Source organism: Saccopteryx bilineata, chromosome 1 (assembly GCF_036850765.1).
Source record: "Saccopteryx bilineata isolate mSacBil1 chromosome 1, mSacBil1_pri_phased_curated, whole genome shotgun sequence".
NCBI classification, from domain to species: Eukaryota; Metazoa; Chordata; class Mammalia; order Chiroptera; family Emballonuridae; genus Saccopteryx; species Saccopteryx bilineata.
Window position 1 is genome coordinate 73162322 of NC_089490.1, and position 144179 is coordinate 73306500.

The following is a 144179-nucleotide window of genomic DNA, read 5'->3' on the forward strand; positions in this document are numbered from 1 at the left end:
ATAATATAAAATTATATTTATTTTGGTAATATTCCATCATTCTTGTTTAGGAGTGTTACGCCACTTGGACATATCTAAACAGACCTATTTAATTCATTCTCTGGATGTTATAGACTAAAAATAAGTATGATTCTCTTTGCCCATGACAGCTTGAGACCTGTTTCCTAACTGTACCCCCAGCAGTAAAACAGGAGTTTGGCAGAATAAAAGGTCCTGAAACTGAGCTCCTGTGAGCACCTCCCCTAGTGCGAAGTTTTGTTTCTTCCACAGCTTTCCCCTGGCATCCGGGACCTGAGAATCTTGCCCATTAGAGCACCAGAAACAATGATTAAGATGGACATCCTCTGAAACAAATCAGAAACTTTTTTTAAAGGGGGAAAAAGGCTGAACTTCCACAGTATAAATATTACTAGATGGCCTCAGGCTCAGATGCCATTCACAAACTCCTCAAGCTGCGCTCTCGCAATTTATGACATTTAACAGAGCCCCTGGAGAGAGCTTCAGTCCTGCCAAGCTCCAGAGCCAAATATTAGCCTCCTTGTGTTAATGAGGCCGAGTCAGGGAAGAGGAAGACAGGAGATCATTTCAGTGATTTCGCTTGTTAACTTTCAGCCTTCTCTCTCCAGCTCCTCTCCTCCCTCCCATGCTTGAGAGAGAAAGCTGGAAGCTTACTGGACAAGACTTCAGTGTGCCCCCCTCACCAGACACCAGTACTGGCACCATAAGGTGGCTCATCACCCCAAGTGTCATGGGCTGCTCACCTCCAAGACCCCAGCGCATAGCTGGGAAGAGAGAACAGGAGGATACGTGGGGAGGAGGCTGGCGTGGTGGAGGCCAGCCGGGACACTGGTCTCATCCAGGCCTGCCTCCACTAACCTCTCTCACTCCAACCCTTAAATCAGGGGTCCCCAAACTACGGCCCGCGGGCCACATGCGGCCCCCTGAGGTCATGTATCCGGCCCCCGCCACACTTCTGGAAGGAGCACCTCTTTCATTGGTGGTCAGCATCCATATCCTGTGCTCCTGGAGTATTGTATGTAGCAGTGTCGCTCACATACAGTACTACTTCCAGTGACGCAGGATGCACGCCTCACGGCTCCGGAAGCGCGTCATATCACTTGTTACGGCTAGCAGTGACAAATATGGAACTGGACATTGACCATCTCATTAGCCAAAAGCAGGCCCATAGTTTCCATTGAAATACTGGTCAGTTTGTTGATTTAAATTTACTTGTTCTTTATTTTAAATATTGTATTTGTCCCCGTTTTGTTTTTTTTACTTTAAAATAAGATATATGCAGTGTGCATAGGGATTTGTTCATAGTTTTTTTTTTTATAGTCTGGCCCTCCAACAGTCTTGAGGGAAAGTGAACTGGCCCCCTGTGTAAAAAGTTTGGGGACCCCTGCCTTAAATGAATGTGGCTCCACTGAAAACAATGTTTAGGCCTCCAGTAAGGGAGGGGCTCTCCTGTTATACCATCTAGTCCTGCCAGGTCGGGGAGACTGCTCACCTGAATCAGCCACATGCTCCCTCCCTAGGCCTCATCAGCCCTGACCTTCTCTTGGCCGGAGCAGTTAGGCTCTATATGTAGGCTGTGTGGCCAGATTCAGGAAAAATAATTTTTAATATAAGTATCCCCATACCATGTTTGAGACATACTTATATTAAAAAACTTTTTGTTGTTGTTAATTTGAAATTTGAATTCGATTGTGTATCCTGTACTTTATCCGGTAATCTTATCAAGGCCTCGATCTCCACATCTATAGTGGAATATTAAACTAGATCAGTGACTTTTCAAAGGTTTTCTATAAAAATATATATATATTACTTAGGCCTGCCCAGGTGGTGGTGCAGTGGATAGAGTGTCAATCTGGGACACTGAAGATCCAGGTTCAAAACCCCGAGGTCGCCGGCTTGAGCACAGCTCATCTGGATTGACAGCAGGGTCTCCGGCGTGAGCATGAGATCACACACATGACCCCATGGTCACTGGCTTGAGCACAAGGTCACTGGCTTGAGCAAAGGGTCACTGGCTTGGCTGGAGCTCCCCAGTCAAGGCACACATGAGAAAGCAATCAATGAACAACTAAGGAGACTAAGGAGCTGCAACGAAGAATTGATGTTTCTCACCTCTCTCCCTTCCTGTCTGTCTGCCCCTATCTGTCCCTCTCTCTGCCTCTCTCTGTCTCTGTCACAAAATAAAAAAAAAGAAAGAAAGAAAAGAAATATTACCCAGAGGCACAAATATATGAAATGGATAAGAGCAGAGCTGCCCTGGTTGAGGCAGAGGTGGTGGCCAGAGATCTCCTCCCACCTTCTACTAAGCCCAGGTCTTCCCTGAGTTGTTTGAAGGCCAAGGGAGCATGATCTCTGCGATCTCTTCTAACCCTCTGTCTCCACCAGCCCAGGCCTCCAGTGGCCTTCACAACTGAATGGTAGGTTTAGGTTCAGGGCTCCTTTAAATCCAAACCCCTTTTAAATTCAAACTCCCCTCACCCAACTTCCCACTAGGTCTCAAAACAGAGCATTCTCATTGATAGATCAGCCCATCTCTGGGACCGTGCCAACCTGTGGGAGGGGAGGGGACTGGCTTGCTTGAAGCCCCAGACCGGGACCTTTGAACCAGCCCAGGTCCTCTTTTTACAACTGATGCTGATAATAGACAGTTGAGCCAGAATGTAAACAATTTGGAGAAGCTATGGCATCACTCCAATCCACATATGAAGAAATAATACCTTGTACCTATAGAGGCAGTGACATCAGCCGCTTTTTCTAAGACCCCTGACCAACCTACATAAACCCTGCTCCATCCCACCCCAGGGCCAACATGGCTTCGTCTTTCTCGGCCAGCCTACACTCTGGCGTTTTAAATAAATTTTCCTTTTGGAACAAACCAGCCTTGTGTTTTCGGTTCGGCTCTCCCCAGCGCCCACCCATAGGCCCAGGAAGGGCTTAGCCTGTCAGCTATCTCATACGGGATAAGGCAGCCCAGCTGGAGTTCTCTCCAGGTTTGATCTAGGCAGGGGTTTATACCCACCTGCCAGTGGCCAAAGAGACTGAAAATAGACTTTTCCCACTCCCCAGTAGACCACACCCCCAGTTTCAACCTTTCGCTGAAGAGCCTACAAAACTTCAGACCACTCACATCTGTTTGCTCTGCCACAGGTACAGTCATGGGAGATAAGGGCTCATCTGCAGATACAGTCAGGCTATGACTCCAACCTCCAAACCCGTAAGACATGGCTAGATACCTTTTCTTAGACTCATGCCTAGAGATGAGGCACCTCAGAGACCGTCGTACTGTGGATGGCTGTGTGTGGCGATGGGAAACCGTGGGCTCAGAGACCACTGCTGTCACTACTTAGCTGTGTGACCTTGGGGCTTAGTTTCTTTGCATAACAGTTTATTGATAATAGGGTTATTGTTATAACAATTAGATAGAATAAATGTATGTAAAAGAGCTTCATGAGTGAAAGAAGCCAGACCTCTCCCCTCAAAAAAACAATGCTATATGGTTCCATTTAATTCTAAAAATTCAAGCTAATCAATAGTAACAAAGTACATCAGTGGTTGCCTGGGGACAGAGTGGCAGAGAGGGACTAACTGGGGCACAAGGAGATGTTTGGGGGCGCTGGCTACATTTGCTCTCATAATTGTGGTGATGGTGTCAGGAATGTATATATATATATATTCAATATATATATATCAAGACATATCAATTTATAGTTTTTAAATAGATGTAGTTTGCTGAATGTCATTTATATCTTTATAAAGCTATTTTGAAATTAATATGCTTTAAATATTTAAAAAGTAATACACAAACTTTATTATTACCATTGTTGTGCTTATTTTTATCCCAGCTTTGAGGATTCTTCCTGTGTTTGAGGATTGTCTTTTTCTTCCTAGAGTTAAGTGCATTTCTTCACAAAAGAAATTTCAAATTTGTGTGACCCTGTGATGCCCAAATGGAATGTTACCACCACAGAGATGCAAAGGAACCTAACGTCATCCAGGCAAGCCTCCTATCAAATGCACGCTTTACTCCTCTCCTGCCCTGCATCAAAGTCCTGTTGGTTGTCTCTCTTGCCCAACCCACATCGCTCCTCATTCCTCTACCTTTGCTATGCTCAGCTGGCCCCTGTTTTGCCTGGACCACTGCAAATGCCTCTTGATGAACACAACACCCTCTCATCTTACTTATCTCCAATCCATTATCTATACTTCAGCTAGCATGAGCTATTTAAATGCACATACAATCATATCACTACACTGCTTAAAACCTGAAGGTAGTTCCCCATTGTCCTTAGAAAAAGACCCAAAATCTCTACCATGGCCTACTAGACCCATGTGACCTGTCCAGTACAGCCTGTACCACTCTTGTTTTCTCTGCCCAAGGCACAAAATATCACATGTGGGCATTAACCCAATAAGGAATGTACCTACCTATATAGTTTAAGTTAAAAAAATTTGGCTCTCAAAAGAAATTTCAGTCGTTGTACTGTTGATATTTGGCTCTGTTGACTAATGAGTTAGCCGACCACTGCCCCAGACAATTTGGAGTTAGTTAGTTAGTTAGTTAGTTAGTCAGTTAGTTTTTAGAGAGAGAGAGAGACAGGGACAGACAGAAAAGGAGAGAGATGAGATGCATAAATTTTTCATTGCGGCACCTTAGTTGTTCATTGACCGCTTTCTCATATGTGCCTTGACCAGGGGCTACAGCAGAGTGACTAATCCCTTGCTCAAGCCAGCAACCTTGGGCTCAAGCCAGAAACCTTGGGCTTCAAGCCAGTCACCTTTGGACTCAATCCAGTGACCATGAGGTCATATATATGATCTCACACTCAAACCAGTGACCGCTCGCTCAAGCTGGTGAGCCCATGCTCAAGCTGGATAAGCCCATCAAGCCAGCAACCTTAGGGTTTCGAACCTGGGTTCTCCACCTCCCAGTCCAACACTCTATCTACCACATCAATGCCTGGTCAGGCTAGTCAAATGTATTTCATCTGTTGGATTAGCAAAGACTAAGAACACAGACCCTGTTTCGTGTGGATAAAGGTATGAAGAAGCAAGTTCTCTCAATCACTGTCAGAGAGAACATAAGTTCACACAACCTTTTGGTGAGTTATCATACATGTACATTTTAAATGCACATACCATTTGTTATGGACTAAATGTTTGTTTTCCCTCAAGGTCGTATGTTGAAATCCTAACCTCAAATGTTATAGTATTAGGAGGTAGGACCTTTGGGCGATGCATAAGTCATGAAGGTGAAGCGTTTGTGAATGGAATTTGTGTTCTTATAAAAGAAGCTTCGAAGAGCTCCAACCCTCTTCCATCACATGAGGGTACAATAAGAAATCTGCAGCCTGGAAGAGGGCCCTAACCTGATCGTGCTGGCACCCTGACCTCAGACTTGCAGTCTCCAGAACTGTGAGCAATACATTTCTGCAATTGATAAGCCACCAATTCTATGGACTTTTATTCTAGCAGTCCAATAGTAGATAAAGTTTTATGACATAACTATTGGTAAAGCATGGGGGGGGGGGCTATAAAACATAAACTAAATTGGAGGTTAGGTGATTTTCCTCTTTTACAGTATAAATGTGTAGATAATTCATTGAAATAATACTTGGGAAGGTCCTTCTGAAGAATGGATGCTAAATAAACTTTACTACATTCTAACCATAAATAAATTAATTAATTAATTAATTAATTGTGTATTGTTTTAATTTTTACACCATGTTACTTTGAGAATCAGGTAAGTTACTGAGGCTCTTTAAAAGAAACAGATTATCTCATTCAATTCTTTAATTATATTATTGAAGAAACTGGAGCCTAGAGAATAACACAATGAATAATTTTTGTCTTCCACATTTACTGTTTTGTCTGTTCTCCAACTTTCTCTTTGGGTAACTACCTTCTCTCTCTGGCAACTTTCAGACACAGAGATGGGCGCTTGCTTCTGGCTGCCAATCAGAATGCACATCCCCAGGTCAGGGCTCAGTCCAGGACTGACTCTATAACACAAACAATTAGAATTGTTTCAAAACTTGATCTGTATACAGAGTAAAAGGACTTCATATGTTTTACTGTAGATTGTTATTTATGAGGAATAATTAAGTTTAAAACCATCTAAGCATATCTTTTGCTATAAAGTGAAAAATTCCACCTGAAAATGAACCCAAAAAGACTGAAGGTTTGAGAAAGGAAACAATGTTCTAATGACAGCATAGGGCCACTAGATCCCATTGTCCGAGTGGCCTGGTCCAACCTCTGGAATTCTTGTTTTGCTAAACAATTTGAATTTTTGGCTGAAAACAGCAATCACAAATGATCACCAACATCATAGAGCTAAAAGAGGCAGAGCTAGGGTTAACTCCCCATTGTATCAGCTCTGCTCCCATTCATCTGGCTGTTCCACCATGCTAACCGCCATCACAAGCCCTGAAGGTTCCTGGGGTTCAAATGCCACCTCTTTGGTGCAAATGCACACTTGTATAAACTTCCAGAAAGCAACTTTACAATATGTATCATGAGCCTTCAAAACATCTGGACTTTTCTATGACAAGGTACTAGGTGGCCTTTTTCTTTTCTTTTAATTTTTTTAAGTGAGAAGTGGGGAGGCAGAGTGACAGACTATCGCATGCACCCCAACTGGGATCCACCTGGCAAGCCCCCTACCAAGAGATGCTCTGCCCATCTGGGGCGGTTGCTCCATTGCTTGGCAACCAAGCTATTTTAGCATCTGAGGAAAGGCCATGGAGACATCCTCAGTGCCCAGGCCCAATTTTTTCCAACTGAGCCATGGCTGCAGAAGGAGAAGAGAGAGATAGAGGAAAAGAAGGGAGAAGGGGAGGGGTGGAGAAGTAGATGATTGCTTCTCCTGTGTGCCCTGACCAGGAATCAAACCCAGGATGTCCATATACCCAGCTGACGCTCTACCACTGAGCCAAATGGCCAGTGCCAAGTGGTCTTTTTGATAATTATCTTTTTCATTGTAAATTAATAGATTCTCTTTCTGATTTTAACGTTATACTCTATTAATCACTATCTTCATTTAGAAAATACATCCTAAATTATGAACCAAGGTTTATGGAGAAAAATGGTCATATAAAATAGAAAAAGTGAGGCAGCCAAAGTACAATGATGGTGAAGCAAGTAAAAAGTAGCCATAGATTGAAATGTTAAACAATAACTTTGAAAAGCTGTTGCATGTTTATGGTTTTTAATGATAGGAAAAATACTTACAATTAAGTGAAGAGGTAGGATTTATTTTACCTATTCCATTTTATTACATCTAATATATCTTTAAAATGTTCCACTAAGACCAACTCTAATTTGGGAAGGAAACTGACACAAGATAGCCAAGAGTTAGGTTTATGAGAAAGAACTACAGTGGCAGATCATTATTATTTAGTTGAAATAATATCAGTACATACAATATACATCACTGAGCACATTTCCAGTCATATCAAATATCCCTCACATCCTAGCTACTAGAGTCCCCGTGAATTGCTTATACAAAATCTTCGAACAAGTAGCCGCAGAATGATGCCCTTGAGGCAAACAGCTGAACAAGATGACAAGAATGTATGTTGGAATTACATGAAGCTGCCCTACAGGCAATTTTGGTTCTTCCAGACTGGTTGCCAAAGTAAGGCACACTAGAGCCTTCATGCACCTAACTGAGGATATTTGCTCTTTAAAATGAATATTCAGTGTGCCTCCTGGGACTCACTCATAAGGAAAGGGGAATATTTTTGTCCTGCCTCCTGTCTTCTGCATGGGTGACTAACAAACAACTCATCACCTTGCCATGTTTCTCTGCCAGGAATGACATGTTTCACTAGGTATTCTTACCTTTCATTCTGTTCTTGATAAGTGGATTAAAGATTATATTAATAGGGTGAAGATTTAGGAAGCATTGTTTACTTGGCTTATTGTAGAAAATACCTCAGAACTATACTTAGAAACAGCTTGGTGTTGTGGGAAAAGCTGTGAGTAGTGGAAGCCAGGATACAAGTCCTAACTGAGCCTCTTTTGAGATAGACAGCCTGCCCAAACCCAATTTCCTCATGAAATAATGCTCAAATACCACTTTGCTAGGCAGTGATGAAATTAAGCCTTGTGCAGTGCCCAGTACACTGTAGAAGGGTAACAAATTGTTAATGAACGGCTTCGAGATGCTTAGCAGAGAGCCTACCCGTGTCCATCAGTGCTTCCTCCATTTTAAAGCACATATAGCAGCATCTTGGGATTTTGATAAAATGTAGATTCTAATTCAGTAAGTCTGGGACCGGGGCTTGAGAGTTTCAATCAACTCCTGGGTGATACCAAGACTGCTGGTACACAGTCTTCGAGTAGCAAGGCTGTACATCACTGGTTCTGAAACCTGAGTAAACCTCGCCAAGGAACTTTAAAAAATACTGACGACTGGATCTTACCCCCTGACATTCTCATTTTATTAGCCAGGGGGTATGGCCTGAGCAGTGGGATTTTTAAAAGCTCCCTAGGTGATTCTGAGGTGCACCCATTTGAAAACCACTATTTTATATAGTATGTGCTTAATAAATAGGACCCATTAGAATTATAAATTTGATGAGGACCCAGATGATTGTGACCATGCTCGAGTAACACATTACATACTATAATACTGTTCCACAATAAAGAATATATATGCTGTAATAAGGAGCAGAGAGAACCATGTCGTTTAGCAGTTAGGTCTTAACAATTTGGCAAAAAAGCAGAAGGAAATGAATTAGCCGGAGTCTATGCAGATTTAGAGTTGCTAAACTTTAAATTTAATACTTCAAATGAATGATATGCAATGCTTTTAAAAGAGGTCGTTTTTCTTTCAGGGTGTCCCTTCAGATGTACCCAGTGCATGGCACACATCTCAAGGTTCCCATCCTATCTTGTTAACTAAAATATTTGGGTTTCTTTTAACTGTGTGTTCTCATTTCCAACAGAGAGTGGGAGTACAAGACACACACTACAATAGGGAAAATGTTGAGGCAGCGTTTTCAAACATAATCATCTAAATGTGAAGGGACATGCAGTTCAGAGGAAACAGAGTAAGAGGATCCAGCAAGGAGAGAAGAGAGCAGAAGATGCAATGTGATGTGACGCGGACAGGCCAGATCAAAGGCTCCAGCGGGAGAGAAACATTTCATTTGGGAATCAAGTGAATTGTTATAAAGTTGAGAGGAGGAGGACTGTGGAGATAATAGAACTGGCTTTCAGCCATCACATCTAAGGACTTTACCCAGAGGAACTATTCAAGTGCTCGTTCAGAACACACTGTCTGCAAGCTTAAATGAAAGTGTCCAGGATTCCGGTGGCATCTGCTTATCTTTAAATGTCACCACCTGAACTTCGGGACCTCTGACTTTCTAGAGGGTTGGCACCCATATTCCAACAATCTTCCTCAAAAAGAACCAATCCCCTCTCCCTGAGATGTTTATGTATTCTACCAGGTCACTGAGGTGAGGACTTAATTTGCATTTAGCACTCCTTTTGGACTAAATTATTATAAATGCCACTAATTTTTGAGTTTAAAAAATTTCCTTTACCATATTTTCAGATTATTAAATGTCTTTTCATACTCCTTAAAGCCAAATAATTTGATTATATCTTAATTGCTTAACTTTTTTCTACCATTTTACTGTTTGCAGAACAAATCTACCACTTCAAAGAAAATCATTTTAAACAATTATTTGCAAAGCAGAACAATAATCACCTATTGAGTAGTCTGAAGAAAGAGTATTAACAGGCTTTCTCTCCAGTCTTGTCACTCTCTGAGTTTGCCAAGGTTGGCAAGACATTTATTCTTTGCCACTTTGTTTTTTTCCATTTATGTTTTGAAAATATAAGATATTTTGACAAAATGGTACAAAATTTCTCATAAGAACGCGACATTAAAATTTATCAAGACAAAAGTTGGAATAGAATTAATATGAACTAACTGTACAACTTAGAAGGAATTTGAATATATCTGGAACAATAGAATCATGTTTACACTGACCAGATTCTGAGTCTTCATAAACAAAGTCCAAGCAATATCATGAAGTTAATAATAACTTAATTTAGTTACTTTTGTTATTTTTAGCGAGAGAGAGAGACAGAGACAGAGAGAGGGACAGATAGGGTCAGACAGACAGGAAGGGAGAGAGATAAGAAGTATTAAGTTTTCATTGTGGCACCTTACTTGTTTATTGATTGCTTCCTTGTATGTGCCTTGATGGGTGGGAGTGAGAGGCTACAGCTTAGCCAGTGACCCCTTGTTCAAGCCAGCGACCTCTGGTCTCAAGCCAGCAACGATGAGGTCATGTCTATGATTCCACACTCAAGCCAGATGAGCCCGCACTCAAGCCGGCAACCTCGAGGTTTCGAACCTGGGTCCTCTGGGTCCTCTGTGTCCTAGGATGACCTTCTATCCACTGTGCCACCTCCTGGTCAGGCCATTAATAACTGAATTTAAAATGTTTAACTAAGTATCTTCATACCGGCTATCAGGATTATAAAAGAAAAAAATGAAAAAGACTGAACTGGGCCCTGGCCGGTTGGCTCAGTGGTAGAGCGTCGGCCTAGCGTGCGGAGGACCCGGGTTCGATTCCCGGCCAGGGCACACAGGAGAAGCGCCCATTTGCTTCTCCACTCCTCCGCCACGCTTTCCCTCTCTGTCTCTCTCTTCCCCTCCCGCAGCCAAGGCTCCATTGGAGCAAAGATGGCCCGGGCACTGGGGATGGCTCTGTGGCCGCTGCTTCAGGCGCTAGAGTAGCTCTGGTCGCAACATGGCGACGCCCCGGAGGGGCAGAGCATCGCCCCCTGGTGGGCAGAGCGTCGCCTCATGGTGGGCGTGCCGGTGGATCCCGGTCGGGCGCATGCGGGAGTCTGTCTGACTGTCTCTCCCTGTTTCCAGCTTCAGAAAAATGGAAAAAAAAAAAAAAAAAGAAAAAGACTGAACTGAAGATTCTGTCATATCTGGGCAAAAGAGACATCTCAATAAAGTACTAGACAGAGCAGTTAGAAAGGTCTACCATCAGGGAAGAATGCACTGGATTCACTCAGGAAGGTGAATGATAGACCTCGTTGCAGGTGCTAGAAGGAAACAAAACCTGCCAGGTGCAACATGGTCTTTAAAGAGTAGTCACAGGGCCCTGGCTGATTGGCTCAGTGGTAGAGCGTCGGCCTGGCGTGCAGGAGTCCCGGGTTCGATTCTCGGCCAGGGCACACAGGAGAAGCACCCATCTGCTTCTCCACCCCTCCCCCTCTCCTTCCTCTCTGTCTCTCTCTTCCCCTCCCGCAGCCGGGGCTCCATTGGAGCAAAGTTGGCCCGGGTGCTGAGGATGGCTCTGTGGCCTCTGCCTCAGGCACTAGAGTGGCTCTGGATGCAACAGAGCGATGCCCCAGAGGGGTAGAGCATCGCCCCCTGGTGGGCATGCTGGGTGGATCCCGGTCAGGCGCATGCGGGAGTCTGTCTGACTGCCTCCCTGTTTCCAGCTTCGGAAAAATGCAAAAAAAAAAAAAAAGAGTAGTCACAGAAGATAAAGCCTGATACATAGTAGGTACTCAGTAAATCCTGGATGGATGGGTGGGTGGGTGGATGGATGGATAGATGGATGGATGGATGAATGGATGGATGAGTGGATGGACGGATGGGCAGATGGACAGATGGATGGATGGATGAGTGGATGGGTAGGTGGGTGGATGGTTGCATAAATGGCCATTCAGAGTCAGATTCCAAAAGCAATAGCTTGTTACCCATAAAGGCATCAAATCAGGGGACATGAGGAAAAGATGAGAAATTCAGCAGCCCTGAGAGGAAGATAGAATCAGAAATTATCTATCAGCAGGTGGAAGGTATTCAGGGACAGAGAACAGGAGGAATATAATTAGAGAAAAAAACCCATCCTTGAGAAACCACAATAAATAGAAGACTGTTGTAACAAGAATTTATAACAGAAAAAATAACATAAAAACTAAAATCTCCAATGAGAAAACAGTGAGTACTAGACAGAAGCTCAATTATCAGACTTCAGGCACAGAGTCAGATGGCTCAGGACTGGCACATAAGTTCAGTTATCAGAACTGGGGCATGAGGTCAAGGAAGTGCTAGCACCAAAGGCCACTTGATGCTAAACTCTGAAATTCCTTAAATCTCCTACTTAGAAATGGAACTAGTCCTTGTGCCCAGGGCAGAGCTGAGACTCCAGTGTGTTCAGGAAGAACCAGCCCTGGGGAGAGGAGACAACCAAAGCTGGAAATCAGAAAACCTGGTGAGCAAACCGAACCCTAATGACTCTAATAAAAAGAAGGGAGATGTGGGTTCCAGAAAAGCACAAACATCAAACCCCATGGGCCCTCCCAACAGTATTCTGAAAACACCTTCACCCCACAGAAAAACAGTCCCATGGTAAAGGGAGCTTTAATCCTCATGCAGCCCCACTTCAATGTGTCCCAATGACGCTTAGTAACCTCGTGTTACCAATAACCTAGTGACACAGATGCCACCAACCATCAACGTTTCTTGGCATCCTTTCCATGCAAAAAGCCCTGTCCCAGGCTTCCATCACGAAAGGGAATGCCTGTGATTTAGAATAAACGGCTGACAAGAATGTTAAGATTAAGCAAGGATTATGTGAAAATATGCAAGTATTTTCTTTTCCGAAATCAAAACATAGGCCATTCACTGGAGTAGTAGGGATTTCTACCATCCATTGAAAGGGACGGGAAGTGGTTCATCAGACTCACAGGAATAGTGCTTGCTGAAAGAAATCAAAGAGCCAGAGTGTGCACAAGACACTTCCCTTTCCAGCTCAGGTCTAGGCCTCTTATGTCTTCATCCAAGTTGGCCTCAGCAGCTGGGCCTCTCTCCGACCAGAAAAACAAAGCAAAAGAGCCAAAGTCACTGACTCGGCGCCCAGGGTGTGAGCTGCTGGCTCGTAAGGGAAGAAGCCCCCCTCTCACCCCATCAGCCTGCCAGTTCTAAACAGCCTCCCCCACATCAGCATTCTGAAGAGGCCCTCTGATGCGCTTGCACTGAGGCTGAGCAGTTGTTTTGGTTTTAGTCCACTCGGTATTTTTAGCCCCCGGCATTGCCTCCAGCCACTTGCACTTGCTTAAGAGGATCATTTGCTACTGATGTTTGCTAGAAGCATCAGCAAGATGTGATGGTGCTGCCTTTGCTTAGCAAATAACCCCAGTTTCAAAGAACAGAGACAGCTGCCTTATACACCCAAAGCCTCTATGGAGAATCCCAGAAGGAAGACTAGGCTTTCCAGAACCAGGGTCTGGGGTGCCACATCCCACAACTTTGTGAAGCCCCATGCAGCAGCATCCTTTCCCCAGCACTCCCCCCAAGGCCTGACTCCCTGCGCTGAAAAAACAAGGCAAAACAAAAATCTGAATTCTGAACATTAATAACAGAGCGGCCTCTTCCCTTTCTTTAAAGAATAGGAGAGCTCTTCCTACAGTAATGAAAGGTTCCCGAATCTTCACACCACAGCACCTGGTGCAGGCAACAATGTCAAGGACAGCTTGTCCCAACAAGCCTCTCCTCCTCCCCTGCCGCTTGCATTATTTCAAAGAAGAATTTATCTGGACCACTCACATCTCTTTTTTTTTTTTTTTTTTTTTTTTTTATTTTATAATTTTATTTTTTTAATGGGGTGACATCAATAAATCAGGATACATATATTCAAAGATAACAAGTCCAGGTTATCTTGTCGTTCAATTATGTTGCATACCCACCACCCAAAGTCAGATTGTCCTCTGTCACCTTCTATCTTGTTTCCTTTGTGCCCCTCCCACCCCCTATCCCTCTCCCATTCCCCCCTCCCCCCCGTAACCACCACACTCTTATCAATGTCTCTTAGTTTCACTATTATGTCCCACCTACGTATGGAATAATACAGTTCCTGTTTTTTTCTGATTTACTTATTTCGCTTCGTATCATGTTATCAAGATCCCACCATTTTGCTGTAAATGTTCCGATGTCATCATTTCTTATGGCTGAGTAGTATTCCATAGTGTATATGTGCCACATCTTCTTTATCCAGTCATCTATTGATGGGCTTTTTGGTTGTTTCCATGTCCTGGCCACTGTGAACAATGCGGCAATAAACATGGGGCTGCATGTGTCTTTACGTATCAATGTTTCTGAGTTTTGGGGATATATACCCAGTAGAGGGATTGCTGGGTCATAAGGTAGTTCTATTTGCAGTTTTTTGAGGAACCACCATACTTTCTTCCATAATGGTTGTACTACTTTACATTCCCACCAACAGTGGATGAGGGTTCCTTTTTCTCCACAGCCTCTCCAACATTTGCTATTACCTGACTTGCTAATAACAGCTAATCGAACAGGTGTGAGGTGGTATCTCATTGCCGTTTTGATTTGCATTTCTCTAATAGCTAAAGAAGATGAGCATCTTTTCATATATCTGTTGGCCATTTGTATTTCTTCCTGGGAGAAGTGTCTATTCATATCCTCTTCCCATTTTTTTATTGGATTGTTTGTTTGTTTGTTGTTGAGTTTTATGAGTTCTTTGTATATTTTGGATATTAGGCCCTTATCTGAGCTGTTGTTTGAAAATATTTCCCATTTAGTTGGCTTTCTGTTTATTTTGTTATCAGTTTCCCTTGCTGAGCAAAAACTTCTTAGTCTGATGTAGTCCCATTCATTAATTTTTGCCTTCACTTCTCTTGCCATTGGAGTCAAATTCATAAAATGCTCTTTAAAACCCAGGTCCATGAGTTGAGTACCTATGTCTTCTTCTATGTACTTAATTGTTTCAGGTCTTATGTTTAGATCTTTGATCCATTTTGAGTTAATTTTTGTACAGGGGGAGAGACTGTAGTCCAGTTTCATTCTTTTGCATGTGGCTTTCCAGTTTTCCCAGCACCATTTATTGAAGAGGCTTTCTTTTCTCCATTGTGTGTTGTTGGCCCCTTTATCAAAAATTATTTGACTATATATATGTGGTTTTATTTCTGGACTTTCTATTCTGTTCCATTGGTCTGAGTGTCTATTTTTCTGCCAATACCATGCTGTTTTGATTGTCGTGGCCCTATAATAGAGTTTGAAGTCAGGTATTGTTATGCCCCCAGCTTCATTCTTTTTCTTTAGGATTGCTTTGGCTATTCGGGGTTTTTTATAGTTCCATATAAATCTGATGATTTTTTGCTCTATTTCTTTAAAAAATGTCATTGGAATTTTGATGGGAATTGCATTAAATTTGTATATTGCTTTGGGTAATATAGCCATCTTGATTATATTTATTCTTCCTAGCCAAGAACAAGGTATATTCTTCCATCTCATTATATCTTTTTCAATTTCCCTTAACAATGGTTTATAGTTTTCATTATATAAGTCCTTTACATTCTTTGTTATGTTTATTCCTAAGTATTTTATTTTTTTTTGTTGCAATCGTGAAGGGGATTATTCTTTTGAGTTCCTTCTCAGTTGTTTCATTGTTGGCATATAGAAAGGCTATTGACTTCTGTATGTTAATTTTGTATCCTGCGACCTTACTGTATTGGCTTATTGTTTCTAGTAGTCTTTTTGTGGATTCTTTGGGGTTTTCGATGTATAGGATCATATCATCTGCAAAAAGTGATACCTTTACTTCTTCTTTTCCGATATGGATGCCTTTTATTTCTTTGTCTTGTCTGATTGCTCTGGCTAGAACCTCTAGTACCACATTAAATAAGAGTGGAGAGAGTGGACAACCCTGTCTTGTTCCTGATTTAAGGGGGAAAGCCTTCAGTTTAGTGCCATTTAATATGATGTTAGCTGATGGTTTATCATATATGGCCTTTATCATGTTGAGATATTTTCCTTCTATACCCATTTTGTTGAGAGTCTTAAACATAAAATTGTGTTGTATTTTATCGAAAGCCTTTTCTGCGTCTATTGATAAGATCATGTGGTTCTTGTTCTTTGTTTTGTTGATATGGTGTATTACATTAACCGTTTTACGTATGTTGAACCATCCTTGAGATTCTGGGATGAATCCTACTTGATCATGATGTATTATTTTTTTAATATGTTGTTGTATTCGATTTGCTAGTATTTTGTTTAGTATTTTAGCATCTGTATTCATTAGAGATATTGGTCTGTAGTTTTCTTTTTTTGTGCCATCCTTGCCTGGTTTTGGTATGAGGGTTATGTTGGCCTCATAAAATGTGTTTGGAAGTATTGCTTCTTCTTCAATTTTTTGGAAGACTTTGAGTAGAATAGGAACCAAGTCTTCTTTGAATGTTTGATAAAATTCGCTGGTATAGCCGTCAGGGCCTGGACTTTTATTTTTGGGGAGGTTTTTAATGGTTTTTTCTATTTCTTCTCTACTGATAGGTCTGTTTAGGCTTTCTGCTTCTTCTTGACTCAGTCTAGGAAGGTTGTATTTTTCTAGGAATTTATCCATTTCTTCTAGGTTGTTGAATTTAGTGGCATAAAGTTTTTCATAGTATTCTACAATAATTCTTTGTATATCTACGGTGTCCGTGGTGATTTCTCCTCTTTCATTTTGGATTTTGTTTATATGAGTTCTTTCTCTTTTTTCCTTGGTAAGTCTTGCCAAGGGTTTGTCAATTTTGTTGATCTTTTCAAAGAACCAGCTCCTTGTTCTATTAATTTTTTCTATAGTTTTTCTGTTCTCTAATTCATTTATTTCTGCTCTGATTTTTATTATCTCCTTTCTTCGGCTGGTTTTGGGTTGTCTTTGTTCTTCTTTTTCTAGTTCCTTAAGGTGGGAAGTTAAGTGGTTCACTTGGGCTCTCTCTTGTTTGTTCATATATGCCTGAAGCGATATGAACTTCCCTCTTATCACTGCTTTTGCTGCATCCCATAGATTCTGATATGTCGTATTGTCATTTTCATTAGTGTGTATATATCTTTTGATCTCTGCACTTATTTCTTCTTTGACCCATTCATTTTTTAAAAGTATGTTGTTTAGTTTCCACATTTTTGTGGGATTTTTTTCCTCTTTTTTGCAGTTGAATTCTAGTTTCAAGGCTTTATGATCAGAAAATATGCTTGGTACAACTTCAATTTTTCTGAATTTGCTGATATTGTTTTTGTGGCCCAACATATGGTCAATTCTTGAGAATGATCCATGTACACTGGAGAAAAATGTATACTCAGTCACTTTGGGATGAAATGTCCTGTAGATGTCTATCATATCCAGGTGCTCTAGTGTTTTGTTTAAGGCCACTATGTCTTTGTTGATTCTCTGTTTGGATGACCGATCTAGAGCCGTCAGCGGTGTATTGAGGTCTCCAAGTATGATTGTATTTTTGTCAGTTTTTGTTTTAAGATCAATAAGTAGCTGTCTTATATATTTTGGTGCTCCTTGGTTTGGTGCATATATATTAAGAATTGTTATGTCTTCTTGATTCAGTGTCCCCTTAGCCATTATGAAATGGCCATTTTTGTCTCCAAGTACTTTTCCTGTCTTGTAGTCAGCATTATCCGATATGAGTATTGCTACACCTGCTTTTTTTTGGATGTTATTTGCTTGGAGTATTGTTTTCCAGCCTTTCACTTTGAATTTGTTTTTATCCTTGTTACTTAGATGAGTTTCCTGTAGGCAGCATACAGTTGGATTTTCTTTTTTAATCCATTCTGCTACTCTGTGCCTTTTTATTGGTGAGTTTAATCCATTTACATTTAGTGTAATTATTGATACTTGTGAGTTCCCTATTGCCATTTTATATCTTGCTTTCTGTTAGTTTTGTGTCTTGTTTGATCCTTCTCTTTCGTTTTTCTATCTTTTGTTTTTATTTGGTTGTATTCCATACATCTTTCCTCTGTTGCTATCTTTTTTATCTCATGTGCTTCTGTGGTGGTTTTTTCAATGGTGGTTACCTTTGAGTAATGAAAAGGGTCCCTACCCTGTTCATTGTAGCGAACTATTTTGTGAGTACTTTTGCACTCCATCATCCTTTGCTACTGTTAATCTCCGTCTTCTCCCCCTCTTTCTTTTTGTTGTTGTCACAGTTTAAATTTGGTTTTATTGTGTTCTTCTTGGAGCTTTTACTTGTGGCTCTGTTTTTTTTTGTTCTTTGTATCTGATTGGAGAACCCCCTTTAGTAATTCCTGGAGTGGGGGTTTTCTGATGATAAATTCCCTCATCTTTTCTGTATCTGTGAATGTTTTTATTTCTCCTTCGTATTTGAAGGATAGCTTTGATGGGTATAGTATTCGTGGCTGAAAGTTCCTCTCTTTCAGGACTTTAAATCTTGGGGTCCACTCTCTTCTAGCTTGTAGAGTTTCTGCTGAGAAATCTGATGATAATCTAATGGGCCTTCCTTTATATGTTGTATTCTTCTTTTCCCTGGCTGCCTTGAGAATTTTTTCTTTGCTGTTGGTTTGTGTCAATTTCATTATGATATGCCTTGGAGTAGGTTTGTTGGGGTTAAGAAAACTTGGAGTTCTGTTTGCTTCTTGAACTTGAGGCTTTAGTTCTTTCCACAGGCTTGGGAAGTTCTCATCAATTATTTGTTTAAGTATGTTCTCCATTCCATTTTCTCTCTCTTCTCCCTCTGATATACCTATTATTCTTATGTTATTCTTTTTGATGGAGTCAGATAATTCTTGTAGGGCTATCTCATTTTTTTTAATTTTTGAGTCTCTTTCTTCTTCTCTCTGTTGTGCCTCAAGTTGCTTGTCTTCTATTTCACTAATCCTCTCTTCTATCTGACCTGTTCTATTAGCTAAGCTTGTTACTTCATTTTTCAGCTCGTGAATTGAGTTTTTCATCTCTGTTTGATTTGTTTTTATAGTTTCAATTTCCTTGGACATATATTCTTTGTGTTCATGGAGTTGTTTTCTGAGCTCCCTATATTGCCTTTCTGTGTTTTCTTGTATATCTCGGAGGATTTTTAGGATTTCTATCTTGAATTCTCTGTCATTTAGCTCCAAGGTTTCCAATATATTAAATTTTTTCTCCATAGATTTTTCCTCATCTAGCTGTGTTACCTCTCTTTCTTTTGTATCCATGATATTCGATTTTCTCTTCCTTAATGGCATCTGAGGGTGGTTTTGTTGATAGTATTAATGAGATTTAATAAAGAATAAAAAGTTAAAAAAAATAAAAAAATAACAAATCGAAAAGAGTTTTTTTTTTAAAAAATTAATAATGAAATAAAGAAAAATAAAATAAAATAAAAATTTTTTAAAAAAGGAAATTATTCCCCCCCTCTTTTTTTCCTCTCCTCTCCTCTCCCCTCTTTCTTGAGAAAATCTTGTGGTGGACTGCACTCACATCTCTTTCCATGAAAAGAACATATGCCAGGGCCCAAAGGATCAAGACAGAGCAACTTTATTCCATTCACCTCCGCCTTCTGAGTCTGTGCAGTCCTTTTCCCAACTTGAACCACGAATATCATCCTCTTTTTCTGCTCTTCCTCCTTCCTCCCCTAATACCCTTCCTGAACTCCCAAAAGGGAAAAGCAGATTTGAGGAAGTGGGGAGCAGGACAAAGAAGCTAAAAGGATGGGTGAGGTTGGAGGAGAAGAAAGTCCAATTAACTTTTTTGCCATTATTAAAGCTAGCTATGTGGACAGGCCCTTCTATTGTCATCCTGGCAAGGTTGAAGATCTCTCTTCTGTACGGTGTTGATTTCTCTACTGGGAATTGGAAACAATGACACCTATCTTGCAGGGCTGCTGAATGATATGTTAAATGATATGCTGCCTGCACAGAGCCCAGCATGCAGTAGGCATGCAATAAATGGTAGCAGTTATCATTGTTGACTCCCCTGACAGGTCGTGCACAACAGCATCCTGTCCACTGCTGTTACCGTCTCTATAACTGGCTACTACACAGTGTCACACACAGCTCAACTTCACCAATCAGGGCAGACGTAGCATTACCCCAATGGAGCTGCCTGTATCTGTGACCCTGGAGAACCGGCCAACTATTTGAATCAAGGCTAGGCGAGCCCCAGAAGACGTGCTAAGCTTTACAGTCAGACAAGATTGGCCTTTAAGCTGCCATAGAAATGAAACAGAAGTTCTTTCTAGAGTTCAAAACAACCAAGTACCTCTCCTTTCCATCTCATAATACTGCCCAGTATTTGTAATTATAGGCTGGCTTCACAGCAAGGCTGTAATTTTAAGGACAGCATCAGGATTTCTGATCCACCTAAAACCATGTAAATACCCAAGAAAATCCTTGACCCTTTGGAATTCACAGGCCAGTTTTCTAAACCAAAATTATTTGCATAGGCTTTGGATAAGAATCTGGAATCATGTTTCTTTATCTACACTGGACCACTTTAAAAGAAGAAGAAAATACAATATTAGCTTTCCAGGGACTGGTTTTCAGCAATACAAGACCAAGGAAAATAATTATCTGGAAAATGAGTATTACAAATCAACAGTTCCTACACATACACACACAAGACATGACACTGCATTTCATAGAGCTTGGGAGTGTACACTTGAAATAACTATTATGGTACCAAAATCATCCATTGAACTTGAGTAGTATTTATTTGGGTCCTGACTGTGATCTCCCAGGTTAGGACAGAAGGGATGTGATAAGTGGAGATATACTGTCTACCTGAATGGTGGCTGGGGTTGGTTGAGGGTCATAAATATACAGAGGTTTTAACCTTCCATCATAGTCTATAAACAGTTCTAACCATGGAAGTAATGGTGGTCTTGGCCCACCTAGCTCACATGGAATGGAGACATGGGCCTCTACATAGCTACAGTGCAGGTCGTTGGTCTCTTGGGTATAATCTCCTCCTTAGTCAGCCAGGCCTGAGTGCCCCTAGGATTAACAAAATTTTATTGGGAGTCTAAAAGCATATTCTTAGAAGTAGAAGTAACCTCACACTATTCAGAATGGTTACTGCTTTGAACTGAGAAAATGGAAGTCTTACCATGTAGGAAAAATAAAAATAATAGCCTTAAATGGCAAATAGTCTTTAGGTTGATTTTTTTCAAGTATTTTTCATCATCATTGATCATCTGAAGTCTTCAAACATCATTTTGATCTTCAAGTGAATTTTGGGCTATCATAGCATCTGTTCAAAGTCTCAAGGAGGTTCAAAATTAACAAATTTTCTATGTATTTCCTCAAAGAATGAATCTCTGAGACGATTTTATAGATGATGATTAAAAAAAAGAAAAAAAAGGAATTCCAATTCACTGGTAGAAAGGGAAAGTTGAGTGTGGAATATTTTAGAAAATATCCAAATTCAACTTGCCAAACTGTACCAAATAAAACCTGAGACATTTTCCTCCCACACACCTGCCTGTGGAAGCGCGTTGGCTCACGGTCTTCCATCATCCTGCCAGAGATGTTGGCAAGGGCCACTGAGGGAAAAGTGACACCTTTAACAGTACCCATTACACTAACTAAAGGCTTCACTGCTTTACTCCATCTTAAAATTTTTTCTCATTTTTCTCCTTTTCACTAAATCCTTTTTAGATATGCCGCATCAGCAATATCCGAGATCCTGTTACAGATGCCGCTTCCCAGACTAAATAAGAACCACTCTAAACTACCAAATGAGAATCTGCATCTCAGGACTTCTATGTGATTTCCTCACCTGTAAAAGTTTGAGAGGCCTGCGCTGTGTTACCTTCTCCCTATTCTTTGATAAATATACTGCTCACAAAAATTAGGGGCTATTTCAAAATGAATATGAAGCAATAAGAAAAAGAAGCATTTAATTTTTTTTTTATTAAACAAGAACATAAGAAAAGCAAACAAGTCAAAGAAAGTCATTCGATTATGCAAATGAGATGCAAAACCAACTTTTATTTCCTTGGTAGACATGCACTATAGGACAGGCTGAAAGTACTGGAGTACCTGCACGTTCCCTGATCCCCTAATTTTTTTTTTTTTTCTTTTCATTTTTTCATTTTTCTGAAGCTGGAAACGGGGAGAGACAGTCAGACAGACTCCCGCATGCGCCCGACCGGGATCCACCCGGCACGCCCACCAGGGGCGACGCTCTGCCCACCAGGGGGCGATGCTCTGCCCATCCTGGGCGTCGCCATATTGCAACCAGAGCCACTCTAGCGCCTGAGGCAGAGGCCACAGAGCCATCCCCAGCGCCCGGGCCATCTCTGCTCCAATGGAGCCTTGGCTGCGGGAGGGGAAGAGAGAGACAGAGAGGAAAGCGCGGCGGAGGGGTGGAGAAGCAAATGGGCGCTTCTCCTGTGTGCCCTGGCCGGGAATCGAACCCGGGTCCTCCGCACGCTAGGCCGACGCTCTACTGCTGAGCCAACCGGCCAGGGCGATCCCCTAATTTTTGTGAGCAGTGTATTTACTATATAACCATTGGTCATTAGGTCCGAGAGAGCAACCAGGATGGTGTGGAGGAAGGCCTGATCTGAGGCCAACCGACCACAGATGCTGGATGATAAAACAGCCACGGGTCGCCAGGCAGCGAGCACCCTTCCATCCACATAGCTCAACATATAGCAGCTAGAGAAGAAGTGCTAGGAGAGGCCCGCACGGTCCCAGCATCTATCCCACATAAGACACATGGAGAATCAGTGGGGATCATTTAACTAAATTATTGGCTGTAGCATAGTCAGCACATAATGTATGGGCAATGCCTGGGAAAAGACACATATAAAAACCTGTAACAACTAAAATTAGGGGAGTAACTGAAGTATTCAGAGCATATTGATATGAAACTTAATGTCATTAAAATATGTTTAGGAAGAATATTGAGGTCATGGTAACAGCTCATAATGCCTCCTAACCGAGCGATCTCTGGCACACGGCAAGCTTACTTAAGCTTTCTTTGGCTCTGTTTCTTCATCTATATGTGGTAATAATACCACCATAAAATATGTATTTTAAGATGCATAGTTTCTCACATTTTAACATCTCTGGGGAAAAATCAAATCATAATTTGCAGGGACTTACAATTACTTGGTAGTTTTGTGTTTTTTTTTCTTTATTTTTTAGTGTACATAAAATGATGATGCATCTTAGAACCCCTAGCATCTCAGACTTGACAATGAGAACATAGAACCTACTGCATTAGATGGTTGTGAGGATTGAAAGAGTTCAGATAGGTAAAATTTTAAACTGCCTCACAAGAGGCAAGCACTCAAAAAACATGTTATTATAACTGTTATCAAATGGGAGCATCATCTGCACAAGGTGCTGAACTTGACAGGAGTGGTCCACCACCTGCTGGAGAGAAGTGAGCAAGGGCAACAGACAATCGCAACGAAAGCAAAGGTACTCCTCTCTTCACATTGTTGCCTGGGTTTCATGGCACCTTCCCTTCTCCTCCTCAAGAGCAGGGCTCCTCAACTCTAGCTGCACAGAGAAACCCCCTGCAGGGCTTTATAAAATGTCAATGCCTGGGACACCGCCCTACCCGCAAACACACATACACACACACACACACACACACACACACACACACACACACAGCTCTAGCTAGTCTAGGATAAGGCCCTGGCATTGGGATTTTTAAAAGCTCTTTAGGCGATTCTGATGTGCACCCCAGGTGGCAAACCACTGCATTAAATTACAAACTCTTTGAGACTAAAGGCCCTTTTGGAATAAAACCAATAGAGCAACACAGTTACAGTCCTGGAGTCAGCCAAGCCTGGGTGTAATTTCCTGTTTCCCCCCCTCACTAACTAAGTGATAATATGCTCAACTTCTCACAGCCTCAACTTCTTTGTCAGCAAATTAGGAATAACACTTATTTCAGAGGGTTGTTTACAGGATTCATAAAATGTCATGGAATGAGCTGGGCATGCACATTTAATAAATCATTATTAGTGCCATTTGATGGCCCTTTGAGCATCTACCCAGTGGCTCCACAGTGGAGGTGCTTAACAGATATTTGTTGATTGGACCTGGAGGCTATAGAAAGCCCCTCCCATGAGAGAGAAGGGCACAGGATGGCGATCAAAGTATGCCATGTTAGGGCCAATCTCACAGTTGAGCCTGGCCGGTCTGTGCCTCACACAGTGAGAACACAGGAATAAGCACCCTCCGTTCATCAACAGGGCAGCAATCCTCGAGGTGACCAACGAAGGGAAGACGTCTGCCTTAGAGACATCCCAGCTGTGTTCAGTCGCCTCTGTAGGGAAACTGGCAACGGAACAGCATCTGATACTTAGTTAGAGGCACAACCTGAAGAATCTTTCAGAGCAAGGGAAGTTGAAACAAAAATATGCATATATAAATGCTCCACTAAATACAGGGCTGTGACGTTCCTCTTCTCAAAGATAAACCTTGACCTCGAAAGGAGAGAAGGCCCATCCCCCATGCCTGGGCCAGGGAGCCGCCAGCCAGGACTTGCCACGCTCCAGCAATAAGCTGTGCTAACAAGGATACTTGGGAAATGCGCACAGAAAGCTGCACAGGGAAATGCAACCCATGCCCCATTCTTCCCATCAGCATCAAATTTTTATTTCTTGACTAAGTAGAAGCTCTGTGGAGGAGAAACAAAGCTAGAATGGAAATCATTTGCTGCCCTCTTGTGGGTGACTTGGTATCCTTCCCAGCCAGTTTCCAAGACAAGACACATGCAAAAGGGGGCGGAGGGAGCATTCACGGTGTCCAAATGCCCAGCTCACACCAGCAAAACACCTGGAAAATTTACACCTCTGCTCGCTCCCAACCATCCCATGTGTGTCCAGAAATCCATCTAGCTCTGGCAGGGGCTTGGTGTACTCAAGGGAAGCCTGGGTATGTCCTCACCTTTCGAAGAAAAAATGAAGGAGGAGAAACAACAAACAAAAAGTCTATCTCGTCACAGTGCTTATAATTTTCCAATGGCAAAAATCTGGATGTGGACTATTGGCCTATCCCCGGGCCAGCTAAGGGTGGTGGAGGGTGGGAAGAGCTAAGAAGATGAGATATTTAGGATCCTTAGAGTTAAGTCTTCTCTAGAGTGGCTGAGGTCAAGAGCTTCGCCTATCCATGAAATGCCAACCAAATCAAACCGTGTAAACAAGCGAGGCTTAGAGGCCGGGAGGGGAGGTGAATCCACACTGAGTGGCCTGGGCAGGAAGCAGATGCTATGTCCCCCACCAACCAACAGTCTAAGTCTCATTCCCAACCCGGCCAAATAAGACCTTAGCCCTCCAAGAGCTAAAAGGGTTGTGTTTGTTTTTAGAAATGTTAAAAGATATCCTCCCTAGTTTGGAATATATCCAAAATGAGTGTTGAAGTCACAGTTACTCCAGAGACTACCCTCTGTTAATGAAAAAGCTAAGCTTTCCCTATTAGCTGCCACATTTGCAACTTAACTAGTGTCAGATAAATGAATCAGGATGGATTTTTTTAAGTTTTACATTTTTAATATGTACACCAATTTTCAGAAATCTTACAGAATTGCAACATAATAACCTAAGAGGGGAGCCTTAATAAAACAATATCTTGTTATTTTATTGTTGTTAAATCACAATACAAAAGCTGCTAATACTATTTCTAAAGTAGAGGTTGTAAAGCGGCATTCACTCTGTTCCTATGAGTATGCACACTAGAACAGCCTGTACTATGAGCATCCTCCACACCCAAGATCTAAAACTGGTCAGTGCATTCATCAATCAGTGAATCTATTTGTTTCTTACTTGATCTATTGTCCTAGCATTGCACAGATACAGCTTCATATTAATGATTCCCCCATTTGAGGGACATTAAACATGTATCTAATTGCATCACTTACCTACCCAGAAGCTCTTCTGGCCCCACATATTCTAAAGCAGCACTGACCAATATGGTAGTCATTAGCCATGTGTGTGCCTATTTAAATTTACATTTTAATTCATTAAAATGAAAGTCCCTCTATGAGACTAGCCATGTTTCCAGTTCTCTGAAGCCACATATCTTATTCACTATGCTTTTTCTAGCTCCTATAATAATGACTCATACATAGTAAACACAAAATAAGTATTTGATGACTATTTTAATGAGCAAATGAGGTCAGCAAAATTATGGCCAAATCATTCCTACAGTATAACTACATTTTGCAGTGTCCTTAAACCTCTCACTCGTCCTGTTGATTGCCCTATTGCCCTCCAGCACGATGTGGCTGTTTGAGACAACCTTGTATTGCCCTGACCTTGCTCTCTCTATATACTAATGAGGCTACATTCTCACATGCTCTCTGCCATTGACCTTCTCCTTCCATTTTGCTATGCCCATAGTTAAGGCATCATTGAGGATGACCAGCTTATATATATTTCTCCTTCATTAGGAAGACGATGGCACAGGAGTTAGATCCTTGTGACTCTGTGTTTATGTAACCAAACTTTACACCACTGCCTATGTGATCCAGAGCCAAGTGAGACAACCATGAGTGGGGAGATAGCTCCAGGGACCTCGGTGGCACCCAAGTGGGATTCATCAGATTTTTTTCACCAAAAATTTTAAAAGCTGAGTGGTCTTCTCTTCACTCAGATTTTAATATCAGGGCTTATTTCAGAGGAGAGAAACATCACAGCCCTGCATTTTATAGAATATATATATATATAATTATATATATAATTTTCTTTCAACTTCCTTTGTTCTGAAAGATCCTTCACATTGTGCGTCTGACCCAAAGACTGGGAGTCAGTGATCTCTAGAAAATATGACACTTACCATGGAATTGTCCATTCTGAGGTTTGGTTGTCACATTCTTTTTTAGCTTTGTGAGACACAGGAGTTCTTCTAATTGACTTCTATTGCTTGCAATCAGATGAACCTTAACTGATATAAGCTGAGGTATGTATACTTCATTCCACTCTGTAGCACATGACCCTTCCCTTAACATTCTTTCTTAAAGATACCACCGTAACAATATGGATACTGACTCAGAGCCAAAATAAATTTACCCACTGATCAACATTGGCTGCTGACCAGTAGGAAGCTGTCAATACACTCTAAAGCCCAGGAATGGGGGGGAATGCTACTAACCTGGAAAGAACTCAGATTGCTGGACAGAAGATGGTCCAAAACCAAAATGATCAAATACTATAGGAATAGTGATTAAGATCTAAATTAATGTTATAATCGGCTACATAATCAGCTAAGAGGAGCTAGAAAGATCTAGATTCTTGGCAGTTTCATTAGAAGAGGCCTGAGGGTTGCCACTGCTTCTCATCTCAGGATAAGCTAACCTTTTATGAGTACAATGGGAAGTGCACTAAGAAATTAGTCAAATTTTCAGATCATGATAAGTAATAAAAAACACTGCAATCTGTGTGCATTCAATATTATTTGAAATATTGCCTAAATCCATTGTCATCTTGACACTGACTGGAGATCATGGGGGAGGGGTCTAAAGTGATGAGAGAAGTGTAAACCATGTGACATGGGGAGCCATTCACAGAACTGGGGTTGCCTGGTGTAGCGAAGGAAAGGCAAACAGTCCAGCTGCTTTCTCACATATTTAAAGAGCAAGCACGTGGAAGAGAGCCTTCCTTGTAGCTCTAATACACAGAGGTGGGAACAGTGGAAGAAAATTACTGTATAGGGAGGCAAGATTCAATCTAAAGATTAGCTTTCTGTCAGAATTCTCCCATAGTATAATATAGCACCTCACCAAGAAGTGGGCTACCCTCCCTGAAAATATTCTCAAACAGGCTGAATATTTCTGGATATTTCCAAAAGTGCTTCTGCATTGGGTGGATGAAGCGTAGATGACATCTCGGTTCCTTTCAACACTAAGACGTGGTGTGACGTGTGTGGATCCTATCATGCACTGTCTGAGTGACTCGAGCAGGTAAGTTCATTTCTCTTGGGCTTTTCAGTCTCACCTATAAGAAGAGGAGACTAAATCAAATGGTCTCAAGGTCTCTCGCACTGCAAAAGTCTGTGACTTACAACAGAGAGGGAGTATGACTCACAGCGTGTAGAAAAGAGCATGCGGGGGAGAAGGGACTCTCCCCCGTGCGGGAATGGGTTATTAATACTGTTTAGAGAAAGAGGAGGGGCTGATGACAGACCAGAGGAAACAGAAGTTTTCACGGGGGAAAAAAAAACACATAAACAAAGTCCTGTAACAGGAGAAAAAGAGGGAACCAAAAGGAAAGAGAAAAGTAAAAAGAGAATGGAGGCATTGTGCCTTTCCCCAGCTCTTCCTTAGTCTGTTTAAATGCTCCATCTCTGCCTTCTTTATGGATTAGCTAGTTTGAGAAATTTCAGCTGGTGTTAATGGAAAGCATTTAGTTAATAACATAGTTTTAACTCTCAAATCAATTTTATTACTAAAAGTGTCCTTCCTCTTTTTTCCCCCAAACAAGGATTTCTCTGAGACCCATTGCATTTTTCCTTTATATCCATCACATATTAAAGGCTTCCAGGAGCCCCTAAATTTCCTATTTATGCTGATCCTTTCATTTGGTATGCTAAAGGAGCTTCATAGCCATTCGTTATAAATGAGCTACAACAGTATTGCAACAGCGCTCAGCAAACAGCTCCTGACTTTCAGGTGTCATTACATGCAAGTTAAACTAAATGGATGAATTTTTAGCAGGAATAATGTAGTTCATGTTGACATTATTCACAGCTTTCCCAAGAAGACAGGTTTTAATCAGACAACACTCGTGTAGGTCTCAGTATATAAATATTTGGGCGTCTGGCAACACAGTGCCCTAACCTTTAAAAGGCATATAGACCTTATACTTTAAATAGGATCATTAGTATAAAAAGGGCAATTTAGGACAAATAAAAGGAACAGTTTGTTTGCACAAGAGTATGGATGTATAGTATATGGAACCCATTATTTCAAGAGTTTGAACAGCATGCAAATAAAAATGAGTCCCCAAGAGGGATTTAGATAAGTAATAGCAAAGTCTGTGAATTCTTCCTTCAAAGACTTTTCTTTGTAGAAGAAAGGTTCTGTGACTTCCTCCTCATGCATATGTCTCTTCCCCTGTTTCCACTGTCCCTACCTTTAACATCATACATTTATCAAAGCCCTAGAAGAAATTTTTAAAATATAGGAACTCAGGTGTTTTTTCTAAAAGTCTGTAGAAAATGAGAGAAGAGATGAATATGAAAGCATGTTACATTGCATGCTAGGTGCTTTAAGACCAGATGGACAATGATAGCTTCAGAAATTAAGAAATAAGGGGCCATTTCTCAGAGCAGAGTTACTTCCTGAAGAAGAGATAATTTGCTGTGGCCATTATGCACAGGATGGCACAGATTAGCCAACAGGGTGGAAATCCCATGATCTAAGACATGAATGTGGCCAAGAGGATGACACAGTTTTGAGTAAACCAGCTGCTTGGTTAGAGAACACAGTTCATGTGAGAAAGCTTCACATAAGACAGCAGGAAAATGAGGCATTTAGGAACCAAGTAATAAAAGTCCTTGACAAGTAGATTAAAGTTGAGACTATTCTGTAGAATGTGAGGAGCCATCAAAGGTATCTGAGCAATAAGTTTTGACATGAAGCGATAAGGACCCGACTCGAAATCAACAACGTGAACAAAAAGGAAGCAAATCAGAACAGCAGCGTCATGCTGAACACAATTCAGAACTCTTATTATTACGCTTGACTGCATGCATTAATAACAGAACTGAAGCTGCCTTGAGGGACGAAGGAGAGACCCGACTTCTCACTGACAAAGAGTGAGCAGATCAACAAGGAGGCTTGCCTAAAAGTTCATCCAAAACAAGGAGAAAGCTACTCTACAGAGTAACTCTTTAGGAGCTGTTATAAAAAGAACTGCTTCCTATAGGATGCAAAGTCTGATAGCTAAAAGAAATAAACTTCCAAGACTCCAAAATAAAGCTATTCACAACGCTATAATGTATGGGTCTTCACTAAGTTAACTATCCTGTGCTACATAGAAACGATATAAGACAAAGAATACCAATGAACATACAATTAAGTGGAACAATGAATGAATGCTTCTCTCTCTTTCTCTCTCTCTCTCTCTCTCTCTCTCTCTCTTTCCCTTCCTCTATCTCTCTGAAATCAATCAATAAAAATAAATAAATGTACCTAACATTAGAAACTTTAGCAAAAGAATTTACTGGGCAATATAACAGCACAAGGGTGGAAAAAAAACCACAGTGCCAACCATGAGCAGGATTTGGGAGTCAGATCCATAGTACATGTGTTTCAAAGAAACAGGAGCTATTTGAATGATGGGACTATAATTCCAGTGAGGGATCCTGAGGACTGCATAAACCGCTTGAACCTACAGAAATTACTACCCCATATATCACTCACCTATGGTTTGTTCTATGAGTAATTTACTGCCTCTGCATAGTCTGTCTTGTCAAACATCAAACTTTGCATATTTCTTTTCACTTTGATTTGTCTTATACCCAAGTATCTGCCCATTTCCTGTAACCAATCTTTATTGAGCATTTACTACACATATATACCATGATGTGGGGATAAGTGGACTGTGAGGTCCCTCTTGGCTTCCAGCTGCTGCAGGCTTTAAATTCTTAAAGTTATTCAACACCAGACATCCTATATGTGCCAGCTAGTGTAAATACTGATCAAAAACAACAAAAACTAAAACAAATAGCTAGTGGGGATACAACCCTGGGCTTTGTGGGGTGAAAGATCTCAGAGTAATCCATCCTTGGGGTTCCATCTATGCGTTTCCCAGGGCCCTGCTCATAGGGACAAACTACTGCAATGGCTTTGGGAAGCTGCTTTTAAGGAGAAAGAGGTTGGCTTAGGTGATGCTAAGACATGAGATGTGTACCCAATCAACCTGCACCACCACCTCCAAGTAGCTGGTCTCGTGCTTTCCAGCAAAATCTTGTCCCTCCCTACCACAGATGTCTACTTCAATTTTTTTGACACTTCTTTGCACTCCTTGTCCCTTGAAAGGTGTACAGCTAGTGGTATACAGTAGTGCAGAATCTAGACTCATAAACTCAGATTCTCTGCACTTCAACCACAGCTCCTCTGCTCACTTGGCAGAGATCTTGGGCAAGTTATTTAACCTTTTTTTGCCACAGTCTTCTCATTTGTAAACTCAGGATGGTGATGATGGTAATGATGGCAGCAATAAAGATGATGATGATAGTACTTACCTCACAAGGTTGTTTTGAGGATTAAATTAGTTAATATATGTAAGTTGCTAAGAATAGTACTAATATGTAGATGCTAGCTATTACTAGTTGATTTGGTCAATAAACTCCTCTTGGCCCTGGCCAGTTAGCTCAGTCAGGGTGTCATCCCAAAACACCAAGGTAGCAAGTTTGATCCCTGGTCAGGGCACATATAGGAAGCAACCAATGAGCACACAATTAAGTGGAACAACAAATAAATGCTCCTCTCTCTCTCTTTCCCTTCCTCTCTCTATCTCTCTGAAATCAATAAATAAAAATAAATAAACAAATAAACAAACTCCTCTTTTCAGCATGAGAACCAACAAAGCAGGAGGTGGAATCCATATTTATAGACAAGTGGTATACAGCCTTGGGCTAGGAGATGGGGAGAAAGGACACTTGAGCTGGAAGGTATCTTAAAGATCAACAGGCCAGAACTGTCTGTTTGTATATGAGGATACAAGGCACATGGCCCAGGGTCACTGACTCTAACAGAACCTTAAAGACGAACATACAAACGCAAGGTACTCTGGCTTTTTTTATCTCTCCCCCTTCCTTCCTTCAGCAATCCCTTCAGGGGCTGTGTATTCCCTCTCACCCCCTTCACCAGTTCCAGTCCTGCATCTACATCTGGATCCCTAAAGTCAGTGTGGCTAAAAGCAGACAATACTTTCCCCCCAAAGCAGTGCCTCTCCTCCTCATTTCTTCCACCTGGTAGCCATATCAGCCGGTCTCCAATCTCCCAGGGTTACCTTCATCAATTCCTCCCCGCCACCTTGTGCTCCCCACATCTAAGAGTCTCTGTTCCCAGGTGCTCAGTGGCTGCTCTCCCCCCACCCCACCCCATGGCACCCGCATCCCCATCTCACACCTCCAGCTTCCCTCAGACGCTGAGCTCAGGGCCGGCTGCTCTGCTGCAGCCTCCCCTCTGACTAGTCCTGCATCCAGACTGCTCAGATAAATCTTATTGACTCCTTTTTCCTCACATTAGTCCCCTGCTCCAAACGCTCTTTAACCCCAAAGGGATGACTTCGCAACAGTCTGTCCCAGGGTCCACCTCCCCACTGACTCCCCTGCCCATGCTTGTGCCTCCAGCAAACCTGGACTGTTTGACATCTCTGAGCCATCCTTAAAATTTCTGCTCTTTCCTTTTGAATGCACGAGCTAAAGTGGAGGGAGGTTTGTGAGGGGGGAGAAAGAAGTAGCAGGGCTTCCACCCAATGAATGCATGCACACAAGAGAGTCAGGGAGGGGGCTGGGGCTGCTCCTTCCGTTCACAGCCCCTACCCTCCCTCCTTCCCCTCACAAGGCTGCCTGTCACATTGTTTTAACCAGGGTTTACCTTGTTACAGGGAGAGCATCACTTACCTAGTGTGCTTGCCCAGGCCAAACACACTCCCAGGTCGGCAAACCTCCAAACCTGACACCCCTCAACTGGAGATAACCCCCTAAATTTTCACACAAGAACACCACTAAAATAAACCAGGTACCTTTTAGGCACGCAGGGCAACAACAAAATTAATTACTTCTTTGTTTTCCAGAGTTCTGTTTTATCAAAAGGATAAGCTACTTTAACCTTGGAAGGGTTTAAAGGAAAAGTCTGTTGCTAATGGGAACCAGCCAAGCTGGTAAGTGTTTAATGGGTGCTGACAGTGGCATCATCTACGAACAAAATGGGCAGCCACTGAGAGAGCAAAGATACCAACTGTTCTGCCCCTCCTCCAAAGGAAAGAGGGACGAAAACATGAAAAATCAGATCATGGACTGTTCAGATCATGGAATATTCAGTACAACTGGTAGTAAAGCATTTCTCTTAACACTTCTGAAAGCACAGTGTGTTGGAAAAGCAAATACTCCCCTTCCCTCTGCTGGCCTCTGAAAGCAGACAAAGCTTCCCTAAGGGGACGGACGCCAAGCTGGAGTCCAGGACCCCAACAAAAGTTCTAGAAGGGTCTAGAGTCAACCTAAGTTGAAGTAGATATAGATTTGTCCCAAAGCATTTACAAGTAGGGTCTATGTTAATAAACAGAACTGAATAGTTGGGATTTACTTGATCAAGAGAGAAAAGGGGTATAAAGGAATAAAAAACAAACTTGTGCCTCTAGAATGTATGATTAAGGGGTTCTCTCATTTTCTCCTTAATAGATGTTCCCACGGTTTGGGCAGTTGGTGATTTGGGATATTACCTTGTTGTAATTTGCTCTAAATGGTAAGATGCTAATAGTTGAAAATAGTTTGTCAATTTGTAGATAGGATTCTAAACATCCAGAATGTTGTAACCCTGACATGCTCTTATGCCCAGCTACCCCTCACAGTTCATGCACGTATATGTGAAACACAGTAATAAGGCTTATATTTCCAAAATCTCTCTGTAAATCTCTGACCCCAAGATATTAATTGCATATATCTTAGCTACATTACCTTAATTTACCTCCACAAGCCTCTCTCCTCCTCTGTAAAATGGCAATCATAATTACTTGATCAGAGGTGCAAAAACTAATTGAGATAATATTTATAGAAAGGGAAATTAGTCTGTATCAGGCCTAGCTACCACAGAGAACATTGTAATAATGTGTCCTGCTCCCTCCTCCTCCTTTTCTTCTCTCCACCAGTAGATGTCAGTGCTCAGAGTGGTCCGAGTGGCAGCACACTGGGCAAGAAATAAGGCAGGAGAGGGGATGATGGCATAGTCAAAGGCCTGCTTTTCCACTTCAGAATTATTCATTTGAAATTCTATCAGAAAGTTACATGCTTAAGAAATTCATTACCACTGCTCTAATTATACAAGATCCTTATAACTAAAATATTCTCCCAATCATCTCAGAGACCATCACTTAAGAGTATATTAGATGCAAAAATTTCATATTTTCCCCATGGGTGTAAAGTTTAAAGATTCAAATTTGCAAAAGAGAAGTGAATTGGAATAAAGACATTCACAGGAAGCTATTTCATATCCATTAGTTATCATTTACACATCAAATACATACAGCATTAAGACCAAATATACAGAATCTCCATATTTATATACAGTAATCAACATAGTGCACAATTCAAATCTATCTTACAATCAAGTGTACAAGTTTAAATATGGCTTTAAAAACTACTAACAACAACTGTGCTAAAGTAACTCATGGGTCCAGAAATAAACACTGGAATGCCAGTTCCACATGGAGGCCCTCATTCAGCAAGATGCTAATCATGTGTTTGCAACACAGATAGTGCAGGTCAATGTTTCCAGGCAGCATCCCCCCATCAGCCCCCAAGCAGCTGAAATGTGGGTTCCAATTATACCAGCAGTGGTCCTTCCCATCTCAGGTATCTGAAAATAAATCTGTACATCCCCCACACATTTGGACACACAAGGCTATAAACAAATAGAAGACAGACATATCAGTGAGATGATGATCACCAGGAATGATCAAAACATGTTTTTCTGATTGGCCCTCCATTCTCAGCAATACACCCTGAATTTGCATTATTTGGCTTTTTTCTGCCTCCTTTCTTTTCTGGTTTTGCTTAAATCAGTGTACTGTGAAATCTTTCAGAAATTTTCAAGACATTCCAGAACATGTGGTCCCAAAAACAGAATTCAAATGAGATCTTCTAAAGGTGACATCTAATTATTTCACTCTTCTCTTCCCATAACCAAAAATGCCTGTGTTAAGTATGAATAATAAAGAATTATCTTGACCTAAAATCATGCATCCGTGCTTATTTGCACCCACTTTGCCACAAATATTAGATACGCATTCTTTCAGCAGCTTAAGCCTTCTGGGCACTACCCTTTGTGCTTACCCCAGCCTCTTTCTCTACACTTTATGGAGTACAGGAGCATATTCTTCGTAAACTTCTGTCTGCCATTGTTTTCAATGTACATAACGTCTCAGTTACAGCAGTGTGAACAGCGTGTGTGTTTATAAATAAATACGCTAAGGGGCGTGCTCAGGAAATTTTACTGATGTGGTGAGTGAGCACAAAGGTGTGGAGACCACTGCCTACATAGGGATGATCTGGGGTGTCTCAAACATTTTAAAGGATTTCTATACAAAAATATGTACATTACTTTGTACATTTTCTATTTATAAAGTGGAAACTAAATGTCACAACATTTTTGAGAGGACAGAAGGAAGTTCCAGAACCATATGAGTAAACACACGGGGTCAGCCACTCTCGGCAGCTCCCTGGTTCCCAGGAGTCCCTTCAGGTGAGATGGTCTGGAAGCATGAGAATATAAACTAAGCTAGAGATCACTTTACTGCAATGTTTCCTGTACCAGTCACTCATCATAGACCATCCTTCCTGTAGATTGAATTTGATTTGGGGGGGGGGGGGTTGCATTCATTTTTTATTTAAAACCTGTACGTTAGTACAGTGCCACTACCTAGAAAACTTCCGGTGTGCCCGACACACCTCTAACCCAACCATACCACCTGGTTGCTTGAAGCCCTGTCACTTTCCTTATATCCTCCTACTCAGTGAAATTTGAGTACCACCAAATGACAGACTCGGACCTTCATCTCCCCAACCATCACCATCAAGACACCATCATCCTCATCATCAACATTTGAGGTGTCAGACACTCTTGAGATGCAGATCCCTGGGAAAAAACATATGTTTACAATAAGCATAATCCCATAAGACTGATTACTTGAGGTAAAATCATTTTGACAGGAGTCACAAACATGTCGTACCTAATAAAACAGAAATCCCTTGAAAATTTGAGCATCTTTAGCCTTACTGCTGAAAAAGAATTCAGATATAACTTGTTAAAGACAAAACTACAATCGTTTGTATATGGTGAATGTTTTAATAAGCCAGATATGATCTCTTGTTGGGGAACAGTAGCAAATATGAGAGAACAGTTCCAATTCTGAACAACTGTTAGAGGGGAAAGTCTATAGATTGTTTTTTAAGAGGAGGGAAACAGTAAATATCCAAAGCATTTCTCTTCTCCAGCCCTCCAGTGGACAATTATATTATTTTCCCTCTGCTATCTCTTTAGCAGATGCTAATTAGCATGACAATTCAGGAGCTGAATCCTACTGTTTTTAAAGCTATGAGGTAATTTTTTTAGAATACCAAAAAAAGGAATTAGGGACAAAAGCAATTCAGAAATATTCAAAAAGCATTCATTGTTTAAATTATTTCATTGGGTACAGAACGCCAAAATACTGTTTCAATCTTTTGTTCTAGATAACTCATTTTCCCAAATAATGGAGTGTTTGCTGCTGGCCAGACCACATATAAGTTACTTGTTTTATTGTGACAATGGTCCCCTTTATTTGTCTACACATTTACAATTTGGGGCAGCAGTCCTTTTGAAATTTGGACATCCTAATTTGTCATGGCCTAGCCAGCAACAGTTTGGGAGAGCTTTGGTTTGGGAGCAGGTTTTGGTTTTGGGGGCAAGCTTTGGCAAGAGCCAGAATTACTGAAGTGGTCATGGTCAGCCCCAAAACAGTGGGTTGCTTTCGTCCAAGCTGTTTTTCAGTATTCTCTGTAACTATCTCAAGGGGCAAGGTCAATATGTGGCTGGCTCCAGTTATCCTGAAGATTAAGAAACCTCAAATATCTTTAAAAGTCTTTGAAGTCAGGGACTTTTTAAAAACCTAAATTTTTGGTGATGAATTAAAATGACAGAAATCCTGGTACTAGCAAGAGTTCTGCATGTGAGAAGCACCTCCTGCCCCACTTACCAAGAGGATCCTTTTGAAATCTGAAAGCCTTATTCAGACCATCAGAGCGATGGAATAAAGGTCAAACACTCCACAATCACATGCAATTGATCCCTAGATCTGTTAAGGTGGGTGGCCAGAGTTCAGCATTTAGACTTGTGAGTATTTGTCATTGAATGTACTTCCATCAGTTCTCACTCAATTTAAACAGCACTTCATGTAAAGGAGAACAACCTAGGTCATAGTCAGGAGCAACAACAATAACTTCATCGTGGAAGGAGGAGGAAAAGAGAGGGGGAGGGGAGGGGAGCGGGAGGGAGGAGGAGGAGAAATAACCTAAGTTGTGCCGTATCAACAAGCGACTATCCCTTTATTGAAAATACACTCAACAATATGAATGAATGAATAATGAATACAGGAAAACCTATGTGCACAGAGCTTTTTCCAGTAAGGAAAAACCCAGCCTCTTCCTTCCCACCTCAGCCCCATGCCAGTCAGCCTGCCCATGCAGAGGTGGTGGTTTTCAGGGCTCAAATGAAGCTCACTTGGCCTCAACTGATTTGGATAGATCAACCTTTTGGATGGTTAAAAAATAAATGACAGTGATAACGGCAAAATCCTATCACTTTCAAAATGCCAAATTTGTCAAATCAAATTCTCTTCAATGAATGTAAGCCAGCTCTTCCCCGTGCCCTGTCACTCAGAGCATATCAATGGGGATAATAAGAGCGATTACTTTTGTTGCACACCCCATTCCAATTTTTCCCCTCTCTGGATATCTTAAAGGCAAGAAAGAATAAACACTAACAACAATTTTTAAAGATTCTTTAGAAGAAAGTTTCTTGAACTGGGGTCTATAAACCCCTTAAGAAATCCACAGATAATTTTTAAAAGTTTCTGAATCTCCTATACTTATATGTAAATTCTATATACTTACATATATATCTTTCTAAGGATAGGGTATAGGACTTTTATTAGATTATAAATGGAGTCCCTGACACAAAAATATAGAAGCACCACTTTCTAGCCTGTGGCCCACTGTCTGAGCAGACCTTTCCCACGCAGCCTTCAGGGGAGGAAATGATGAATGTCGGGTTTCTAGAAGGGCAGATGACAGTGAGCTGAGAGGCATTCTTGCAGAACCAATGAAGCTGGGCCTTGGGAAGTGGGTAGGAGTTGGGCCAGTGGAGAGGAAGGGCAGGCATTTCATGAAAGGGACCGGCATGAACAGAGGCACAGAGCGGGAGCACACGGGCATGTTAAGGAGGCCACAGCAAAGCAACCAACCTGCATGCACCTGGACAGCTCACATGAAGGAGCTCCAGAAGACAAGATAAATAAAGAAGGGAGGATACCATGCCCTGAAGGAGCGACCCTCATTCTGAGGCAATATCGCACCCCAAGAGGGCCAGAGCTTTTCGCATAGATGGGCCTACCGGCAACAGATGGAAGTAGACAGCATGTAAAAATGCTATTACAGGAAGTGTAGCCGGAAGAGGATGCCCTGAAATCAGGGTGCCAGGTCTGTTCTGTTCGCTCACTCTAAATCCAGTGCGGATCCCAGGGTCAGGCACAGGGTAGGTGTTCAGTAGACAGTGAGCATATGGGTATAGATGCTTTAAAAGGTGAATAACAGAGAATGAGGAGTACTGGGGACTTGGATACCCATCTTCGTATCGCTCACAGAGCCTAGTAGGACCTTGCACAGAGTAGATACTGAAGAAAGGTGTCTTAAATTGGCCTGAACCAGGCTGAACAGACATGGAGGATAAGGGTTGAGGATTCCCAGTACTCTCTGAGGGGCTGGGGATGTGCTAGTTTTAAGAACATTATGAGTGATCTCTCAGGGAGTGTGTATTTTAAAAGAAAATCAAGTCATAGTGGTTTAATAGCAAGAACCAACTAAGGCAAGGTGAAAGACTTCAGTTCCCAGTTCTGCTCTGCAAATAAATATTTATGTGATACTGAGCCAATAATGACCTCAGGGCTCTCTTGTAAGGGGCTTTCTAGGGCTAATCCCCAGCCTGGTGATACCTTTCTATGACTTGACATTCTCTCTCAAGTAATCCAAGTAAGACTCATGAGGCTTATCCTTAATACTTCCTTGCTTGAACCTTAGCTGTTCTATAAAAGCATATCCTAATACTCCAATATACACAGGCAGGGCTCACCTGAGGACTATACAGCTGTTGTGACAGATGTCCAAGTTGTTCCAAGTCTGTGATCAGCCCATTCTTGGTAGTATCACCGTTCACAATCCATTACGATACAACAACAAAATGGCAGTCTCTAGTAATATAGTTTTCTACATACATTTACGTTGTGCATGTATCTACTCTGGTATATGCAAAGCATACTACTGCTTCTTATTAAACCTGATTAGCAGAGGTGGGGAAGGCAAAGAGAAGTGAATAGAGAGGCAGAATTTATTTTCACCATGAGAGGTGAGACAGAACAGGTGGCCTATGGGTTTTCTGTCCAACCGAAACACCAAAGAGCACACGTCCTGAAGTTACTTTCAGTAAAAAGAAACACAGAAGTTGAACAAGTAAGCAGATAACCAAAATGACCCCTAATTTATTGATGTTAATTTTTCTTAAAAGTAGCACCTGTTCATCAAATTAGAGATCGCTTAAGAATGAACCATGTAAAACTAAAGCCCTCCTAATAAAAACTGCATATGTCATTCCTCACCACAGTGATTATGACTTGGTCATTTTGTTTCCATAACATAATTGAGAAAGTAAAACCTGAATGTATTCTAGGATTCCACATCAAGTTACACCTACAGAATGGTGATTACCCAGTCACGAGTTGTCAGGCCAGTAGCCAAGGCTCCTGGTGGCAATGTCCGTTCAAGCTCCTGTGGGAGTTACCTGGATAGAACCAGCTGTTTCACAACTTCACTTTGCATGTTGGCTCTCCACATACTTGCCCTCCCAGTAAAACACAATTAAAAAGTACATGTGAATCTTCAGACTCATAACTTACTTATTCTTGGAGTGAAGATACATCAAACATGCTACACAGGAAGAAAAAATGGTAGACAAAATTTCAAACACAACTGGACAAAGGGCGACTTAAGTCTTTGTGGAGACGGGTCTGCAGTTCACCTGCGCATTACATTCACATTTTCAGACCAGAAGCCTCCCCTGTCACACAGGACTACCTTCAGCTGGGCCTTGGGACACACGAGAGAGAAAAGGGGCAAACAGTCCTCCCAAATGATACTGGAGACAAAAAATAGGCTTATTCCTTTATAGCTTCACCACCACATTCTCATTAGGCATCAGTCCTCCCAAAAATGAATCATCTCAGAAAGACAGAAACAATGAAGTTATCTGTAGAATAAGAATTTCTAACTTAGGTTATCTCAGCATTTCTTCCTGTTCCATACTCTCTACACAGTTGCTTAAATGAAAAACAGCCTCAGAAACTATCCCCCTTTATCTCTCTCTTAATCTACAGCATTTTAGGATTGTTTTTGCAAAAGCTATGTTCAAAGCGTCTTTCTGAAGTACATGAACTTCTCAGAAGAATTTGCCGTCTTCTAAGAATTGCCTCTTCAACCACATAACGAATGGCCCTTACCCACTCGGTCATTTGTGAACAGAAACAAAGCAGTGTTGTTTGCACCTGTGAATCTTAACACTGACTCTATCAGCCCAAATCCACGGCCAGGATCTGCACCCCAGATTTCACTGGACAATGTTTTAAGTCAACAAAACTGTATCTTCACAGTTAGGATGCCTTAGTAAATACAGTAAGTACAGAGTTCATGGCTCTCGGGGAGGGTGGGAGTAGGGGGCGGGAATGGGAGAGTCTTAAGAAACATTAAAATTTGTACTCGGCATTGCCTTCCTCTCACTGGGCAATAGCTGAGAACACCAGAAAAGTTGGCATTAATAAAACTGCATAGAGTCCACACTACACAAAGTGCTTGGATACTAGCAACACGGTCCTCTTTCTCCATCCCCTTTGCAACACCTCTTGCAAGGTTTGTTCTCAAAAAGACATTACAAGTTGGCAAGCTTCTGCTTACAAAAATCAATCAAATACTTTCCCCTTCACCTCCGTTAAGCCCATCATATTCCTCAGCTTTATTCCCACCAAACAAATCAAACACAGGCAACTTAACACTCAGGAATCAGCGAAGGACAACATTCTCCTGTGCACTCAGGCAATGAAGAAAGACGTTTCTGCTGATATGCATAATGAAAGATCATTTGTAGCTGTTGATGACTTGTAAAAATATTTCCAAGGTTCTTTCAAGAAAAGATTTCAATTCAAGCAAGATCACAAAGGAATAATGACAGAGTCCTGACTGTACCTTTGTGTGCTTCATCTGCTCAGCCTGTTCATGGGACTGTGGCTGCTGTTGCCGGGATGCAGAACACCTTTGCCCTCAAATCTTCAAATGTATGAAGCACAATAAAGAATAAAATGCTGTGTTTATGTCACACCTCTTCCAAGAGGTTTAAAGTGTGAAATGGGACCCCATGCATCCTCACAACACCCTTGTGAGGTAGGTAGGTGGAGAGTGTTACCGTCCCCACTTTGCAGGTGGGGGAAATGAGGCACACAAGAATTAAGAGACTTGCCCGAAATCGCACAGCTATTCACCAGCAGGGCTTAGAATAAAACTTATACTGATTAGGACCAAGCACAGTGCTTTGCACATAGTAGGTGTTTGCTGAATATCTATGGATTTTATTTGACTTATATCTCAACACATATACACACACATAAAATACAAGCAGTCATCAAACATTCATCTTCTACATTCCTTCTGATGACACCTCTCGTTACTCCAAACCCTGGTGGATGAAGAATGCTCATGATTCATCTCACAGCTAAGCCCTCAGGTTGAGGAGGAGCAACATAAACAGTCTGAGGAAAACCTGCATTTGCACCTGGTCTACCTCCTGATATTAGTTTTCTAATGAAAACAAAAATGGATTTCAGGAACCATGCTGACTTTTTTTTTTTCCTGTTTGTTTGAAATGGAGCCATCTGAATGGTTCTGTGTTTCATTGGTACAAAAAAGAAATAAGGCTGCTATTGTCCAGTTAGCTTGTGAGAACTGTGCCACGCATGAAGGCCTCCTTCCAGCACAGGTGGATTGCACCTGGGACACTGGACCGACCCCAGGGCGCGGCCGCGCCAGCAGGAAAGGGCCAGTGAGGCTCAGCGTCACTTGCACTGTTCGTGGTCTGTGGAGTCGTCCATGTCCACGTCAGAATCAAAGAGCGAGCGTCCGGTGAAATCCGTGTCTGGCGTTCTGGAAAAACTGTTCTCCGCTCCCTCATCTTCAAAGGTCTCTGTCCTTGAGTAAAAGCTGAAATCCAGCAGGGGCGTGTGGGTTTTGCTGCCCTCACTGCTCTCCTCGGACTCGTAGATGGTGTTGTCATCATCATGGTGCCACTCCGGCCAGAACTTCCTTCTGATCCTCTCACAGTACATGGCAAGGTTGATCAGCTCACCTGCAATGTGGCAAGGACAACTGGAGTTAGTTCTCAAAGGCAACCACCTGCCCACCACTTGGCTTTCTGAGAGATCTGGGAGAATGGGGCGGGGTAGATATTAAAAGTGTTTTCCACAGAGGAACTGTCAAAATATTTAGATTTTCTACATGTAGCTAGAAAGGTGAGTGGGAAAAGCTAAATTCAGTGAAGGGCTAGATGAAATGTAGGAGTGAGTTCCTATGGTGATGAGAAATTGGGGGTGGGTAGTTTATCCAAAACGGCAGCTAAAACTACCATCATTTTGCTTTGTGAAACATTTTATTATTTTATGTTTGCATATCAAGAGAACTAGTGCTTCAGCTGGCTCATCTTTAAATTAATTTATAGTCCATGAAAATACACCAACTGTCAATTGGCTTAAACCAGCCAGAAGTAATCACACATTCCACAAATATTTGTAGTGTGATTATGGGCTGTGTACTACGCCAAGTAGTTGACAAATGTTATCTTAGGATGGAAACTTTGCTCTAAATAATCCTTAAAATGGATAACTCAGAATTGTCTTCATAGATGACTGTACCCACGGAAAAGTAGTTTTGGGGGTTTTTTAATTAAATTCCACAACTGCATTCCCACTTGGTGACTGGGCTCCTTTATCTGCACATGAATCAAAGGAAGTAGCTGAATAGCTAAAATCATCCAGGCATTTGAAACATGACATGGTATTTGGTTTTCCTTTCTAATTTCAAATGAGGAAGGAGGAGGGTGAGTTTCTGCCTTTAGTCCACCAGATGGCAACATTGCTTATAAAAATATAATTTGTCACAGTCTAATAGGACTTTATGGCCCTTAAAATATTTTGGCTGTTTACTTTTTAAAATTATATAAAACATTCACTTATTATGTAGTTAGGTGATCCATATTTTATTTCAGAATAATAGATAATATAGATAAGCCAAAAATAAACAAATTACCAATAATCCCATTCTCCATATTTTCACTTATATTCTTCCAGAATTTTATATTTATATAGATTTTTATATATTTACATTTGCTGTATAACATTTACTATATATTCTGTTTCCTAGCCTACATTTTTCCACTTAACAACATATAATGAAAATCTTTCAATTTCACCTTATCACCAGTAATTCACTATACAGATGTACCATAGTTTCATTTTGTTATTACTAATCCCTTCTCACAGGGCATTTAGATTGTTTCTTTAAGAGCTCTAATTATAGTTTATAACTACTCATATTTTCTATCTAAAAAATAATATAATCTCATTTTGGAAAATTAGGAGCCTATATAGAGAAACTATAAATCATAAAAATAAAAAATAAAAAAACCCGCCTGACCAGGTGGTGGCGCAGTGGATAGAGCGTCGAACTGGATGCAGAAGACCCAGGTTCGAGACCCCGAAGTTACCAGCTTGAACACGGGCTTATCTGGTTTGAGCAAAAGCTCACCAGCTTGAGCCCAAGGTCGATGGCTCGAGTAAGGGGTTACTCGGTCTGCTGAAGGCCCGCGGTCAAGGCACGTATGAGAAAGCAATCAATGAACAATTAAGGTGTTACAATGCACAATGAAAAACTAATGATTGATGCTTTTCATCTCTCCGTTCCTGTCTGTCTGTCCCTGTCTATCCCTCTCTCTGACTCTCTCTCTGTCTCTGTAAAAATAAATAAATAAAATAAAAATTAAAAAACCCCACAAAAGATCTCTAATCTCATCAATCCAAGATAACCACAATTAACCTTTTGGTGTCATTCTTTCAGTATTTTTTCCTATTTGCCTATTATCATTATTATTATTACCTATTACTTCCTGTAACATTAACGCAAATGTTTTTCCACGTTATTAAAATTTTTCAAAACTTGATTGCTGTTCTGCTGAAACAAATACATCCCCCTACAAAGTACAACAAAGCACATCCCCTGCTTCAAGGATCCTGTAAACCAGTGTTCCTGCCCTGGTGCCAGGTCCCCATTTTCATTCCTATCAGATCAGAATCGCACAATTCACACTCTGAAAGCATCCATCCCGACTGCTCCCTACTCAAAGGTTTTCCTGTGCACTCTTAAGGAGCCAGGAGCAGAAGAGCCAACATCACTGGTCCCTTTTGGAAAGATGCAGGCAAAACCTTCACTTCTCTTCTCCCTCAAGGACGCAGTCGTGAAATACCTCACCAGCTACTGCTGCCAGTCACAGGTAACCAGGAACTGAATAAAGATGTGGAGGCAACAGCAAGGAGGTGGCGGAGACATCAAAAACAAATCATGGTCACCTCACAGCAGGTCCAGGGGACAGCCCTGTTTGCCTCAATCAAGTCCATTCCCGAAGAGCTGCTAGAAAGCCAGAATCTATTCACAAGATCCACAGCACCCATAGCTCTGTCCACTGCTTTTGTGGCTGTTCCTTGTACAGCCTGTTTCTTTACCATTCTTCCAGGAGACCTGCTCCTTCATGACTGTGTGACATTAATACCTCTTTAGCATATAATAAAAAAAATTAATCAGACTAGCAAACACCTATATAGTCCTTATTGTGTACCAGACACTTGGAAGTGCTTTTTTTCATTTGTTGAATTCATATTAACTTCCTTAGTCCTTGCAAAAATCTTCTATGAGGCAGAAAACATTATTATCCCTGTCTGTAATGGGAAACCTGCAACAGAGAGGTTAGTTAACTTGGCTAAGATCAAGTTCTAGATAGTGGCAGAGCCAGGATTCAAACACAAGCGGTCTCCGGGCTCCCTGCCCTTCGCTATGACTCCACTCTGCTTCCCTCCTGATGAGCTGACACTGTGGCCTGGGAATTAGTAGCTCTGCACCATCTGTCACAGGATATTTTTCTGTCATTCTTTCTGGGGTCTCAGGATTGTAAGAAGCTGCCCCTCAAAGATAATGAGTCATCATGAAGGAAGTAATTATTCTATCAAGCAGTTAAGAAAGAGTTTGCTTTGATAAGCAAGAACTAGTTCACACACCCACCCTCATGTCTTGCCCCTAATGAAAAGAGTGAAAATCTGTAATTAAGTTCTACCTTCATCTTTGCCAATTATTCCTGTGCTTAGATTTTCTATCAGTGTACGCATTCAACATGCCTACCAGCCAAAAGAATCTAAAAAAGTTGCCTGACCAGGCAGTGGCACAGTGCATAGAGCATTGGCGTGGGATGCTGAGGACCCAGAAATCCCAAGGTCACCAGCTTGACCTCCAGCTTGAGCATGAGATCATATACATGACCCCATGGTCGCTGGCTTGAGCAAGGGGTCACTGGCTCGACTGGAGCCTCCTGGTCAAGGAACATATGAGCAAGCAATCAATGAACAACTAAGATGCTGCAACTATGAACTGATGCTTCTCATCTCTCTCCCTTCCTGTCTGTCTCTATCTGTCTCTCTTTCTTTTCTTCTCTCTCTCGCTTAAAAAAAAAAAGAAACAAGTTGGCAGTAGAAACCAGTTGTGTGTGTAGTGTGTGTGTGAGAGAGAGACAGAGACAGAGAGAGATGCCTATTGACATAAATACCTATACTGAAAATGTAACCTAGGAAACTGCACTTTTCCAAGTGTACTCAATAATCAGATAACAATTTCATCCATCTGGTTAAAAAATTAAAGTCTGATAGCATCCAATGTGGAGGTCAGTCACAGTACTACATGGCAGGTCATAGCCGGAACTGCTACAATCTTTTTGGAAAAGTAATACATTATCTATTAAAATTTTAAATGTACATATCAGACCACTTTTTTTTTTCTTTTTTCTTTTTTTCTTTTTTTGAGAAACAGAGAGAGAAAGAGAGGCAAGGAGAAAGACAGAGACACTGAGCTGCTCCTGTATGGGCCCTGGCTGGGGAATCGAATGGGCAACCTTCACACTCCAGAACGATGCTCCAACCAACCGAGCTATACGGCCAAGGCCAGACCACTTTTACTACTCTATTCTACTAATATAAAAGTATCACTATGTAAAGATACATGTATAAGAATGTCAAATGCAGGGCTGTATCACTAAAAAAAAAACAAGGAAAGGGCCCTGGCCGGTTGGCTCAGCGGTAGAGCGTCGGCCTAGCGTGCGGAGGACCCGGGTTCGATTCCTGGCCAGGGCACACAGGAGAAGCGCCCATTTGCTTCTCCACCCCTCCGCCGCGCTTTCCTCTCTGTCTCTCTCTTCCCCTCCCGCAGCCAAGGCTCCATTGGAGCAAAGATGGCCCGGGCGCTGGGGATGGCTCTGTGGCCTCCGCCTCAGGCGCTAGAGTGGCTCTGGTCGCAGCATGGCGACGCCCAGGATGGGCAGAGCATCGCCCCCTGGTGGGCGTGCCGGGTGGATCCCAGTCGGGCGCATGCGGGAGTCTGACTGTCTCTCCCTGTTTCCAGCTTCAGAAAAATGAAAAAAAAAATTAAAAAAAAAAAAAAAGGAAAGATGGAAAACATTGATTAAATAAATTATGGTATATCAATTCCAAAGAATAATGTGCAGCTGTCAAAAAAAGCAAATTATAAAATAATGTGTATAACATAATTTCATTGTTTAGTTTAAGAATAATAAAATAAACCAAAACAGCTGCATATGATTACATAAATTTGTAGATAAAAAAAGAAAGGCACCAACGATTTACTCCAAATCCCTAATATTTATTATTCCATGGGAGGTGGTATTAAATACGGATGGTGGGAGGTCAGAAATCTTTAAAATACACCTGTATTATTCCGCTTACTGCAACAATCATATATTACCTTTTTAGTTTAAAAATCCAATAAGATACATTAGTAAAATACTAATGAGTGATTAGTGATATTCTCAAACACCTGGAGAGGGTATTTAACAGAAAGCCAGTGGCCCTCTGAACAGACCACACTCCCAGACAGAATAAAGAGCTTTTCTCTTGGAATTTCTCAAGTGGAAACATCCCCCCACCACTCTGAAAAAAGTGACTCATTGTACTTTCTTATGTCACTTCCATTTTTATAATATTCAAAAGCATTCTGCACCGCTGGACACTGAAAACGTCAACCAGATCCGAGAGCCCGGACTCAGTTTCTCGTGGCTGCCAATCATGCGCGGGAGGAAGGCGAGGGAGGGAGAAGCCTGCCAGGGTCTCCCAGCACCAGCTGCCCAGCCCTTGGTCATCAGCCAGCAAATACAGGGACAACATGGAGCCAGTGCCCACACACACTCATCGGGGCTGCAGGAATGTACTTGGCACCTCCCTGTTTCCCACCTGGGCGAGATGCTGGCTCTCCGCTCTTGCTTCCTTCCACCCGCACTCTGTCACACAGGCAAGAAGGGCACTGGGCGAAGTCCATAGTAAACCTAAATGCCCTAATGAGGACATCTTCTGCCCTCATCTCCTTGAAGCTAAAGGACACTTTAAATTCAAAGATTTCAAAATATAAAGACAAAAGTCACCTGAGCCCTGAATGTCCCCATAACAACCTCTTCCTGAACACCTCCAGGCAGAGAGCAGTAACAGTGTGGCCCGCCATCTTTCTCAAGGATGTCCAGAATTTTTTCCACTTTTTAATCTATTAAATAATAGGCCAAAAAAAAAAAAATAGTCCAAGCGCAATAAATAACTGTTGGTAAAAGAGCTGCTGATCAAGATTTTTCGTAGAACAGTTTCGTTTCTGACAAATTCAGGAAAAAGCAGCGTCCGTTCAGCGGTTTGAGCAGGGCTGGGTAGGTTTGCGCAGGGCTGGGGAGGTTTGCGCAGAGCTGGGGAGGTTTGCGCAGGGCTGGGGAGGTTTGCGCAGGGCTGGGGAGGTTTGCGCAGGGCTGGGTAGGTTTGCGCAGAGCTGGGTAGGTTTGCGCAGAGCTGGGTAGGTTTGCGCAGGGCTGGGTAGGTTTGCGCAGGGCTGGGAGGTTTGCGCAGAGCTGGGGAGGTTTGAGCAGGGCTGGGGAGGTTTGCGCAGGGCTGGGTAGGTTTGCGCAGGGCTGGGGAGGTTTGCGCAGAGCTGGGGAGGTTTGCGCAGGGCTGGGGAGGTTTGAGCAGGGCTGGGTAGGTTTGCGCAGAGCTGGGGAGGTTTGCGCAGGGCTGGGAGGTTTGCGCAGGGCTGGGTAGGTTTGCGCAGGGCTGGGAGGTTTGCGCAGAGCTGGGAAGGTTTGCGCAGAGCTGGGGAGGTTTGAGCAGGGCTGGGTAGGTTTGCGCAGGGCTGGGTAGGTTTGCGCAGGGCTGGGAGGTTTGCGCAGGGCTGGGAGGTTTGCGCAGAGCTGGGGAGGTTTGCGCTGAGCTGGGGAGGTTTGAGCAGGGCTGGGTAGGTTTGCGCAGGGCTGGGAGGTTTGCGCAGGGCTGGGAAGGTTTTGCGCAGGGCTGGGTAGGTTTGCACAAAGCTGGGGAGGTTTGCGCAGAGCTGGGGAGGTTTGAGCAGAGCTGGGGAGGTTTGCGCAGGGCTGGGGAGGCAAGCAGATGTGTGCAGAGCCCTTCCTTTCATTGCTTCAGTTTCACTGTTCTCAGCTCCCCAGGTCTCCACATCTGTTTTCAAAGAGTGCCAAGTTTACATGCAATTCTCTGATAAGGCTACTCTGATCAAAACCTCAAATGTGACGACTCCTCAAGAGTGTTAATTAAACTGAGATCCTTTTTTGACTCTAAAAATGGCAAAAATTTTAAAATAAATTATATTCAAGCCTAATTAAGGAACAAAATTTTAAGTGCTTTCAAACAAAAGCTTGTGAGAATATAAACTGCTGTGGTCTTTCCAGAAGGCAATTTTAGCCATACAGACCAAGAGTTTATACTCTTGTGAGACAGTAATTTCTCAACTTGAAATTTAAGAAACTAAGCTGTGATAAGCAGGAACATATATTTATATAATATTCACTATAGAATATTTGTAAAAATCATTTGAAATAACCCATAGGATAAAGGTATTGGACAACTAGTAAATATATTTTTGAAGAATATTTAATGACAAAGGAAATGGCAATAAGACACAGCTAATTTGAAAACGGCAAGTTATAACTGTATCAACATCATGATCCCACTTTTTAAAAATATAGACATACATGTACTTGATAGAAGATGAGGATACATACCACAATCTTAACAGCAGTTCTCTGTGAATGACAGGGTCACAAGTTGTTTTTATTTATTTTTTTTAGGATTTTGTTTATTTTAGAGAGGAGAGAGAGAAAGAAGGGAGACAGAAGGGGGGAGGAGCAGGAAGCATCAACTCCCATATGTACCTTGACCAGGCAAGCCCAGGGTTTCGAACTGGTGACCTCAGCATTCCATGCCAAACATTCTAGGGGTCTTTATCCACTGTGCCATCACAGGTCAGGCTGTTTTTATTTTTTTAACTTTTCTATCATTTCTAAATTTTCTCCAGTAAGGAAATAATATTTCATATATCTATATCTATAGAGATACAGGTATATATCTATAGACATATAGGTATATAAACAAACAAATATTTTAAGAATTGCTGACTATTCATAGTCTGTCCTTTACTCACCTAAATTAAAGAACATTTCTCACTGATATAGATGGTTCCAGAAGTAGTTTGTGTGGCGATATTGTAAGTAATATCTAGAACCAAAAAGCTAGTATTTATACACACACACACACACACTCACACATGGAACATATGGGTGTTCCATGGCAGAGAAGTGCCTGATGCGAGCCACTCATGTTCCTGGGTTTGAGCCAGTTCTAAATTAGCCAGGCTTTTGGTTGTTTCTACATCTCCTTCTCTTGTTACTTCTTGGGAAAGTATGCATCACAGGAAAAACAAAGGCAGAGAAGAAGAGACCAAATTAGTAGTGTGCCTGCATATTAGCAGCTGGGCTCAGAAGTTTGGAAGGGGCCTGAACTTAATGACTAAAATGAAATTTGGAGACTCACTGCACTTTAATAATTCATGCTACATCTGTCCTCAGGGAGAGCTGGAAGCTACTAACTTGTTTTGAATCAAAGTACATGCAGCTACGTGCCAGAAGTTCCCTGAAGATGAGTGTCAGATTCCCCCAAATGTGTGTATCTCAGGGTGGAACTCAAATTCAATCCTCCAAACAGGCTGATTATTTGTCTAAAAAGAACACTAAATGCCTCAGGTCCTTCCAGGAAGACAGAGAGGAAAGGGCCAAGTCATAAATAAACAAAAGTTGCTTCATTTCTGCAAGAAGGGATGTTATAAAATCAGAGTTCCACCGATGATAAACTCCTAAATGCTTCTGATAAACAAAAGATTACCTCAACAGACATGTGTACATATATGATACGGTGTGTACGTGTATTTGCATGTGCAAATGTGCTTGTCTAGAAGTGTACGTGTACGTGTACAAATGAGGGTGTATGGGGTACGTGTATAGAAGTATGTGAGCAGATGTGGTGTGCCAGCCGGTATGTGGTAGAGAAACAGGGGAGAGGAGGAAGTAACAGGAAGAGAGAGTAAACACAAAACACACTCCTACAGGAACTGAAAGTAATCAATATATTTTAGTCCACCATGGAAAATCTGATTTAAAAAGGAAAATATTTGAAAAGCTATAAATATCCCCAGTATGCACATTATCCCTAACCCTTAGGGAAGTCCCAGACCTTCACTCAACACCTAAACCATTCTGAACAAGCCTGGTCATGCATCTGGAGCCCCAGCCTCACCCGCAGGAGGACCTGGAGAGTGACTCCTCTTACCCATAGCCTGGTCTGAACTTCCGGAAATGCACACGGGCCATGGGTACATACACAGCTACAGCCTCCACCAGCCAATCGCCACCCCCACCCACCCATGATCACCACACGTCACTGCTCACCTGCCTCAGTTTCACGTGCAATTCTGCCTTACTGTGTACTAATGGTCTCATCTACACCCCCAGCCTGCTCAGTTGGGGCATAAATACCTTGATGAACTCTTTGAGCCCCCTTCCCCAAACCTAAATAATGAACTTTGACCCCCACATCCCCAGGCCCTAGACATGTTAGGTACTGTTTCAAACTGGAGAAGATCCCAGTCCCCACCCACCCATGCAAGGGAAGCCTCTCCCAGAGGCCTCAGCTGCCTTGTTGACCCCACCACCCCGCTCCACCACACACGTGCATACACATGCCAGGATCTGTTTCCCTGACATCAGCTCCAGTTGAGCTTTCCCTGCCCCCTTGCCAACACAAAGCTGATTGCTGGCTACCACCCTCACCCCCACCCCAACACGCCTGCTCAGCCTCTCGCTCGGCCCTTCGCCCTCACTTCCTCCCCTCCAGTCTAGAATTGTGATTCTGACCAGTCTTATAGCCAATATCTCACAACAAAAATACAAGGTTGGGTTTCTTTGGTCAAAATGTGCATATAGTAATATTAATAATAAAATTTTGCATGGCACCAGACTTACAAGCATGTATTGACACTTTGCTCATTGCCTGTATGATCTACAGACACTTCACTGAAACAGGAGAAAGAAGTGCTTTCTCCTCAAACTCAAATGACACAGAGTCATGAACTTTCACCTGCATGTGAAATATCTAAGATCAGCTAAGAAAAAAAGAGCATCTGAGATGGGCAGTGAGTCCATCAGCCCCCCGCCCCGTGCCCGCTGCGGCACTGGGCACACCAGTACCACTGTCCCGCAGAGATCAGGGAAAACCAACCAAACAAGGGGTTAGGTAGGAACTCAAGCCCCGTTTCAGCAACAAGTGTTGAGCAAACTATGTAAGGAGCTGGAAGAAAAGCCCTGATGTAGAACGAGACTAGATTTGTGTCAGCTTTGTCAGAACACAATGTGAACAAGGAGGCAGGTGAGAAGACCGGTGTCTGCTTCACCCGTGCATAGCCTGAGCACAGAAAACTGACCCCAGCCCTGGTGTGTCCATAAAGCACTGCCAAGCTCGCAGACACCACCCCCGCCCTCGCCCTCCCAGCAACTCTCAGAACCCAAAGGGGTTCTTGGTGCTTGCCTTTGATCAGCCGCTCAGGTCTCGTCCCCGGTAAGGTCCACATTGCCTGGGCGAGGTGTCCAAACACGGTGGCGTCGAGAGTGGACAGCTTGGAGCCCATGATGTACTTCTTATCGCCTGCAGCAGACAGAACAGAGAGGTCACTGCGGGCCTGCGCTGTCCCCCATGGTCACAACGGTGTCCAGCACACTTGCATTACATGCTCATTTTACTGTGAATCAAAAGGCTTTGCAGAATCAAAATGCATGCACCCCCTTTTTAAAACAATATTAGAAACAAAAATAAAGCAAATTAAACAATTCTGTGATATGTCAACCCATACAATAGAAAAGCAGGGACAGAACTGGGAATATATCAAGAAAAACAGGGAAGGGAGAAAAAGGGACAACCAATCACCACAGAACTCTGGAGGGACCTGCTCACCTCCAACTCTAGCGGCTGAAATTTGAGAACACCTGGAAGTTTGCTTAAACTATCTCAAAAATAACCCAAGCCACACATACCCAACCTCAGCACTCACTTTATTAAGTTAGTACATTTCCTTGGGAAAAACAAGGGGCCTAAATTACTTCAAAAGTTTGGAGGCAAGATTTTTCATGATGCCCCTTTGGTCTTGGCAAGGTTCTCACCACTAGTCACCAGCTTCCACGGAAAACACTACATAAAGAAAAGCTATAAAATTACAAGCCCTGCCTGGCCTGTGACGGTGCAGTGGATAAAGCATCAACCTGAAATGCTGAGGTCGCCGGTTCAAAACCCCTGAGCTTGCCTGGTCAAGGCACATATGAGCGTTGATGCTTCCTGCTCCTCCCACCTACTCTTTCTCCCTCTCTCTCCCCTTCTAAAATGAATAAAATAAAAATAAATAAATAAAATTACAAGCCCAGCCCGGGAATCAGGCTCCTATACAAGTATCTTTCACACCGCTGCTCCCATCTGCCCTTTCCCACCACTATTTGTCACTTTGATTATCCCACCTGACCTGTGAAAATTGCCCCAAGTTTGTCTCCTGGGCCATCATCAGGTGCTGTAGCATGTAGACGCAGCACAGATGGAAGCAATCACATCCTAGCATTCACTGTGGGAGCCTGGTCATTACTTAACTTCTCAAAGCCTCAGTTTTCCCATCTAGAAAATGAGGGTGATATTAACGGTGCCCACTTCTTAGGGCTATTATGAGGATTAAGTGGCCTAAAGCATGTAGAGCACATAGCACCATATCTGGGTGACTCAATAAACCTTAGCTCTCATAATGATAGTCCCTCTGGGTCTCCAGTGCAACCCAGACCTCTGAACTTACACCTCTAAGACACTCTTTTATCATATCACTGCCTTTCACAAACATCTTGGATGGTTTACAAAATGGGTTATGAAATAAAGTCCAAACTCAACTTGGAATTCAAGACTCATTATCCTCTGCCTCCAACCCATGTCCCAGCTTTATCCCTCACCCCACCTTTTCACTAGCAGATCTAGGGAACACCTCCATTCTTCGGGACATTTGGTGCTTCCTGCTGCTCCATGCTGAGACTACCCCCTTCCCTGCCCCCAGAGCCTATGTGCTCCCACTTCTCCCCACATGATGAATCCTATTCATCCTTCGAGGTCCAGCTCAAGCCTCCTTTCAAAGCTTTCTGTGTTCACTCTCTCTGGTGGCAACAGTAGCTTTCAGTTCAGACAGCCCTAAGTTCACATCTCACCTTTACACATACAGCCTTACAGAATTTTAAGTCCTTTAAAGCCAATTAACCTCTATTTCTCGAACCATTTAATGCAAGGAGTTGGGGGGAAATCACTAATCATTTAGAAAAATAAATGAGACACCTTGAGGAGAGCACACAGCAGACGGGCCCTGCCTCTTCTTGTCCAGGCCTCTCGAGTGGCATTTTTTTCCATACTGCTCTATATATCGGTTGTTTGCCATTTGTTCATTTTATCTGTCCAACTAAATAGCAAGCCCTTTGAAAGTAAGGGTAATTTCTTTATTTTTATTCAACAAACTCTAATACAGTGTATACTCTTTGTCCGGCGCAGTTCTAGATACTATACTCTACAAATATCTTCTTCACTGTTCTTGAACAGGAAGATAAGAAAATTAAATATCTGATAACAATGCATAGGCAAGCCAGGAGGGAAATGCAAGGTAACCGATAGATGCCAATGAAGCTGCAGGCTGATGGAGGTATTGGTGAACCCTCTGGTGGTAATCATATTGCAATATATACATGTATCAAATCAGCAAGTCATGCAGCCTAGACTTACACAACATTATACTCCAATTATATCTCTACTTCAAAAAATAAAACAACAACAAAAAGGCTGCTGTATGAAGCTGGAGGTGATTTTTTAAAAAGTCACTTTCACTCTATTTTTTACAGGGACCAAGGAATAACTTACACTAATGCAATATATTGAACCTAACCTAATTGTTTATTTCCAGTGAGGAGAAGCAGGTTGGCCATGGGAGAGCCCTTAGGTGTTTTCCGTTGTCAATCAACTTCTCCATCATTTGAGTCTTCACCTGGGACTAAAACCACTACCCAAATACTGGGAATACAAGAGAAACCTACTACCCCGGCAAAAAGAACAAAGAAAAACTAAATATACCATTTGTTCTCAAGAATGTCAGGTTACTTCTTAGTGGTGCATCCTGCTGGGTCCATGCCTTGGCCACTCCCCTGCTGGCATCAGTGATAGGCAGAGGGACCCTGGCCCAGAGCTCTTGTGCCATTATCCTCAAGGGCAGGAGGGGTGTGTCCGCCATTGCTCCCTAGGGAACTGTGCCAGGTCTCAGCCCATCAAGGTCTGAATGTGGGGACGCCATGAGAGGATTTTAGGGACTGTGCAAGAAAGGTTACACACCATTTCAGAGAGAAGCAAAAATAAAGGAGAGCTTCCTTCTATCAAAATAAGAAAAAGGAAAATGTTGATCTTAAATGGCTAAAATGTCTCAGGGAAACACCAGAGTAAAAAGTCTGTAAACTGTGAAGTCCACTATACAAGCCAAAGACAAGAGGAAAAATGTATACGGATAAAAAAAAAAGCCCACTTTGGATAAAAAGAAAAAAATAATAGAAAATATAATTGGAAACCACACATGAACTAGTGCATATAGTATTTAGCCTAAAGTTGCCATTGGCCTCAGAACACTAAACTGGAAGGACACTGATTAGCAACCAGTGTTAGAACCAGTCTAAGAATGCTGGTGCCCCAGTCTCCTGACTGCCAGCCCAGTGCTCTTTGCTCTGCCTAATAAGCCATGTGCGTCATCATCTCAGAGATAAAGACCCCACGGAGCAGCAGGAGGGTTGAGCTGTGCCTGTTTACAAAACATATGCTGTAGCCAGGAAGGAATACAGAACATAAAGGGGGAAAAAAGGAAAATCAGAAGTTTCAACATCTTTAAAAGTGCTAGCAGGCCCTGGCCGGTGGCTCAGTGGATAGAGCGTTGGCCCAGTATATGGATATCCCAGGTTCGATTCCCAGTCAAGGCACACAGGAGAAACGACTATCTGCTCTCTCCCTCACTCTCCCCCTTCTCTCCCTTTTCCCCTCCTGCAGCCAGTGGTTTGATTGGTTCAAGTGTGGCCCCAGGCGCTGAGGATAGCTCTGTTGTTCAGAGCGTTGGCCTGTGGTACTAAAAAGAGCTCGGTACTCAAGCACTGGCTCCAGATGGGGTTGCTGGGTGGATCCCGGTCAGGGGCACATGTGGGAGTCTGCCTCACTATCTCCCCTCCTCTCCCCTAATTAAAAAAAAAAAAGGTGCTAGCAAACAAAATTGATGGAATTATTTGTGGAAATGGTGAGTGGTAGATACAAAATACACAAACAATAGTTATAAATTTAAAGAAATTAAAAATATCCTCTGTTATTAAAAAGTCTTTGGAGTGCCCAGTGGAAGCTTTTTAAAAATATTATATTTTAAAATAAGTTTAGACTCACGGAAAAGTCATAAAAATAGCAGAGTTGCCGTATATCCTTCAACTAGTTTCTGCTTATATCATTATTAACACCTTATATAACCACAGTACATTTATCAAAACTGAGAAATTAACATTAATACAGTACTATTAACTGCACTATAGCCTTCACTCAACTTGTATTAGCTTCCCAGCTAATGATCTTTTCTGTTCCAGGATCCAGTCCAGGATCTCACACCGCATTTAATTGTCAGGTCTCCTTAGTCTCCTCAACCCGTGAAACTGCACAGTCTTTCCTCTCTTTCAGGACCATGACGTTTTCAAAGAACACTGCTCAGTTATTTTGTAAAATGTTCATCAATCTGGGTTTGTCTAAGGATTTTATGAGTAGATTAGGTCGTGCAATTTTGGCAAGAATACCACAGAAGTAATACTGTACCCTTGCCGTGGTGGTTAATTTCACGTCTCAACTTGACTAGGCTATGGAGTGCTAAATTATTTGGTCAGACATGATCCTGGGTGCTTTTTTTGTGAGGGTGTTCTTGGGTGAGATGAACATTTAAGTGGTAAACTGAGTAGAGCAGATTTCCCTCTCTGATGTGGGTGGGCCTCGTCTGATCTCTTGAAGACCTGAATAGAAGAGAAAGTCTGACTCTCTCCCAAGTGAGAACAAATCCCTCCTGCTGGACTGTGTTCAGACTGGGACGTGGGCTTCATCCTGCCTTCAGATCCACACTGAAACATGGGCTCCTCCTGGGCTCCAGCCTGTTAGTCTCAGACTCCAACCATCAGCTCTCCTGGGTCCCAGCTTGCCACTGACCCAGCCGATCTTTACACTTATTAGCCTCCATAATTGCATGAGCCAATCCTTTATATTAAAGATTAAGTTTAATAATCTTTATGCTGCCTGACCAGGGGGTTGCACAGTGGATAGAGCGTTGGACTGGGATGTGGAGAGCCCAGGTTCGATAACCCGAGGTCGCCAGCTTAAGTGCGGGCTCATCTGGCTTGAGCAAAAAGTTCACCAGCTTGGACCCAAGGTCACCAGCTCAAGCAAGGGGTTACTCGGTCTGCTGAAGGCCCACGGTCAAGGCACATATGAGAAAGCAATCAATGAAAACTAAGGTGTTGCAACAAAAAACTTGTAATTGATGTTTCTCATTTCTCTCTGTTCCTTTCCGTCTGTTCCTATCTATTCCTCTCTCTGTTTCTGTAAAAAAAAAAATAATAATAATAATATAATAATAATCTTTATGCTAAAAATGGTCTTTCATATATTCTTATTGGTCTTTTTCTCTGGAGAATCCTGAATAATATACCTTCTCAGGGCAGCAAATCAGAGTCCATAATATCCATATCTTGTCCCTGGAGATGTTAGCATTGGCTGTGTGTTAAAGGTAGCATCTGTCAGGTTTCTTCATGGCAATGCTATTATTTTTTCCTGTTATACTTAATCATCTTAAGAGAGATATTTTGAGACTGTGTAAATATTTTATTTCTCTACAAACTTTGGCTCTTTGATTTTAGCACCCACTGATTGGATGTCATCTGAAACAATTACTACTGTAGTGTTTGCCTAGTTGAGATTTTCTATTTATCTCGTTCCTTCTACATGTATTGATTAGACCTCTAATCTTCACTTTATCCCTCATTTACTAATGTAGTCAATTATTTATTTATGTAAGTATGCACTTAGGGATAATTATTTTACTCCATGGCTTATAATCCAATATTTTCATTACTTATTTTGTTGCTCAAATTGTTCTAGTTTTGCCCTTTTGGACCTTGGCAGGAAGTGTTTTTAAGAGGAAACCTGGATTTTGGCTTGACTGCCTGAAGACAGACAAACCAAGCTGAAGTCTCAAGTGTCAGTTTCACCAAGTGATTGCAGATCTCTCGGTTTCAGCAGAAACAACACACGAAGGGGACTCTGCCGGGCACCGAAGGAACCGGCGCGGGTGGCGAGACAACTCAAGCTTCACTTTCAGTAACACACACACACACACACACACACACACACACACACACACCCTGCTTCTATAGGGACGGACAGAGCAGCTGAGGAATGCCTGAGTGTCTGTGACTCCCTGTCAGTCTGCAGTCAGAAGCATGGACTGAAACTCACTGGTGAGGGCAACCCTGGGAGGTGAGGGACCCAGGATACATCAGACTCCCCAAGGGGTGCTCCACCAGGGGCCAGCTCCCAAGCACCCAGAATATGTCCCTGAGGACGCAAGGCCCTCCTGACGGTGAGCAGGCGCCCACATCACCAGAGGGTGCAGAGCATAGCCAGCAAGCAGAGGCAGGGAGACTTCAGGTGCCCGGGGTGATCTCACAGACCTCCGCGGCTGGATCATCAAGTAGCCATCAGGAAGCAGAGACCAGCGAGGAGATGCAAGGGCAGGGACCAAGCAGCCAGCGGGGAGGGCCACGTGCACCTGGAGAAGGAGAGCCCCGGCGGCTGTTGGCTCCACTGAGGACTGGGAAGCAACAGCTGGTCCTGGTGTTCCCTGAATCTGATCTTACCTCTCCTTCGTGGTTTGGGGAGCCCTTCTCCATGAGACAGGCTATGTTGTACATGCAAGAACCATTGGGGTACCCAAGGACAATCAGAAATCGAGTGGGGGAGTACTGTCATGAATAACAAGAATATTCTGGAGCCCTGAGGATATTTACTCTTTATACACCAGATTTGAGCTAACTGTAATTGGACTTTTCTGATCACTGGTCAAAAACTTAGGTGACCTCGTTAACCCAAGGTTGCTTATTCTGACCTCCAGGCCTGACCTTTGGCCCTTCCCACATTGTCTTCCACTTCTATCATGAGCTGCACTCAGGGCTGCCCAGGAAACACCAGGATGCAGCAGAGGTGACAGTACGTGGAAGAAGGCTGGGCATAGCAGCTGGGCCCTTACCCCTACTGCCTGCCCCATACCCCACTAGCACTGACTGAGGCGATGGCAGGGGATGCGAGGGAAGGGAGAAAGCAGAGGGCAAAGCCACACAGTTGTCTGGAGAGAACCAAATTATCATGGAATGTGAGGAGAGTGGCCAGAATCCAAGCCTGAAAAGGCAAGCCCACATGAGAGAACAAGCAAGTGCAGAGTTGACACACGCTAGGTTTGGTAAGCAGGGGGGGGGGGGGGGGGGGCACGGGACACTCGACACACAGGGGAAGAGGAGAAAAGTAGAGAAGGATATGGGGTTTTTAAAGTCCCACTAGGGGGCAGGACCACAGAACAGTGCAACTGAGAACTGAGGAGGCGCTCCTGGTCCTAGGCTGTCTGCCTGCTGCTTGACTCAGCCTCCACCTGGGGGGATGTGTGAGAGCTGACAGCAGAAAACTCCAGGCCCAGGCAGGACAAGCTGAGGTGCATGAGCATGAATGCTCTACTTCGAATGCTCTACTTCAGGCAAACATGCTGGGTGCTCCTCACACCACCAGCCCTCATCCCATCCTCCCCGTCCCAAATAATTCCCACTTATCTAACCTAACCCTCCCCTTAACACTCCGATGAGGTCGCCCTGCCTCCACCCCGCGAAGGCTGCCCGCATGCCCGCATGTCCCAGGCCACTGGCACACGTCTCAACGCCCACTCCTCTGCCAGGCACGGTGCTTTACTGCGCGAGGACCATCAGGGTCAGCAGAGTCGGAGTCACAAATTATCAGGTCCTGCCTACCGAATCAGAATGTGAGAGCAAAATTAGAGAACCTGTGCCTTAACAAGCTTTTAGGTCAACATTTCTTAAACTTTGGAAACATAAAAACCACCCAGAAAGCCAGCAGTTCTTGGCCAACACACTGAGTAGCACTCGTCCAGGTGATTCTTATGATTGTTCAAGTTCAGGAAGCATTGGTCTAGGCTAGAATACATCAGTGGTCTTAAACTTGCACATGCATCAAAATCACCAGGAGGGCTTTTAAAAAATGCTAATTGATGCTCCCACCCCATGCTGGGAGTTTCTAAATCAGGTGGGACCCAAGAATTTGTATTTCTAATAAAGCTGATGCTGCTGCCCAAGGACCACACTTTGAGAACCACTGATCCAGGTCACTCGTTACATAATTTACACAGGTCACCTCATGGTCTCATTCATGTGTATGTCCTATTTCAAGTAGTTTTTAAGCTCCTTGAGCACAAGAACCTTCCATTTTACTTTTCTGTCCATCTGGTACTTATAGCATCCAAACCATCAACAAAGGTGATGAGAGCCTTACTTATGTTGGATCGCCATCCTTCCTTTGATTAGAGAGCTATTATAAAGATTAAAAGATATAATAATGTGAAAGCATTCTGCAAACTAGAAAAGGCTATCCTAGTATAAGACATTATTTCATATTTTTCACCAGTAATTCAGAACAAGTACGGCCCATGGACAGAAGCAGTCCAGCGTCCTTCCCAGTGCAGAAATCCCTTTCCCACTTCCCTCTCAGAGAGTCCCGAACCCCGGTCCCACGAGGGACTTCTCCATCACTGCTAGGACAGGGAAAACTATTCTATGGTTAGAGAGCTCCTGATACTGAGACAAAACACGTCTCCTTAGAACTTCCACCACTGATCCCAATTCTTCCCTCTGGAATCACACAAAGAATTTATGACCATCTTTCCTATTCCTAGGGAAGTAAATCTCCATGAACATACTTCTGAATAAAAGATTTTTACTTGTTTTCACATATATCACCGAGAAGAATGAGTAGAAAGTTTATTTCAGAGCACTATAAATTGCTACAGAAATGAACCTTTAATCGCATCTGCTTCCTCCATTACATACTCTGTACCCAGAATTAGTCACTATCAGCTCCATTTATGCCATTTCGCTAAATATTCAAGTGCCGTAAATGGCAAAAGATAATAGACTGGCTTTGCTAGAAAATACAAGTTCAAGAGAGAAATGCAAGGGAATAGTCCTATTTTCAAGCACTCATTTTTCTATTCGTGTAAGAAACGAGGAGTAATTGTGTCTTTCACCCACATAGCATTCTCTATACTTGAGCACTTATATGACTTCTTAGCAGATAATTTCAGTGGAGTCAATGTAGACACCATTCATATTTCTAATTATTCCTCTCATCTTTAATTAACTTAGAATTTAAGAAAAATTGAGATACAAAGATTTTAGGTCCTTTCCCCAAGGACAGCACGAGTCACAGTAATCTTGCCAGCCAACCATAAAGAACACACTCACTCGTTAAGTTTTTTCTACATGTGAATCTCCCAAAGCTACATTTAAAAAAAATCAAATGTACTTTCTGTTCTAATACTCCCTATCAAACTCTCTTTGTCAAAAATAATATGATAGGCCACTTTCTCTAAAGAGCTCCTGTTCATATTTCCAACATCCTCTAAAATTACTGAGTACATGATCCTTTCAGTGATGAGGGGAGGGCGGCCATCTTCTAAGTGACGTTATTAATGGTCTTTATGGGTAAATCTCAGAGCTAAAATCATCAAAAATTGATGACTTTCTGACATCTACTAGTTGCTCACACTCTGGGAAAAGATAAAGGTGGGTGTGGGACACAAGAGAAGAAGCCCACAGTTCAATCTCTCCTCCGATTTCATTTTGGAAAGCAACTAGATATTCCTGCAATTTTCTTTGAGGTTCTCTGAAAGAACGAACTATCCCGATCCCTTTCCCACTGAGCACCAAGACCAATCATTTCACCTCTTCCCCAGTCCTCCCTGCCATCCTGGCTCTTCAATTCCCCGTGCTGAGATAAGGAATGACATGCATTCCCCACTATAAGGAACAGGCTGCACTTGCTCCTCCGGACAGAGTCCTCCTAAGCACCCTTTGAACTCCACCAAAGTCACCATGGGTATAGATTATATGATAATTTTAGAAAAATCTGCAGCAGTTGTGGGGAAACTTCACACACAGGAAATCTAGATTAGGACAGTATTCCTTAAGAGGTGGCAAATGTCTGCTCAGAGTCACTTATTATTATAATTTATTATCATTAACCAGCAGCTCCTGGCAGGCTTAAAGAACAACATCTCCAATGGCAACACGGTGTTGCCAACGCACTAATGATCAGCATTCTTACTTGTCTCTCTTCCTGAATGAGTCTGACTACACATTTGACTGAAATGGTGAGATTTAAAGGGTATAAAGTTTGTGGGGCTCCCGGCTGCACTTTCCCGAACACTTTCTGAGGGTAAAGAATACAGAGCACTCCACTCAAACTATTACATCCTAGGAGAAGTCCCCTTAGTTTCATTTCTGTATTGGCTGTCCTGTATTTGGGCAATCAGAGGAACCAGCTGTTCTCTTTATTCAAAAATGTCTATCCGGCCCTGACCAGATAGCTCAGTTGGTTAGAGCATCGTCCTGAAGTGCAGAGGTTGCCGGTTCAATACCTGGTCAGGGCACATACAGGAACAGATCAATGCTCTTATCTGTCTCTCCCTCTCCTTTCCTCTCTCATTAAAATCAACAAATTTAAAAAAATAATTTTTTAAGGTCTACCTGGCAGCCTCCAAAGTCTGGTTTAGTTAATGAAACAACACATCTGATAGAACTCAATGTCATGCTGAAATTTAAGTTCAAATCCTTTTATAAGGAATTAATCAGCCTGACCAGGCAATGGCATAGCAGATAGACCATAGGCCTGGGATGCTGAGGACCCAGGTTCAAAACCCCAAGGTCACCAGCTTAAGCGAGGGCTCATCTGACTTGAGTGCTGGCTCACCAGCTTGAGCATGGGGTTGCCAGCTGGAGTGTAGGACCGTAAGCATGACCCCATGGTCGCTGGCTTGAGGAAGGGGTCACTGGCTCTACTGGAGCACCCCCAGTCAAGGCACATATGAGAGAGCAGTCAGTGAACAACTAAGGTGCTGCAATGAAGAATTGATGCTTCTCATCTTTCTCCCTTCCTGTTCCTGTCTGTCATCACCCCCCCCACCAGCCCCAATCTCTCTCACTAAAAAAGGAAAAAAAGAAAAGAAAGAAAGAAAAGGAAAAAAATGAAAAGAAAAGAATAAAAGGAAGGAAGGAAAGATGGGAAGGAGGGAGGGAGAAAGGGAAAGAAAGAAGAAAGGAAGAAAGAAAAGGAAAGAAGGAAGGAAGGAGGGAAGGAAGGGAGGGAGGGAGGGAGGGAGGGAGGGAGGGAGGGAGGGAAGAAGAGAGAGAGAGAAAGAAAGAAAGAAAGAAAGAAAGAAAGAAAGAAAGAAAGAAAGAAAGAAAGAAAGAGAGAGAAAGAAGGAAGGAAAGAAAGAGAAATAAAGAAAAACTGATCCTTCTTTTAAGAAAGCTAAATAGTAATTAATAGATTATAATGCAGGGGTCGGGAATCTTTTTGGCTGAGAGAGCCATGAACGCCACATATTTTAAAATGTAATTCCATGAGAGCCATACAACGACCCATGTACGTTACACATTATCCAATAAAAATTTGGTGTTGTCCCACAGGACAGCTGTGATTGGCTCCAACCACCCGCAACCATGAACATGAGTGGTAGGAAATGAATGGATTGTAATACGTAAGAATGTTTTATATTTTTAACGTTATTAATTTTTTTTACTAAAGATTTGTCTGCAAGCCAGATGCAGCCATCAAAAGAGCCACATCTGGCTCGTGAGCCATAGGTTCTGACCCCTGTTCTAATGGGAGCTGTGGTGTTTAGCCACCCATTCATGCAAGCAGACTCCATATTCCCGAAGGGCTTTTTTTTTTTTTTTTTTTTTTTTTTTTTTTTTTTTTTTTTTTCTTCATTTTTCTGAAGCTGGAAACAGGGAGAGACAGCCAGACAGACTCCCGCATGCGCCCGACCGGGATCCACCCGGCACGCCCACCAGGGGCGACGCTCTGCCCACCAGGGGGCGATGCTCTGCCCATCCTGGGCGTCGCCATGTTGCGACCAGAGCCACTCTAGCGCCTGGGGCAGAGGCCACAGAGCCATCCCCAGCGCCCGGGCCATCTTTGCTCCAACGGAGCCTTGGCTGCGGGAGGGGAAGAGAGAGACAGAGAGGGAAAGCGCGGCGGAGGGGTGGAGAAGCAAATGGGCGCTTCTCCTGTGTGCCCTGGCCGGAATCGAACCCCGGTCCTCCGCACGCTAGGCCGACGCTCTACCGCTGAGCCAACCGGCCAGGGCGGGCTTTTTTTTTATTTTATGGATCCCAGGATCTTCATCCACTTTCAAACATCTGAGAAATTATCATAAACTGATAAATATTTTTAACCATCAGAACTGTATAGGACCTGCCCAGAGCGGTGGACCTTATTTATTTACTCAATAGACACAAGTCCCTTGGGAAGAAATCAAATTGCTATCAACATCATTTAAAAAGGGAAATGCTACACAGGCAAGTGGGGGAAGCACAGGAGGGGCTCAGACAATACAGTGTATACTTCCATGTCGTCAGTACGCAGAAAATGAAACAGCAGAGCAGAGAAGCACCCTACGCTGGTAGCCACCTCGGGGCTGAAGAAGGTTGGGAAGAATATCCCAAAGTTCTTAAATAAGTGGAAGTATGTCTTGAGAATCTGCCCAGCTAAGCAAAGCAAGGGATGCCCACGCGAAGGCAAGAAGCTGGAAAACTGCCCAGTGGGCTTCAGGGATGCCAAGGGAACTTGGTGTGCCAGCAATCAAGGTGCACGTGGGGGAGAAGGAGGAAATGGGAGCAATGTGAATAGAATTCGGATTGTGAAGAAAAGGAGTTTGAATTTTAGTCTAAAATAATTCCGATTTACATTTTAGATGAACCACTCTACTGGAATTAAGAAGCAAAACTGGAGGTTTTAAACTGTGGCAAAATCCAGACAAGAGACACTGGTGCCTCCACTGTGGCCGTGAGGCAGACGTGGGTAGGAGATGAAGGAATTTGGCAGCTCCTCAGTGATGAATTACATTCATTCGCTCAGTAAGCAAGCACTTACCGCGCATCCGTTCTAGAGGCAGACTCCTGGGTACAAGCCTGACCCCACTACTCATTAGTCATGTGATCTCAGGTTAATTAGTTAACCAATATGTACCTCAGTTTCCTCATTTACAAACCAGGCAAATAATACCAATGATGATGATGATAATAGCAATACCTGACTCACATCACTTTGGTGAAAATTAAGGAGAAAAGGTTCTAACTCATTTTATTTTCAAAAACCTTGTAAGAATTAGTATTGTTATATTACCATGAGGATATCTATGTATGTATATATAGTACACAAATATGTAGTAGGTACTTCACTTATGTATTATATATACCTCATATGTGTGATATATATTCTATATTTTATTATACTGTATGTTCTATAATTAACATATAATATACATCATGTATGTTGTTATGAAAGTGTGTATTACATTACCATATGAGGCTATCATATATTGTATTACTATTTGCAAAGGCACATTGGAAATGCTCCACAAATGTCAGCTCTTATCAATATTATTTTGATCACATGCAAGAAACAGCTCTGAGTGCTTGGGACACCAGGCCTAAAGGAACAGACAAGGTCACGGCTCTCGTGGAGCCTACATCACATGGAGAAATGATAGACAAATCAACTAATCAATCAATAAGAAAGCTTTAGCTGGTGATAAGTGCTATGCAGAGAATTACAGACAGGTAATCTGACAGAGGGTTACTGATGGCCACGTTAGACTTGGCAGAAAGGGAAGGCCTCCTGTGGAGGTGATATTTACACAAAAGTATGAATGTCAAGAAGGATATAGCAATGCAAAGATCTTGAGCATGAGAATTTTAGGCAGAGGAGAGAAGCAGCTAAGACAAATGCCCTAAGGTCACCGGTGGGCTTGTGAGGCAGAGAGACCAGCGTGTCTGGCATTCAGTGAACAAGGGGTGAGGGTTAAGGAATGAGCTTGGAAAGAAGGCAGGGCCCAGGCAGTACAGGGCTTTGGAAGCCAGGTGGGAGATGATGGAGGAGGGGGACCTGGAATGAATTTTTGGTACCCAACATGAATAATGGAGTGACAATGGTGCCATTCACCAGGAGAGGTTACAGGCAGGGATGCTGGTTTGATAGGAGGGTGAGAATTTCTGTTTCAGGATGTGCTGAATTTGCAGTGGCTGTGGGACAGCTCAGTGAGAACACAGAAAACAGCTGGATTCAGGAGAAAATGAGGAAAGGATGAAATCCTGGGAACCATCAATACTTAAGAAACGTGATAAGAACAAGCAGGGAACAATGGGAAGAAATTGTTACTTGTCTAATACGTAAGATAAAGGCTAAAAAGTATTCAGCAATGACTTCTGGCTTCTCCTAGACCACTTAGGTTTCGATCCAAGCCCCACCATTTACTAGCTAGGTGTCCCTGGACAAGTTACCTCCTTGGGCTTAAATTTCCTCATGGATTGGATAATGTGAGCAGTAAATGAGTTAGTACAAGAAAAGTGACTGCCTACGTGTGTTAGTAGATTACCGCAACAGACAGGGCATCACCTAACATAGCAAGAGACTAACACCTCCTCAGGGGATGCGGGACTCGCAGAGCCGAGCTGGAAGAAAATGCCTGAAGTCTTTGTCCTTCAGTCACTGAAGAAACCTCAGTTTCATTAGCCTTCCCTCGGGGGAAAACACTCCTCAAAGTCTCTCCCTCAGGTAGAAGTTTTCTTCTTCCAAAAGGTCAAAATAGAGAACCTCAAACAAAAGAGTTTTAAATGGATCTGGTGATAGGCAGGGTGCTATTTGCCCTTTCACAAGTAATTTGGGGGCAGCGTGGGTACGGGGACCAGGAGTCAGGATGCAGTGGCTTGCTTGCTGGCTCAAGTATGAATATGACTGTTGCCACATTTCAAGTGAATGAGAGGCAAAAGATAGGACATAACTGGAGTGTTATTTTTAAAGATGAGAAAGACACGGTAAGTAGAAGTAGCCCGTGAAGAATAAAAGATAAAAAGGAGAGAGAGAGAATTTGAACTCAAACCCCTGAAGAGAGGCACTGTAGACAGGTTGGGACTTTGCACAGAAAGGAAACAGGCTAGCTGAGGTGACCAAGCTGACTGGAGCACAGCTGGATGAGGAAAGTGAAGGACTGGTCCAGGGGATGGGGGTTACTGGGGCAGAGAAGGGCTCCCATGATGAACCTCACTCAGGCTTGGCTCAGTAAGAGGAAAGTTAACATTAGAAGAGGCTAATGAAATGGTCATTTCAGGCTGACCAGGTGGTAGCACACTGGATAGGGCGTGGACCTGGGATGCTGAGGACCCAGGTAAATACCCCAGGGTTGCTGGCTTGAGCACAGGCTCACCAGCTTGAGTGTAGGATGGAAAGCTTGAACGTAAGATCATCAGCTTGAGCATGGGATCGCCACCTTGAGTGTGGGATCGCCACCTTAAGTATGGGATCATAAACATGACCCCATGGTTGCTGGCTTGAAGCCCAAGGTTGCTGGCTTGAGCAAGGGGTCACTGGCTTGGCTGAAGTCCTCCGGTCAAAGCACATATGAGAAAGCAATAATGAACTAAGGTGAGTCAACATGAGTTGATGCTTGTCATCTCTCTCCTGTCTTGTCTGTCTGCCCCTTTCTCTGTCTCTCTCTTGCTAAAAAAAAAAAAAAAAAAAAAAAGTAAAAATAAATAAAATGGCAAGTGCAGGGACATGAACAAGAAAGAAGCCTGAAATCTGCAGGCAGTCCGTGATCAAGTGTGTGAGTGAGATGGTCTAAAAGGGAGCTGCTGGCAGGCTGTGAGGTCCTGGTCAGATGTCGTGCACCCATGTGTTGTCTTAGTCTGCAGCTGGCCTACAGAAGGTAGCCCAACCGAAGGAGCAGAAGGCACTGCAGGAATGAGGTTCAAGGCTATGAAGTGTTGGCCAAAAGGTACACACAAGCACTGTGAATGTATACAGTGGGGTTGGGATTGAAGAGGATGAGTCAGATTGTCCGTTAACATAAATCTTTAAAATTCCAAGGAAGAGAAAATATTTGCCTTAAATCTCACTCAGGGACTACATCTATGAGATATAAATAGACCAATTACACTTTAAAGAAAATCTTAAGATTCAATAGAAAAATAGACAAACGATTGGAACAGTAATTCACATAAGAAGCATAATTAGGAAAAATCAAAAGAAAAATATTTCTTATAAGTAATTAAGGAACCAGAAAACAAAATAACCTTAAGGTAACAGTTTACAGTGAATAAAGTGGTAAACTATATTTTCTTAGTAAGATGACCTGTAACCGATGTCTTCAAACTGGTACCTCAATCATTTACTGGTCACTTTGTAAATCTGTACTCCTCTTTGGGAAACACATGGCAATGCCTAGGATCAGACTGACAGAGTTCATCATCTTCCACGCAGTAATTTCACTCCTATGAGTGTATCTCAAGTAAACAATTCCTCAGAAGTAAAGCCTGAAGATATTTAACTTAGAGTTATCTATTTAAAAAAATAGGACTGCCTGACTAGGCAGTGGCCCAGTGGATAGAGCGTTGGATGCAGAAGACCCAAGTTCGAAACCCCGAGATTGCTGGCTTGAACACAGGCTCATCCAGCTTGAGCACAGGCTCACCAGCTTGAGCGTGGGGTCATTAGCTTGAGCGTGGGATCATAGACATGACCCCATGTCACTGGCTTGAGCCCAAAGGTCACTGGCTTAAAGCCCAAGGTCACTGACTTGAGCCCAAGGTCGCTGGATTGAGCAAGGGGTCACTTGCTCTGCTGTAGCCCCCTGGGTCAATGCACATATGAGAAAGCAATCAATGAACAACTAAGGTGTTCATTGCAATGAAGAATTGATGCTTCTCATCTCTCTCCCTTCTTGTCTGTCTGTCCCTATCTGTACCTCTCTCTGACTGTCTCTTTCAAAAAAAAAATTAAGACTAAGCCTAAGGGAATTAATAGTTTCCAACAGAATTAAATATTATGCAGCTATTGAAAGATGAATTTCAAAAGTACATCATACAGAAAAATGGTTAGAATTTGCTTTAAAAAATAAATAGAACACAAAGAGATGTATACATCAGAAATAAATTTCATTAAAATATGTATGGGAAATAGAAAATAGTTACTGAGTTAGGCGATAGTGACAGGGGAGCACAAAAGTGACAAATATGGCTTCAGTAATAGTAGCTTTTAAATTGTAATGAATAAGAAATATGTAAGGGTTAGGAAATAGTTAATTTGCTTGTTATTCTCTCTTAATGGCTCCTGGCTGTTACTTTGAAATGTAGCAAAAAGTTTACCTTTGCAGGAATGTTGGGAAAAGCTCACATTGGGGAGGGACCTAACAATCAGGGAAGTTTAAATCACAATAGTTGTTTATAAAAGTCTAGCCACAGGATTTACTGTGAAAAGTGAAGGCCTATAAATGAATTAGAAACTTGGTCCACCAATTCTTAATCTTTATTTTGTCTCCTAAGAAAACAGGGAGTGTTTCACAGATAATTCAGGGTGCCAGGTCCCAGCTGTTCCTGGGAGACACCTGACCCCCGCTGTCTTGTAGATTTCCCAAGGACACTAGATATAGGACCATGCTGATTGGGCCTGTGTTACATCAGAAGAACTTACAGAGGAGATGTTCCTGCAACTAAACCCCCACCTGCTGCACACTGTTACATGACTAACTGCACAGACTTTCACCTTTTTTTTCTTTTGCCCCTGAACCCTATAAAAACCTCGAGCACCAGGAGAATGTTAAGGCAGCTCTACGGACAGAATTCCCCTGCCTTCCTAGGGCTACTGGTTCCTCTGATGAAGACACACCTGGTACCTACTCGGACCTCATCTCTCTTTGAATTGGCAAAAGGGGTGATGAGTAATCCCAGGTCTGCCTTTGTTTCCAGTTACAACAGAATTATGAAATGTCTAAATTATTTTTCATTTTTAAGAACTGATTATAGTATTTTTGATACAAATTGAAAAACTTAAGTAAATAGAAACATGTTGTTTTGTTCACCAAGGATCAAACAACTGACTTAATGTATTAGACACATCAGGTCATCATTTATTATTATTATTTTGTTGTTGTTGTATTTTTCTGAAGCTAGAAACCGGGAGAGACAGTCAGACAGACTCCCGCATGCGCCCGACTGGGATCCACCTGGCACGCCCACCAGGGGGCGAAGCTCTGCCCATCAGGGGGCGATGCTCTGCCCCTCCGGAGCGTCGCTCTGCCGTGACCAGAGCCACTCTAGCGCCTGGGGCAGAGGCCAAGGAGCCATCCCCAGGGCCCGGGCCATCTTTGCTCCAATGGAGCCTCGGCTGTGAGAGGGGAAGAGAGAGACAGAGATGAAGGAGAGGGGGAGAGGTGGAGAAGCAAATGGGCGCTTCTCCTGTGTGCCCTGGCCGGGAATCGAACCCGGGACTTCTACACGCCAGGCCGACGCTCTACCACTGAGCCAACCGGCCAGGGCCCATCAGGTCATCATTTATCTATCCTGTTTGAGTCAGGCAATCTGCTCAATAAACTTTACCCAGGAAAATCAATCAATGAAACACAGATAAGGCAGGAAGGGCTGCCATAGCAGGTTCACTGGGAAAGCACTGAGCTTTCTCATTCCATATCAATTTAATGCAGAAACTCCTACAAGACGTGTGCTAATGAAGATTTAAAAACCTATTGTCTACATGATGCTCTCCTATAATCTTTTCCTTCTTTTATTCTAATTATTCAGTCATTGGAACCCTGAAAATTTAAACACAGAGTCAAAGTCACTATTCTCAGAGGAAGACACAGCTAGAATGCCGCCAGGATAGAGACCAGATTACCTCTGACAGAATTATACCGACCAATCTGTGTTGCTAAATAAGCCACAAAGATTTCTAAAAACTCAGTACTGATTAGCATTTAACTTTATTTTGCTAAAGATCATTTTTATGTTTTCATAAACAATCAACATACTTTTAGCAACTGAGATAACCATCAACAAAAATGGAAAAGAAAGGAGCTCTGGTCCCACACGGCCTAGTCTGCATAAGGCTCAAACACTTTTATAAGAGCAGAGCCTCGCCTCACCAAGCCCTGGCTGTTTAAGAATTTCTGGGCTCCCAGGCCATCCATTCCTCCCTGAGAAGTCTGGAGTGGAGAGGATGCTTGAAAAGAAAGTTGAATAAAAAGACAGAAAGAAACACTCATGGATTCAAACAACAGTGAATGCTGGGAAGGGGGCGAGGTGCAGAGGGTAGGAAGGCATATAAATGGTGATGGACGAAGAACTGACCTGGGGCGGGGTGTGAACACACAATATGGTGCACATACTTGTGTTGTAGAACTGTGCGGCTGTAACCTGTATAATTATGTTAACTAGTGTCACCCTAATAAATTCAATTTAAAAAAAAAGAAAAGAAGAGTTGATACTTTCAGAGTATCTGATCTAATGGTCCTCTCCATTAGTGAACAGCGAGCAATTCGGAGTTACTGAATAATAGGAAAAAACCTTTCAGAGCAAGTCACTTCCACTTCAGTCGGTGAGAACAGGAAGGACTCCAGTACAAACTTGTAAAAAGTTAAGACTCTCACCAGAAACCAATCAATAGAGGTAAAAATAAAATCTATGGTTTCCAAGTCAAAGTATTACCATCCTTACATATGGTTTTAACGAACATCAAGGCAAACATACAAAAGTTGTACTGGAGCAAAAAAGTAAAAATAAAAAGCACTGTGACTAGCTGAGCACCCTGAGACCCAGTCCCTGGCCCCTCTGACCCTCACTCGGCTTCCTCATCTATAAGATAACTAGCTCTCAGGGGCACCATAAGACTACAACACCTCAAGGTGCTGTTAAAAAGCGTGTCTAAAACTTATCCACACAAAAAATCTGTAGTCTACATAACAGGTTTTTGATGCAAAAGTCAGGAAACTGTAGGCCTAAGTACCATGGAGACAGATCCAGTCAGGGTCAGCCTCTCAACAAAACTGACGTAGGCTTGGTTTGTTCTGCATTCTACCTCCTCCCTAGCAAAAGATTACAATTTTCTCCCTTTCACGCCTGCCCAAACCAAGGCATGGTCTCCTCCTATGGCCCCTTCCATGGCTCCTCCCTTCACCCACCGTCCTCTTCCCAGCACCTGGGCCTGCCCCTCCGCCCTCCCCCATGCCCTATATTAGGTTACAAATACATTCGAATCACCTGTCGAGTTTTTAAAAATTCCTGAGTTATTTGGCCTGGCATACGGCCTGTGCAGTTGTGTTTGAAAAGTCCCTGAGGTGATTCTATGAGCAATCAGGGATAAGAACCACTGTTCTAGACAGGTAATTTGGAAAGACTTAGAATCTGCATTAGGAAACATTGCTGTAAGGTTCCAGAATATTCCTCTTGTGTCTATCATTTTCTTTTTATCTCTGGATTTCATCTTTCTAGCTAGATTGACAAGTAGAATTACTTCTATGCCTTCATTCTCCTCCTCTGCCCTCTGTTCAAAATCACTCAGCATAGGCTAACTGCACTGAAAAGTGCAGATGTGTAACCCTACGTGTCTCATCTTTCTCTACTGCCTCGGCCTGAAAGCTTCCCCGTCACCTTCACTGAGAGGCTCGGTGTGTGGCTGCTGTGTTCCAGGTGGCTCCCAGCCTCATCCGGAGGGCCTAATGTGAACACAGTGCTGTTCACATGATATAATTACACAGAGTAGGAAGAGCAGCTATTCAAATAGCCTCTTCCCAAACTCTTTAAAAACAAAAACAGTTTGCTAATATCCTAAATCTTTGAGTAAAAATCCCTTTGAAAGAAGTGTAAAATTAGAAGAAAGGTTTATTAGACACCCTCTGTTGTTCAAAAGTAGATTTAATAACCAGAGATACAGAGTAAATACAGATCATATAAAGCTCTGTGTCTTCAATAGACATGAGTAACCACCTCAACACAAATCAGTCAAAGAGATTATTAGCCCAACATGAGGGAATGAATCTCCACTTTGGCCTCTGTCTTATTTTATTTATTTTTTTGCTTCTGCCTTCTTTTATAATTTGGAAAACAGTCTTTGTGCTTCTCTAGAGAATGAATATAAAATCATGAAACCATCAGAACTGGAAGAACTCCCAGAGACCATCTCCAGTTAAGCACCTCGTTGCCGTGAAGACTCCTCAGCTACCCTGGTGCTGGCCATCGACCTCGTGTCGGGGTAATTCCAAAGAAGGCTGCTGTGCCACACAAGGCAAACCCTTCCCGTTCTGGTCAGGTCTGGTTTACAGTGCTGCATTACCCTGAGTTGTAATCCATTGTCATTTTCTTACATACACACCCACCGTCCTCTCTGTCCTCCTCTCCTCTCCCCAAATATGGTCATCATCTGCAGCAATCTAAGTCAATATACACTTTCAACATGTTTTAAAAACTAGCATACACCTGACCTGTGTTGGCGCAGTGGATAAAGCACTGACTGACCTGGTGGAATGCTGAGGTCACCAGTTCAAAACCCCAGACTTGCCTGGACAAGGCACAAACGAGAAGCTGTTACTAAGACTTAATGCTTCCCATTCCTCCCCCATTCCTTTTCTCTTCTCTCTCTCTCTCTCTCTCTCTCTCTCTCTCTCTCTCTCACTCCTCTCTCTAAAAAAAATAATAAATTTTAAAAAAACTAGTATGTGCCCCATACATCTCCACTTCTCCAGACTACCCATTCTCCAGAATCCTCAGATTCCTCAAAATAAAATTATTTTGAGACTAGCCATCTTCCTGCCCACCCTCCTCTAGATACGCTCTAGTTTGACCAACGGTTTTTTATAAAAGATGGATCCCAGGAGTGAACATTGTACTTCTTTGTTCAACAAACACCTGCTGGCCGCCCAGTGCGTGCCAGGCACTGGGTCAGGCCCTGGAGACAGGAATGGGTCCAGCAGACCTGGAGCCAAGTCCAGGTGGGGAGAGAGTCCAACCAAACCACTGAGAGAGGTGCAGGGAGCACTCTGAGGAAGAATGCACCAGTGTCTGGGAACACACAACAGTTTGCCTGACACTCACCGGGAGAAAGTTCCAGAAAACTTCCCTGAGAAAACAACTTTCAAGTTGTGACACCATGCTCTGTTTAAACAGGCTAGGTTTTTATCAGCTTCTTTGGCAGCCCATCACACTGGCGACATACTGAGATTAAAATCATGTCTTTTCTCACATGTCCTTTCCCACCCTACAATTGTTCTATTCTGCCTAGGACAGAATTTGATGTATCTCTTATCAGGTTTCTTCTTGTTAAGTTTGAAAACTTTGATTCTGATTTTTCTGTCCAATTTTTTAGCTATTTTTCAACATCGAGTCATTAAATAGGCCTTTGAAATTGTCAACAGGTCACTGAGAAAGAGCAGAGTCCCTGGAGAGCTCTCCAGGTTCTATCAGTCTATTAATCGGCACTGTGAGGGTGCAGCTACTCAACCAGCCACAGATCTGCCACAATAATCCGGGGGCTGTCAAGCTTTTGTCCTTGGTAGGGGAAGTTTTCTGCCAAACAACAAACAGCAGAATTCCAACAAATTGTATAAACAGATACGAGAGGAACTGCTCCAGGTGAAGCAGGGGTGGAACGAGTCCCTTTCCTCCCCATCAGAGCACTCTAACAAACCTTGGTGTCACCACACATGTCCATGAAGCCCCCTTTAAAACCCAGCCATCTTGCTTACAAGAAAATCATGCGAGATGGTATCCAGTGGTTTGAAGAAATCAAGAGATGGTCTATCCAACTAGTAAGTCCAGCAAGTCAAGAAAACACCGTGGTCACTTTTTGGTGTGATTTATTCAGAATGAACTAATGAACGTTCTTCATGAAAGCTATCTACTTAATAATTCATTCTAGTATTTTACTTCACTATCAGACTCTACTTCTCCCTCCCCTTTCCTGTTTCCATCTTCTGACATTTTCTCTATCCTTCCCATTTCTGAAAGACTACAGAGTTCCAAGATTACATGGGAAATTTTTCACATCCTACGATATTGTTCAGACATTTTCACATCCTAGGACTTGAGCACCACTAGATGATAAGCTTCTTGCAGGTAGAGACCATTCTTGTTCATCTTTGTTTCCCAAGAGCCTAGCATAGCACCTGGTGTATAATTAATACAAAAATAACATATAAAAATAGTTTGCTAATTATTATAAAATATTAGGCTGTTAGTTGTTTTAAAATATTGACGTGCTCTCTTGCAACCTTTCCACCTAGTTTGTATTTCACTTCTTACTGGTCTAGAAGCAAATTATAAGTTGAGTGTTTTGACTTTCTCCTTATTATCACTTAACTTTGTGCCATTAAAAATACCTTCAGGCCCTGGACAGTTTGCTCAGTGGTAGAGCATCAACCAGGTGTGCAGATGTCTTGGGTTTGATTCCCAGTCAGGGCACACAGGAGAAGCAACCATCTGCTTCTCCACCCCTCTCCCTTCCCCTTCTCTCTATCTCTCTCTTCCCTTCCCACATTCATGGCTCAACTGGTTCAAGCTTACAGGCCCTGGACAATGAGGATGGCTCTGTGGAGCCTCCTCATCGGACACTAAAAATAGCTCAGTTATGAGCATGAACCCCTACAGGCAGAGCATTGGTCCCAGACAGGGGTTGCAGGGTGGATCCCAGTCAGGGCACATGCAGGTGTCTGTCTCTCTATCTTCCCTTCTCTCACTTGGAAAAGAAGGGGAAAAAAAGCCTTAGGTGTCCCACTGAACTCCAACCTCCTCACACCACAGTTCATGCTTAGCTCTTAAGAGCATCCTTTGCAATAATAATAATTTCTTTACGTATGCCTGCGACCAACGAGAACTGATAAAATGATCATCTTCTTTCTTGAAAGAAATGCAAATTACTCACAAAGGAGCCACCTAAAGATATTCCAATACATATGTGTTCTGCCATGGTTAAACCTTTATACCTACCCACCCTCCCCCAAAAGAAGCTAAAGTTAACAATATAAGGAGGTCAGAAGGGGTCAGAGAAAAGGAGAGCAGTCAAGTCCCTCCAGTAATTAGGTTTTCTGTTACCACTTCAAGCAAAAGCCGAGGACACAAGACAAAAAATCCACAGCAATAATATCTGCAAGATTTCAGCATATCAGTACTATCATCTTCTTTAGAGATACATCTTCGTCAAAATTTTATTAGGAAAAAAAATCCTAAAAATTGAATCATTTAGTAAAAAATTGTGTATATTATATGACTTTTGAAACTATGGGGTTCAACTTTAGAAAGTATGTACTTTTCATCCCTACCAGCACTGTCAGTGCCTCCCCACACCTGCCATGATATCACATTATTTACATACACACACACACACACACACACACAAAGAAAACTGCCAATTTGATTGAGAGTGGTGCCTCAACTTATAATTGGCATTGCTCTGATTACTAAAGAAGTTGAATATTTTTCATGCATTTATTCATCATTTGAATTGTTTTCACAAATTTTCTTTTTATGTCTTTTGCCCAATTTCCCCCTTCAGGTATTCACTTTTCTTATTGATTTGTTGAAGCTCTTTACATATTTAGTAATATGAACTCCTTAGTCACATGTTGCAAATATTTTTTCAGTTTACCATTTCAATTTTAAGGTTAGTTATGATTATTTTTGACATACAGGTTTTTTATTTTTCTCATGTAATCTAGCAATTCAAGTTTTCTTTTACAGTTCCTCCTTTTCATGCCATGTTAAAAAAGCTTTCCTGAGATACAAATGGCCAACAGATATATGAAAAGATGCTCAGCTTCATTAGTTATTAGAGAAATGCAAATCAAAACTACAATGAGATACCACCTCACCCCTGTTAGATTAGCTATTATCAACAAGACGGGTAATAGCAAATGTTGGAGAGGCTGTGGAGAAAAAGGAACCCTCATTCACTGTTGGTGGGACTGTAAAGTAGTACAACCATTATGGAGGAAAGTATGGTGGTTCCTCAAAAAACTGCAAATAGAACTACCTTATGACCCAGCAATCCCTCTACTGGGTATATACCCCAAAACCTCAGAAACATTGATACGTGAAGACACATGTAGCCCCATGTTCATTGCAGCACTGTTCACAGTGGCCAAGACATGGAAACAACCAAAAAGCCCTTCAATAGAAGACTGGATAAAGAAGATGTGGCACATATACACTATGGAATACTACTCAGCCATAAAAAATGATGACATCAGATCATTTACAGCAAAATGGTGGGATCTTGATAACATTATAAGGAGTGAAATAAGTAAATCAGAAAAAAACAAGAACTACATGATTCCATACATTGGTGGAACATAAAAATGAGACTAAGAGACATGGACAAGAGTGTGGTGGTTACCAGGGGTGGGGGGAGGGAGGACATGGGAGGGAGAGAGGGAGAGAGTTAGGGGGAGGGGGAGGGGCACAGAGAACTAGATAGAGGGTGGTGGAGGACAATCTGACTTTGGGCGAGGGGTACGCAACATAATTTAATGACAAAATAACCTAGATATGTTTTCTTTGAATATATGTACCCTGATTTATTAATGTCATCCCATTACCATTAATAAAAATTTATTAAAAAAATAAAAATAAAATAAATAAATAAATAAATAAAAGTCATTAATAGAAAAAAAAAAAAAAAGCTTTCCAGAGTTCAAGATTATATAAAAGGTTTCTATATTTTATCCTGACACTCTTATGTTTTATTTTTTATAGTGAAATGCTTAGTCCATTTGTAATTTATTCAGGTGTATGACATAAAGTCAAAATTGTACTTATTTTGTGCCATGTGGTTAGCCAGCTCTCCCATCACCATTTACTGAATTAATCTCTTTTCTCCATTGATTGGAAAGGCTGCCTTTATATTCTTCATACTACCTACATGTCTATCTTACGGGAATATCAAACTCAGCATATCCACAACTGAAATTCATGATCTTCCCTTTCCTCCATTTTTCACCAAATCTATTTACAAAGTTTTTATGTCAAGAACTTGGTTAATCCCCACCTCTGCCCTCTCCATCACCCCCCTCACTTCCCCCACACACACATCAAATCACTAAATTTTAGTCAATTCTGTCCCTAAGATTTATCCTTAATCCATCATTTTATGCCGAACTCTATCACCATGGCTATAGAACCTCCTCACTGAGACTTCGAATCCATTCTTGGTCCCTCCAGCACATTAAATACAAATAAGGATATGCCATTTCCCTTACTTTCAACCTCTGATGGCTTCCATTGCTCTTAAAGCCCAAAATTATTTAGGGGCCACATAAGGCCTGTGTGATCTAGCCCCTGCCTACCTCCATCTCATGCTACACTTTAGCTCTTGCACGATTTTCAGACACACTGGCCATCTTTTCATTCTGTAAATAATTCCCAGATGCTTTTCATCTCAGAGCCTTCACATGCGATGTTCCTTCAACATTCCACGCTACTCCTGTCCCCGGCCCACCGGCTCCCCTTTCCCCCACACACGCCTGCCTAACTCCAGCTTATCTTTCAAGCCCAGCTTACACATCATCCCCTCACAGAAGCCTTCCACAACCCTCCAACCAAGTTAATTTCCCCTGCAAAAATGCCCTCACTGAACCTTGTACTTCTCCAATGTTGGCACTTCTCACAAGTGTTGCTATAAGTGTTTACAACAATATCTCCATAGGGTGGCTCCTCTAATTACCCAGGGCTGTGCCTAACTAGTTCACCACCATCTCTTCAGCAGCCCACCTCTGTGTGCCCGAACATTCAGCCAGACTCATACAGTCCTCAGTCCAGGGCACTGCCCTTCTGTCTAAATTCCAATTATTATAAGTATTCTCTCCCTCTTAAGTCTAGTCATGACTGAAATTACATTCTTTGATAGGAAACTGCAGATCCACCTGTAGAACCATCACTATTTCTGATTCCAGCTTTTAAATGCATTCACAAATTTCAATTTTTTGCTCTGACAGTGCTCCCAGATCCACAGACCCTGGAGTTCAGATTGGCTGTCTGATAAATGTGTCCTGACCTTCATTAACTCTTCCCTTCATTTCATGCAACCCATATTTAATGCCCACCAATGGTACACAGCTAAGCCTCATACATAAAACTATATTTTTATTATTCTCCCCCTCTATGATTATCTCTCCCAAACCAACTTTATTTACCAATCATTCATTTGCTTTTCCCATAACTGCTGTGTCATCACACAAGGTCTATAACAGTTCAAGTGAAAGCAAAAAAACATTAGGTATTAGTAGTCTGTGCTGCCTCCCTGCAATCAGATAATGCACAGCTTCCTTAAGACCCCTTTGAAACAACCTGAACTATCACCAACACACCTGCCTAACCCCATCCTGCAGAAGGTTACCCCAACCAAAGCCCTAGGGGTAAGCAGAGAAACTCAGGCCCAACAATGTTCCCTGACCCACACACAAGGGATTCCCACCTCAACTTTCCTTAGTAACAGCTCAACTTGGATGCTTTCCAAAAGCATCAAAATGCAATTTTGTGTTGTGATTGGGAGAAGTATGAGAACCACATGACTAGGAGCACAGACACACTGAAGGTTTTTGTATTCCCTAAAGATGGCAGCTCCCTTGCTGGAGTGACTACACCCTCCCCTAATTAGTTTCTTCCTAGAGCCCAGCTTCCTCCACTGGACTCCCAGCTCACTGAGACCAGCTCTCTCTCCTCCTGGCATGCCACAGGGGAAGGGGTCTGCAAAGTGGCACCTTGCCTTTCAAAGACTTCTGGCCTAAATTTCCAGGCATAATTGCAGCGAAACTCTCTTTACCTTTTCCCCAACAAGGCCTCTCCCTGAGCGCCTGACTCTACCACAGTTCACCTTCTTCCTGAGCCACATCACCACTTCTGCCCCATACTGAGCCTTCCGAATCTGCAGGTATGGAACCCCAAGGGCATTTTTGGTTAATAGTGGGCTAGAGGCCTGGCCTGGTAGCTCAGTCGATTAGCGCGTCATCCTGATATATGAAGGTTGTGGGTTTATTCCCCATTCAAGGCACTTATGAGAGTCAACCAATGAATGTACAGATAAGTGAAACAACAAATTGATGTTTCTGTCTCCCTTCCTCTCTCTCTCTAAAAAAATAAATAAATATTTTTAAAGGGCGCTAGAAATTTTCTATTACTAATCACAAACACTTCTTTTAATCTTCTATATATTATTTAACCAAGAACTGTGATCCATCAAATATCTATGACTTAAAAAAAACTATTTTATACCTGACCAGGTGGTGGTGCAGTGGATAGACTGTCAGCCTAAGACACTGAGGACCCAGGTTCAAAACCCTGAGGTTGCCAGCTTGAGCGCAGGCTCATTTGGCTTGAGTGCAGGCTCACCAGCTTGAGCGTGGGATCATAGACATGACCCCGTTGTCTCTGGATTAAGCACAAAGGTCACTGGCTTGAAGCCCAAGGTTGCTGGCTTGAGCAAGGGGTCACTGGCTCAGCTGGAGACCCCCAGTCAAGGCACATCTGAGAAAGCAATCAATGAACAAGTAAGGTGCCGCAATAAAGAACTGATGCTTCTCATCTCTCTCCCTTCCTGTCTGTCTGTCCCTGTCTGTCCCTCTCTCTCTCAAAAACAAACAAAAAAACAAAAAATAATTTTATTTTTTAATTCATCCTGAGAAACTATACCACATTGTAACTATACATGCTGATGAGGGTGACATGGAGCACACATGGCAAGTGACTCATTTTTACTGCCTTTGAAGGAGGCACTATCTTGCCTCCCTTTAGTCTTTACTAAATAAGATCACATACTTGTTTATTAAAATAACCAAGAGATTTGGCTCTTTGACACGTGCCAACCCAGTGTCAACAAGGACTCTGAAAAATAAAGACTCTCAAAGCCATTTTTATGTCTTAATAAAAAGCTTCAGACTGGGCGGGGCATGGGCGGGTGGGGGGAAATGTTCTACATTTTCCATTAGTCAAGTATAGCTGGCGGGCAATCAGCTTGTTTTCCTCACTTCCATTTACAAATTCCACTTTATTACTTGGCTCTTTCAACAGCAGCTTCAAAAAGAGCTCATTTCTCCAAGTACTTATGCCCTTCAGCCTACAGCTTTAACACAGCTCTTTGTTGGGGAGCCAGCCTCCCAAGGAAGGGAATGACCTCAACTCACAGAGCCCAGGAAATCTAAATTAATGGCAGCACTGCATATTTAATTCTCAATTGGCCTCCAGGAGCGACACTGTAAAGCATATTAAAAATTACTTTGGGAACTACATTTTAACTTGCCATTTCTGGAAACTTCAGAAAATAATCAAAAGGAGTCATCTTGACATAACACAACTCCACTTTATGGCGCAATTTGTAAGGAAGTTCAGGGTAGTTGTTGGGCCAAAAATACTAGGGATGTGGTGTCAGCCCGGATTTGCTTACTGGCTACAATTTTTACTGCTTGTGTCACACAACATTTCTGTGCCTCAGTTTCCTTATATGGCAAGTGGGTGGTATTACTTTGACTTGGTACTGGATTCCATTTTCTAATCTTACTTTGAGCTGGGGTTCAGGTGTGGACCCCAGGTCCAGTAAGCATCTGCACTGTGCAGCAGCAAGGAGCCAGTGAGAGTGGGTCACCCTGCAGGGACAGGTTACATCCAGCACAGCCCCCAGTTCCTGGGGCACCAGGTGGGTTTCAACAAAACAAATCCCAAACCCCACTTCTAGACAGGAGTTTCCTAACGTGCTGCAGAGCGGTGATGATGGTGCTGAAGGACAGCCAGTAAAAACCCACCTTCCCCAGACAAAACCAGCAGCCCCGAAGGACTAGGTTGTATGACTAGTCACATAGAGAGCTTGGCTCCCTATACATTAGTCGTCCCCAGGAGAGGCCATCACTTCACACATAGAAGCTCCTAAATTCAAGTGATATTTATGAATCGTTACAGCGAAGACTCGAGGTCTGCCCCGTACAGATCACATCAGCCCAGCCGCCTGCAGCCAACCTGATGACCAAGGGCAGGCATGCCACACTCACATCCTCACCCGCCCATGGACACACACAGCCCCAGGAGGGACTTCCCAAGCACAGTTAAACTTGTGGTGGGACTGCCACCTACACATGGAAGCAAAGAAACCAACCAAAATCAAACTTTAAATCAGTAAACTAACAGTGCTTTACTAATCATGCAAAAAGCAAGGATAGAAAATAATGAATAGAAGGTGTGGTACATTACCCAAAAGCCCCGCTAAAGACCGCATGTCCTTCTCCATCAGCATGTAAATCTCTTCCTCTGAGAAACGGCCAATGCCGTGGCCATGCATCTCGCGTTTCACAATTCCTTTCGTTATGTGGCACACGACCCACCTTAGCAGGTTGCTGAAGGGGCCACCACCACTAAGAGAGAGCATCTTCCGGGTCTCAGTGAGATTGTCCACCCACTGGCAATAAGCTAACGTCCTGGAAGTGTGTGGAAACAAGTTACTACTGCGTGTTAGATACATAGCAGCTCCACAGGGTCAATTTCCAATGAGTGGTTCAGAATTTAGCATACTCTGGAGAAACTGAATCACTACAGCTTTTATATTTTTTTTTAAAAAAAAAAGCAGTTTGCATGGCAGATATTACAATAAGTGCTAGCAGAACTTTGGGCCTGTGAGAGACAGAGTAACAAATCCAGATAACGATGCATGCTACCATTCCACCAAACCTCTCCTGGCCCCCACCCTCTGACCACCCCCCTCCCCAACCCCCCAAAGCCATGCTTCTGCTTTCTCTTGGGCAACCCCACAGAAAACAAGTAGAAACCCACTTGAAAAGGCTTTTAGGCGGCATAGTGCGTAACTGCGGGGGACACCAGGAGGAGGTAGCAGTGACTGGGGCGCTGGCTTCATTCTCTTTCTTGATCAAAGCAGTGGCTACACAGGTATCTGTTCTGCTAACTAAGCTTCACTTTCTGTTTTGTATACTTTGTATATGCATTTTATATTTTATGATATCAAAAAGTTTTTTATTTAGAAATTAAATTTGATGGGGTGAGATTGATCAACAAGAGTACATAGGTTGCAGGTGAACATCTCTATAGCATTTCAACTGTTGATTGCATTGTGTGAAAGGATTAGGGAGTAAGTATACCTGTGCATGTTTATTATACACTATATAAATTACAAATATTACATGAATGACTTGCTTTCCAGAAAGTCAACTCTCTGTCTCGCTTTGTTCTCCAGGCCTCTAAAGTGGATACAAATACCAAAGGAACTTGGTGGAATCACTTTTCCCATCTGTCCAGGTGTTCATACGTAATAGGTCTGGGCAGTTAAGAAGCTAGTCCCTGTTCCTGTGTTATGCCGGTTGCAGTCCCCAGGCCTTCTCTGACCTTGTCTTCTGAACCTGTGCAGCCACAGGACTGTCCTTGTGGTTATAATAGTGCTGGTAGGTACAGAGTGAAGGGTTTCCTACTGAAGGCTCAGAAAAATGTAACCGTGGGCACACAGGCAGAAGATATTTAGTTTTCCCTCATAATGAACAATAAAAGGTGTATTAGCAGTTATCTCTACTCCTACTGTTGGTTGATATAGTAGTGATCACCACTTCAAAATAATTAGAAGAGTGAAAAATGTTCTCACATAGAGAACACAAGGGAAGATAGTTAATGATAGCTACTTTCTACTTCAAGAAAATAAAAGCTGGGGGAAAAAAGGCCTTGAAATTTTGATCACTTTATATTGTTCTGTTTTGTTTTGTGTTTTTTTTTTTAGGCTTCATTCCTCTACAAAATGAAAATTAGAAAGAAACCCAGAAGATTTCTCTAAAAATTTTTAAGCATTCCTGATTTTTAACTAAAAGGTCTGACAACCAATTTCAACAGATTCTTTGTACTACTGCAACCAGATCTCTCTTTTATTACCTTTCTAAAGGAATACCTACAAATCTTGTTAGAAAGGTTTTTGTACCTCTTTTTTTAAAAATCTCTCAAAGAATTGAGGAGTCAAGAAACAGGTTTTGGTGAAAAGAGAAAAGAGCATATTGCGATGCTGACTAATTAACGTGTACTGTCAGAGAAGTCAATGGAGCTTTTGATATAAAAGATCTCACATTTATTCTAGTAAACTCTTAAAAATATCCAAACTAAATGCTTTTCTATTTACTCTTTTTTGATGCCTGCAATTAAGTAACTGAGGTGTGAAGTTTGCCTTCTCTTAGAATAACTCAGCACTTTCATTCTAAGTTGTACTGTAACTGAATTCACAACAAAGGGGCTATACCATCCTTGATTATTTTGGAAATCAGTGATCTGAGAATAAATTAAGCATGGCCAGGTAAAACTAGCATCCAGGAAGCATCTAAAGTATAAAAATTAGGAATATTGTGGCTGTAAGCTGACAGGTTGATAGGGGAAAAAATGCATTCTTTGTAGGCAAATTACATAGGTTTTGTCCTCAGTGTAGCTGACCCTGAAGGATGAGCAGAAGCTCACCAGGCAGAGCAGAGGGAGGAGGTGTGTGCCGGGACAGCACTGGCTGGCCGATGAATGGCAAGAACTTCAGGACAGGTGGGTGGGGTACAGGAGATCTGAGGGAGCTTGTAAGTCTGAGGCTGGAAGGGTGGGCAAGGATGGGACCAGATGGCTCTGAAGCAAAGGAGACTAAACTTTATTTTGAAAGCAAAGTTTAACCACTTGAAAGGTTTTAAGCAGATGAGAAACATGGTCAGATTTGTGATGAAAGAAGGGCTGAAAGTGGAGAAAGTGGCAGAGGGAGGCTGGCTAGAAGACCCCAGGGCAAGACCAGGAGAGAAATGACGCTCTGAACTAAGATGGCAGCGGCGATGGTGAACAGGGAATGCACAGGGGAAATACTGAGATATGAGGGAAAGGCCGGTGGTTATACAGGATTAGGTAAAAGAAGAAATTCAGCATTTTCTTCAAGGCTGATGGTTTTAAGTGGGTGATAAAGCTATTAACCAATTCTGGCAATACACAAGGTGGAATAGTTAGTTGATGAAAGATGAGTTAACCTGTTGCATTTGAAGGTTCCATAGAACCGCCTAAGTGAGGAGTCCAGCATGTTGAGAATCAGGAGATAGGTTTAGAACAAGATAGAGAATTTGTGGGAAGGGGCTTCAGTGGCAGTTGTAAAGCTGTGAGAAGAGATGTGGTTGCTTAAGGAAATTGCGAAAGGATAAGGAGTGGTGATGCGGAAACCACAGTTCAAGAGCAAGTTAGAAGACTGGAAGGGCCAGGCTGGGAGGGCCGGCTTGGAGAGAAGTGGGGACACCACTTGCAAGATACGAGGAGCTGCAGAGAGGTTCACAGCTCCTGCCTGATGACTTCAGCTTCCTCTGTAGAGCAGGAAACGAGGGCGGGTGCAGAAGATGAGGAGGCAGCAAAGGGGAAAAGGTTTTCAAAGACTAATGGGGAGATAGCAGGTGGTGGGGGGAGAGGCCCGTATCTGGGCCACACAGCTGAGCAGGCAGGAGCGCCCACCAGTGCAAGGAGGAGCGTGAATGCAGGGCGCAGAAGAAGGAACTCTGGGTTCATTCAGTTTTGCAGTTAAAAGTAACCTTAGAAACTGTCTGGTCTTCTTCCCTTCTCTTTCCTGCCCTATTCTTGGTTTCTTTCCTCTCTCATTCCCTGGCCCCATATTATAGACACGTTAGAGAAAGAAAGAATGAGGGCCAGGCAGGCTCTTTCAAGGTTGAGTCTCATGAAGTGTGCATGAACTTTAAATACCAAAGAAAATGGAGGCTTCATGGGTTCCTAAATCAATTACTACAGGTCAAAGACATCACTGAAACATGCTTGTATATCATTACAACCACAAATCCACAGCCTCTGGCAAATACGTTTCCTGAAAACTCTATCTACCAGGCAGGGCTTCCAACCGTAACACCCCACCAAAACCATCCTGCCCAAGTCCACAATCCCTCCTTATTGTAAACTCAAAAACCAATCTTCTTGAATACTCTATGGTCCCCAACGTTTTTTGGGCCACGGACCGGTTTAATGTCAGAAAATATTTTCAATGACCGGCCTTTAGAGTGGGATGGATAAATGTATCATGTGACCGAGACAAGCATCAAGAGTGAGTCTTAGACAGATGTAACAGAGGGAATCTGGTCATTTTTTAAAAATAAAACATCGTTCAGACTTAAATATAAATAAAATGGAAATAATGTAAGTTATTTATTCTTTCTCTGTGGACCGGTACCAAATGGCCCACAGACTGGTACTGGTCCGCGGCCTGGGGGTTGGGAACCACTGCTCTATAGCATCCAACAACATTTGTGTCTTTCTTAGAATTCTTCCTTAGCTTATTGTCTCCACTGTTTTTCCTCTCACCTTTTACAGTTCCCAATGGTTTTATCTTTACTACTTCAAACTGATGACTCCCACGTCCATATCCAGCTCAGACTCCTGTCCTGAGATCCAGGGAGCCTCGTGAGGGGTCCTCGGTAACTCCAAAACCAACACTTATACAACTAGACTCATCATCTTCCTTCGCTTCAAATCTGCCTCTCTTCACCCAGCCAGAAAGCAGCTCTGGAGTTGTACCTCACTGCTCCCCACCCCTCACTCCTGACAGCCAGTCACCCTGGGAATGCGCCCTTTTCTCCAACTCAGTTACCACTGGAGTTCAGCCCTTCATCGTTCTCGACCCTGGAAACAGTGGCCTCCTAGCAGGTTTCCTGACATTCCCCCCAAGGACTCCAGACATCCCTTTGCTCCACGGCAGCCACAAAGAGCTTCTTAAAAATCTAATCATATGTTAGAATGATGCCACTTCTCAGTCATTCATTAACTCCCTGTAGCTCTGTCGCTTGGCCCGCCAGCCCTCTGCCTGACCCATCACCCTGCACTGCCTCCGTGCACCACCGTACAGAATTACATACGCCTCCCAAACACTTCTTGGTGCCTCGACATGTTTGCAGACACTATTCCTTTTGCCTGGATATCCTAACCTTTCCCCACCACCCTGCCCTTTCATCTGCCACTCTTATTGTCCCTAGATTCTGTGATAACATCGCCTGTGGGAAGCCTTTCCTTCATTTCATCAGCAGGTGCCGGCTGTTCTTCAAATCCCTACCCACCACTGACCATTACAAAGGCTCCATGTCTCCCACCAGCCTGGGAGCCACTTGAGGAGAGAGATAGCGTCTTGTCACCTTCGTTTCCCCACATCGGGCATCGTGCGGGGCCACTAGCAGTCATTCATTCACTAAGTTAGCTGAAGGAATGAATTATTGATTGAATGATAAAAGGCTTCACTGCTGAGCCAGTTTCTAAGAGATGACAATATTTAAACAGGAAAATGGAAAGAGCTGCAGTGCCTGTGGAGAATGAAGAGGCTGCCATTGCTTTCTTCCGAGATTCTTGCCAGTCACCACTGGGAAGTGGCCTGATGCACAGTCATGAATTCTTAACTGGAGAGGCTGAGGAAAGCCAATCTGGACACTGGCCTAGGCTAAGCAATTAAAATAATTCATCATTCTGAGATCTTCTTTTAGGAAGTTGATATTTGTGTTCTTTATTGTAACTGATGAATCTGATCTCTTCTGCAAAATGGGGTCAAAGTGGGTTGTTTTTTAAAAGAATGATTATCTTAGAACAGAAAAATAAACACTTTTCAAATATTTTTAGGGAAGATCAAAAAGACAGGAAAGGAAAACTGACCCTGGATATTCAAATGGAGCTATCTCTTGTTATAACTTAACGTGAGACCTGGGCCGTACCAGAAACAAGTATCAGTATATGGGACACTGCAGACCACAGCAAACCGCTGACTGCTCAGTGGGTCCTTGTACCTGGTCTTCCCAACCACGAGAATGCCCTTCTCTATGTCCTGCTATTATTGCTACATTTTGCTTGTACTGTAAATGCCCAAGGGTGCAGGAGCATATGATAAGCCTCTGTATTTTCACCAAGTCTCACAGGCATTAGTTTAGCTTTCAAAAATAAGCCCTCACTACATCTAGAATTGGGAGCAGGGATGTCAAAGCAGGACGCATCTATTGAGTTCTAATTAAGGAGAGAGAATCCTCCAGCTTTTAGAAAAGATCTTGGTGATAAGTCATTTTATTAAAGCTTACTACCTCCCCATTCACTGAGAAACTCAACATTTTTAAATTATGGCCAACCTAGAAGTGAACCTGAATTCCCTGTTCTAACACCGATATGTGTATAGGTGATCATGTTATGACTAGTGAGTAGTGGCTCCCAGGCTGGTGCCCTACTCACTTCCCAGTGGGGTTGGAAGACTCTTAAAACACTCACTGGTGTCCACAGGAGGCAGTGTGTCACACAGAAGAAGCAATGGTGTCCATTACCAAAAATCAGCTTCACTCTAGTCATTTCACCCTGTATTCCTCAGACTTCCCCTTATAGGGACTTCCCTGCATTGGATCTGACGTAAGCATTCAGTGGAACAAAGAGAATAAAAACCTGTCTTCATCATCTTCCCTAATAGCCTTATAAAGCAAGTGGGACATAATTATATGGCTTTCAAGTGCAAGAAAAAAAACAGAAACACTTTATAGCTGAGTGTGCTTGATTGATCAGACCTAAACCAGCTTTAAAATTACATGATATGGCCCTGGCCGGTTGGCTCAGCGGTAGAGCGTCAGCCTGGCGTGCGGGGGACCCGGGTTGGATTCCCGGCCAGGGCACATAGGAGAAGCGCCCATTTGCTTCTTCACTCCCCCCCTCCTTCCTCTCTATCTCTCTCTTCCCTTCCCGCAGCCAAGGCTCCATTGGAGTAAAAATGGCCCGGGCGCTGGGGATGGCTCCTTGGCCTCTGCCCCAGGCGCTAGAGTGGCTCTGGTAGCAGAGCATTGCCCCCTGGTGGGCAGAGCGTCGCCCCTGGTGGGCATGCCAGGTGGATCCTGGTCGGGCGCATGCGGGAGTCTGTCTGACTGTCTCTCCCCATTTCCAGCTTCAGAAAAATGCAAAAAAATAAAAAATAAAAATAAAATAAAAAAATAAAAAATTACATGATATTACATAACAGGAACTGCTTTCCATTGTCCTTGTTCTTCAGAAAATCATACCTGGGGTATTTTTAAAGTTTCAGACCAAAATAAACACATCTGAACATTCCAGATCATTGGCTCAATTGAGAATTGAGTCAAACGCCTGACCCACGTCTTCCACTGCTGTAGGTGCAGACACAAGCTCGGAGCTTTTGTCAGAATTTCACAGGTTCTCACAGAAAGCTCATACTTACACTACCTTCCTATGTGCTGTGGTCAGTTCCCTGTGCTGGCCCTGGTGTCCGCAGGCACACATTTGGTGTTTTGCCACTGAGACTAAAAAAGGGGAAGGAAGAAGGACTCTCTGTGCCATGCATTTTCTCACCATGACAGGGGACAGACTCTTTCCTCCACTAGGATTTAGAACTTTCAGGAAAGCCTGTTCAGCATCTCCCCAAAGCAAGAAGGTTTGGAAAACTAATGAAACAGAGGAAGGTCTGTTTTTCCTTCTCGTACTAGGGACTTAGGGGAATTGGAGAAATTAGGATTTTCTTTTGAAAGTTCACTGTATATCTACATTTCAATAAAGACCTGACTTTCCACCTTCAGCATTTCATCCTCAAATTAACACTTGAGGATACACAAGTGAGAAATAGTAGCTAACACTCCACCTAAGCACTTGGTGGTTTGTGGTCGGTAAAATTAAGATACTTCCCTCTCAGGATACCACCTCCCATCTCTCCCTTCCACTCCTCCCCATAAGGACCCTTCTCTCCCCCACCTCACTCCACCCCCAGCAAGTATTAGCAGGGGCCCTTGTGGGGAAAAAAGGGGGGTGGGAGCAAAAGATGAACTTCTACCATAAAATAAGCATATAAAACATCCTACAGCGTGCAGAGGACCCGGGTTCGATTCCCGGCCAGGGCACACAGGAGAAGCGCCCATTTGCTTCTCCACCCCTCCGCCGCGCCTTCCTCTCTGTCTCTCTCTTCCCCTCCCGCAGCCAAGGCTCCATTGGAGCAAAGATGGCCCGGGCGCTGGGGATGGCTCTGTGGCCTCTGCCCCAGGCGCTAGAGTGGCTCTGGTCGCAACATGGTGACGCCCAGGATGGGCAGAGCATCGCCCCCTGGTGGGCGTGCCGGGTGGATCCTGGTCGGGCGCATGCGGGAGTCTGTCTGACTGTCTCTCCCCGTTTCCAGCTTCAGAAAAATACAAAAATATATATATATATAATGATTAGTAAAAAAAAAAAAAAAAATCCTACACACCCAGAGCAGGAAGCAGTGGCTGGTGGTACTTGGGAATCTTCCTGGATAGAAGTCTTTCTAACTGGAATATAAATTTTATGAACCACTACAGAAATCAAAGAGTTCTAACAAAACTACCATCCAAATTAGTTTCTTTCAGCTTCTTCTCAGGCAGCTGACACAGCACTAGCTCTCCACATTAAAGGGGCCATCAGTCCAGCGAGGAAGCGCTTTGGAGGGCCACCTGGAGGGAAGGCAGGGAGGGTCAGGGTGGCTGTGCGCTAGTTCCTCACTCCCCTCGGCGGAGACTGGAACCTGGCGAGCAGGTGACACAGGCCTCGTCCTCCTGCAGGCTTTTCCCTGAGGTAAGCATCCCACATGCAGTCCTGCATTTTGGTTCTCACTGCAAAACCCTGTACTATTTGAGATGAAAAGTTGGCTCGAGCAAGGGGTTACTCGGTCTGCTGAAGGCCCGCGGTCAAGGCACATATGAGAAAGCAATCAATGAACAACTAAGGTGTCATAACAAAAAACTGATGATTGATGCTTCTCATCTCTCTCCATTCCTGTCTGTCCCTGTCTATCCCTCTCTCTGACTCTCTCTCTGTCCTTGTAAAAAAAAAAAAAATCAGCAGTTCTTGACAGGTGGTATTATACAGAAAAGACCTGGGTTTCTTTGGGAGTACAGTCCAATCACTCCCACACAGACCTGCACCCCTGCCTGCTTCCCTCCTTGCTCCACCCCCTCTGGTCAGCCCTGGAATACACTGGGCAAGAACCGACAGCGAAAGAGGAAAAGGAAAATAGAGGGGCACTTAAAATCCAAGAGACAGAATGAATTCCTATTTCCAGAGCTGAATGGATGAAACAAGAAGGTGATGAGGAAGAACTTTCCACAGAGTGTATCTCCCAGTGGGGGAGTTAAAAGCTACTGGGTGAGCTACTGACCCAGGAGTAATAATTAGTGCCAAAAAAGTAGGCTTAACAATTCTTAATTAAATCTTTGGAACAAGTTTTCAGAAATCAGAGAGAAAATTTATTTTCTCCACTGGGTACAGAAAGATGTTACGCCTCCTGAAAAACGGATGAAAGAAAAAGAAAGAAAAAAAAAAAACAAAAAACAGAGGACAATGAGTTCGCAAAGCAAGAAGAACCATGTCTGTTTAATGCCCGCAGCGTCACAGCTGGCAGAATGCCATGTGCAGAACGGGCCAACTCCTCACCACAGTGTGTGTGATGCTTCAGGTTCGGGGAACACAAGTCAGGTGTCAGGCAATCGGGGCGAAGACACTCAGAAAGCAGCAACACGCTTTACTTCTGGAACGTAGTCACTCTTGTTCTCTAAGGAATACTGACAATAATCTTACAAAGCTTGCAAAATTTCACCTGACTTCTATCCTGGCTTAGTTTTCTGTTCCCTCCTCTGGTTTTCTGCTGCAATGTTATTTTCCTTCAGCAGTTTGTACGGGTGAAGAGACCAGTCCATTAAAATGTCTCCCTCATCTTAGTGAGTTCGAGCCTGAAGCAGGAATCAAGCAACTACAGGCCACAGACCAAGGAGTTTACATTTTTAAATGTTTGAGATAAAATAAAAATTTTAGAAAAATGGTATTTTGTATTAAATGAAATTCAAATTTCAGTGCTTTTACTGAAACACAGTCATGCTTAGTCATCAGCATATCTAAGGCCACTTTTCTACTACAGCAGTAGGAAGAGCTGAACACAGTGGGCCCTTGAACAACACGGGTTTGAACTATACAGATCCACTTACACGTGGATTTTTTCAACAAGTATGAACAGTACTATAAACGTATCATCTCTTTTGTATTATTTTCTTAATACATTTTCTTTTCTCTAGCTTACTTTATTGTAAGAATGCAGAATACAATACATATAATGTACTAAATATGTGTTAATTGACTGTTCACATTGTCAGTAGGCTTCCAGTCAACAGTGGGCTATCAGTCGTTACGTTTTGAGGAAATCAAAAGTTACACGTGGATTTTCAATTGTGCGGGACATGATGTCCCTAATCCCCATGTTGTTCAAGGGTCAACTGTAGTTACTACAGAGACATATGACACACAAAGCCTAAATTATGTGTTCTGGGTCTCCAAAGAAAATGACGCCCCTGTTCTAGATACTGAGAAACTTAACAGTCATAAGTTTGACCCCTAAGTCAGTTGGAATGCACAAAACTTGTGCAAACTTTCAAAAGAAAAGGTTTAGGGAGTATCTAAAAAGTGACACAGAACTTGTCCTTAGTCCAAAGGATGGAGGAGGCCCTGGGCACCTGCCCAGCCCCTGGGGACTCACCAGTAAAAATGCTCCTCCACCATCTTGGTCACTGCCCTGGAGATGGCTCGTTCATGGGGCCCAAGGTTTTTGTTTAAATTCACTCCAAGTTTCTCTTCCAGAAAGTCAATTATGAATTCTGTGCCAGAAACTTTTTCATGATTATATTCAATCCAAGGCATTTTCCCTTGTGCAGAGAGTTTTCCACCAAAATAGTTCTAAGCAGAAGAAAGGTTAAAGAGAGAAAAGCACTGTTTTATTTCTATTTCACAGAAACAAGCATTCCAGCCACATATTTGATAATGATAGTACCACTCTAGTGCATGTACTCTGCACACAAATTCTTAAAGAGAATAAATGCTTACTCTTGAAAACAAAAATTTACTTCGCATGAAGATATTACTTTACTCCAATAGATTTCATCATGGGCTCTGGCTAACTGCTGACAGAATCAGAAGAAAAGTATGCATATATCCATGCAAGGACTCATACACAAATGTTCACAGAGGCTTTATTTGCAATTGCCAAAAATGAGGAATAGCAAATGCTCAAGAGGTACATAAATACGCAACTTCTGGTATAATCTTACAATAAAAAGAAATTTTACAATAAAAAAGAAGGAGCCAGACCACACAAAGAGTACTTACTGTAGGATTCCATTCGTGCAAAACTCTAGAAAATGCAAACTGATCCACAGTGACAGAAAGGTGATCAGTGTTTGCTAGGGAAGACTGTGGACAGGAAGTGACAGGAGCGCAGAATTCCAAAGGGGCAAAAAGAAATTCTGTGGATAATGGATACATCACTATCTTGATTATGATGATGTTTTTATGAATATTTACATATGCCAAAACTTACTGGGTTATACACTTCAAATATGTGCAGTTGATGGTATGCCAATTATCTCTCAATAAATCTGTTCTTTTTTTTGTTGTTGTTGTATTTTTCTGAAGCTGGAAACAGGGAGGCAGTCAGACAGACTCCCGCATGTGCCCGACCGGGATCCACCCAGCATGTCCACCAGGGGGCGATGCTCTGCCCATCCTGGGCATTGCTCTGTTGCGACCAGAGCCACTCTAGCGCCTGAGGCAGAGGCCAAGGAGCCATTCCCAGCGCCCGGGGCCAACTTTGCTCCAATGGAGCCTCAGCTGCGGGAGGGGAAGAGAGAGACAGAGAGGAAAGAGAGGGGGAGGGGTGGAGAAGCAGATGGGCACCTCTCCTGTGCGCCCTGGCCGGGAATCGAACCCGGGACTCCCGCACGCCAGGCTGACGCTTTACCACTGAGCCAACCGGCCAGGGCCAAACCTGTTTTCTTAAGAAGACTGCATTAGGTAAATTTTAAATATATCAGACCTCTACATCTTTAAACTATTTCTCTAGAATAGGGGTCAGCAAACTTTTTCCGTAGAGACAGTAAATTTTAGGCGGGCCCTAGGGTCGCTGTCGCAGCAACTCATTCTGCAGTTGTAGCTTGAAAGCAGCCATAGTCAACAAAGAAATGAACGAGAGTGGCAGTAAAAAGTGGTTTATGGACACTGAAGTGTGAATGTAATATAATACAAAGTATAATTCTTCTTTTGACTTTTTTCAACTATTTAAAAAGGTAACAATCCTCCTTAGCTCACAGGCCTGATCCGGACCGGCCGGACCGCAGAGCGGCAGCCCGCCCAGGGCTGCTTCTGCAGCACTGCGCGCTCTCATTACCTCCCAGAGAAACGAAAGGAAACTGGGTAACCGCCACCTCAAGCCTTGCACAAGAAGACCCCTCCGGCCCTGGCCGGTTGGCTCAGCGGTAGAGCGTCGGCCTAGCGTGCTGAGGACCCGGGTTCGATTCCCGGTCAGGGCACACAGGAGAAGCGCCCATTTGCTTCTCCACCCCTCTGCCGCGCTTTCCTCTGTCTCTCTCTTCCCCTCCCGCAGCCAAGGCTCCATTGGAGCAAGGATGGCCCGGGCGCTGGGGATGGGTCCTTGGCCTCTGCCCCAGGCGCTAGAGTGGCTCTGGTCGCAACGTGGTGACGCCCAGGATGGGCAGAGCATCACCCCCTGGTGGGCAGAGTGTCGCCCCTGGTGGGCAGAGCATCGCCCCTGGTGGGCGTGCCGGGTGGATCCCGGTCGGGCGCATGCGGGAGTCTGTCTGACTGTCTCTCCCTGTTTCCAGCTTCAGAAAAATGAAAAGAAAAAAAATAAATAAAAATAAAAATAAAAAAAAAAAAAGACCCCTCCTTGTAACAGTGCTTGACGACAGCAGACTCAGTGAGGACCCCTTCTGGGAGACCCCTGGTCAAATCTTTTAGACTAGAAACTAAACTTTTTTAAGAAATAAAAAAAAATCATTGTTCAGGAAAAGGTTTTGAGAGAAACCATTGGGATTAACAAAGATGACTATTGCTCTAATTGTTCTTACCTAAATCACACCATGATTTCTGTGTACCTTTCCCAAAAGCCAAACAGTACAGCTCACAAGGGATAAAAAAAAACACAGAATGTCACAAAAGTTCTAAGTCAAGTCTCTCTGTGTCTGAGAATTATGCTTGCATGCCGTGAGTGGTATGTATGACCACTGAACTGGCCTCCAGTGAGATAACAGGGTCATCGGTAGATATCATGTCCCTTAAAAGCAGTTGCCCATTTGTGCCCACAAGGACTGGGTTTAGACTATGCTTGAGGATCCAGGGCTTCTCAGAACTTTGAGAAAAATATCACCTTTTTGGAAGCTAAAAAGCAGAGCAGGTACTAGTTCAATGTTGCTTACTGCTGTCCTTGATGGAGCATATTAGAAACTCTCCATCTCTTCGTGTCTTGATGCTTTATCTCATTGCTTATTCTAAAGTAATTCATTCTGAACTCAGCCTGGAAAAGGGGTGTTAATGGGGCTGCTATTAGCAATACTGCTTTTGTGCAATTAGACAAACAGAAGCTCCTCTGGTGAACAGTCTCTGCCCAGGTTCACAGCTTGGCAAGCACTCTGCCCTCGCTCCTTTGCCAGGCACTGATGTGCAGTGAACTACCTGCATGACCATACATGGCAGCTCTAGACATTACCCCCAGTGGTGACCAGGAGAAACCACACACCTCTGAAACCTGCCAGAACATCTGACATTCTTGTAATTTGTACACTAAAGACATAAATTTGCCATGCAACATAGCACTAGTTTCAAATTTCTCTAGATACAACCCATACCCTCCTAACACATCCTCTTCTGGGCTTCTTTCATTCACAAATGCAATCTATCCTCCACATGACCATCAGAGGGAATTACCTGCAATGCAAGTAATATATAAGACCTCTGCTGCTCAAAATTATCCAGTGGCTTTAATGGCTCTAGTCTAACCTCCTTCACACAGCAGTCTGGGCCCACACCCTCTAGCTGCGACCCACCTGCCCAGCCTCCTTGCTATTAGTCCCTCTGGTCTCCTGAATTCCAAATTCCCTACACCCAACCAAGTCAGGGTCTGTGTCACCTCTCTAACTTGGTACATGCTTTACTTTTTACAGAACTTCCTCTCCCCATTCTCTGCGAAGTCCTGTCCATCCCAAAAACTCAGTTCAAATATCAGCTTGTGGGTGAACTCTTTCCCCACAGTGTAACCATTGTCTGCCTTTCTTCCCTGCGTCAGCTGTCTGTGTGCATTTTACAGAATCTCTGTGTACGCATCTGCCTTTCCCTCCAGACCGCCCTCTCCCAGGGTGCTGGCTACATTTTTATCTAGACCATTTTTTTAAATTGTAATAATATAAATCAATGATCAACTCTTATGGAAATTAAAGCTCTAGTAGTTTTCATCAAAATTTTATTTTGCTTACCAGGTTTACAGAAACAGGAGACAACATATTAGAGACACTGTGATTATCTCTAACTAAAAATTAGATGAATTAAAAATACTTTAAGAAGGAAACATAAAATTGTCACAAGTCTTTGGAAAGACCAAGGGGAGATGCAGATAATCTTTTTCATGCACTTCCATTTTTCTAAATGTGGTTATATTACTTTTAAAATTTTAAGTATACATTTAAAAAATTATACATATTTATACAGGTATATATTTATATTATACAGGGGAGTGGGCAAATGTAGGTTTACAGTTGTGAGTAACTATACAAGAGTTTATTCTTGTATTATGATTTATTAATTAGTGTTATTTTCCATACAAACAACTGCAACCTACTTTTGACAACCCCTGTAGTTATATAATAGTTTCCTTAACTTCCTTAAATATATTAAAGAACTCCTGGTTTATTTTTATTTAAGAAATTGGACCCATTGAAGGTAGTTTCTGAAAGTAATTTTGAAATGTTTTCTCTTTTTGTTTGTTTTTTATTTATTCATTTTAGAGAGAGGAAAGAAAGAGAGAGAGAGAGGTGAGGGAGGAGCAGGAAGCATCAACTCCCATGTGTGCCTTGACCAGGCAAGCCCAGGGTTTGGAACCGCAACCTCAGCGTTCCAGGTAGACGCTTTATCCACTGCGCCACCTCAGGTCAGGCCCTGAAAGTAATTCTGGGTGATGAAGATAAGAAGTAAATTCTTCACGTTTTTTCCAAGCTGATGTTTCTCCCTACAAGTCTGTCCCAGGTGAGATTAAAACATCTATACTTACACTGCATTATTAACACAGCAGTGAAAGCTGTAGGTTTTGGACATAAAAATCTAGTTCCATCATTTATTGAATGTGTGACCTTGGAGTTCCCTGAGTCTCCCTAATCCTTACTGGGTCTCAGTTTCCTCATCCATATAATGGGGATAATATAATAACAGTTACTAGAATCAAACGAGAAAATGCACAAGAAGTATTTGACAACGTGCTTTATCAGAAAGATTAATATCACCATCACCATTCTGAAATAGAGGACTTGTGGCCTTGAAAGAAATCCCAAAGTCTTGGGATTCTGAGTTACTACACAGCCTTGCTGCCCCCAAATTCCCTGTACTCCGGCAGCCATCTTGAAAGGTCTCAAACTGGCTAAATGTGAAATAATTCGAGCAACTTTTGTGGGTTAAAACACTGAAAAAAATCCATGCACTCGCCTGACCTGTGGTGGCGCAGTGGATAAAGCGTCGACCTGGAAATGCTGAGGTCGCTGGTTCGAAACCCTGGGCTTGCCTGGTCAAGGCACATATGGGAGTTGATGCTTCCAGCTCCTCCCCTTTCTCTCTCTCTCTCTGTCTCTCTCTCCTCTCTCTCTCTCTCTCTCTCTCTCCTCTCTAAAAATGAATAAATAAATAAATAAATGTATCTTAAAAAAATTAAAAAAATAATAATAATAATAAAAATCCATGCACTCACTATTATATTATATGACAATATATAATATGTAATTAGTTTTATAGAAGAATGTCTTATTTTTTGGAGATGCACACTTAAATAGTGAGGAATGAAGTGTCATGATTTCTGTCACCTACTTTCAAATGGTTCATTAAAAGTTGTCCATAAAGGTACATATAAAGAGAAATAAAGCAGAGAAAGCAACATGTTAACAACTGGTGAATCTAGGTGAAAAACAAGTAGGTACTCATGCTACTATTCTTTTAATTTGTCTGTAGCTTAGAAGATTTTTAAAAATATGGGAGAAAAAAAGGCAAGATCAGCAAATAAGTAAAACATCAAAAGTTAAAATTGAGAGCAAAAGCAGAGAGTTACAAAGAAGCCAACTGTCTTTTTCTTTTTTCTTTCTCTTATTTAAAAAGAATTAGCATGAAGTACACGCTTCTTATACAACCAGTAATGTCATATCATCTGGGTGTCTTCATGAATGTCTAGAGCAGTGGTAGTCAACCTGGTCCCTACCGCCCACTAGTGGGCGTTCCAGCTTTCATGGTGGGCGGTAGCGGAGCAACCAAAGTATGATATAAATAAAAAGATAGATTTGACTATAGTAAGTTGTTTTATAAAGATTTATTCTGCCAAATTTAGTGAAAATCTGACATAAAGTACTTGGTAAGTAATTATTATTATATGCTTTAACTTGCTGTAACTCTGCTTTACAAATTTTATAAAGTAAAGTTACTTCCCTACTTTATAAATCACCATTACTGTGGAACCGGTGGGTGGATAGAAAATGTTACTACTATCAGAGATACAAAAGTGGGCGGTAGGTATAAAAAGGTTGACTACCCCTGCTTTAGAGAAATGAATGGAAGCATAGTCAACGTCAGTGACGGCCATCTCGAGCTAGTAGATGTCAGGTGATTTTCGCTATCCACTTACAGTTTTTTCTATTGTTTGAAATCCTTATAAGGGCTATGTGTCAAATACATGTAATAAGAAAAAAACACTATATCTGTTTTCTTTTTTTTTAATTAACCATATCTGCAGGATCTTCCTGTACACGTTTTGCCACTTCTTATAAATCTGTAATTATTACAAAATAAAGTTTTAAAAATTGACCTGCTGATATTTATATCCTTATATTAAAAAGATAATAACTAAAACCAATACATAAGGCTTTGATTTAAAAAAAAAAAAAAAAAACTTTGTAAGTGCCTATCGATGGTCATCAAATATTTATTCCAATCTCACTTAAGTTAAAAAAATAAAAAAGCTTCGAGTATAAAGTTGTGCTCTTAGGAACATGGCATTTTAAACTTTCTTTAAAAGGTATTTGGCAAAGAAGAGGCAGAGGGTGGAGCACCCTGGCACTATAACAACCACCTCTCTACTGATGGTCTGAGAAACGAACACTTCCCACGTCCCTTCCCAGGCGCCACTCTGTCAACATGCACCAGCTGACGGCACAGGGGGCCCGAGGCACGCGGGCAGGCATGGAGCATCCCCTCCTAAACCACAGAACCACCTGCCTTTATCTGAGATTTCTGCCCTTCACTGAACACTCCCTTCATTTATTTTCCATAGAGACCTCACAGAAGAAAAAAACACTTCTGTACCATTACTTTTGTAAAAAATATACACTCAACAAGCAATAATAACTTTGGAAGGGGGTAAGCGGTGCCCATCTGGAAGGCCTTGGCAATTGCTCCAGGCTTCACAGTGAGCTGTGTGCCCTGCAGCTTCAGTTATACTAAATAAAAGCAGCTGCTCCAGACGTGGACGAGCTCAGTAGGTGTTAGAGCAGGGGTCCCCAAACTACAGCCCCCGGGCCGCATGCGGCCCCCTGAGGCCATTTATCAGGCCCCCGCCGTACTTCCAGAAGGACCATCTCTTTCATTGGTGGTCAGTGAGAGGAGCATAGTTCCCATTGAAATATTGATCAGTTTGTTGATTTAAATTTACTTGTTCTTTATTTTAAATATTGTATTTGTTCCTGTTTTGTTTTGTTTTTACTTTAAAATAAGATATGTGCAGTGTGCATAGGGATTTGTTCATAGTTTTTTTTATAGTCCGGCCCTCCAATGGTCTGAGGGACAGTGAACTGGCCCCCTGTGTAAAAAATTTGGGGACCCCTGTGTTAGAGCGTCACCCTGAATGAAGCACAGACGTTGCCGGTTCGATCCCCAGTCAAAGCACATAACAAAACAGATCAATGTTCCTGTCTCTCTTCCTTTCTCTATAAAAAATGTTTTAGAATAAAAGCAGCTGCTCCAAAAGATGAACACCGTTAGCTGTTTAGCCTGCTGGTAAAGACCGGGTCCAGGCTGCAGCAGTCAGAGCTTGATGGCCAGAAGGCAAGAGAGGGAAGGGCGGATGAGCCTGGCAGCTGCGGCAGCACTGCGGGCAGGATCACTTCCTGCAGGTGGGATCTTGAGAGCAGCCAGAAACTCAAAGCACAGAATTCAGGGGTTGAACCATAACTGTCCCAAAGCTGTCATGGCTAAAGGAGGCAATCAGTCTAGAGTGATGATCACAGGCAGCTGCTGGATAACATCCCTTCCTCCAATGTGCGCCCCTCAGTGACACGCATCTGTAAGTGCTAACTGCCATCACCGAGCTGAAGAGTGACCTTTCAAATCTGATCCGTTGCATTTAGATCGTTCAAGGCTTGTCTGTTTTTACTGCTATCTTCTCCTCCATCACTGGCATATAAAGTCCTGAATAATCTTCTCCCTGCCTCTCACTCCAGACTCATCCTTGCATTTCAGTTTCCAGGCATGAAGACCTCATGCCCTCCCAGACCCTCCAAAGTCCAGATTCGGTGCCACTCCTCCATGTTCCCAGAGCTCCTCCATGGTAGCACTTGCCAGGCTGAGAATGCCTGATGACATTCACCTGGTCTCAGCAGTGCCTTACAAGGATCACTGCTGACCCCTCTTCTGGAGAGAAACTGGCTCAGAAAGCAAACGCCATGGGGAGTTGGAGTTGGAGAGGGGAAATCATCATCAGGGCACCCAAAAGGGTGGCTGGGTGAGCTTTCTCCTCCAACCTGCCTGCTGGGCTGTTTCCACTCAAGTAGACCCCCTCCTCTCAATGCTGCTGCTACTCTGTATGAGCTTAAAGGGGAACCCTGACCACTGGCGGCCATTTGGAGGAGTGGTGGCAAACCGGAGGGACCACACTGGTTTGGGGGTGCCGGGGGCACACCTCCTTCCCTTTCCTCAGCTCCCTCCAAGGTGCACCACCTGTGGCCTGAGCTTTAGCCCTGGCTCAGTATAAATCTCCAGGCAGGGGAGCTGACATTCTGGTGAAAGGAGAGCCCAAACCAATATAACTCCAGAGAAGTTCAACCACTGTAAGAGAGGGCAATGAGCTGGATGCCCACAACACGAGGCAGAATCACTGGGCAGACCAAAACAATTCAGTAGCATAATAAATAGCTACTAAGGGATAATGACGGAGATCTGTAATACAAACCAAGGAGAACTATTAAAAAATACCAAAAAATGCATATATATATTGAACACAATAGATGAGCAAAATAGCACAGTGGACACAAGGAGATAACAAAGCAATGGAAATTCAGAGAGATGAACTCTCCCAGGAGGAAGAAGAAAAGAATGAAGGGATACAGTCAGAGACACAGAAAATAAAAGCAGAGTCTTCAGTGTCCAGAAGAAAGGGAAGACAAATAAAAAGGAAACACTTGAAGAAAACTGATAATTACCCAAAATTAAAAAGATTAAAGACTTCCAATTAAAAGAATTTATAAAGGACCAGGCAAGATCCCTAAAAACCGACTCTAAGGCAAATTAGAGTGAAATTTAAGAATGCTGAAATCAAGTGCAAATTCTAAAAGCTTCCAAAGAAAAAGAATCAGATTGATATCAAATTTTTCAATAGCAACATGAATGCAAAAAGGCAATGGAGTTATATTGTTAAACTTTTATATTAAAAAGAAAATGTAATTTTTATAATTTTTATTGATTAAGTTTAAAGAGAGAGGCAGGAAGAATGAGAGAAAGAGAAAGAAACATCAATTTGGTGTTCCACTTACTTATGCATTCATTGGTTGAGTCTTGTATGTGCCCTGACCAAGGATCGAACCCACAACCTTGGCATATCCGGAAAATGCTATAAGCAACTGAGCTACATGGCTAGGGCCGGAAAATAAAATTTTTAAATCATTAAAGAAAATAGATTTGAACACACAATTACTAAATGTCAGGGCATAACAAAGATGTTTTTAGATATGCAAAGTCACTGACAGTTTACCACTTAAAGGCTCCTTCATCAAGGAAGTACTCCAACAAAAAGATCAACAAATTCTGTAGGGTAGAAGATATGGGAAATCAGGCTAGTCAAATAACTTAGTAAGACTTGTCTAGAAAAGGACCAAAAAAATAAAAAAGAAGAAGAGGAGAAAGACAATATTTCCAAAAGTCCAGAGGTAAAATAATACACAACAGCCCACAAACAGGGTAAGGGCTGGGAAGAAAAAGACCCAAAGTTCTGTGAACCTGATAACACACTTGTATCATTAGAGGACAAATACAGAATGGAATACATTTAAGAAATAAATAGTGATAAATAAACACAAATTAGGTTCTTAAGAGTAACCACCTCAACAAAAATAGAACTTGTTTTAAATGACAAGAAAGACATTTTAGCTATCCACTGGAAAACAGGAAGGGACAAAAATAAAAACAAAGTAATAGTAACAAGAAAAGTATTAAGTAAGATGTTAGAAATAAGTCCTAATAAGACAATAATTATAAGTAAAAATGTATTAAACTCACCAATTAAGGACTTTCACATTGGTTATAAGTAATATATCGCCTATAAAGGAGGAAAGGAGGGAGGGAGGGAAGGAGGGAGGGAGGGAGGGAGGAAGTTAGGAAGGAAGTTAGGAAGGAAGTTAGGAAGTTAGGAAGTTAGGAAGTTAGGAAGTTAGGAAGTTAGGAAGGAAGGAAGGAAGGAAGGAAGGAAGGAAATGGAGAAAGATACCCCAAGCAAATAGCCAAAAGAAAGCTAGAGAATCCTTCTCAGTAACAGATAATATAGATTTCAAGGTTAAAAAATCATAAGAGCAGAGAAGAGTGCAGTATATTAGAAAAGGAAATAAAACAGTAAAAGATGTGATCTTTCATATTATATGAACCTAACAATATAACCTTAAATATATAAATACTTTTACATAAAGCAAGAACTGACAGAATGACAGAAAAAAAGATTTTAAAAAATGCACTGGAATATTTTAACCCATTCCTTTCAGAAACTGAGACCAGGCAGACAAAAAATAAGCAGAGATATAGGTTTAAACAATACATTAAAGATGCTTGAGCAAGTAGAGAGAGAGCTCTACACCCAAGCAAAGAATATGTAATTAATTTTGACATTTATAAAAAGTAGACACAGCCTGACCAGGTGGTGGCGCAGTGGATAGAGCGTCGGACAGGGACACAGAGGACCCAGGTTCGAAACCCTGAGGTCACCAGCTTGAGCATCTGGTTTGAGCACAGCTCACCAGCTTGGACTCAAGGTCGCTGGCTTGAGCAAGGGGTCACTCACTCTGCTGTAGCCCCCCTCCCCAGTCAAGGCACATATGAGAAAGCAATCGATGAACAACTAAGGAGCCACAACAAAGAAATGATGCTTCTCATATCTCTCCCTTCCTGTCTGTCTGTTCCTATCTGTCCCTCTCTGTCTCTGTCACAAATAAATAAATAAAAATAAAAAGTAGCCACACACTAGGCTAAAGGTCAGTACATTCCAAGGAATTAATATCACAAAGACTACCTGCTCTGATCATAAAATTAAAAAACAATAACAAAAATCAAAGCTTTAAAATAAAAACTACACTTGGTTAGAACTTAGGTGAAAAGGCAAAACATAAGGGAATTATTTTTAAATAGATAGAAATGAATGACAATGAAAACACAGACTATCAAATTTGTGAGACACAGCTCAAACATTATTCAGAGAAAAATGTATACCCTTAAATACATTCCTCCATTCACTCTCAAATGCTTAAATGAGCCAGTGTTTCCCTGCACGTCACCCAAACAAAACATGGAACACTGTAGAAAACTCACACAAAATCTGCAAATATTTCCCTGGTAGTTGGCTGGGAGCTCTGCCCCCAGGATTCATAAGAGACAAACTATAATGCTATCAATAAGCAAAAACCTAAAGGATAAAACCATGCCAGGCAATGGTACACCCACCTGTATTAACAGCTGCCGCATAAGCTTATCCAATCTATCGACCAAATTATACTCTGTCAGGAAACAATATCATGGCCCTAAGTCCAACAAAAGTTCATACCCTTTTGATCCCACATTGAAGTATATGTAAAAATCAACAGACCTTGAAGTCAAGTGCACTAAGTACCTACTGAGAACTGGGTACAGACAGCTGCTTTCATACTTGCCGCTTCTAGCACCAAGCGCCAGCCATCCCCACCATGTGAGATTAGGTACCGCTCTCTGACATTGCTGTCATGAGAATAGAACATATTTATGCACAAGTACCTGATAGGGTAAGTCAGCCATCCTTAAATAAGTTTCCATTTTCAAACAGAAAGGCGATAAACTGGGAACACCATTGTTAGGTCTTGCAAACTGATGCAAAATAATAGCATCTTTGGAGTCAATCTCTTGCTGTTTCCTGTAAAAACCAAAACAGAAATAAAGAACAATCCACATGTTATACATTCTGTTCCCTTTGTTGTTCAGAGATCCCTGCTGGGCCGTAGCTTCTCAGTGAACACACTGATCTGTTTGTCACAGGGCTTAGAATGTGAAGGCTTGGTCAAAACACAAAAGAACCTTACAAACTCTGACACTACTACCATAACCCAAGGGCTCACTCAGAAGGGTAACTGTGTATCAACCTCCTTCTGGTACCTGTAGCTTCAGACAGGAAGAGTACTTTCAGGAATAGGTGCCTCTCTTCCCCTTACTGGCTGTGTTTACTTCCAGGGACAAGTGAAATGGATAAAAATTATATTCTGGGTTTATTATGTGCCAGGCATTATTGTAAGGGCCTCACAGATATTACTTCATTTAACCCTCACAATAACCTTACAAGGTAGGTGTTATTATCCATGTTTTATAGATGAGGAAACTGAGGCACAGAGGATTAACTTGCCCAAAGCCACATTACTAGTAAACAGCAGAAACTAGACTGAACCAGGCAGTCAAAGCCTACGTTCTTGACCACGAGACTGCACCACGAAACAGTCTATTCATCCACAGGACCCTGCAATAACTGCAGATTTACTCTGCCATGACTTAAGTCTGCAGGGAATCGGAGACACTGAGCACTCAGGTCCCTCTTCCAAACTACCATCCGTGCCCTCCCCGGGCTCTGCAGCTGCAGTGCCCAGGATCCTGGCTTCGGGGCTTTCTCTTCTGCTCTGCCTTCACAGGGTCCCTACTTTCGCCACACAGCATGTATCTCAGTGCCCTCTCCTTTCGCCCTTCTTCTGTCTCAGCTACACATTCGTCTTTTCCTTTGCCTACCTTTCTGGGTGGGGAGGATTTCACTTATAGTTATTCAATAGCCACCATGAAGTAAAACAAATACAAGACACCGGGGATCAAATCCAAGTCCTGCTTCCTACTGGTCATGTTATCCTCAACCTCTTCCCCTGTGTCACAGGGAACGTGAGGAAAGTACCTACTCTGTATTGATTATTATCCTGAAAATTAAATACGCTAATATTTGTAAACATTTGGGGAACTATCAAGCATTATGTAAAAGGGATGAACTTCATTCTTATTCAAAGAGATAGTCTTGCTTGGCTTGTGGTGGCATAATGGATAGAGCATCAACCTGGAACACCAAAGCACCGGTTCGAAACCCTGGTCTTGCCCCATCGAGGCTCATATGGCAAGCAGTCAATGAACAAATAAAGTGAAGCAACTATAAGTTGACACTTTTGTTCCTCCCCCGTCCCTCACTCCTCTCTCTGTAAAATCAATAATATGAAATCTTTAAATAAAAATAATAAGAGGAAAAGGTATGGTCTTAACCCCTCCCTTATGATACAAAATCTCATCACTCCACACTACTCCATTCATACACCATAGGAACCTTCTGCAATTTCCGTCTTTCACTCTACCCACTACTAGGAAAAGCTCTTCGTACCATCCTCACATAGATAGATGCTTACTTACTACAGAACCTCCACTCAATATCACAAACTCTTTTGGAGAGTTTACCACTAAAATGCCCATTCCACCTAAAGAGGTAAGAATGGTTCATTTTGAAAATACTGGTCAAAAAATAAAAATATTTGCTGCTTTCTGGCAATATTTGCTGAATGAAACAAGTTTTCATTTAGATGAACTGTTTGGGAGATGAGATATTAAAATTAGGAAGCCATTTAGACTATGTTCCTAGAAAGTGCAAATGGTAGATCTGACAATTAACTAATTTTGTCTGGTCAAATAGTACAAGGCCTGGAGTGGTATTTTCATGTAAATTAGCCAGGCAAAAATTTAAGAACTGAAAGGTTAGAAGATAAATATAAAATCCCCTGTGCCACCAGCCAGAACAATCTAATTCTAATGGTTAACTTGGGCCATGTCAAAATAAGAATGGATGCTAATTATGTGACAAGTATATGTGCCAATGACTTTGTATACATACAAAGCTTACTCTCCAATCCAGTCACATGACTGATTAAAAGCAGAGTGAATTTGAACCCAATCTGGCCCCAGAGCCCTCCTTCCACACATTAGGAGCCTCTCTCTAACTTAGGATCAGAGAAGTAAGTGACCTGTTTTCTGGACAGCTATTTATAAAGTGCCCTTATAATGAGGGTTGTATAAGAGGGAACCTGTAGAGCAGCAGGACTAGCCCCTACTCCCACGGTGAAAGCTATCACAGGTGACCATGCCCCCGTGTACAGCTGATGAGCTGTTTGTGGAGATCAGATGACCCGTGGGCTGCTCTGATTCCCTCAGTTTTCTAGGACGGTCTAGCCCATGTGCCTTAAGTGCAAATGAGCCACCAGTAACAAAGTCATTATTTCATCACTCAACTTACAAGCAATACATTTCCAAATGCCAAACTGAATTTAAGATAGTTGCTAGGCTACCTCCACTCAGGGAGGGGGAAAAAAGCACAGGATTGGGACTACATTTGTTTAAAAATATTGTGGTGGGAAAACATGGGTAAAATTCAAAACACCTACTTTAGTTGTACTCATTAACGAAATTCTGTAAATAATTCTTACCTGTCGACTTTACTTCCCTCTTTGGAGATAGAGCTATACATTAAGGTTAAGTCTATGCAGCAGTCAATCCAAATGGGATGGTGAAGAATATACAACTGCCAGTGAACTCAGACAGTGAGTGAGCCATTTCAAGGAGTATTGTCCATTTTGCATATTTCGCATTGTTTTGTGTTTTTCCCTAAACTACACAGACAACTGATGATTTCACCTTAAATAGAGGTCTCTATCATGTAACTTCTGAATCACAGTCCCCAAACTCAGCTTTTCCCCCCTTTCCCTCTGTGCCCCTAGAGGCTGTCAATAACTCAGGTTCTTACCACAGGATCCTGAGGAATACCCCAATTCTCTACATTTCTCTTCCTCTTCCCCCCATCAAATACCTACGAGGCACTGGTTAAAAAAAAAAAAAAAAAAAAAAAAAAGGTAGTTCAGGCTCAGCCAACACATATTCCCAGATTTGAATCTGGATCCTACTGCTCCACCAGTGATTTTGGGCAGTTGCTTATCCATCCTGGGCCACAATTTCTTTAGCTATAAAATGGGGATCAAGCATCCAATGCTAGTTGTAAGGAATAAACACAATCACGTGAGTAGAGCACTGCTATGCAGAGCCCCTTTTAAGGGCTCAAAAGTGGGCAGCCACTTTTATTATTTGCATTATAACACGATTTTCCGACTTAATGTAAGCATTAGTCAAGAAACAATATGTGAATAAACCAAGAATTAAAACCACTTCAACTAAATAAGTATCCTAAGGTGGAAAGGAAGTATCTGTGTCCAAAGGCCTCTTCTTTGTCCAGCAACCAAACCAGGGCGTGGCCTGCTCCCAGGGTGAGCTCTGAGCTCCACGCTATTTCTGCAAGGTCATTTAAGCAAGGTTTAGACTCAGTCCTGTGAAGCCGTGCCTTCACTCCCTCCACAAAGTGGATAACTGGTGAGAAGCCACATGGTTGGGGATCCTGAAAAGGCTTTGGGCTGGAATATAATTGAGAAACAAGGGGGTTACCGTTTAAATTACTGCACAAATGTTTTCATTTTTCATATAGCTTGAAACCTAACTTGAAACACAGTTCTAGAAGTAGCAAAAAATAAATAAATTTAGAGAGATAATTTACTTAAAATTTTTTTATTTGGTTTAACTAGATTCAAGGCACTGTGCTAAGTCATAACATTCAAGGTATAAGATGAAAATAAAACTTCTCAATTATGACTAAATAATATGAAAGCCAATACATTTCCCCAGACCTAAATGATTTCCCACCCTCTCAGAGACTGGAAATATTCACAGTAACTAAGTTAGCCTGTCACAGCATCCTCCTAGAAATCCTGCAGGGCTATGAAAGGTCACCTGTCACTCTCTTTGTTTACAACATTTGTGTAGGATCACCCTACTGGAAAAAGGCAGTGTGGACACATTTCTCGCTATTTAAAAAATACTAGCCAAGAGGGACATTCTAAGCTATTGAAAACTGCTCACTTCTGGGTCATTTCCTAGTGACAGAGGGTTCAAATGCACAGAAATTTTAACGGTAAATTAATGTAGCAATTAGCCAAAGGACCATCTCAGTAGCCTATGGTATTATCCTATTCAAACAAAGATCTCCTGTTTGACTGTATGTACCAACAGCAGGAGCCTCCATTTTCCAAGTCAATCCTGTAAACATTCTGCAGCAAGCAGCCCATGCAACTGTTCATGGTACAGGGTGATTCCACACCCCTGGGCTATCCTGTCCTCCAGATCTCCTACAGCTTTATATACCAGATTAGCAAAGAACCCGGGCAAGGCTGCATCAAAACTGCCACCACTACACCTGGCCATGCATCCTTAACAGGGACCCAGAGGTCTTTGGACCTTTTGCAATTTCAGCCTTTTGATGATGTTAACCTTTGGGGAGAGAGAGGGGAGAACTAACCTTTAAATAAAAGATAAAGTTTAGTGGTTAATGTTTCAGCATTATCACCTATAAACAAATACGGCATTTCATACACATGTAACTTAGTATTTCTACAGGGCCTAATTCTACTGTTACAAAAATATTGCACTGAAGATCTTCCTAAGGGCGTTTCATATTTGACTGTTTTGCTTCATAACAACCCAGAGACTTTTCGCTTTCAGCACTGAAAGATTGGGGGAAAAATGTTTTTCCTTCCCAATACCAGTTTAATTATCCTGCCAACTGTAAACTGCCCCTCACGGCCAGGTGACCAGGGATTGCCTCTGGGGAAAGGTAAGGTCAGGACTCTGGGTATTTCCACGGAGTGACAGAGGGGCTGGTACGGATACCCCCCTCGAGCCAGCCCTGCCCTGGCCAGGTGCCCCTCCTGCATGGGTCCCACTCTCCGGCTCACCTAATGACCAGGAGTTCGTGGAACAGATACGCAGCTGCGGCCAGCAAAGCTCCCCCGGTCAAGTAAAGTGTTTTCTTCCACCAGGGATCGGAGCCCAGCCCTGCCATGATCCCACCGTAATCCTGCAAAGGGAAAGCGATGATGTCCCCATAAAAGGAGAAGGGCTCCTCGGACCCGGCCCACCAGCCGAAGAAGGTGACGCTCTGGTTCCAGCTCAGATCCACCACGCACGGCCTGGACGAGGCAAAGCCAACCCCCCAGTGCATGCTGCGCGGCTGGCTGCGGGCTCTCCTCCCCGGGCCCGCGCCGCCCGCATGGGAAGAGGCCGGCGCGGCCGGGCGAGGGCTCAGCTGCGCGCTGCGGGCGCGGGCGGCGCGGGCGGCGCGGGCGGCGGCGGCAGAGGAGCACGAGAAGTTGAAAGGGCTCCGGCCGCGGGCGGCGGGCTTGGCCGGAGGGACCCCAGAGCCCAGGGCGGCAGGGGCGGCCGCCAGGTCACCCCGCAGCGGCCTCTCCGCGCCTCTCTTTGTGTCGGCGCCTGGAGAAGGCCGCGTGATGTCATTGCTCCCCGGGGCAGGGAAACAGAGGCGGGATAAAGTCACCTACCCCGCGCCCTGCCCCCGCCCCGCATCTCTGCGGTCCAGCGGCCTCCGCCCGGGCCGGAGCTGCGGGGCTGGGACGCGCCGGCGGGCCCCGCGCCTCCAGGCGGCAGGCCTGCGAAGGCTCCGCGCGCTAGGGCAGGGCTGCGGTGGTGGCTGCAAAGGAGGCTCGCCGGGAGGAAGCGGCAGTCCCGGCCGGATCTCTGTCCCCCAGCCCGCGGCCCGCCCTCCGCCTACGCTCTAGCCCCTCCCGCAAGCCCGGGAGTGGGGAGCGCGCTGGACTCACCTGAGACCGCGCCGGGCTGCGGGCGGGGAACGCCACCCGGTGGGCTGGAAACTGGGACCCGGATCGAGGTTGAGGATTAGATTGTTCTGGCCATCAGCAAAGCGTTGTCTATTTGCATAATTTATTTAAAGAAAAAAACACTGTCATTACGTTATACAGTTACTTAGGTCTTAGCCATGTGCTTATGGGAAGATGTCTGGGGTAACAAACAACAAAAATGCACTCTACAGAGATTTTCCTTCTGACAGACCCAGCTCACGTCTTTCCTCTTTGAAGTCATTGTCAGGGAACTCCCTGATGCGGGACGTTTTGTTTCTCCTTTCCTTTTCAGTGCAGAAAATCTGCCAAACTTTGTGTGTACTCAATTCTTTCCCTTTAACTTCATTTTTTTAAGGCTTGCAAGTACAAAGAATAGGAGCGTGCTTTATAGAAGTTTATGGTGTTCACACAATTTTTAGCAAGAGCCTGGATAATTTAAAATTGTTTGAATTGGAACAAAAAATTAAGTAGGTGATGTATCACTCTTAAGATGAAAGGCTGGGCATGGGAATTCAGGCTTTTGCTTGAAGGAGCAGAGATTGTGGTGAAGGGGGCTCCCCTTCCTTTTTTCATCCCTTACCACACCTGCCCTTAAAATAGGCAGTGCACTTGGTCATATTGTTAAAATATGGGCTTATTGCAGGCCCAACGAGATAAAGAGAAGGGCTCACGAGGCTGGTATCCAAGCACCAGTGAATGAGGGTCCCAGACACTACCATATATGTATATGTGACCCAGTGGTTGGATTCAGCCAGTTCGCATTGGTTGGGCAGAACTGATGGGGTCCAGGAACTGGTTGTTAAAATGGCACTTGTAATCAGGGTTCTCTCTAGGTGCCTGGGCCAATGTTGAAATCACAAATTTACATTCTTTACTCTTTTTAATGTTCATCTGCACAACAGTGTAGTCTAAGCGCCTGTAGTAATGTTCATTCAATCCAGAGGTGGAAAAAAATGGCAACTGAGGACACCAATTAAAAAGCAACATGGAAATGTCTTAAATAACAGTTTTATTGTTTTCTGTCAGGTATTATTTAGTATTTTTTTCATTAATATTTTTAAACTCTTATAATCTAGTTTTGTGTACCTCTTTCATTGTTCTTATTTAAGTATTAAATGCATGAGATAATAAACTACCTTTCAGGGCCTGACCTGCTGTGGCACAGTGGGTAAAAGCGTCAACCTGGAACGCTGAGGTTGCTGGTTCAAAACCCCAGGTTTGCCTGGGGCACATATGGGAGTTGATGCTTCCTGCTCCTCCCTCTGTTCTATCTCTTTCCTCTCTCTGCCTCTTTCTCTCTCTGTGTCTCCTCTCTCTAAAAGCAAAAAAACAACAAAAAAATAACAAAAAATAAATAAACTACCTTTCGGTATATCTTTTTTTATACTTAAAACAGACACTAGGGCAGAGAACCGATTGTTAAATTATTTGGATCCCACCACTGATGTGAACTCTCAGGAAGAAGTAGTGTGTGTTTGGAAACAAACCTTCCATGAGCAGGTGTCAGGGAGTGGAACTCAAGGACCTGCTGGAGCAACAGTGATGGTCACCAGACTGTCTTCCAGGGAGAGGGAGCAGAAGGCAGCAGGGCCCTGTCCCTAGGAGGCAGAGTAAGCAAGTTTGGAATGAGAGCAGAAATGCTCTGTGCTGAGAGGGGACAAAGAGTGCTGGAGGCAGTGATTCCCCAGTCTTCTATATCCTTCTTCCACAGCACTCAGGGTTTGCTCTCGTTAAATGTTGAATCAATATTTAAAGAATATCAGTTTGATATTTGGTGCCTAATTATTTGCCTAAGTGTCTAGGTCCAGCCCTGAATATGGACATAAGTCACCTTGAGTGATGATGGAAAACAAAGGGGAGAATTCATAGTGTTAGACACTATGCCCATAAAACAAGTTAGCAACCAGATGAAGGTTGATATTTGGATCCCAGAGAGCCACTGACTGCATTTCACTCTCACAACTACTCTGGTAGGCAGACCTGCCCACCCCTACCCCTCACCCCCCACTCATGGAGGCCAATGGCCCACTGCTGCTTCCTGGGAGTATCAGATAATCTTTGAGCATTATCTGGCCTTTGGTTCAAGTATGGGTTACATTTTCAGATACTTTAAAGTGAATGCCTGTAAGACGCAGGTGTAGGTAAAATAAACTTCTATAAGAGAAGCTAAAATCTAATCTTAAACAATCGATGCAAATTAATGTTTAGCGTTTAGATCCATGACATAGAATAGAGAAGATTATTAGAACTTGGGCTTGTATAAAGGTGAAAGAAGGCAGAATAGTCTCTAAGGAGACCTAAGAATTGAGCAAATTGTCAGAACAAAAGTTCGGGGAACAAGGAAAGCACCTACAGCTGTGATACAAAGCAATGATGCAAGCCTTGGCTAACTCTCTGTGCAAGATCAGCTGAGCCCTACATGGAAAAGCTGCTCCCAACAGGGGTAAAATGCAGCCACACAGACATGGAAAACTGCATCTCAAGGAAATGAACTCAGCCCCAGAGTAGTGATGGTAGTATAATTAACATTCAGAGGGGGACTCAACAGAACTAGGCCAACAGAGAAGCTAAGGAGACCAACTCTTCAAAGAATGGCTCCTTAGTATCCCATATAGAGCCAGATCACGGGTGCAACCCCCTGGATTCCTGCATATAGGCTGTGAAGGACCCCTCCCTGCAGGGTGAAGTGTAGGGGGCTGAACATGTCTGCCATCCAACTCTCTTTCTGGGGGTCCAACAGCTAGTGAGATGGAATAAAGGCCTTGAGGTCCTGACCAATTGGCTCAGTGGTAGAGTGTCAGCCCGGTGTGTGAATGTCCCAGGTTTGATTCCCAATCAGGGCACACAGGAGAAGCACCCATTTGCAAATTTACCCCATACCCTCTTGCTTCTCTCTTTCTCTCTGTCTCTCTCTCTCCTCCTGCAACCATGGCTCAAATGGTCCAAGTTGGCCCAGGGCACTGAGGATGGTTCCATGGCCTCCACCTCAGGTGCTAAGAAGAGCTCAATTGCTGAGCAACCAAGCAATGCCCCAGGTGGTCAGAGCATCACTCTCTCCTGGCCTTGCCAGGTGGATCCTGGTCAGGGCGCATGTAGGAGTCTGTCTCTGCCTCCCCTCCTCTCACTGAATAAAAAATAAATAAAATAAAATAAAATAAAGACCTTGGGAGCCAGAGTGGGCATATTTTCTCCCCACCTCTCCCACCACCACCACCAATTCTAATGCCCTTGGCTTCATAACATTAGCTCTAAGCTAGAGGCATCTTATTATTTTTATTTTTGAAGGACTTTGCTTTACTAACTTTAACTGAAGTGTTATAAGACAAGAAAGGAGAAAAGAGTAATATTTATTTAACACCTACCTGTCTAGTGATTTTTTTTCAATAACTTTTCAAAACGACCTGTATTAAATAAGTATTGCCATCTTTATTTTACAAATGAGGAAACTGAGGCTCAGAGAGGCAAACTAACAGGTTTAATTCCCAGAGCTACATAATGATAGACCCAGAATTCACACCCCCTGTGTTTCATGCCACGGACCCTTCAGGCTTTTCACTGCCTTCGTTCTCACATCAAATACCAGTGCTGGAGCGCTGTCCATGGTATTTCTTCTTTAGGCCAGTCAGTTCTGAATTGTGTCTAAATCAAACGGCTACAAAATATCAAATGCTTACCAAGTATACTGTCACCTTTTGAGAAAGGTACATCCAGATAGTTCCTTATACAAATATTTCGAAGCCTATCATAGCATCACAATGTGACAAGAAACCACTAAATCAGTGTTTCCCGAACTTTACAGAGTCTGTGTGTCTACTCAGTCTTTGCCATGATGATCAAATAATGGACAATTAGATCAGTGCCTCTCAAATGTTACTGTACACTTGAAACACTGGGGATCTTTTTAATATACAAATTCTGACTCAGAGTCCTAGCAGGTTGGCTCAGCAGTAGAGTGTTGGCCCGGCATGTGGAAGTCCTGGGTTCGATTCCCGGCCAGGGCACACAGGAGAAGCGTCCATCTACTTCTCCCCCCTTCCCCCTCTCCTTTCTTTCTGTCTCTCTTCCCTTCCCACAGCCAAGGCTCCATGGGAGCAAAGTTGGCCCGGGAACGGAGAATTGCTCCATGGCCTCCGCCTCAGGCACCAGAATGGCTCCGCTTGCAGTGGAGCAATGCCCCATAAGGGCCAAGCATCACCCACTGGTGGTCATGCCGGGTGGATCCCGGTTGGGTGTGTGTGGGAGTCTGTCTGCCGCCCTCCCCCACTTCTCACTTCGGAAAAATGCAAAAAAAAATTCTGACTCAGAGGTGAGGGCTGAGGTTCTGCATTTCTAACAAGCTTTCAGGTGAGACCACTTTGATTAACAATGATCTAGACCACTGACTTAGGAGGATCAGAGACTCCATATGTTGGATGATTCTTAATCAATGCAATCAGGTCAGTGTTCTTGAAGAGTTTAGATACCAGACAGACAGTGAAAAGGGTTGGCTCAGCAGTAGAATCAGACATAGAAAGAAAGTGAATCAGGACTCAGAAAGGCAATTACAACAGATAGTAATGCATATTTCTTTGCCCAAGTGATAGAAGCTGAGGGAGAAAGCCACTGGGCAGCAGAGATGGTGTGGGGAGGGGAAAAGGAGAGGAGAAAGAGAAGATGCTGATATCATGGCACCTTTGTCAGGTGCCAACACAAAAAACAGAATTAATAAATATAATGCTTTATAAATTTCACTGATCTTGGAAAAATGTTTTCACAAGAATGTGCCTTATTCCCCCATGTATAAGACACTCCCATGTATAAGACCTTCATTTGGGGGCCCGAAACTTGAAAAAGGTCTTACATAAAGTTATTGAACTCAACTTTTATTCATCTACAACAATGAGTGCAAAAACAGGAGCGAAAAAGCGGGAAATGCAAGTTAAAAAACTACAACCACTGTATAAGACACACCCATTTTTTAGACCCCCAAATTTTTTGAAAAAAGGTGCATCTTATACATGAGAAATATGGTACTTCATGTTTCAAAATCTAGCATAAGAGATGTTATGACCTTGCTGCTGCTGTAGTGAGTGGATGTGATGTTGGCAATACTCCTGGTTTTATATAATGAAGCATAAGATGCCATTTTATTAAAATGTCTCAATATTATTTCAAAAATAAACAATGTACTTGATAATGTTACCCTGCATTTTACTGTAAAATTTCTACTTTCTTGGCTTGACTTGTGAAGAAGAAATCTAATATTTGCCTACCCAGGTGTCCTGAATCCTAATCAACATTATAGGTGAAAGCCAGTGTATGACCATAAGGTGACTTTGCCTGTTTACTTTCTGATTCACTGGACCTGGGCATTTTATAAATCTTTATATAACTCTGCACACATTCCCTACAAGACTGACTTAATGCTAAGAAATGGTATGCAAATACTAACCAGGCTCAGATGAGTGAGGAGCAGTTGAAAAGGTGGGTCGCGAGGAGGGTTTGAGCCAGCTGGAGCTTCGGCATATTAGCTTGTTCAGGCTGCCATAGCAAAGTACCATGGGCTGGGTGGCTTAAACAACTGAAATGTCCTCACAGTTCTTGAGGTTAGAAACCTAAGATCAAGGTGTCGGCAGGGTTGATTTCTTCTGAGGCCTCTCTCCTTGACTTGTGGATCTGTCCTCACATGGCATTTCCTCTGTGTGTCTGTGTCCTAATCTCCTCTTCTTATGAGGACACTATCATATTGGTCTAGGGCCCTGGTCTGCAAACTGCGGCTCGCGAGCCACATGCGGCTCTTTGGCCCCTTGAGTGTGGCTCTTCACAAAATACCACGTGTAGGCGCTACTTCGATAAGGAATGTACCTTCCTATATACTTTAAGTTTAAAACATTTGGCTCTCAAAAGAAATTTCAATCGTTGTACTGTTGATATTTGGCTCTGTTGACTAATGAGTTTGCCGACCACTGGTCGGGTCATCCTAATGACCTCATTTTACCGTAAGTACCTTGTGAAGGCCTATCTCCAAGTAAAGTAACATTTTAAGGTACTGGGGGTTAGGACTTCAAAATATGCATTCTGGGAGGACACAATTCAGCCCAAAATAGACAGCCTATATAATGCCCATGTGTAAATGTCCAGTGCAGCTGAGAGTGTGTGAGTTTCAATAAGAGATTTGGGCCTGGGATTGAGAAGCCTGGGGGTCATTAAAAGCAAAGGAGTTGACATGAGACTGGGAGGATGAATGCTGTGTGAAGGGCCAAGGACAGAACCCCAGTGACAGCACATTTAGAGGGTGGCCAAAGGGAGGGAGGCCCATCCAGGGAACCAAGAGAGGAAGGGCCAGGAGGGAGGCTAGGCAGCTGTTGGGGAGGCAGAAGCCAAAGCAAGGAGGGTTTGAGGGGCTTTGAGAAACTGTGAGGTGGTATCAATAGTGTCCTATGTTCCCCCCAAATCAAATCAAATAAACTTAGCCAGCAAGATGAATATTGCTAATTTTGGTGGCTGAGCACACTCAAATGTCAAAGGGGCAGAAGCTAGGCTTGAAAAATGAAGGACGGGTTGTAAGTGCAGATAATACCTGCAACAAATTGGGCTGTGAAAGAAGAAAGTAAGGGTGATAGAGTTAGAAGGGGAAATACATATTTCCTAGAGCCCCAGAGCCTAGAAGAGGTGCCCACACAGCATTTGGCGGTGAAAAGAGCAGGGTTTCTGTCTGTGAGAAAGAGACAGGAGATCTCAGTGAGGACGCAGGCTCCATCTTAAAGGGCCAGCACAGAAAATATCATTCACAGCCACTTACCTGGGGCTCTGGCAAGGGAAGGCTGAAAGGAATAGAGAGATACGTGAGGAGCAGAGGCAGATTTAATGGCAGGCACACCTGGCGTGTGCCCTTGGCCCTGACTTCTAAAAGGCCCCACAAAACCCCAACTTTACACTTTTTTCTAATGACACCAAGTTTAGTTTCATATGTGCAATTTTAACATTAATAGTACATAATATTTTTTATTTATTTAAAAATATGGTTAACATGTATTTTTATTTTCCCTCTTTTTTTTGAGTTTTTATTTATTTATTTACAGATACAGAGGGAGAGTCAGAGAGAGGGATAGCTAGGGACAGACAGGAAAGGAGAGAGATGAGAAGCATCAATCATCAGTTTTTTGTTGTGATACCTTAGTTGTTCATTGATTGCTTTCTCATGTGCCTTGACCGCGGGCCTTCAGCAGATCGAGTGCAAGTGACCCCTTGCTTAACCCAGGGGCCTTGGGTCCAAGTTGGTGAGCTTTGCTCAAACCAGATGAACCCGCACTCAAGCTGGCGACCTCGGGGTCTCGAACCTGGGTCCTCCGCATCCCAGTCCAACGCTCCATCCACTGCGCCACCGCCTGGTCAGGCTTCTCTTTTTTTTTAAGGGGCCCAATATTTTCTTCTGCACAGGGTCTCAACCAACCTTAATCCATCTCTAGTAAGGAGAATGTGAAGTTGGTGGTCCAGGGAGAAACACTGTGGGAGACAGCCACCAGAACCCCTGTGCTGAATCATTCTCCAATATTGCAGTCTCCATCTTTCTTAGGTGGCGCAGTCCCCTCTCTGTGGCATCAGCCTGAGGAAAAGCAACTGCCCCACCCTCAGGTATCCCTCTTGCCCCATCCTATGGAGACTGGGCCTTTCTGAGAAGCCAGGAAGGAGAGGGCATGTCAGTGACTCAGTTTTCTGGCATGAAGGCTGGAGCTTTCCCCCACATACTACCAAGTCTATAACTGGTGCTTCTGCCTCATGGAAGACTCAGGAGAACTGTCCAGACTATAGAAAGACTGCATTTCTGGGTCTCAGAGGCCACACCCACCACATTCTTGGTGGCCCCACCCTACTGAGGTCTGTGAAAAAAATCCGACCTGGGGCCAAGCCACACACACCATCCCTCTTAATCCCTGAATTGCCTCAGGCTCTAGATCAGAGGTCGGGAATCTTTTTGGCTGAGAGAATCATGAACACCACATATTTTAAAATGTAATTCCATGAGAGCCATACAACAACCTGTGTACATTACGCATTACCCAATAAAAATTTGGTGTTGTCCCAGAAGACAGCTGTGATTGGCTCCAGCCACCCACAACCATGAACATGAGCGGTGTTCATGGATAGACTGTAATACATGAGATGTTTTATATTTTTAACATTATTATTTTTTTATTAAAGATTTGTCCATGAGCCAGATGTAGCCATCAAAAGAACCACATCTGGCTTGCGAGCCATAGGTTCCTGACCCCTGCTCTAGATTCTACAAGAGGTTTTTTTACAGTGGCTGAGCCCAACAAGTAGGCAGCAGCCGAGGCTGCAGGAGGCGAGACTCGGGGAACTTTGTCTTTTTGGGACCTTCCCCAAGGCCCAGAGCAAGCCTAGGTGTGCTGCTTTGTATATCCATGTACACCTGGGCCCAGCAGACACAGCCACAAACTCTGGATTGCCTGTAGCTTCAAGAAGGTTGCGGAGGTCCAGTCACAAGCAGTGTTTCCCACTGGTCTGTGCCGGGTTCCCTCCAGAGACGCCCAGGCTGGGAGATCCAATGGCCAGCTGCAGAGAGCCTTGGCTCAGGACCTAACAACCCTTGCTGGTGGCATGTCCTAAGGGAGGGATCCTTGAACACTGGGCCTAACTGAGGTGAGCTTCACTCTCTGTGGTCAAAACCAGCAAAGCGGCTCATGCAAATGGAGAAGGTAGAGCTTCACAGTCAGCTGACCCAGGTGCTGGATATCCTGCCCCACTGGGCTAAGTTCCACAGAGAAAAGGGAGAGAAGCTTGGAGCACAGACATTTAAAGTGTGGGTTCCCACAAGCCTATTGTTGGATCAGGTCGAGGGACTTAGCCACTTTCTGCAGAGTCACAGTCAGGCCCAGGAGAAGAGTCTCTCGGTCTTCTCCCTGAGACCAGGGACTCACCAGCTGAAAGAACTTCTGCAGAGGGGATAGTTGGCCCTACCCAACCTGAAATTGCTGCTCACCTCACTGGGAAGAAATAGAATTCAAATATCCAGCAGTGTCTGGGGGATTAGGCTCTGGAGTAGTGGCCACTTTCCCCATATCAAGCTCCTGATCCAGAGACCCCTAAAGTAGGGGGTCAAACTAATATTGTATTATTCTTAACCTCGGCTGCACTAACACACCAAACTTGCAACCTGTAGAGGGGTTGGTGGGGTGAGGCCAGTTTGAGCTCACACCACAGTCTTTCTACAAAAGAGTCTGAGGGGAGACCACAAAGCTGCAAGAAGAGGTGGAGCAGCTGAAAAGTGGAGAAAATCTTATGGAGCTTGGGGATTTTATGGAACTATGGTGAGTTCTAAGTAGGAGGAATCTGAGCCTTGTACACAGGTTGGCCCCTTCCACACTACCCAGGCACAGAAAACACAGACACATACAGAAAACAGAGCAGTAGCTCCAGACACGTAGCCACAGCAGGTTACAAACAATGGCTGACACCAACCAAAGAAGACCAACACAACCAGTAGTGGGTGGCAGACAGCACCAACACTAGATTCAGCTAGCTATATAAGCAGCATGCCCAAAGGAGGAGTCCAGCAGGAACCAGACACTGCAGAGAATAAATATACCGAACAGGACAGACACTACTCAACATCTAAAACACATAATCAAGGTTGACCTTTAGAGCCAGCCAGCCTGAAGGGATAACTGCACCCATGTAAGGACCAACTTCATTCAATACACACATACAACAGGAGGGTATACACTACCCTCAAGAAGCATTCCTAGAGCAAGGAAATCAGGTGGCCTGGCAGTCAGTACCACTGAACCCATCTTCCTCTTAAAGACACCACAACAAACTTCAAAGTTAGGCAGTGCACCTAATACACAGACAAAATGGGCAAAGAAATATGACCCAAATGAATCAACAACAAAAATCCCCAGAAAAAGAGCTAAATGAAATGGAGTAAACTACCAGATTCAGAGTATAAAATAATGATTTTTGGGATGCTCAAAAATCCTAAAGTGACAATGGATGATCACAATGAGAAGTTAAACAAAGAGATAGCAAGCATCAAAAAGGACATTGAAATCATAAAAAAGAACCAATCAGAAATGACAAATACAATATCAGAAATGAAGAATGCACTAGAAAGAATGGACAGCAAGCCAGATGAAGCAGAGAATTGAATCAGTGATTTATAGGACAAGATAAATGAAAACACAAAAGCAGAGCAGCAAAATAAAAAAGAGGCTCAAAAAGACTGAGGAAACTCTAAGACACCTCTGCGACAACATGAAGAGAGACAATATCTGCATCATAGGGGTTCCTGAAGGAGCAGAGAACAAGTAAGAGCTAGAGAACCACTTGAAAAAATCATAGCTGAAATTTTTTCTAAATTGATAAAAATAAAAGAGTCACACAAGTTCAAGAAGCAGAGAGTCCCATTAAAGAGAAACCGAGCATGTGGAAGTCCTGGGTTTGATTCCCAGCCAAGGCACACAGGAGAAGTACCCATCTGCTTCTCTACCCTTCCCCCTCTCCTTTCTCTCTATCTCTCTTTTCCCTCCTGCAGCCAAGGCTCCATTGGAGCAAAGTTGGCCCGGGCACTGAGGATGGCTCCATGGCCTCTACCTTAGGCACTAGAATGCCTCTGGTTGCAACAGAGCAACGGCCCAGATGGGCAGAGCATTGCCCCCTAGTGGGCATGCCAGGTGGATCCCAGTTGGGTGCATGCAGGAGTCTGTCTCTCTGCCTCCACACTTCTCACTTCAGAAAAATAAAAAATAAATAAATTGGTAAAAAAAATTTAAATAAATAAAAAAAGAGGAAGCCAAAGAAGCCTACACCAAGACACATTATAATTAAAATGCCAAACTTAAGAGACTAAGAAAGAATACTAAAAGCTGCAAAAGAAAAACAGTTAATTACCTACAGAGGAACCCCCATAAGGATGACATCTGACTTCTCAACAGAAACACTTCAGACCAGAAGGGATTGGCAAGAAATATTCAAAGCAATATGGCCCTGGCCAGTTGGCTCAGTGGTAGAGTATCGGCCTGGCGTGCAAGAGTCCCGGGTTCAATTCCCAGCCAGGGCACACAGGAGAAGCGCCCATCTGCTTCTCCACCCCTCCCCCTCTCCTTCCTCTCTGTCTCTCTCTTCCCCTCCCGCAGCCAGGGCTCCATTGGAGCAAGGATGGCCTGGGTGCTGGGGATGGCTCCATGGCCTCTGCCTCAGGAGCTAGAGTGGCTCTGGTCGCAACAGAGCAACGCCCCGGATGGGTAGAGCATCGCCCCCTGGTGGGCGTGCCGGGTGGATTCACATGTCGGAGTCTGTCTGACTGCCTTCCCGTTTCCAGCTTCAGAAAAAAAAAAAAGAAATATTCAAAGTGATGCAAAACAAGAACCTACAACCAAGACTTCTTTATCCAGCAAGGCTATCATTTAAAATTGAAGGAGAAATAAAAAGTTTCCCAGAAAAAACTAAAGGAATTCATTACAACCAAACCAGTAGGCACCAAATGTTAAGGACCCTGCTGTAAAAAGAGCAAAGGAGAAAAGAAATTGAGAGAAAGAAGATTATAGATTTAAAGAATAAAATGGCAATAAATAAGTACATATCAATAACAACCTTAAAAGTAAATGGATTAAATGCTGCAATCAAAAGACATACGGTACCCTGGCTTGTTGGCTCAGCAGTAAAGCATCAGCCCAGTGTGTTGAAGTCCCGAGTTCAATTCCCAGTCAGGGAACACAGAAGAAGCACCCATCTGCTTCTCCACCCTTCCCTTTCTCCTTCCTCTCTCGCAGCCAAGGCTCCATTGGAGCAAAGTTGGCCTGGGCAATGAGGATGGCTCCATGGCCTCCACCTCAGGTGCTATAATGGCTTTGGCCACAACGTAGCGACGCCCCAGATGAGCAGAGCATCGCCCCCTGGTGGGCATGCCAGATGGATCCCAGTCAGGTGCATGCGGGAGTCTGTCTGACTGCCTCTCCATTTCTAACTTCAGAAAAATACAAAAAAAAAATAAATAGGGTAGCTGCATGGATAAGAAAACAGGACCTATACATATGCTGTGTACAACAGACCCACCTCAGAACAAAAGATACACATAGACTAAAAGTGAAGGGATGGGAAAAAAAAGTATTTCATGCAAATGGGAATTTTAAAAAAGCTGCAATAGCAATACTGACATCTGACAAAATAGCCCTTAAAACAAAAGTTATAGTAAGGGATATAGAAGGTCACTACATAATAATAAAGGGAGCAATCCAACAGGAGGATATAACCATTGTAAATTTTTATGAACCTGATATAGGGGCACCTAAATATATAAAGCAGATTTTGATGGACATAAAGAGTGAGATCAACAGCAAAATTATAATAGTAGGAGATTTTAATACTCCACTAACATCAATGGATAGATCCTCTAGAAAGAAAATTAACAAAGAAACAGTGGCCTTAAGTGGCACACTGGATAAACTGGTTTTAACTGATATCTTCAGAACCTTTCACCACAAAGCAGCAGAATATACATTATTTTCAAGTGCTCATGTTACATTCTCTAGGATAAACCACATATTAGGACACAATACATGACTCAGTAAATTTAAGAAGATTGAAATTATAACAAGCATCTTCTCTGATCACAATGGCATGAAACTAGAAATAAACTATAATAGAAAAACTGAAAAACATTCCAACACTGGAAGATAAATAACATGTTATTAAATAATGAATGGGTCAACAATGAGATCAAGGAAGAAATCAAAAAAATTTTTAAACAAATAAAAATGAACATACAACAACTGAAATTCTATTGGACACAGCAAAAGCAGTCTTGAAAGGAAGGTTTATAGCATTACAGGCATATAAGAAGCTAGAAAAAATAAACAACTAACACTACAACTAAAAAACTGGAAAAAGAACAACAAATAAAGCCCAGAGGAAGTAGAAGGAAGGAAATAATAAAGATCAGAGTGGAAATAAAAGATATAGAGACTAAAAATACAATACAAAAGATCAATGAAACCAAAAGCTGGTTCTTTGAAAAGGTAAATAAGATTGATAAACCTTTAACCAGACTCATCAAGAGAAAAAGAGAGAGGACCTAAGTAAATAAAATTAGAAATGAAAGTGGAGTAACAACTGACACTACAGAAATACAAAGAATTGTAAGAAAATACTATGAAGATCTATATGCCAAAAAATTGGACAACCTAGGTGAAATGGATAAATTTCCAGAACCATACAATCTTCTAAAACTCAACCTAGAAGAATCCAGAAAACCTAAACAGACCTATTATAACAAATGAAATTAAAACAGTTATCAAAAACCTCCCAACAAACAAAAGTCCTGGACAAGATGGCTTCACAGGTGAATTTCATCGAATATTCAAGGAAGGAATAACACCTATTCTTCTCAAGCTATTTCAAAAAATTCAGGAGGAGAGAAGATTTCCAAGCTCACTTTATGAAGCAAGTATTATCCTTATTCCAAAACCAGGTAAAGACACTACAAAGAAAGAAAACTATAGGCCAATCTCCCTGATGAACAAAGATGTTAAAATTCTCAACAAAATATTAGCAAACCAAATCCAGCAATACATTACGAAGATTATACATCATGATCAAGCAGGATTTATTCCGGGAAGGTAAGGCTGGTACAATACTTGCAAACGAATAAATGTGATTCATCACATAAACAAAATGAAGTATAAAAATCATGTGATTATATCAATAATGCAGAAAAAGCATTGAATAAAATCCAGCACCCATTTATGATCAAAACTCTCAGCAAAGTGCAAATACATGGAACATACCTCAACATAATAAAGGCTATATATGACAAACTGACAGCCAGCATCATACTCAATGGGCAAAAATGAAAAGCAATCTCAGTAAGATCAGGAACAAGTCAGGGGTGCCCTCTTTCACCAGCCTTACTCAACATAATTCTGGAAACCCTAGCCACAGCGATCAGACAAGATGAAGAAATAACAAGCATCTAAATTGGAAAAGAAGACGTAAAACTGTCACTATTTGCTGACAACATGATACTGTACATAGAAAACCCTAAAGTCTCAGTCAAAAAACTACTAGACCTGATAAATGAATTTGGCAAGGTAGTACGATATAAAATTAATATTCAGAAATCACTGGCATTTTTATACACCAACAGTGAAGTGTCAGAAGGAGAAATTAAGGAGACAATCTCCTTCACTATTGCAGCAACAACAAAAAAATAAAGTACCTAAGAATGTATTTAACCACAAAGGTAAAAGACTTGTTCATGAAAAATGATAAGACATTGAAAAAAGAAATCATGGAAGATACAAACAAGTAGAAGCATATGCCATGTTCATAGATAAGAAGAACAAATGTAATTAAAATGTCTCTATTACCCAAAGCAATCTATATATTCAGTGCAATTTTTATTAAAATACCAATGGTATAATTCACAGATCTAGAATATTCCAAATATTGATATGGAACCAAACAATACAAAACACCCAAATCGCCTCATCAATCTTGAAAATGAAGAACAAAATGGGAGGTATCACATTCCCAATATCAACTTATACTACAAGGCCATTGTAATCAAAACAGCTTGGTACTGGCATAAGAACAGACATACAAATCAATGGAACAGAACAGAGAACCCAGAAATAAACCCACACCTTTATGGTCAATTGATATTTGACAAAGGAGACAAAAGTAAAAACAGTTTCTTTAATAAATAGTATTGGAAAAATTGAACAGGTACATACAAAAAAATGAAACTATTCCACCAACTTACACCATTCACAAAAATAAACTCAAAATGAATAAAAAACTTAAATGTAAGTCATGAAACCATAAACATCTGGGAAGGAAACATAGGCAGTAAACTCTCTGACATCTCTTGTAGCAATATTTTTGCTGATATATCTCCACAGGCAAGTGAAAAAAAGGGACAAAATAAACAAATGGGTCTATATCAAACTAAAAAGCTTTTGCACAGCAAAAGACACCATTAAAATAAAAAACACACGCAATGGGAGAATATATTCACCAATATGTCTGATAAGGGGTTAATAACCAAAATTTATAAAGAACTTCTAAAACTCAACACCAGGAGGTAAATGATCCAATTAAAAAATGGGCAAGGGTGCCTGACCAGGCAGTGGCACAGTGAATAGAGTGTCGGACTGGGATGTGGAGGACCCAGGTTCGAGACCCAGAGGTTGCCAGCTTGAGCGCGGGCTCATCTGGTTTGGGCAGAGCTCACCAGCTTGGACCCAAGGTCGCTGGCTTGAGCAAGGGGTTACTTGGCCTGCTGTAGCCCCATGGTCAAGGCACATATGAGAAAGCAATCAATGAACAACTAAGGTGTCCCAATGAAAAACTGATGATTGATGCTTCTCATCTCTCTCCGTTCCTGTCTATCTGTCCCTATCTATCCCTCTCTCTCTCTGTGTCTCTGTAAAAATAAAAATAAAAAAATTTAAAAAATGGGCAAAGGACCTGAATAGACACTTCTCCAAAGAAGACATACAGATGGCCAATAGGCATATGAAAAAATGTTCAACATCATTAATCACCAAAGAAATGCAAATTAAAACCACAATGAGATACCACCTCACACCTGTCAGAATGGCGCTCATTAACAAAACAACACACAATAAGTGCTGGTGAGGGTGTGGAAAAAAGGGAACCCTCCTATAGTACTCCAGCCCGCTGGGAACTACCAGTGTCACGTGGAAAAAACCTACTCAAGACACAAACTTATGTCAAGAGGGAGAGGGGGAGGCTAGCCAAGGGAGGCAAAGAAGACCTGAATTTCCTTCTCTCTTAGCTTTTATTGATCAGAACCAGACAGAAGTAACATAATTACAAGGGAGGTAGGCCAGGTAATAAGGGGAAAAAATGACTAATGGCCATTTTGCTGACATGGAGAAAGGGCTAATTTGGGTCAGTACATTATTTTTCTTTTGCTAATTAACAAGCACAAAGGAAGGGGCAATCTAGAACCTTTAGGCTAATTTTCTAAAGCCTGTTCAAACGCATTTCTTTGTGTCTGCACAAAGCTCTCTCACTCACAACAGTTTGTTGGTGTTTGCATCAAAGAGACATTGTGCTTTTTACTAAAGCTCCCCAATCCAAGTCATAGATAGCTTAAGGTTAAATAGGTGATTCCCTACACCTTCTGCACCACTGGTGGGAATGCATACTTGTGCAGCCACTGTGGAGAACAGTATGGTGTCTCCTCAAAAAACTTAAAAATGGAACTGCCTTTAGACTCAGCTATCTCACTTTTAGAAATACATCCTAAGAATCCTAAAACACCGATTCAAAAGAATAAATGCACCCCCATGTTTATTGCAGCATTGTTTACAATAGCCAAGATCTGGAAACAGACCTAGTGCCCATCAGTGGATGAGTGGATAAAAAAGCAGTGGTACATATACATAATGGAACACTACATGACCATGAAAAAGAAGAAAATCTTACCTTTTGCGGTGGCATGAATGGATCTGAAGATTATTATGCTAAGTGAAATAAGCCAGGCAGAGAAAGACAAATATCATATGATCTCACTTCTATGTGGAATCTAATGAACACAGTGAACTGAGGAACGGAATAGAGGCAGAGGTGGGATCACAGGGAGCAGAGGGACAGCTGTCAGAGGGAAGGGGGATAAGGGGATGGGATCAGAAAAAGTGAAGGGACTAGTGAAACTATATATACATAACACATAGATATAGATAACAGGGCAGCAAATCCCAGAGGAAATGGGGGGAGGGAGTCAGGGACAAAGGGATTGTTATGGGGGACATGTTGTTGGGGCATAAGGGTGTGCTATATTGAGTGGGGCACTTGAATCCATGTTAACATAATAAATTTAATAAAAATAATTTAAGAAAAAAAAGAGTAATGGCAGTAAGTGAAGAGGCCACAAACCCCATTGCCCACCTCTTAGGTTCATAGCAAAGGTTAAACTTCTTCTCAAAATGGCTCCAGGTGACACTAGAGAGGAGAGCCAGGTTTCAGTTAAGGTAAGAAGTAAAGGAAACTTCAAGAAAGACTTGAGAAGTAGGGTAATTAGTAAACCGTGATATGGGACTTATGGAGGTTGCAGCAGAAAATGTTTGAAAAGTAACAGTGGGAATAGAGTCAGAGAAGATGAATTCAAAAAAGACCCTCAGTAATAGTTTATAGAAGCCTGACCAGGTGGTGGCACAGTGGATAGAGTGTTGGACTGGGACACAGAGGACCCAGGTTCGAAACCCCAAGGTCACCAGCTTGAGCGCAGGCTCATCTGGTTTGAGCAAGGTTCACCAGCTTGAGCCCAAGGTCGCTGGATTGAGCAAGGGGTTACTCAATCTGCTGTAGCCCCCACCCCGGGGTCAAGGCACATATAAGAAAGCAATCAATGAACAACTAGGGTGTCACAACGAAGAATTGATGCTTCTCATCTCTCTCTTCCTGTCTGTCTGTCCGTATCTGTCCCTCTCTCTGTCTCTGTCTGTCACACACACATACACACAAAAGAGTTTATAGGAAAGAATTGGTATGAGGTGTCTAAATCATGGGCAATGACTAGGGAAAACAGGGTTCCTTATCAGAGTACAAAAATGTCATAAGCATTTGGCACCAGCAGGTCCCTGGAGTGCTTGGTTCATGGACCTGAACTAACTGATCTCAGGGAAAGATGTCATTTCAGGAGTATATAGTTGCCTCTAGAAAAATTAGTTTTAGCCTCTATTGATTGGTTCTCAGGGAAAGTGCTGGTTGCAAAACTGCCAGGTGGTGGGTGCTCAGGTAGACAGCAGAAGCCTGAGGTGTCAAAGATTTGGTCACTGTGTGGTGAGTCTGGGCGCCATCTGGTGGTGTGTGCGAGGGAGTGGGTAAGTGGGGGTGGGAATTAGAGCTGCTTGGATATCTCACTGTACTAGCAATTCCCTTAGGCTCTTTGATAACACTGTGTTTGCGTATCTGCCATCATCCATATATCTCTCCAACCCTTTACCCAGCCATCTACCCATTAATCTATTTATCTTTATTTAACATCATCAGGAGTTCCAGTCAAGATAGTGGAGTAGGTAAATACTATGGTCACCTCCTCCCATGACCATATTAAAAATACAAATAAATCATAGAACAATCAAACTGGAGAAGCATCTGAAGACTAGCTGAACAGAAGACCTATAGCTAAGGATATAAAAAAACAGAAGCTACTTCAGGCTCTGACCAGATAGCTCAGTTGCTTAGAGAATCATCCCAATATGCCAAGGTTGAGGGTTCAATCTCCAGTCACAGCACATACAAGAATCAACAAATGAAGGCATAAATGAATGAAACAACAAATTGATGTTTCTCTCTCCCTCTTCCTTCCTTTCTAATATCAATCAAATGAATAAATGAGCAGCCATTCAATCACTTACTTATTATGTTGAGGATCCATTATCTCAACTTTTTTTTTTTTGTATTTTTCCGAAGCTGGAAACGGGGAGGCAGTCAGATAGACTCCTGCATGCGCCAGACCGGAATCCACCCAGCATGCCCACCAGGGGGCGATGCTCTGCCCATCTGGGGCATCGCTCTGTTGCAACCAGAGCCATTCTAGCGCCTGAGGCAGAGGCCATGGAGCCATCCCCAGCGCCCAGGCCAACTTTGCTCCAATGGAACCTTGGCTGCGGGAGGGGAAGAGAGAGACTGAGAGGAAGGAAAGGGGGAGGGGTGGAGAAGCAGATGGGCGCTTCTCCTGTGTGCTCTGGCCGGGAATCAAATCCGAGACTCCCACATCCCAGGCTGACGCTCTACCACTGAACCAACCAGCCAGGGCCTATCTCAACTTTTAAAACAGTAAAATCCCACACTCAGACCCTGACAAGTTACTTTTACATATAGGAAATGAAAACACAATGATCTTTACTAATGTATTCATGATTTCTAGACTATTAAGCCCCTTGGTCTGACCTGTGGTGGCGCAGTGGATAAAGCTTCGACCTGGAAATGCTGAGGTTGCCAGTTCGAAACCCTGGGCTTGCCTGGTCAAGGCACATATGGAAGTTGATGCTCCTAGCTCCTCCCCTACTTCTCTCTCTCTGTCTCTCCTCTCTCTCTCTCTCTCTCTCTCTCTCTCTCCCTCCCTCTCCTCTCTAAAATGAATAAATAAATTAAAAAAGCCCCTTGTCTCATTCAATTCTTTAAAGTATATTATACTGCAATATAACACAGAATTTTGAAATCATTGTCTTATAATAAACTTTTACTAGAGAAAAAATAAAATCAGCGATCTTTTTTTATGAGTTTACATTCTTTAAACAGTACATAAATCTGACTATTAATCCAGACTGGCCTTCCAGCATCCTGTCCTGACAAAACTAAGTCTAAAACCAGAATCCCAGAAAGCCTCTCCAATTCAGTATCAAAAGTATGACCAAAAGAAGCAATTTAAATCATGTCCCAGCTTTTTCACTTCACAGCTTTTGACAGCCTTTCTGTTAACTTTTACAAAATATAGGCAGAAGATAGAGTGACCGTATTTTTCTTTTCCTGACATATTCCATCAAATAAAGACAGTATTTTCCCACAGCAGTATTTTAGTGCAGTAATTTTTAACTTTTGGACGAGGGGCAGTCATGAACCCTTTTGAAACTCTGATGAAAGAAAGCTATGGGATATTTTCAACAGAAAAATACGCACAATTTTGCTCCCTATTTGCAGGTGGAAGGGGGATTCCTGGAACCATGGAAGCCTTTCTGTGCACTCCGGATACAGAGCTTCTTTAGAATCAGGAAAGACCAGGGAAGATCTTATGTGTTGTCAGTGAGTTCTATGTCCTTTAGGTCTTGTCTGTCAACAAGAAACACAGATTTAAAACTAGCTAAGTGGAAACATCTGGTGTCCATATCTTCCTTGTAACTCTCCACCCCCATTCTCAAATCTGCCCGCATCATCTTGAGAACATATCCTTTTCTTTGGGTCCAACTGGTGCCTTTTAGCCTCTAGACAGTGGCTAATTTATATGGGCTGCATCCTTTTCTTGCTGGAATACAAGTGGTTTATTGATTTCACAATAAATTCTTTTGCTTGAATTTCATGCAAACTGTTAGTGTCTGGGTGTTTTTTTATTTCTTTTTTGATACAAAGGTTTGTGTATAATTTGCATCCCATTAATAACAGTAAAATAATAATTAACCAATGTCACCTCAATAAATTTTAAAGAAAATAATAGTCAAATAAGACTCTCCTTCCTAATAAAGTTGCAGTGTAAGTTAATGAAAGCAATTATGTACAACTGTACTAACTTTCTTTTATTAAGTCTTGTTTCCATCATTTCTACATCACCATTTTCTTAGGATTCTTAGATTTTCAGGTCTAATTCTGTAAGCCTATAATGATGCAAATATTTTATGGAATTGCAGGGACCTCACCAGTCCAGGTTTAAAAAATATTTCCAGTAAGCATGGCCTGACCCTGGTTATAAAGCAATATCTCTAAATCTCTACTTGATACTTCTTAATGCTGTTTTGTGTTCCAGGTAAAGGGTGACTCAGAAGCCCTTGTGAGTGTCCCTAGCACACATCAAAAAGACATATCAAATATTGTCAAAAATGTTCACTTTTTTGCTTGACTGAGATACTTCTTTTTTCTTTTACAGAGACAGAGAGAGGGATAGATAGAGAGAGAGAGACAGGAACAGAGAGAGATGAGAAGCATCAATCATTAGTTTTTCGTTGCGACACCTTAGTTGTTCATTGATTGCTTTCTCATATGTGCCTTGACCACGGGCCTTCAGCAGACCGAGTAACCCTTTGCTTGAGCCAGCGACCTTGGGTCCAAGCTGGTGAGCTCTGCCCAAACCAGATGAACCTGCGCTCAAGCTGGCGACCTTGGGGTCTCGAATCTGGGTCCTCTGCATCCCAGTTCGATGCTCTATCCACTGCACCACCACCTAGTCAGGCTTGACTGAGATACTTTTGATGTGTAGTATTTTAACTCAATAATTTTCTTCAAATCATCTTTAATACAATAGTATAAACAATAACATAGAAAGGGTATAATTTTATTCAGGGTAAGGGCAATGAAGCTCTAAGAGAGTTGAGGCAAATAATTTTTATTTTATTTATTCATTTTAGAGAGGAGAGAGAGACAGAGAGAGAGAGAGAGACAGGGGGGAGGAGCTGGAAGCATCAACTCCCATATGTGCCTTGACCAGGCAAGCCCAGGGTTTTGAACCGGAGACCTCAGCATTTCCAGGTCAACGCTTTATCCACTGAGCCACCACAGGTCAGGCAAGTTGAGGCAAATAGCCCAGACTCTAGACTTTGTGAAGTTCTGTTTGATTTGCTTTTGGAGATGCTACCTTGCAAACAGACATTTCAAATATGTAATAATAATCTAGCTGTGTTTGGTTATGCTACTGCTGTGACCATATGAAGACACAGACACTAGGTACAAGTATAAAAGTGATAATGTGCACAGGGTCAGGAATCAGACTGCCAGGGTTCAGATTCAGGCAACATTGTTAGTAAAAGATAAGGGGAAAATAAGAATAGTTGAATAATAAAGACAGGTAGGTTAAATACTTTTCAGAACTTCAAGGAGGCCCTGGCCGGTTGGCTCAGTGGTAGAGCGTCGGCCTGGCGTGTAGAAGTGCCGGGTTCGATTCCCGGCCAGGGCACACAGGAGAAGCGCCCGTCTGCGTCTCCACCCCTCCCCCTCTCCTTCCTCTCTGTCTCTCTCTTCCCTTCCCGCAGCCAAGGATCCATTGGAGCAAAGATGGCCCGGGCACTGGGGATGGCTCCTTGGCCTCTGCCCCAGGCGCTAGAGTGGCTCTGGTCGCGGCAGAGCGACGCCCCCTCGTGGGCAGAGCGTCGCCCCCTGGTGGGCGTGCCGGGTGGATCCCGGTGGGGCGCATGCGGGAGTCTGTCTCTCCCCGTTTCTAGCTTCAGAAAAATACAAAAAATAAAAAAAAATTTTAAAAATAAGAACTTCAAGGAAAGCTTTATTTATTCAGGTTCAGGTGTCAAAGTCATAAATGACAAAAACAGACTGAGGAACTGTTCCAAATTAAAGGAGACTAAGAATACATGATATTTTAATGCAATGTGGGACCTGTTTCCAATAAAAGACACTAGTAGGACAACTAGCAAATTTAAACAAGGTTTGTAGATTAGTTAAGTATGTTGTATCCAAATTAATTTTTTGGGTTTTGTATTATATTGTAGTTAAATATGTAACATTTGGGGAAGATGAGTGAAGGGTATATGAGAACCCTATGGATTACTTTTGGAACTTCTTTTGAAAGTCAGAAATTATTTAGCAATTATCTTTTTTTTTTTTTTTTTTTTTTTATTTATTCATTTTAGAGAGGAGAGACAGAGAGAGACAGGGGGGAGGAGCTGGAAGCATCAACTCCCATATGTGCCTTGACCAGGCAAGCCCAGGGTTTCGAACCGGCAACCTCAGCATTTCCAGGTCGACGCTTTATCCACTGTGCCACCACAGGTCAGGCTAGCAATTATCTAAAAAAATAAAGTTTAAAATAATGAAAAATATCTGTAAAAAACTGTTCTGTTATTAAAATTCAGCATACTTGTCAAAAAACAAACAACGAGGTTCGACCTATTTGAAAAAAGTGACAGAAAATTTGCCTAACTTGATGAAAGAAGTCCAGGAAGCACAGAAAGTCCCAAACAAGATGAACCCAGAGGTCTACCCAAGACATATCCTAATTAAAATGCAAAAGGTTAAACACAGAGAGAGAATCTTAAAAGCAGTAAGAGAGAAGCAATTAGTTACCTACAAGGGAGCTCCCATAAGACTGTCAGCTGATTTCTTAGCAGAAACTTCACAGGTCAGAAAGGAGTGGCAAGAAATATTCAAAGTGATGTAAAGCAAGGACCTACAACCAAGATTACACTACCCAGCTAAGCTATCATATAGAATTGAAGGACAGATAAAGAGGTTTCCACACAAGGAAAAGCTAAAGAAGTGCATCACCACCAAACTAATATTATATAAAATGTTAAATGGTCTTGAAGAGGAAGAAGAAGGAGGAGGAGGAGGAGGAGGAGGAGGAGGAGGAGGAGAAGGAGGAGGAGGAGGAGCAGAAATAAAGATAAAAAATATGAACAACAGGCCCTGGCCGGTTGGCTCAGCGGTAGAGCATCGGCCTAGCGTGTGGAGGACCCGGGTTCGATTCCCGGCCAAGGCACACAAGAGAAGTGCCCATTTGCTTCTCCACCCCTCCGCCGCTCCTTCCTCTCTCTCTCTTCCCCTCCCACAGCCAAGGCTCCATTGGAGCAAAGATGGCCCAGGCGCTGGGGATGGCTCTGTGGCCTCTGCCTCAGGCGCTAGAGTGGCTCTGGTCGCAACATGGCGACGCCCAGGATGGGCAGAGCATTGCCCCCTGGTGGGCAGAGCATCGCCCCTGTTGGGCGTGCCGGGTGGATCCCGGTCGGGCGCATGCGGGAGTCTGACTGTCTCTCCCTGTTTCCAGCTTCAGAAAAATGCAAATATATATATATATATATGAACAACAACAACAAAACAATGAAGTTTGAGAAATAGAACCAGATCTTGTATGGATTTGGTAGCCATGTTGAGAAATTTAGGCCCTTCATCTTAGAAACAATGAGAAATCACTATAGGGTTTTAAGAAAAGGTTGGGTGTGGGTTAGTTCAACACAGGGGCCAGTTCACTGTCCCTCAGACCATTGGAGGGCCACCACATACAGTGCTCCTCTCACTGACCACCAATAAAAGAGGTGCTCCTTCCAGAAGTGTGGTGGGTGGCCGGATAAATGGCCTCAGGGGGCTGCATGCAGCCCGCGAGCCGTAGTTTGGGGACGCCTCTATGACATAGAGGGTCCCAGAAGGAAACAGATGTGAGTCATAATAGTTTAAGAGAGATTTATTTACATGAGACTATAAAAGTATAAGCACAGAGAACTATTCAACTAAAGCCAATAGGGGGGTAGATAGAACAAGAAAAGGAGATTTAGACTGGCAAAGATTGGTAGTCAGAGAGGGTGAAGTCATGGAAATGGAGAGAACTTTTAAGGGAGTGGAGTAATTAATAATGTCAAATGAATAAAATAAGATCTAGTCACTTGGTCCATATGTGACTTTGGAAAGAATTGTTTCAACAAAAAAATGATGGAAGACCAGAGTGAATTGAGAAGTGAGAGAGTCAGAAAAATGGGGATAATTCTTTTGATATATTAGGCTGAGCTGGGGAGGGGAAATATAGGACATACTTCATTATATAAACTTTCCAATTTTCCACTACAGAATCAACTATAACAACGGGAACACCTTGAACACATTTTCTAAGGCAACACAATTATGAAGAATGATACTTGGTGCAGTCTTAAACTTAGCTACAAAATGACTGTTAACAAATCCTAATCAAATCAAACAAACCTTACTATCCATATGGTACCCGTTTTCGAAATTCAAACATGATCATCAAAAAGTGGGGGTTCCTCAAATCAAAGTTGCAAAGACATTGACATTTTCACTTGAGAGCACTCAGGCATGGTTTATGGGATAAACAATGTGACATTTCTAGTGCCTTATGCAAACTTTTAGATATAAAAGAATTAAAGATAATTTTCTTGTGATAAGTTTGTCCTCAGAAAAAAATATGGAACACACAAATATAGCCATGGTTTACATACCTACATAATATTGATTTTCCTCAGAACATAGCAATTTGGGAAAAAGCAAAGCTTCAGTAACAACAATTGCTTTCTATTCTAGCTTCCTAACCAGGCTAACTTCTAGAATTCTGCTTCCAGAAGGCTCCTTCAGGTTCTATGGAAATTTTGTATTTGTGTGCTGGATGCTGGGTCCTATTGTTTCTCAAGAGACTTTTGGTAAAAAGCTATCCCACTTGACTTCTCTCTTGGCACCTTCTGCCTTGCCATGACCTTCATGCCATCACTCATTGCTACTTCTAAGTTTTGAAAGCTTTGCTTTCCTAGAGCTCAAGGCCCTTTGAACTAACTTTAAATGGTTTCACAGTTTTTATAATTATAGCTGCACTGAGCAATGTGACTCCCTTCCCAAGTACAGGGGTAGTCAACCTTTTTATACCTACCACCCACTTTTGTATCTCTGTTAGTAGTAAAATTTTCTATCCGCCCACCGGTTCCACAGTAATGGTGATTTATAAAGTAGGGAAGTAACTTTACTTTATAAAATGTATAAAGCAGAGTTACAGCAAGTTAAAGCAATAATAATAATTACTTACCAAGCACTTTATGTTGGATTTTCGCTAAGTTTGGCAGAATAAATCTTTATAAAACAACTTACTATAGTTAAATCTATCTTTTTATTTATACTTTGGTTGCTCCGCTACCACTCACCATGAAAGCTGGAACGCCCACTAGTGAGCGGTAGGAACCAGGTTGACTACCACTGTACTAGGTGGTCTGGGTTATTGCCTTGCTTTCTACATCTGTTTCTCTCAACCCAAAATAAGATCCTGGGCAAATTCCCCTTCTTTCTCTCTCCAGCCTTGTTCTTTTCCATTCTAAGATAGGTCTGTAGTCTCTTTTGCTGGACTATCAGCCATAAAGTTTCTATCATTATTTCTTTCAAGAGACTCATGAACCCAGAGTTCCTGATGGAAGGTCTACAGATTAAAGTCCCCACCTTGCCCTAATTGTTAGATTACTTTTTAAAAACAGGTAATTCTCAAAATTAAAACTTTCCAGCTGGACAATCCTCACTCTACAAATATGCTTTTTTTAAAATGTGTAGTATCTTAATGAGGCTATTTTCCCTGGAATTGAGTTAAAATTGGCCTGAAAGATAAAACTTTATTATAAACAGAGGGACAAAATGTTCATGTATTCACTCTGTAAGAAATTAAGTGAAACAGAAGTAGCTATTACTGACTCATCCTGAATTTTCTGCACTTTATATTTTTAGTAACTGAAAGTTAGAGCTTCGTTCTAAAATAAATGCAATCTGCTTTGGGAACTGCTCTTTAGTCAATTCTATTACATATTTCTTTGTTTTATTATTTTTAAAAAAATATTTCATTTAAGCCCTGGCCAGTTGGCTCAGCCATAGAGCGTTGGCCAGCGTGTGGAACTCTCGGGTTCGATTCCCGGTCAGGACACACAGGAGAAGCGCCCATTTGCTTTTCGCCCCTTCCCCCTTTCCTTTCTCTCTGTCTCTCTCTTCCCCTTCTGCAGCCAAGGCTCCATTGGAGCAAAGTTGGCCCAGGTGCTGCATGGCCTTCCTCTCAAGCACTAGAATGGCTCCATTTACAGCAGAGCGATGCCACAGTGGGGCATAGCATCGCCCCCTGGTGGGCATGCTGGGTGGATCCTGGTCAGGTGCATGCAGGAGACTGTCTGCCTCCCCCCCACTTCTCACTTCGGAAAAAAAAAATTTTATTTATTAATTTGAGAGAGAGAGAGAGAGAGAGGAAAGAGCTGGAAACATCAACTTGTAGTAGTTGCTTCTCCTATGTGCTTTGAATGGGCAATCCCAGGGTTTCGAACAGATGACCTCAGCATTCCAGGTCAGTGCTTTATCCACTGTGCTACCACACGTCAAGCCCCATTATACATTTCTTAGGTTAATCTTTAGCAAAAATATTTATTTTCCTAACAGATAAAGTGCAGAAGTTTTGTTTTAGTGATAAAACTATCAGAATTCAGACTTATAATCAAACTTTTATTTATTTATTATTTTTATAAAGTCAAACATTTTTTAATTTATTTTATTTTATTATTAATTTTAATAGGGTGACATTGATAAATCAGGCTACATATGTTCAGAGAAAACATCTCCAGGTTATTTTGACATTTGATTATGCTGTATTCCCATCACCCAAAGTCCAATTGTCTTCCATCACCTTCTAACTGGTTTTCTTTATGCCCCTCCCCTCCTCCAACCCCTCCCTCTCCTCCCCCACCCCCATAACCACCACACTCTTGTCCATGTCTTTGAGTCTCATTTTTATGTCCCATCTATGTATGGAATCATATAGTTCTTAGTTTTTTCTGATTTACTTATTTCACTCAGTATCAGGTTATCAAGGTCCATCCATGTTGTTGTAAATGATCCGATGTCATCATTTCTTATGGCTGAGTAGTATTCCATAGTATATATGTACCAAAGCTTTTTAGTCCACTCATCCACTGACGGACACTTGAGCTGTTTCCAGATCTTCGCTATTGTGAACAATGCTGCCATAAACATGGGGGTGCATTTCTCCTTTTGAAACAGTGCTATGGTGTTCTTGGGGTATATTCCTAAAAGTGGGATAGCTGGGTCAAAAGGCAGTTCGATTTTCAATTTTTTGAGGAATCTCCATACTGTTTTCCACAGTAGCTGCACCAGTCTGCATTCCCACCAGCAGTGCAGGAGGGTTCCCTTTTCTCCACATCCTCGCCAAAAATTATTTTGTGTTTTGTTGATGAGCGCCATTCTGACTGGTGTGAGGTGATATCTCATTGTGGTTTTAATTTGCATTTCTCAAATGATTAGTGATGTTGAGCATCTTTATTATATGCGGCTTAAGTGTCTGTTTGTCGCCGATAGCTTATTGGTTGCTTGCGTAACTGTACTACCCAATGGGGTGAAGTTGCCACGGCTGAACGCAAATAGAGCGGGTCAGGGGGAAGGTGAACATTTGTTTGCATTGGCAATCATCTGCTTTTGAAACAATTTAAGGCTGAATGCAAATAGAGCGGGTCAGGGGAAAGGTGAACATTTGTTTGCATTGGCAATCATCTGTTTTACATAAAAACTACGTCTTAACGTAATTTCTTTTAAGAATGCTTCCTAGAAAATACAGCACTGAAGAGGAGAGAAAAGGAGCTAAAGCTGCACAAAAAATGGTTTTCTCGACAAAACGAAACCACTGAGCAGAGAAAGACAAGGCTTGCTTCAGTCGCAGAGCAAATGCGTCTTTCTCGGCAAAATGAGACTGATGAGCATAGAGAAACAAAGCTTGCCTCAGATGCAAGACAAAAAAGCCTGTCTCGACAAAATGAGTCCCTTGAACAAAGGCAGGAGAGAAATGCAAAAAAATGACAGAGTAATGCTGACCAAAACGCAAAAAGGATTAAAACAGTTTCAAACGGAGAAACTTTAATTTTTGAGCATTCCTCTGGTGACATGAATATTAAATGTGAACACTCACTGTCAGTCCTTAAACTTCAAGTTAGAAATTAATCGATTTGACCTTGGCAAGAAAGGATTTTCTCAATGTTGCACGTACGGAAACATTGTAGTTCCACTAATTGAGAATTATCCACCACTCTTGAATAAATTATTGACTAATCAGCATCCAAATAGCAAACAGTACATGGATAACATGTCATTCCAAGAATTGATTTGGTTCCATCTCAAACAGGGTTGCTGTTTCAATTGAGATGTAGACAATTTCCTGTAAAACTTGCCTTTGCTATGACCATCAATAAGTCTCAGGACCAAACGCTTAAGCGTGTTGGCATTTTTTTTACCTGAGCCTGCATTTGGAAACTGTCAACTTTATGTTGCCTGTTCAAGAGTTCGTGAAAGAACGGACATAAAATTAAAAATAATTGATGGTCCTCTGCAAGGCGAGCTTAAAAATGATGGAAAGATCTACACAAGAAATGTTGTGTACAAAGAGATCTTTGACATGTGAATTAACATTTTATTATTTAAATCACCTTTATTTATTGAGCTAGCGGTGGCTCTTAAGAAATGTATGGCCATTGGTTTCCATCATTGCACTCTACTTTAAGCAGTTAAGCAAGTAGAAGGGGGAAACCCCGTGGGGCACTAAGCAAAGGGGTGTCCTCGCCGCCTGCCCTGGGTAATTCAGTTTGAATTAGCAGACACCTTTGCACAAATCGTTTTAATTACAATTTATAATATCTAGAACAGCGGTCATTTCGTATGACCGCCGGGCTTTCTAGTTTTTTCATATGCCTATTGGCCATCTGTATGTCCTCTTTGGAGAAATGTCAATTCATTTTTTTGTCCATTTTTTGATTGGATTGTTTGTCTTCCTGGTGTTGAGTTTTACAAGTTCTTTATAAATTTTGGTTATTAACCCCTTATCAGACGTACTGTCAAATATGTTCTCCCATTGTGTAGTTTGTCTTTTTATTCTGTTCTTATTGTCTTTAGGTGCACAAAAGCTTTTTAGTTTAATATAGTCCCATTTGCTTATCCTGTCTTTTATTTCATTTGCCGGTGGAGCTAAATCAGCAAATATCTTGCTCTGAGAGATGTCGGAGAGCTTACTGCCTATGTTTTCTTCTAAGATGCTTATGGTTTCATGACTTACATTTAAATCTTTTATCAATTTTGAGTTTATTTTTGTGAATGGCGTAAGCTGGTGGTCTAGTTTCATTTTTTTGCAGGTAGCTGTCCAATTTTCCCAACACCATTTGTTACAGAGGCTGTCTTTACTCCATTGTATTGCTTTACCTCCTTTGTCAAATATCAGTTGTCCATAGAGCTGTGGGTTTATTTCTGGGTTCTCTGTTCTGTTTCATTGATCTATATGCCTGTTATTAAGCCAGTACCAGGATATTTTGAATACAATGCCTTGTAGTATAATTTGATATCCGGAAGTGTGATATCTCCCACTTTATTCTTCCTTTTCAAGATTTCTGAGGCTATTAGTATTCTCATTTGGTTCCACATAAATTTTTGGAATATGTGTTCTATATCTTTGAAGTATGTCATTGGTATTTTAATTGGTATTGCATTGAATTTATTAATTGCTTTGGGTAATATAGACACTTTAATGATGTTTATTCTTCCTAACCATAAGCACGGTATATGCTTTCACTTGTTTGTATCTTCCTTGATTTCTTTTATCAATGTTTTATAATTTTCCAAGTACAAGTTTTTAATCTCCTTGGTTAAATTTATTCCTAGGTACTTTATTTGTTTGGTTGCAATGGTGAAGGGGATTGCTTCCTTAATTTCTGACAGTTCATTGTTAGTGTATAAAAATGCCTCTGATTTCTTTTTTTTAATTAAATTTAATGCAGTGACATTGATAAATCAGGGTACATATGTTGAGAGAAAATATCTCTAGATTATTTTGACATTTGATTATGCTGTATATCCCTCACCCAAAGTCAAATTGTCTTCTGTCACCTTCTATCTGGTTTTCTTTGTGCCCCTCCCCTCCCTCACCCCCTCTCTCCTTCCTCGCCCCCTCCCCCCCTCCCCCCTTCCCCCACCCCTCCACCCCTGTTGCCATCACATTCTTGTTCATGTCTCTGAGTCTCATTTTTATGTCCCATCTATGTATGGATTCATATAGTTCTTAGTTTTTTCTGATTTACTTATTTCACTCCGTATAATGTTATCAAGGTCCATACATGTTGTTGTAAATGATCCGATGTCATCATTTCTTATGGCTGAATAATATTCCATAGTATATATGTACCAAAGCTTTTGAATCCACTTGTCCTCTGATGGACACTTGAGCTGTTTCCAGATCTTCGCTATTGTGAACAATGCTGCCATAAACATGGGGGTGCATTTCTCCTTTTGGAGCCGTTCTATAGTGTTCTTGGGGTATATTCCTAAAAGTGGGATAGCTGGGTCAAAAGGCAGTTCGATTTTCAATTTTTTGAGGAATCTCCACACTGTTTTCCACAGTGGCTGCATCAGTCTGCATTCCCACCAGCGGTGCAGGAGGGTTCCCTTTTCTCCACATCCTTGCCAGCACTTATTCTGTGTTGTTTTGTTGATGAGCGCCATTCTGACTGGTGTGAGGTGATATCTCATTGTGGTTTTAATTTGCATTTCTCTAATGATTAGTGATGATGAGCATTTTTTCATATGCCTATTGGCCAACTGTATGTCCTCTTTGGAGAAGTGTCTATACTTTCGCCCATTTTTTTATTGTATTGTTTGTCTTCCTGGTGTTGAGATTTACAAGTTCTTTATAAATTTTGGTTATTAACCCCTTATCAGACATATTGTCAAATATGTTCTCCCATTGTGTAGTTTGTCTTTTTATTCTGTTCTTATTGTCTTTAGCTGCACAAAAGCTTTTTAGTTTGATATAGTCTCATTTGTTTATCCTGTCTTTTATTTCACTTCCCCGTGGAGATAAATCAGCAAATATATTGCTGCGAGAGATGACAGAGAGCTTACTGCCTATGTTTTCTTCTAAGATGCTTATAATTTCACGGCTTACATTTAAGTCTTTTATCAATTTTAGTTTATTTTTGTGAGTGGTGTAAGCTGGTAGTCTAGTTTCATTTTTTTGCAGGAAGCTGTCCAATTTTCCCAACACCATTTGTTAAAGAGGCTGTCTTTACTCCCTTGTATTTCCTTACCTCCTTTGTCAAATATCAGTTATCCATAGAGCTGTGGGTTTATTTCTGGGTTCTCTGTTCTGTTCCATTGATCTATATGCCTGCTATTATGCCAGTACCAAGCTGTTTTGAGTACAATGGCCTTGTAGTATAACTTGATATCAGGAAGTGTGATACCTCCCACTTTATTCTTCTTTTTTAAGATTCCTGAGGCTATTCGTGTTCTTTTTTGGTTCCATATAAATTTTTGGAATATGTGATCTATATCTTTGAAGTATGTCATTGGTATTTTAATTGATATTGCATTGAATTTATTAATTGCTTTGGGTAATATAGACATTTTAATGTTTTTTCTTCCTAACCATGAGCACGGTATATGCTTCCACTAGTTTGTATCTTCCTTGATTTCTTTTATCAATGCTTTATAATTTTCAGAGTACAAGTGTTTAGTCTCCTTGGTTAAGTTTACTCCTAAGTACTTAATTTTTTTGGTTGTAATAGTGAAGGGGATTGTTTCCTTAATTTCTCTTTCTGACTGTTCATTGTTGGCGTATAAAAATGCCTCTGATTTCTGAGTATTGATTTTATATCCTGCCACTTTGCTGAATTCATTTATCAGATCCAGTAGTTTTTTGACTGAGACTTTAGGGTTTTCTATATACAATATCATATCATCTGCAAATAATGATAGTTTTACTTCTTCTTTTCCAACTTGAATGCCTTTTATTTCTTTTTCTTGTCTGATTGCTAGGACAAGATTGCTGTGGCTAGGACTTCCAGGACTATGTTGAATAAGGGTGGTGAAAGGAGGCACTCCTGCCTTGTTCCTGATCTTAAGGGGATTGCTTTTAATTTTTTGCCCATTGAGTATGATGTTGACTGTGGGTTTCTCATAGATTGCTTTTATCATGTTGAGGTATGTTCCCTGTATTCCCACTTTGCTGAGAGTTTTGATCATGAATGGGTGCTGGATTTTTCAAATGTTTTTTCTGCATCTATTGAAATTATCATGTGGTTTTTCTCCTTCTTTTTGTTTATGTGATGAATCACACTGATTGATTTACGAATATTGTACCAGTCTTGCCTCCACAGAATAAATCCCACTTGATCATGGTGTATAACTTTTTTCCATATATTGTTGGATCTGGATTGCTAATATTTTGTTGAGGATTTTAGCATTTATATTCATCAGGGATATTAGCCTATAATTTTCTTTCTTTGTGTTGTCTTTGCCTGGTTTTGGAATCAGAATTATGGTCGCCTCATAAAAGGAGCTTGGAGGTCTTCCTTCCTCTTGGATTTTTTGAAAAAGCTTGAGAAGGATAGGAGTTAGTTCTTCTTTGAATATTTGGTAGAATTCAGTTGTGAAGCCATCAGGCCCCGGACTTTTCTTTGTTGGGAGTTTTTTGATAACTGTTTCTAACTCATTTGGTGTAATCAGTCTGTTTAGGTTTTCTGATTCTTCCAGATTGATTTTTGGAAGATTGTATGTTTCAAGAAATTTGTCCATTTCATCTAGGTTGTCTAGTTTTTTGGCATACAGTTCTTCATAGTATTTTCTTACAATATTTTGTATTTCTGTTGTGTCAGTTGTTATTTCTCCACTCATTTCTAATTTTATTTGAGTCCTCTCTCTCTTTTTCTTGGTGAGTCTAGTTAAAGGTTCATTGATCTTGTTTACCTTTTCAAAGAATCAGCTCCTAGTTTCATTGATCCTCTGTATTGTTTCTTTAGCCTCTATGTCATTTATTTCTGCCCTGATCTTTATTATTTCCTTCCTTCTACTACATTCGGGCTTTACTTGCTGTTCTTTTTCTAGTTCTTTTAGATGCAGGGTTAAGTTGTTTATTTGAGCTTTGTCTAGTTTTAAGGTGTGCCTGTAGTGCTATGAACTTCCCTCTCAGTACTGCTTTTGCTGTGTCCCATAAATTTTGAGTCATTTCTAGGAATTTTTTTATTTCTTCTTAGATCTCATTCTTAATCCATTCATTATTTAACAACCTGCTATTTAGTTTCCATGTGTTTGAGAATTTTTGAGCTTTTCTGTTGTGGTTCATTTCTAGTTTCATGCCATTGTGATCAGAGAAAGTGCTTGATAAGATTTCAATCTTAAATTTGTTGAGACCACTTTTGTGCCCTAACATGTGGTCTATCCTAGAGAATGTATCATGAGAACTTGAAAAGAATGTATATTCTGCTGCTTTAGAGTGAAAGGTTCTGAAGATATCTATTATATCGAGTTGATCTAGGGCAGAGGTCTCAAACTCGCGGCCATGCGGCCCACCCACCAATTTTGTGTGGCCCGCAGACTAATCAAACTTCGTGGATTAATCTGCAGGCCAGTCTGCGGGCCGCACAAAATTGGTGGGCAGGCCGCATGCGGCCCGCAGGCCGCGAGTTTGAGACCTCTGATCTAGTGTGTCCTTTAAGTCTGCTGTTTCTTTGTTAATTTTCTTTCTTGAGGATCTATCTAGTGATGTTAGTGGGGTATTGAAATCCTCTACTATTATAGTATTGCTGTTGATCTCACCCTTTAAATCCATCAAAGTCTGCTTCCTATATTAGGTGCATAGATATTTATAATAGTTATATCTTCCTATTGGATCATTCCCTTTATCATTATGTAGTGGCCTTCTTTATCTCTTACTATATATAACCTTTGTTTTAAACTCCATTTTGTCTGATATAAGTATTGCTACCCCAGCTCTTTTTTCATTTCCATTTGCATGAAATGTTTTTTTCCATCCTTTTACCTTCAATCTATGTGCATCTTTTGTTCTAAGGTGTGTCTCTTGTAGACTGCATATGTACGGGTCCTGTTTTCTTATCCAAGCAGCTACCCTGTGTCTTTTGATTGGATCATTTAATCAATTTACATTTAT

The 144179-nt window shown here is 42.4% G+C and overlaps 1 protein-coding gene across 3 annotated transcripts; it reads right to left on the reverse strand.

The window, feature by feature from the left end:
• Positions 1-40507: 40507 nt before the first annotated feature.
• On the reverse strand, positions 40508-110026 carry FAXC (failed axon connections homolog, metaxin like GST domain containing). 3 transcript variants are annotated; one of them, XM_066254400.1, is made up of 7 exons: positions 109715-109834; positions 109112-109233; positions 104049-104184; positions 92272-92468; positions 81975-82198; positions 52054-52170; positions 40508-42176 (listed from the first exon to the last, which is right to left on the reverse strand). In XM_066254400.1, exons 2-7 carry the CDS (start codon positions 109216-109218, stop codon positions 41887-41889), a joined length of 1071 nt encoding a protein of 356 aa, XP_066110497.1. In that variant the 5' UTR covers positions 109219-109233; positions 109715-109834; the 3' UTR covers positions 40508-41886. The 3 variants fall into 3 exon arrangements, with proteins under 3 accessions (XP_066110497.1, XP_066110501.1, XP_066110496.1); XM_066254404.1 differs by lacking the exons at positions 109112-109233; positions 109715-109834 and adding an exon at positions 109994-110026; XM_066254399.1 differs by lacking the exon at positions 109715-109834 and having other exon boundaries at positions 109112-109378.
• Between the last annotated feature and the right edge of the window lie 34153 nt (positions 110027-144179).

Coding starts and splice junctions, on each gene's coding strand:
- FAXC (XM_066254399.1), bottom strand. CDS start 109,377: ATGCACTGGGGGGTTGGCTTTGCCTCGTCCAGGCCGTGCGTGGTGGAT. Junction 104,185..109,111: donor CACGAACTCCTGGTCATTAG/GTGAGCCGGAGA, acceptor TGGTTTTTACAG/GAAACAGCAAGAGATTGACT. Junction 82,199..92,271: donor GTGGAGGAGCATTTTTACTG/GTGAGTCCCCAG, acceptor ACACACTTCCAG/GACGTTAGCTTATTGCCAGT.